Source organism: Talpa occidentalis, unplaced genomic scaffold (assembly GCF_014898055.3).
Source record: "Talpa occidentalis isolate TD23 unplaced genomic scaffold, MPIMG_talOcc4v2.1 talOcc4.13, whole genome shotgun sequence".
NCBI lineage: Eukaryota > Metazoa > Chordata > Mammalia > Eulipotyphla > Talpidae > Talpa > Talpa occidentalis.
The window spans coordinates 69,550,586-69,693,414 of record NW_023601322.1 but is presented as its reverse complement, the minus strand read 5'-3'; the positions used below and the strand labels follow the sequence as shown (position 1 = coordinate 69,693,414).

General features: G+C 41.4%; 6 protein-coding genes and 1 pseudogene across 12 annotated transcripts in view; 3 read left to right on the top strand and 4 right to left on the bottom strand.

Annotated features, from left to right (window-relative positions):
- The first annotated feature begins 5,198 nt into the window (after positions 1-5,198).
- Positions 5,199-9,896, top strand: WNT8A (Wnt family member 8A). The gene is made up of 6 exons (XM_037508232.2): positions 5,199-5,324; positions 5,417-5,450; positions 5,676-5,814; positions 6,985-7,110; positions 7,809-7,951; positions 9,075-9,896. The coding sequence occupies exons 1-6, from the start codon at positions 5,257-5,259 to the stop codon at positions 9,618-9,620; spliced, it is 1,056 nt and encodes a 351-aa protein (XP_037364129.1). The 5' UTR covers positions 5,199-5,256; the 3' UTR covers positions 9,621-9,896.
- A 19,108-nt stretch (positions 9,897-29,004) lies between these two features.
- NME5 (NME/NM23 family member 5) lies at positions 29,005-46,025 on the bottom strand. Its single transcript, XM_037509231.2, has 6 exons — positions 45,276-46,025; positions 44,746-44,917; positions 34,876-35,081; positions 33,409-33,509; positions 30,768-30,886; positions 29,005-29,193 (listed from the first exon to the last, which is right to left on the bottom strand). Exons 2-6 carry the CDS (start codon positions 44,872-44,874, stop codon positions 29,110-29,112), a joined length of 639 nt encoding a protein of 212 aa, XP_037365128.1. The 5' UTR covers positions 44,875-44,917; positions 45,276-46,025; the 3' UTR covers positions 29,005-29,109.
- A 12,175-nt stretch (positions 46,026-58,200) lies between these two features.
- Positions 58,201-80,044, bottom strand: BRD8 (bromodomain containing 8). 6 transcript variants are annotated; one of them, XR_008551436.1, is made up of 23 exons: positions 79,558-80,044; positions 78,540-78,636; positions 72,636-72,705; positions 72,061-72,110; positions 71,734-71,856; positions 71,526-71,606; positions 71,060-71,124; positions 68,898-69,034; positions 68,144-68,362; positions 67,665-67,809; positions 66,585-66,794; positions 65,890-66,170; positions 65,111-65,560; positions 64,730-64,823; positions 64,483-64,529; positions 63,494-63,708; positions 63,204-63,296; positions 62,947-63,015; positions 61,747-61,924; positions 60,699-60,803; positions 60,176-60,220; positions 58,928-59,106; positions 58,535-58,572 (listed from the first exon to the last, which is right to left on the bottom strand). XR_008551436.1 is itself a non-coding variant. In XM_037509225.2 (22 exons), the coding sequence occupies exons 1-22, from the start codon at positions 79,685-79,687 to the stop codon at positions 58,513-58,515; spliced, it is 2,964 nt and encodes a 987-aa protein (XP_037365122.1). In that variant the 5' UTR covers positions 79,688-80,043; the 3' UTR covers positions 58,201-58,512. The 6 variants fall into 6 exon arrangements, 5 of the variants coding, with proteins under 5 accessions (XP_037365122.1, XP_037365123.1, XP_037365125.1 ...); XM_037509225.2 differs by lacking the exon at positions 58,928-59,106 and having other exon boundaries at positions 58,201-58,572; positions 79,558-80,043; XM_054694351.1 differs by lacking the exons at positions 58,535-58,572; positions 58,928-59,106 and adding an exon at positions 59,113-59,179 and having other exon boundaries at positions 79,558-80,043.
- On the top strand, positions 79,981-89,474 carry KIF20A (kinesin family member 20A). 2 transcript variants are annotated; one of them, XM_037509229.2, is made up of 19 exons: positions 79,981-80,169; positions 80,601-80,786; positions 82,747-82,836; positions 82,939-83,058; positions 83,906-84,044; positions 84,163-84,350; positions 84,435-84,564; positions 84,725-84,919; positions 85,020-85,131; positions 85,240-85,308; positions 85,528-85,671; positions 85,814-85,979; positions 86,082-86,246; positions 86,372-86,511; positions 86,656-86,758; positions 87,073-87,271; positions 87,496-87,587; positions 87,816-87,953; positions 88,923-89,474. In XM_037509229.2, exons 2-19 carry the CDS (start codon positions 80,622-80,624, stop codon positions 89,238-89,240), a joined length of 2,673 nt encoding a protein of 890 aa, XP_037365126.1. In that variant the 5' UTR covers positions 79,981-80,169; positions 80,601-80,621; the 3' UTR covers positions 89,241-89,474. The 2 variants fall into 2 exon arrangements, with proteins under 2 accessions (XP_037365126.1, XP_037365127.1); XM_037509230.2 differs by lacking the exon at positions 79,981-80,169 and adding an exon at positions 80,236-80,431.
- Positions 80,883-82,050, top strand: LOC119243726 (uncharacterized; annotated as a pseudogene).
- Positions 88,140-108,118, bottom strand: CDC23 (cell division cycle 23). Its single transcript, XM_037509222.2, has 16 exons — positions 107,942-108,118; positions 107,781-107,853; positions 106,209-106,346; positions 98,907-98,949; positions 98,324-98,429; positions 98,082-98,214; positions 96,479-96,656; positions 96,294-96,391; positions 95,797-95,878; positions 93,561-93,714; positions 93,327-93,446; positions 92,936-93,011; positions 92,554-92,615; positions 91,186-91,264; positions 90,992-91,111; positions 88,140-90,832 (listed from the first exon to the last, which is right to left on the bottom strand). Exons 1-16 carry the CDS (start codon positions 108,100-108,102, stop codon positions 90,662-90,664), a joined length of 1,794 nt encoding a protein of 597 aa, XP_037365119.1. The 5' UTR covers positions 108,103-108,118; the 3' UTR covers positions 88,140-90,661.
- Positions 108,119-137,796: 29,678 nt separating this feature from the next.
- Positions 137,797-142,829, bottom strand: part of GFRA3 (GDNF family receptor alpha 3) — a 16,568-nt gene continuing 11,535 nt past the window's right edge. The window contains exons 5-8 of the mRNA XM_037508231.2: positions 139,454-139,557; positions 139,157-139,291; positions 138,713-138,801; positions 137,797-138,501 (exon numbers count right to left, since the gene is read on the bottom strand). Coding sequence (XP_037364128.1) covers positions 138,412-138,501; positions 138,713-138,801; positions 139,157-139,291; positions 139,454-139,557 — 418 coding nt within the window. The 3' untranslated portion in view covers positions 137,797-138,411. The remainder of the gene's footprint in view (positions 138,502-138,712; positions 138,802-139,156; positions 139,292-139,453; positions 139,558-142,829) is intronic.

Below are 142,829 nucleotides of genomic sequence, written 5' to 3'. Positions count from 1 at the left end.
GATGACTGGATCAAGAAGATGTGGTACATATACACCATGGAATATTACTCAGTATTCAAAAAAGATAAACACATGCAATTTGCAGCAATATGGATGGCGCTGGAAGGGATCATGCTGAGCGAAATAAGCCAGAAAGAAAAAGAAAAATACAGGATGGTCTCACTCATAGCAGGAATCTAGAAAACTTAAATAAGGGACCAGGAAAAAGTATAACTATAAGAAAGAAAATAATCAAAATCAACAAACAACTATGAAACAGAGACACTCTATGGGAGGCAGTGGGGGACAGGGAAAGGAGGGATTGGGGTCAAAATAAGGGGGTTGTAATTGTATGGGGAATATAAAAATAAAATTTAAATAAAAAAACAAAAATAAATAAAAATGAACAATGATGTAAAAAAATAAAAGACATGATTTCCGGGAAAAAAATAAAATAAAATAAAAAATAAACTTTATACCTTATTTAAGCAATTAAAAAAATAAATTATATAGAAACACAAAACAAAGGCTCAGACAAAACCAAGGTATCACAAACCCTTGACATCTGACTATAAAACTGAGGCAACAAGAGGGGAAGGTGGCGGGATAGGAGCAGTGTAGAGGATTATTGGGGCTTTGGTAATGAGCAATGCTGTGGAAATAAACATCTGTAAGAGATTTGAACCTATAGCTGCTAAAACGAATACCATGTTATAAACCAAATTTACCTCAAGTAAACATAATTGGGGAAAAATAACGTATATAAACTCATAATTATATTAAAGATAAAGATAAGAAGTACTCAAAATGCATGACTTCCTAATTCCAATCACTTCCTAACAGGAACTAATTTTCCTACTATCTATACTCTTAAGGTTATTGAATCTATTGTATGTACTGGATAGAAATATTGGGCCTCCCTGGTAGCACAAGGGGTTAAGTTGCAGCACCATAAGGCTATCTGAAGCCAGGGAGTTGACCCACATGGCGCAGCAGAGCTCTCCTGTCTCTCCTACTGCTCCCCTCAGCAGTGTATTTCACTCAATCTGCCTGTTCTGTTCCCCACTCTGTCTCTGGTGAGTCCTCTCACCACCCCCCCACACACACACCTCTGGCCTGTACCCCGGCTCTTATATGCATAAATAAATAAATCTTTAAAAAAAAAAAGAAAATGGTATGGTAGGAGTATTTACATTATGAAAATCAGCAAACCTATTAAGCGTGGCTCCTGTCACACTAAAGCCAGTGTTAAACACCTACCAGCAACACTACTATTCTGTCTTATCATAAACTTACTCTGTCTCCACTGTCATCTTATGTTCTGATCTTCAGTTCCAGATTTCCACTGCTGGAAAAAAGAAACCAAGAGTTGGATGATAACTTAAAAATGAATTAGCTGGGCCTCCCTGGTGGCGCAAGGGGTTAAGTCTCAGCACTATGAAGCTATTGGCAGCCACCATCCAACATGGCACAGCAGACCTCTCCTGTCTCTCCCACTGCTCCCTTCAGCAGGATATTTCAGTAGATCTGCCTGTTCTGCTCCCCACTCTGTTGCTGGTGAATCCTTCCCCCCCCCCCACCCACACACACCTCTGGCCTTCACCCCAGCTCTTGTATGCATAAATAAATAAATCTTTAAAAAAAATTAGTGGCTTCTCTGGTGGCACAAGGGGTTAAGATGCAACATGTGAAGCTACCCGCAGCCACTGCAGCACGAGTTCCATCCCCGGCTAGGGAGGTGACCCATGTGGTGCAGCAGAACTCTCCTGTCTTGCACACTGCTCCCCTCAGCAGTATATTTCTGTTCTGTTCCCCACTCCGTTTCTGGTGAATCCTTTCACCCCCTACACCTCTGACCTGTACCCCAGTTCTTGTATGCATAAATAAATAAATATTTATAAAAAAAAAACAAAAACAAATTAGCTAATAGATGTAAGACTAGGGAGATGAACACACAGGTTGACTGCAAATGATTTGTAGTCTCTACTGTGGAGTGTTTGTCTATGGCTCTTCTCAACTTCCAGGAGACCCTCTGTTCATAATGTAGGACTTTGGTCAGTCTAGCACAAGGATCCGGTAGATAGAGCCCCAAAAGATTCAAAAAGCCATTGGTTATCCCCCCAGGTACCCATCTTACCAGTCCATCCTAATGGCCAACTGAAGAGTTAAAAGGTATGATAGGATGGGGTCTCCCTGGTGCCACAAGGGGTTAAGATGCAGCCTGTGAAGATGTCCGCAGCCACTGCAGCACATATTTGATGCCCGGCCAGCCAGGAAGCAACCCACATGGAGCAGCAGACTTCTCTGGACTGCTGTTCCCCTCAGCAGTATACTTCAGTCGATCTGCCTGTTCTGTTCCCCACTCTATCTCCGGTGAATCCTCTCACCCCCCACACCTCTGGCCTGTACCCCAGTTCTTGTATACATAAATAAATAAACCTTAAAAAAAAAAAGTATGATAGGATGAGTCCCAAGCTCACAGGTTGGAGAAGACAAGACTTCCATACTTTCGGCCTACAATCACCTCTAGGATTTATAATTTTTTTAAGGATTTATTTATTTATGCATACAAGAACTGGGGTACAGACCAGAGGTACAGGGGGTGAGAGGATTCACCAGGGACAGAGTGGGGAACAGAACAGGCAGAATGACTGAAATACACTGCTGAGGGGAGTAGTGGGCGAGACAGGAGAGGTCTGCTGTGCCATGTGAGTAGCTCACTGGCCCGGGATCGAACTCGTGCTGCAGAGGCTGTGGAGAGCTTCATAGTGCTGTGCTTAACCCCTTGCACCACCAGAGAGGCCCTCTATAAATCTTAAAAATAGATTTATAGCATGTAAAATTGTTGGGAAAGTCATTAGAGGTCATTCAACAGTCAACATTTTCCTCACTCCTTCATTCTACTCCCTCGTTTAATGGAAAGTGATTCCATCCTCATGGTAGAAAATAGCTTGTCCAAGATCACACAACCAATTAGTGGAAAAAAACCAGGCCTTATACCTAAAGCAGAGGTCCATCCTTAACATCCTGAATTCCTTTTAGAGAAATTAAATGATCTCTAGAGAATCTAAATAAGAGCAAGCACAAAAATTCAATATTCTGCTTCTTAGAAAATAAAGAATACTCTGGTAGAGCATAAACTAAATAACAGGTGCAATGCGGAGACAGAAGAATAAGACCCATTGCTCATACACAGGAAGTGAATGTGGAGCTACTCAAAAAACTCTTTCTGGGTGGGGTGGAGTGACTGTCTCAGAGCTAGCTAGAGCTGACTCTGATCTAACCTCAGAGTGAGTGGCATGGAAATAAAATTTGATGTCTTAGTAAGTAAGGGAAAGTTAAACAGATTCTTGATTGGGAAACATTACTGAGGCAAATTCAGTAGACGGTCCCCAAGTGACTCAAGTCTGGGGTACCTCTTCTCAAGCAGAGAAGTACACAAGCAGGCAGAAGAAGAGAACTCACTGGACTGAGAGGCAGAGTTTTCATTTTTGTTTTTTTTCCCCCTGATGTTTTTCTTTTTCTTTTTAAAAGATTTATTTATTCATACAAACACTGGGGTACAGGCCAGAGGCAGGAGGGTAAGGAATCCACCAGAGACAGAGCAGGGAGCAGAACAGGCAGAAGGACCAAAATACTGCTGAGGGGAGCAGTGGGCAAGACAGGAGAGGTCCGTCATGCCATGTGGGAATCTCCCCAGCCAAGTAATAATCGAACCAGCGCTGCGGAGGCTGCGGGCAGGCTGCAGGCAGGCTGCGGGCAGCTCCACAGGAAAGAAGCCTAGGCTGCGGGCAGCTCCACAGTGCTGCACTCAAACTCGCTGCGCCACCGGGAAGGCCCCTGAGTTTTCAATTGTTAAGTACATTTTGCATTCATGACATTGGCACCCACCCTCCTAGAAAAATGAAACAAAAAATACAAAACTGGAGCCCAAACTTCCTATTAGTTTTAACATATCTAAAGTTACTCTATGAAGTTACTATGAAATTTCTAAACACTTTCATTTCTATGCTTATCTTGTCACATAACTATTATCTGCAGATAATAGTCTGCAGACCTATACAAGTTCTGGTCCATACTTTGAGTGTACTCTCCTAAAAAAGCCTGGGGACTCCTCAATCCTTGGAACTCCACTGGTAGGGTATATCTGAGCTCCCCTTCTCACCCAAATCAGGTCAACAATGCTGGAAAGTGATCAAGATACTATGCTGGCTACAGAAAGATGAGTCGGGAGGGTGACTTTCTATTTGTACCTTCCTCTGAGCCTGTCTAGTCTATCCTTCCCCAGACCTAGGAAAGAGCTTCACCAAACAAGGAACATCTCCACTTCTTCACTGGAGTACCCAGCCACACCTAATGGTGCCTTCAGTCCCTTCTAGGGGCCACAAGTTCATTCATTCATTTGTCCTTTCATTCAGCTTCTTCTTAAACATTAAGAATATGAATTGAATCTAGAAAATATATTCCTGGCTACGGAGCTGATGTCATACAATAAAGTAGTGTTTGGAAAGAAAAGCATTTGTCTTTTCAACCACAGCACCAAAGGTTGATTTCACATATACAAGCAACTAACAAATTAGAGCTCTAACACTCATATATGAAAGGGTAGGTCTACTAGGTATGAAGGAAATTTACCAGAACTTAGTTTGGTGGAATGTGACAGAAAGGATGTAGAAAAGATGATGTGTGAAGTGTTTCTGCACAATTCCATGACTTTATTATCACCAAAGGAGAAGGTAGGAAAGGTACAATCACTGCCTTGGGTAAAAACAGCAGGAAGGGGTCCCAAATAGAGTTCCTCTATAATTATTAACACCTTGGGGAGGAAGGCAAGGCAAGGAGTTGTGTTTTCACTGCAACTCTAAAGGAGAGGCCCCTAGCTGTAGGTTTAGAGACCTAATCTGCTCTGGGCTACCAGATTCTGAGAAATGAGCCCTCAAGCAGAAAGAGGCAAAAGGCTTGTAGAGGAAAGAAACCTAGGTAGGGAAAAGCTTCAGTCTCTCAGTCAGTCTGGGAGGGAAGACTGGGCGGGGTGGGGTGGGGTGGGGCGGGGCTTTCCTTCAAGACTTTGGGCTGAGTCCCTCCTCCCTTGTCCCCCATTGGGTCAGTGGCTCCAGCAGCCCAGCCAGTGAGGGACGAATGAGAAGAGCTGTTGGTTTTTTTCCCCCTTGGTCATTCAGAATTTCCCCATATAAATACTGTGAAAGACCCTGCCTCCTCTCACTTCTCTGGACTTGGCCCTGGGCTGGACTTGGTCCCCTGGTAGTGGGCAGGGCCATGGGGGACCTCTTTATGCTCAAAGTGATTGTGGTCATATGCTATGCCACCTTCAATGCCTCTGCCTGGTAAGTTCTTTTCTCTATCTCCCACTTTATACCAAGGGAGTCCCCATTATTTCATCCCCATTCACCATTGCCTTACTTTTTCTTTTTGGTAGGTCTGTGAATAATTTCCTGATAACAGGTCCCAAGGTAGGATGATCTTTGGGTCCTGTTTTTAACCTATCTTGGTTCCTAAGAGAATTCTTTGGGGAAGATGGGAAAAAATGGGAGGGGAGGCAATGCCAGAAGTCCCTCACCCAGAGACAACCAGGATTGCCCCTTAATGGACAACTAACTCATTTGAATCTTGCCTATACCCTCAGACGACCTCACTTACCCCAGGGCTGAAGCTCATAGCCCTTTTCCCTTTGCTAGGCTTATCTGACCTACACTACAAGTGTGGCCCTGGGAGCCCAGAGTGGCATCGAGGAATGTAAGTTCCAATTTGCTTGGGAACGCTGGAACTGCCCTGAAAATGCTCTCCAGCTCTCCACTCACAACAGGCTAAGAAGTGGTAAGTTTGTGCACCTGTACAAGGGGATACATGTGCACAGAGGTAGCCTTGGAGCATGTATGTATGAGTAACATATATGTGCACAGTGAGATGAAAAAGTTATTAGTGATCTACTGACCTGCCACTTCCTATGTGGCCTTCAGTGAATTATTTTACTTCTCTCAAATGTCATTTGGGTCAGTAAGATCAACTCTATTTAAGTCACAAGGAATAAGGGTTAAATGAGGTAGCTACGAAGGTATCTCTAGACAAATGTAATAAATTACTCTTATTTTTTAAATGCACACCTGGATTTGTGCTTATAAACACTTATCCTGCACTGACTTGCATGAAATGGAAAGGGCAGTGTCTGCAGCCCTTGAGGGAGTTTCACATCTGCCCAGCTGTCATAAACTCCCAAGAGTGAAGCTGAGAGATCACTTTGAGCCTTGCCTCACTTGGGGCTTGTGTGTGTGCACGCACATGTGCATAAATACTGTGAAAGATACTGCCTCCTCTCACTTCTCTGGGCTTGTAACCGTATGCAGTAATTTGCATAATAGTTGTTAGCTGAGGACAGTTGGGGGGAAGGGAATAAAGAAAATGGGAATGAAATGTCTTCCCATAGGGCAACACAGATGGAATGAGCAACATGTAAAACTGAAGTTGGCAATGTTTATAAAGAGTTTAGTAAAACATGAGTTCAGGAAGTGTTAGCCACGACCATTATGATTATAATATGGCTCCAGTTTCATGTCAAAAAAAAAAAAAGATCCTCTTTTCTTTGCTAAGCCAGGCTCATGGCCCTAAGTTCTCTTTGCTAAGCCAGGTTCTTGGCCCTAAGTTCTCACTATCTGAGGACCAGCAGCAATGGCTAACTATCACAGGTCTAGCTTTGGACTCTGGAGAGAAGGGTCCCAGTCCCAGCACCACAGGCAGTGAGGAAAGTAGCCTTGGTCTCATCTCTCTAGCTCTGGACCTCACTTTTCCCATGGCAGCAAGTGGAGGTCATTTTTCTGTCAGGATGAAGTAAAGATGCTGGGAAAATATGCACCATTCTCTTAAGTAGAATACGTCCTCTTAGACCCCAAGGAGGCTGGGGACCAGCGGAGAGAAACAGCATTGCTTTTCCAAAGTATCTGCTTTGGGCCATCAGGATTCAAGTTTTCAGTCCCTTCTTTCTCTCCAAAGCCACTAGGGAGACTTCCTTCATTCACGCTATCAGCTCTGCTGGAGTCATGTACACCATCACCAAGAACTGTAGCATGGGAGACTTTGAAAATTGTGGTTGTGATGAGTCAAAAAATGGGAAAACAGGTAAGTTGGGCTCTTACCTGTTTGGGAGATGGGAAGAGGAGAGGGCCTACAGGACAGAGTGCACATTACAGTCTTCCAGGGAAAGGTTGAGGGACACAGTTTCCTTATACCCGTAGTCTATATCCAGCAGCAATTTCATTGTTGGGGACTCCCTGGATATAGACTTTCCTAAGTTGAGACTGGGGCCACAATTCCAGGGATCTAAAAATAAGAAGGCATCTAGCAATGAGGGGACATAGAAAATTTAAAGATAATCCCCCACTTCAGGCTAATAATGACTTGTCCATAATCTGGAGCTACTCAGTTATTTGCAGAACACCTGAGACACTTACTCAGATTTTTCACTAGTGAGGGAAGAGCTGGCTCAAACAAGACTATTGTAGGAAGACAGTGCAGAATTCCATAATGTTTGAGCAGCAATGAACAATTGAGATCATTTAGACCAGCTCAGTGTACCTGCTTTAACAGTAGGTACAGAGATTAACTGCTTAGAGTTGGGAAGTGCTTGAAGCATGGGCAGTCAATTATGAGAACAAGACTACTCCCACTCTGAGCACCTCTCACTTTCACTGTCTCACCTTCAGCTATAGCTTCACACACTTCTAGGGCTCTTGGGGAGTGGTTTTGCTGTGTCAGTCAAAATAATCATGACTCTTCTCTTAGGACTTAGCAGAACTTTCTTTTCTCTTTATGTGTAGGAGGCCATGGCTGGATTTGGGGAGGCTGTAGTGATAATGTGGAATTTGGAGAAAGAATTTCCAAACTCTTTGTGGACAGCCTGGAGAAAGGAAAGGATGCCAGAGCCCTGATGAATCTTCACAACAACAGGGCAGGCAGGCTGGTGGGTATAGGATTTGGCCAGTGAGCCATCAGGGGCAGTACTGGCAATATCCTCACATCTGTGCAGCCCTTTACAACTTACCAAGAGCTGTCTCATATCCGTGTTTCATCTTCACACCACCCAGCAGGTCTGGGATGGCTGCCCCTATTCTCTGCATGACAGGGCTCATTAAGCCTGAATCAAGTGACTTGACCAAGTGGCTTGGCCAAGGCAATACAACTAGTAAGTATTAGAGTTGAGCAAATAATCAGATCTTTTAGTCTAGTCCTCTTATCACTTAACCGTATGTTCTTACCTCCTTCACAGGCAGGTTTCTAAGAACTTTTGGTTTCTAAGAAACAAATCAAGGCCTTTCTTTTACAACTTAATTTTAACCACTTCAAATGCATGTTCTAGAAAATTAAGAGGGGTTTATTAACCAGCCTGTGTTCTAAAATAAATTTGGGTTCTGGGACTGAGACTGATTTAGGCTTCCCTGGAGGGGAAGTGTTGGCTCCCCCCAACACTTCTGATAAGGTAGCAATCCCTGGAGTATTATCTACTCAAATCTGGAGATTTCCTTTTGAACCTGTACCTAGATGTCTCAGATGCTCTAGGACAAGTAGAAAAGGTTTTCAAGGTAATTACCACCATGCACAATTGCCTTGGAGACTGAGATTCGACTCAGGGAGGTTCCTTCCCTCTAGGAGAGCCCAGAGGACAAACCCAATCTCCCACAAATACTCCAATCCCCAGTTTCAAGGCAGTAACAGTGCCCATGATCATATTTTACTTCATAATTTATTTTCTCAATCATTCTTAAATCCAATTGGGCAGATAGAGAAACAAATTCTACAAATGATGGAGCTTAGGCCTACAGCCTAGGCTGCCTGACTCCAGTGACCTCAACACTTACCTGACTTTGCATAAGAATCATCCAAAGGAGCTTTAAAATCACCAACACCAAGGCCTTTAAAGCCCTGAACATTCTATTTAACAAGATCTGAGGTAGGCTCCAGAAATAAAAGTATTTTCCCCAACCTCCCCAATAATTCTGATGTTCCTCTAAAGTTAAGGAATTCTATTTCACTGAGCCTTGGGTCTTCCCTTTTGGGTTTCCCTCTTTTGTTTTGTCTCTCTGAAGGCAGTGAGAGCCACCATGAGAAGGACCTGCAAATGTCATGGCATCTCAGGGAGCTGTAGCATTCAGACATGCTGGCTGCAGCTGGCTGATTTCCGGGAGATGGGAGACTATCTAAAGGTCAAGTATGAGCAGGCACTGAAAATTGAGATGGATAAGCGGCGACTAAGAGCTGGTAACAGTGCTGAGGGTCACTGGGCACCCATGGAGGCCTTCCTGCCTAGTGCAGAGTCAGAGCTGATCTTTTTAGAGGAATCCCCAGATTACTGTACCCGGAATTCCAGCCTGGGCATCTATGGCACAGAGGGCCGAGAGTGTCTGCAGAACAGCCACAACACGTCCAGGCAGGAGCAACACAACTGTGGGCGCCTGTGCACTGATTGTGGCCTGCAAATAGAAGAGAGAAGAACTGAGGCCATCAGCAGTTGTAACTGCAAGTTCCAGTGGTGCTGTACAGTCAAGTGTGACCAGTGTAGGCACGTGGTGAACAAGTACTACTGCATGCGCTCCCCACGCAGTGCTTGGTCCCTGGATAAGGGCAGCACCTAATGGTACCTCATACAAATTCACCTGTTCACTGTGTGACTATGACAACAGGGGGGATACAATTTCTCTCTTGAAGACAGAAGATTAGAAAACACTTGGAAAATCATAGGATTGGTCTGTAGTCCTCTTGATATCTGCTATAGATGGGAAAATGGAGGCCCAAGATAATACTGCATATTCTGGAAAGAACTGAAATTGGGACCTGGGCAGGTTCCTAACTTGGGCAGACCCAATTTCATTTTCCTGAAGCTTACTTCCTAATCTTTGTGCCTATGGTTAAAAGAACTTGAGGAAGGAGGGGTGGGTATGGGGGTGGGGGAGAGAAGGTTGATTTGAGATACATATTGAGAAGGATCCTTCTCAATTGAGAAGGATCCAAAGTATTTGTTATTGTAAGTTACAGACCATGTCTAATCAAACTGTGCTGCTGAGAATCAGAGGAATTGGAAGTAAAATCAGAATTTTTTCAGACTCCTAAAGACTCAACCTTCAGACAAGCTCCAGAAAGACCAGCTACAAGTTCATGCAGTTAAGTGGGACAGAGACCACATAGATGCCTATTGGGAAGTTTTTAGACAGTTGGGTTTTTTACCCGAGCATGCACTTTTAAAAAGTTCTCCCCACCCAAAACTGTGAAAACCAGGGCCCAACATAACATGTGAACTTTTCCAGCTCAAAACTAATCTCTGGAGACATGGAAAGAAGGGCTCACAGTAAATGTACACGTAACTACAACTTACTCAGACAATGCTCCCCATGAGGGACTTCCCCCCAAAGAGCTGTAAAATGACTCTGTTTTGTTATTTTTTCCCAGATTGGGAACTCAACTTCATTAGGCAATAAATATTCTAGAAGATAGATAGATAGATAGATAGATAGATAGATAGATAGATAGATAGATAGATAGATAGATAGATAGATAGATATTGGTATATATATATGTTATTTACCTATAGCTGAGTTCTTTTATTTCTCTCTTTGGAAGTCTTAGGATGAGAAAAGGAGTGGGAAACCCTGCACTATACCCCAGTTATACACATTGCTAGGAGAGAAAAGAAGATATGCAATCTTCTTGATATCAAAGTTTAACAGATAATAAAATTGAGACCTAGAAACTGGTCAATAGGAAAGTAATTCAGACTCCCAAATTTACATGGCGTTATTTTAATGAAAACTAAGCAACTTGGGGAACAAAGAAACCCTTTGAATATGAACCATATACACAGTGTATTTGCTATCTTAGCTAAGGCTTCCTGGGGCTTCTGTACACCCAAGGACCTTGAGTCCCAGGGGAATAGGACTAGGAAAGTTGTGGATTCTATCTTCTTCATTTGCACATCTACATCACCAGTGGTAATCTTGGTGGGGTTGGGGGGGGGGGACTAATTTCCCGTAAAAAGAACCTTAGGGGCTCTGGTTTTCTAAATCTGAGCATTTCTGTGTCAAGAGTCTTCCTTTTCTGCAAGACTATACACCCTGTGGGAGAGGGGATTTCAGATATGTTAAATAAACAAGTAAAATGACTGATAACCAAGAGTGAGAAAACATTCTCAGTTTAACATTGTTAAGTTGGCAAAATAAATATTCAAGAATAGGACAAACTATTTAACATATGACCCCACAATGGAATATTAACCATTAAAATAATATTCTGGAGGAGGCCTCCCTGGTGGCACAGAGGTTAAAGACATATTGCTATTAAGCTATTGCCAGCCACTGCAGCACAAGTTTGATCCCCGACCAGGGAGCTGACCCACAAGGCACAGCAGACCTCTCCTGTCTTGCCCGCTGCTTCCCTCAGCAGTGTATTTCAGTACATCTGCCTGTTCTGCTCCCCACTCTGTCTCTGGTGAATCCTCTCACCCCACACACCTCTGGCCTGCACCCCAGTTCTTGTATGCATAAAAAATCTTTAAATAATAATAATATTCTTGAGAAATATTTAGTAACATGAAGAAATATGAGGTATATCTTTGAGTGATTAATTACAAAACATGATCAGGATAAATCCAATTTTGCTTTTTAAAATATGAAAAAGTTTACCATCATGTAATAGCAAAATAGAATGATTTGTTTTATTTCTTGTGTTTTTCTGAATTTTTATATTTGCCTACAATAAACAAATATTTTTGTCATTAAAAGAACAAGTTATTTTTTAAAATATCAACAGAGGATAGCAATCTTTTTTTTTTTTTGGAGTGAAATTTATTAAGGAAGTTGGCATCTCAAGAGAAACCATAAGCAGGTGCCTTGATAGTCCGCTCTGGTCTCTACTACTTTTAGTGCATTAAAAGGACAGATGCCAGAGACCAAAGTCATTAAGAAATCCATAAGAATGCAGGCTGTGTTTAGGAAATGAAAGATTTCCTCTACCTCCTTCTAAGGAAGATTTAAAAAAAACAACAACAAACTACAGTTAGTGACAGAGAAAGGAGTGATGGGGGCAGGGATGGTGGTTGTGGTGGTGGAAGAGGAATGAAAGAGACACTACTACCTAAGTACAAAATCATGGAGAAGAAATAGGCAACCAAATTGAGCAATAATTTCCCTAGGGCTCAGAGGGAAAGAAAAAAAATTTAAATCCTCAAAAAATACAGATGCCAAAATCCCCATCATAAAACCTTAGTAGTGAGAGTAAGAGAAATTGAAGTGAACAAACTGGGTTTTCTCCCTTCCTTCCTAAATGAACCTCCATCCAAAGAACCCATGTATCTGATGCTTTGACATTTTCCCCAGGACCTTGGTGACATTCCTAAATAAACTTTGGGAGGATTTTTAGAATCAAAACCAACCCTGCTGCCCTGTTCAAATGGTTATTCAAAGAGAACAAACTTTGGTATTTTCTGTGGGTTTTGTAGCTGAGGCTTTCAACTAATAAAACCCAGAGCAGTTGGGAATGCCATGAAATATTTGCCAACTTTCCCCGAAAGTTCACAGTCCCACTTCTTCCAGGGCCCTCCCATCCTCATTCATCACCCTCATGACAATCAATCACATTAACCAATCTTCCCACAGAAACTAAAGGAATTTGGATTTCTCTACATCCATCACCATTGTGTCAGGGATTCATTCCAAAGCATTACAGTGTCATTCAGATTCATTAGTTACAACCCTATATCCCTTCCCTTTTGGCTCATCCTCAACAAGCTGGCTATTATTAAGGTGACAGAATAGTAAAATCCCCATGTTCAATAGTTTTAGGCCCTAAAACAGGCAGGTTGGTCACAATCTGATTGGGGCTCTTGCAAAACTGCAGAAAAGGGAATCAAATTAATGAGGGAAACCTATCCATGAGTCTATTTCCATATTTCAGTAAATCCAGGCATAGCTTCACAGAGTCTGGAGGACAGACACCTGGTGTTTTCTCAGTCTAGATTAAAGAGGAAAATATGCTATGCTTGCCAGTCCCCTAAAAAGCTTTTTCTCATTTGCTTTCTTTACCTCTCCCTCCTCCTTCTCTTCCCCATCTGGCCTTTGCCTTGGGTAGAATTAGGGACTCCTAAGAAAACCCCAAAACTTGTCCTTAGAATCTCCTATGGTCCTCTGCCAGTCTCCTAAGGGCTTGCTGACGGGTGGTCATAAATGTAAGGGTGGAAAGGAAGTAAATGAGCACTTACTAAGAGTCAGTGTGTTTAATATACATTATCTTCTCCAATTCTCAAAGCACAGAGTTACAATTTTTCTGGTCTTTCTACTAAGGAAACTATGGCTTTGGGTGGTTAAATATCCAATTTAAAATAAAACACAGGGAGGGCCTCCCCGGTGGCGCAGCGGTTGAGCGCTGGGTTGCGAAGCTGCCCGCAGCCTCTGTAGCGCCGGTTCGATCCCCGGCTGCTCCCCGGCCACTGGAGGAGGGTCCCACATGGCGCGCAGACCTCTCCTGCAGCCCGCTGCTCCCCTCAGCAGTGTACTTCGGTCCTTCTGCCTGCTCTGCTCCCCGCTCTGGCTCTGGTGAATTCTCTCACCCTCCCGCGCTTCTGACTGTACCCAGTGCATGTATAAACAAAACAAACAAATAAATAAATAAGTAAAACATGCGTCTATATAAAAAAAAAAAAAAAAAAAAAAAAAAATAAAATAAAACACAGGGAGGTGGATTTTAATTTAGGCCTGCTTCCACATAAATCCATACTCTTTCTTATATAACACTTAAACTCTGGGCGCCCAAAGCCGGCATGACAGCTTTGTAGAATGACTACCATTCATATGCAGTAAAAGGTGTCCTCTTCCTCCCTCTTCTGCAAGTAGGAGAGTCACATTTCTCAGCCCCTCTCCAAATGAAGAAACCTAACTTTTGACTTGCAAAATCTTCCCCTAGAATGATAAAGCAGATAGCCTGACTCCTGCTGACTTGGGAGGGTACCAGCCTGGTTCTCTAGGGAATACTCAAAGAAAAAGCCTAACTACTATGGTCTATATTAGAGGTCAAAGTTTCAAAGGGAATGTCAAAGGAGGAGTGTTTATTTTAGAGGACAGAGGAAGGAAAACCAGAATCTAGAGAAAGACCTACAAATTTCTAGCCCAAGATCACAAGCTACTTATAGACACTGATGACAAAAGACAGTGATCCAGGGTCCAGATAAAGATGTTTGGGTTGGGGGTGGGGGGTGGGAAATGAAATGAAAACAAAGACTAGGGAGCAAAGGCTTCTAGGAGAGGTTAAAGACCTCTGTGTAGGACAAGAGCTCTAAACCACCTAATCTTGCTGCATACCCTACCATGGAGTAAAGCTGGACTTAGAGAAGAAAAACATCTCAGTTTCACTAAGTGAGATCATTAAAGAGATGACACTAGATTACAGGGTTCCGAACACTCTCCATGGCTGGTTCTCTGCCCAGGCTGCCCTTTCCTTCAGGAAAGGGATATATGATGGCACTGAGAAAATTAGGACAGTGAAATCTTAGATAGTAATTGGTCAGTGAGGGAGTAGGGAGGCTGTAGGTAAGAGAAATAGGAAGGTGGAATGTGTGTATGGGAAATCTCAGTTTGGGTACCCAGGGTATCCCAGGTACCTAAATTTAGGCAAACCTCTAGGCTTCTCAGATTCGGTGATCCTGAGAAGGTCCCTTCTTCACCAGGAGCTTCTTGCAGAGATCAGTTCATTCAGTTACTTAACAGAAGACTGATTCTTTGATTCCTGTTTGATAGATCTCCTAATCCTGAAGGAAAAGCAGCACATTATACACTCATTATAAAAGGAGGGGACATGTGAGTGCTTCCCTTCCTGGAATAAAGTGCTTATTAGGACGTTTGTTGCATGTCTGCACTGAGCCAACACTGCTCTAATTTTGAGCATACCAAATCTTCTAGGACCTTTGATGACAGATGAAGCCTTCAAACACTCCCTTTCTCCAAGCTAAATGTCCCAAATTACTCCAGTTTTTCAATCATTTTCTCTCACACTCATTCTTACAGTCTTCAAATGCAATAACTTTGGATTTCTGTTAGGAGTAGGTAAGGTGTGGGTCAGAGACCCTTCTCAAGTATTAACTACTATCACCTCTCTGCCCTCAAGTGTCTATTCTTGGCTATAATATAATTCTGATGGAACTGTGTCCAATCAGCTTCCACTTGCATTTCTCTGTGGCCCAAGTTCACTTCTAAACAGTCTTTATTTCAGCCAAAACAGTCCTGATCCCCAGGTCCCTCAACGAGGACCTCAATCATCAAGGTCCTTCTGTGCTAAGAGCTGCTGCTGATACCAAATCTCTATGTGGAAGCTCTAGGATTACAGCCCTAGTATTTGGCCTGTCATTTCTACTTGGGTAACAGAATTGATTTTCTCTTAAGACTTTTCTGCATCCTTCTGTGACCTAATAGAAATTTTGAGTGACTGAGGCTTACTTCTCTGTAATCCCTGACTCGTCCATCTGCTCTACTTTTCATTTCTAGTCATCTGCCTTTGGTTTGTCCTCTAAATCTACTCCTTCCTTTCCATTAATTTTGCCTCTGCTTTGGACTAAAACTATTGTGCCTTACACCAAATTTTTGCCTCTCAACTCTATTTATTTATCTTACCAATATAACACCTTTAATTCATCATCACCTGACCAAAAAAAAAAAAAAAAAAAGAAGAAGAAGAAGAAGAAGAAAAAAGAGAAAAACTTGTGGTGTCTTAAAGAGTAAAAGCCCCATTCTTTGACGTGATATTTCAATTCTCCTAATTTGACATTACCCTGCTATAAACACTAGTTTTTTTCTACGAACATATTCTCATAAAAATTCAAGCAATATGGGGCCTCCCTGGTGGCACAAGGGGTTAAGCACAGCACTGTGAAGCTATCTGCAGCCTCTGCAGCATAGTTTGATCCCTGGCTGGCCAGGGAGCTACCCACATGGCATGGAAGACCTCTCCTGTCTCACCTGCTGCTTCCCTCAGCCATATATTTCAGTCAATCCGCCTGTTCTGCTCCCCACTCTGTCTCTGGTGAATCCTCTCATCTCCCCCACCCACACCTCTGGCCTGCACCCCAGTTCTTGTATGCATAAATAAATAAATCTTTTAAAAAATGGGGCCTCCCTGCTGGCACAAGGGGTTAAGCGCTGTACTATGGGGCAGTCCACAGTGTCTGCAGCAAGAATTTGATCCCCGGCCGGCCAGTGAGAAACCCACATGGTGAGGCAGACCTCTCCTGGCTTGCCCACTGCTCCCCTCAGCAGTGCGTTTCGGTCCATCTGCCTGTGCTGTTCCCCACTCTGTTTCTGGTGGATCCTCTCACCCCCTGCATATCTGGTCTGTGCCCCAGCTCTTGTATGCATAAATAAACCTTGAAAAAAAAATGAACAATGCAGTAAAATATGTAATTTAAAAAAAAAACCAACTTTATCCCCTGCTTCCTTAGCTACAGCTAGACCAGTTTATGACATGCACCATTCCCATGCAACTTCTATATATCCATTAAGACCATTCTCCTCCCTGAAATAACTTTGTCCTACCCATTGTCTCTCCAGCTCCAAACACTTCCCTTCTAAAGGTCCATTCATTCCTTGAAACTGCTTTATTTTTATTTTTTTTATTTTATTTAATGCCTATGATATCAGGCATTATGTATTTTCCTAGGTCTCAGCAGTAGGGCTGACAAGTCTCCTTGGAAATAGGAATATGTTACTCCTCTTGGGGCCTCTGTAAACTTCTCACAACACTCTGTAAGTGGTGGGTGATTAGTACTCCACCCAACATTAAACTGATTTTGCCTAATGGAGGTAGAAGTATACAAGTCACACAATCTCAAAGTTATAGAGTATACCTTGGATGTCATCTCTTATAATCCTCTCACCTTGCAGAAGAAGGACAGTAATTTGCTCACAGTCATTTGGTCAAGTCAAAGGTTAAGTTGAAGATAGATCTCAGGTCTCCTAATCCCAAGTTAAAGAAACCCCTAGGTCCTTTGCTCTGGGGCACTTCATACTACTCTCAGGAACAACTAGTTGGGCAATAACTCAAGAGAGGTAACTGATGAGGAAGGCCTTTCATATGCTATGTGGAGGAGGAGGAGAAAGAAGGGAATAACACATGATGTTCTCAAACACACATTGATATTTAAGCTCAAGGCAAAGGCAAATGGTTCACCCATTCCCCCTACTATACTGTCCTTCACCTTAACTCAGTTTTACCCCAATAAAAATGTAGGGTACAGGGCCTCCCTGGTGGCCAAAGAGTTAATTCTCAGCTCTATCACCACTATAGCCTGGGTAGGAAGCTCACTCACATATGGCGCAGCAGACCTCTCCTGTCTTGCCTGCTGCTCCCCTTAGACTGTATTTTAGTAAATCTGCCTGTTCTGCTCCCCACTCTGTCTCTGGTGAATCCTTTCACCCCCACACCTCTGGCCTGCACTCCACTTCTATGCAAAAAAAAAAAAAATATTGTAGGGCACAAATTCAGAGTCACCTTGGATTTCTGATATATCTGTAAATCCAGTGTTTTTCTACTACTTTATGGTTTATGCCTGTTGTCCCAAATGTAAATGTAACTGGGCCTCTTTTCACCCTGAAAAGTATCCTGATTTGATGATAAATATATGGTTGGCCTATTTGTAACTCACTTCACCCATTCATTCATTCATCAAAACCCTACTTTATTACAGGTAGACACTGATATGAGGGATACAGATGTTCATAACACAAAGTCTCTACTATCATGGAAGTGGCATTCTAGTGGAGGTCACACAGAATGAACAAGAAAAAAAATAAACTATATTGGGTTTCCCTAGTGGTGCAAGGGGTTAAGATGCAACCTATGAAGCTGTCTGCAGCCACTGCAGAGTGAGTTCGATCCCAGGCCAGGGAGCTACCCACATGACATAGCACAGCAGACCTCTCCTGACTCACCCGCTGCTCCCCTCAGCAGTGTATTTCAGTACATCTGCCTGTTCTGCTCCCCACTCTGTCTCTGATGAATCCTCTCACCTGCCCCACCACACCTCTGGCCTGTACCCAGTCTTGTATGCACAAATAAATAAATCTTTTTAAAAAAAAAAAAAAACTAGTAATGATTAAGGTAAGTGTCATGACAGAAAAAAGTACGGTTCTTACAAGGTGATAGCACCTTCAGAAAAAGTGGTAAGAAAAGATTCGCTGTAAAGTTTATATTTAAACTGATAACAAAAGGATGAATAGATATCAGTTATGAGAGTTACACAAAAGCCTTAACAAACAATAAAGCCCAATCCAAGAAACAACTTGGAGAATTCCAGGAACTGATCAAAATTTGATGTGCTAGAATCTAGTTTGCACGTGGTATCATGGGATGAACTTAGAAAGTGACTAGGGGCCAGATCACATGACTTCAATGGTCCATAATAAAAAGTCTGATTTTTTTTCCAGAGAAATGGGAAGCCATGAAAATATTTTCAGCAGGGTAGTGAGAGGGCCCAATTTATTTTTTTAAGAAAACTCATACTGGTTGCTATATGGAAAATGAACTAGAGAGAGGCAAGCATGGACACCTGAAAACAAGGCAGCAATTATAATTAGATGGGACAAGAGTTGATTGATGGTAGCTTGGACGATGGTAGGAACAGAGTAAATGGAAAGAAGAAAGAAGATGAACACTATGTAGAGAAGCAAAACCAATAAAATTTGCTAACTGGTTAGATGTGGTAAGAGAAGGGGAAAGATCTAAGATGACTTTTCAGTTTTCCAGCTTCGGTATCTGAGAAGACATTTATAGACATTGGCAAAATGAGAGAAGACACAGGGGAAAAGGTGAAGAGTTCCATTTTAATATGTTAACTCTGGAAATTTTTAGAGATATTTAAGAAGCAATATCAAGCAAGAAATTGGGTATATAGTTGGAAATTCTGGCTAAATTAGAGAAGAAATTTGAGATGGATATACAAATTTATTTGTCATGACATTTATCTTAATCTGTAACAGGGTTTTTTTTTTTTTCTTGTTACCTCCACTAGCATGCCACTTCCATGAGAGCAGAGACTTTGTGTTAAATTTGTATTGAGAAAGTTTCTGAAATCATAGGAGTAAATGAGATTTCCTAAGAGTAGAAAGTAAAGGAGAAAGGGTGTAGGTCCAAGTCCTAAAAAACACACCTCCCTCTGATGTCTACAAGTGCTCAATGAGGAAGCTGAACAACTGAGCCTCTTTCAATTCTGAGAATACATATGTACAGACTTGCTGGGCAGGTAGGAAAATAGATTAGCTGAACATTGTGGGGTGAGGGTCTCTATAAATCTCTTCATTCAATAAACTTCTTCTATGGGTATGGGTCTATATCAAGTACCCATGAGGGACATAAAGATGAAGGTGATGGAGGACAGGAAGAGAAAAAACTGAAAAGGAGGTGCCCCAAGACCAGAACCTGACATAGTACCTCCCAATCATACCCATGCTCATAAACATTATAATGGAGGTATGTACAGGAGCAGTGGGAAAACAGGGGATAAAGCAACCAAGGTCAGCCCAGCCCAGAACTGAAGCAAAACTAATGCAAGTAGTGAAAGGAGCCAGATATTATGAAGAAGCTCTGAAGCCAGATTTTTCTGCCCTCTGTTTGTCTTGTTTCCAAACAAATTTTATGCTTCCTAAGATAAATGTAAAATCATGACAAATTAGTCGAGGTAAAAGCACAGCTTTGATTCTCTGAGCATTGACAACACAGAACAGCCCTTTCCAATGAGCCTTTATCAGGTGTGGAGTGAGGTTTAGAAGAAAAAGTGAGAGTGGTTTATTGCTGTTCAAAAAAAAAAAAAAAAGCAATAAAATACTTTGCCCAGAGCTGCATAAGGGTCATAATCGGTATGATAAGCTATCATTTAACATGAGGAGGAAATTGAAGTTTCATTTCCTTGCTTTTGTGGCACCCCTTGAATTGGGTTGATGACACCATTCAGTCAGTCAGCATGAGGCCTGCCTTACCAATTTTGTTTTGCAAAACAAAGCCAGTCACGGTCAAACTCAGTTGGTCAATTCCATAGATTAACATGAGAGGCCCCAGGAAAGTAAAACAGCTGGGATAGCTCCGGCTGGGAAACTATGGGTTAATCCTAGGCCAGCTTGGCGGGGAGCTTCATAAGATCTTTCAGGTCCCTGGCACCCTCATCCCTCTTACAGCTTCCCATACCTACCATTGTCCTGGGGTTGACACTAACAATCTCCAGAATTTGAAGGACAGGCTGGGTATGAATATTTCACCACTGTACCATCTAATCCTCCTTCTCAGACTGATTTCTTTAGTCCTGGGCTGTGTGGTATTGTGTGGTAGGAAGAGAGCTAACTGGGAAATCTATAATAGCACAAACTGGGAAGAAAATTTTTTTTAAATAAATTGACAATACAAAATTTCTCTTAAATTATGGACTCCGAGGATGAAAATATTGTTAAAGTTCTACCCAACAACCAGACATTTTTGTTGTCTCCATGGATAAGATACTTGAAACGAACTGTTGATTCTCTTAGAGGATAATCCCAGCTCATTCTGACTTCTCTCCATTTCCAGAAGTTGCTGAAAAACTGAGGTCACTTTAGATCACAGTCTGGAGCTCTTCAAAGTTCCTATTTAACCAAGATAATTCTATTTTTCTCTTTCTGAATCCTGATATTTCTGGTGAAAGAAACAATTCTGCCAATAATGCATATCAAAAAACCAAGAAAATTTGTACATGCAATAAAGTTGTCTGAATAATTAAATAGAGTTCATGTTTCAAAAGGAGATTATGTAATGTTTTAGTCCCTTGAAGGTTATCTTACATTTTTCAAAAGGTTTTATTCCTGCAATCTTCTGCAACTATCAAAACAATTTAATTTACAGGTAATCAAGGCAGGCAATTTAGTAGTGTGGGGCGGGGCTGGGTGCTGATTTTGCTATACATTATACTATAGTACCATGCAAATCACTCCGAGCTTCACACTCTTTATAATAGAAAGGGGTTGGATTAGATTACATCCAATTTTTACTTTTTTTTTTTCAAATTCTAAAATTCTATTGTGATCTTCTAAGTATCTCTGAGAGTTCTGGCCTTCATGTGCTATCCCCCTCCAATTACCATACAGAATAAATTAGAACTACTTTTGCTTATTGGAATCTTATTGCCTATAAAATAGCAATAGTCAGATATCTTTCATGTACATATAGGCTTATTAGATTTTATTACTTGAATTTTGTGCTGAAGAAAACATTTGTATATTTTTAAGGGATGTATAATTAAATTAACACAACAAGTAAGGCTGCATGTGGAGGTTTCAACTGCTTATGACAAGTGCTGTTTCTCAATGGGCTCCTGGCATCATGAGTGGCACTCTGAATGTGAGTTGGGAAACTGAAGTCAGTCATTAGCTTGATATATGACCTTGGGCAGGTTTCTTAGTTATTTGAGCTTCATTTACTTCAACTATAAATGAAGGGGCAGGGTTAGCTGGTTTAAAATTAATTAGCAAAATATTTTTTCTTAAAACAGATGAACAAGAGATGGTTAAGGACATTTAGCAAAATGGCAAACAAAAGAGGATCTGGAAGCACTCGATGAGTGAAGGAAGAGAACCTGTGATAATCAGCCATAGAAAACAACATAAAGCTCCAAGTTACATTCACTGATTTATATACAATATACCCATTAAATTAATGGGCTAGATTTGTATACCACACTTATTTGGCTCTACAAATAAAACAAGAAGTTTCTCATGTCTATAAAAAATATTCATGAAGTAATGGAAAGATTTTCAAACCAAGTTCAAAACTCTGACTCTAGTAATTCCTAGATATGACCTCTAAGATTGTTGTGAGAATTTAATAAGATCAAATAAGTTGATGTGCCTAGCACAGTGCTTGACATATGATAGTAATCCTTCCATTCATGACAGAAATACCATCCATGTACAAACAAATTAAAAATACATGAAGAAAATAATAACAACTAAGGGGCCTCCCCTGGTGGCTCAGCAGTTGAGCGCTGGGCTGCGAGGCTGCCCTCAGCCTCTGGAGCGCAGGTTCGTTCCCGGCCGCTGGCAAGGGTCCCACACACACACACAAATAATAATAATAATAATAATAATAATAATAATAACTAGGGCCTCCCTGGCAGCGTAGAGGTTAAAGTCTCAGCACTATCAAGCTATGGCCAAGCACTAGGAGAGTTTGATTGCGGATCCCCAGCCAGGGAGCTTTCCACAAGGCTCAACAGACCTCTCCTGTTTCACCCACTGCCCCCTCATCAGTGTATTTCAGTAGATCTTCCTGCTCAGCTCCCCACTCTGTCTCTGGTGAATGCTCTCACCCCTGGCCTACACCCCAGTTCTTGTATGCATAAATAAATAAAAATAAATCTTAAAAAATAACTAACATTGCTTATTCTGAGCCAGCAGGCACTGTAAAGTGCTTTTACATATATTATCACCTTTAATCCTCCCAACCCTGTGAAATAGGTACTATCATTATCTCTAGTTTACAGATGAGAAAACAAACTCATTGAGATTAAGCAACTTTTCCCATGGTCACAGAGCTAGGAAGTCATAAAGTTGTGATACAAAACTGTTTTGTTGTTTCCAAAGGCCAAATACTAAATAAAACATTTCACAATATGCCCATTTTATTATGTCAAAGGAGGACATAATTGGCAAACAAATGAGAAATTAAGTATGAGTAATTTACAGTCATGAGAGGTAAGCATGTAATAGAGCAAAACTGTAGGCAATTATCTCCTAGGCTAGGAATTGTATAAGCGTAAAAGGAGAGACTTCTAGTATTTGTGATGGGGGTAAGGTGGGGAGAAGGGAGTAGTAAAGGAAGAGAATGACTTCAGCAAATGTTAAGAATGAGTTAAGGGGGCCTCCCCGGTGGCGCAGCGGTTGAGCGCTGGGTTGCGAAGCTGCCCGCGGCCTCTGCAGCGCCGGTTCGATCCCCGGCTGCTTCCCGGCCACCAGAGGAGGGTCCCGCATGGCGCGCAGACCTCTCCTGCCGCCCGCTGCTCCCCTCAGCAGTGTACTTCGGTCCTTCTGCCTGCTCTGCTCCCCGCTCTGGCTCTGGTGAATTCTCTCACCCTCCCGCACTTCTGACTGTACCCAGTGCATGTATAAACAAACAAACAAATAAAGAAAGAAAGAAAGAAAACATGCCTCTATAAAAAAAAAAAAAAAAAGAATGAGTTAAGGATGAGGAGGATGAGCTTAAAAGGAAAAGAACTGGCCTTTCTGTAGGAACCTTGAATGTCAGACTGACAAATGTGAACTATTTCTTATATTATTAGGTGTACTATAGATATTCAATAAGTATTTTATTCTTTTAAAGATTTACTTATTTATGCATACACGCACTGGAGTATAGGCCAGAGGTGTAGGGGGTTGAGAGGATTCACCAGAGACAGAGTTGGGAACAGAACAGGCAGACTGACTGAAATACATTGCTGAGGGGAGCAGAGGGCGAGACTGGAGAGGTCTGCTGCACCATGTGGGCCACCTCCCTGGCCAGGGATGGAACTCTGTGCTGCAGTGCCTGCAGTCAGCTTCATAGGTTGCATCTTAACCCCTTTCACCACCAGGGAGGCCCCCAATAAGTATTTTATTGCCACAAAGATGGAGAGAATTTATTTCAAAGCTAACTACCCACGGGAAGCTAGAAACCTGTTTTCAGTAATGGCAGTATCCATAGTGTCAATTCAACTTGAATTCCCTGGCCAACTAGAATAGGAAAAAAGTATGTGTTTTATCTCCTTCAGTTTAATATGCTCCATAATTTCAAAATGTTTACAGTAGCTTTGTGGAGATCAGGAATACCAAATGCATTGATAAAGGAAAATCATTAAGATGAGGGCAGGAAAAAAGATGAAAAAAACCTAAAAAATAATAAAGCTTTAAAGAAGAAGAAAAGTATTCTATGAAGGTGCAAGGGTAAGAAATCCAGTAGAAAGTTCAGCTCAGATGGCTTAGCAGATCCCAGACCTCAGAGTTAACTACTGAAGAACCCAATGACAGTGGTGGTTGGGGGTGCTGAGACCTATTGGAAGCTAGACAAAGGCTTGGCTTCCTACAGACAACGGTGTGTTCAGGTTAGGACCTACCATAATAGAAACAGAAATAGGGAATATGACAATATGATTTCAAGAAATGGGGTATTACATTCACAATACCATATTATTACACTAACAACATTAACTTTGTATACTGTGTTTCTCACTGCAAAGTTCACAATGCTTCCAAATACTATGTTTTCTCAAAACATCTTTAAGAAGTATGATTTGTCATTTCTATGTTGAATCTGTATCTCTAAAAGGTGCAGACAAGTTAAACTAGACCAGAGTTTGGGGGTACCATTAGATAGTACTTTAACTGAACTCTTAAAGACTAAAGATTTAAAGCCTAAGAATTTTCATCTGGGATGTTTAGTTTGAAGCCAGTCATCAGATGGTTAGAAGTTGGGCATGACCAATTCTTCACAGTTCATTTGCTAAATGACACATTATAAAAGCAAGCACACTGAAAAGGATGTGCTTGTTTCCAAAGCTTCAAACTTATTGTAGACTGACTGTTTTATATTGGTCCTTGTCTAACCATTTTATGGTGCAAGAGGCTCTAACCACATATATATGTTAAAGACTCCTTGAAATGTTCTCACATTGGCAAAGACCAGAAACACTAGATAAAGAACAGAGAGGTTGTCATTCTGGCTCCAACATAAAGACCACCCAGAAGAATCCATATTTTACAATCTTGATTAAGATTGATTAATCTGAGATGCTTATTCTTTTTTATTTTTTTGAGATGCTTATTCTTACAAAATAGCCTAACCCTCTCCATCCAACAATTAGAAAACATGTACTAAACAAGTAACCAGATCCGAGAATTAAGAATAATAATTAAGAATGTTCAGTAGGGGGCCTCCCTGGTGGCGCAAGGGGTTAAGTGCCACACTACGAAGAAATCCACAGCCTCTGCAGCACGAGTCTGATCCCCCAGCCAGCCAGGGAGAAACCCACATGGCAAGGCAGACCTCTCCTGTCTTGCCCGCTGCTCCCCTCAGCAGTGTATTTTTTTTAAGATTTATTTATTTATACATACAAGAACTGGGGTACAGGCCAGAGATGTGGGGGGTGAGAGAATTCACCAGAGACAGAGTGGGGAACAGAATAGGCAGACTGACTGAAATACACTGCTGAGGGGTGCAGCAGGCGAGACAGGAGAGGTCTGCTGTGCCATGTGGATTGCTCCCTGGCTGGCTGGGGATTGAACTCATCCTGCAGAGGCTGTGGATTGCTTCATAGTGCAGTGCTTAACCCCTTGCGCCACCAGGGAGGCTCCCTCAGCAGTGTATTTCAGTCAGTCTGCCTGTTCTGTTCCCTACTCTGTCTCTGGTGGATCCTCTCACCCCCTGCATTTCTGGCCTGTACCCCAACTCTTGTATGCATAAATAAATAAATCTTAAAAAAAAAAGAATAATAATAATTAAGAATGTTCAGTAGGGTGCCTCCCTGGTGGCGCAAGGGATCAAGATGAAACCTATGAAGCTATCAACAGCCGCTGCAGCACAAGTTTGATCCCTGACCAGGGAGCTACCCACATGGCGCAGCAGACCTCTCCTGACTCACCCACTGCTCCCCTCAGCAGTGTATTTCAGTCGATCTGCCTGTTCTGTTCCCCACTCGGTCTCTGGTGAATCCTCTCACCTCCCACACCTCTGGCCTGTACCCTTGTTCTTGTATGTATAAATAAATAAATCTTAAAAAAAAATGTTCAGTGGGGCTGCTTCAGAATAAAAAACCAAACATTTAGAGAGATCCAAACTCTGATGACATAAAGTTAAAAGTAAGATGCAGGAATTGTAGTTTAGGTTGACACATTGATGGTATTATATTTTACGGCTTTGTCTATTTCATCTACCTCGTTGAATCTGTCATAAAGTTCTTTATAATAATCCCTTACTGTCATTTTAACATCTGTAAGGTGTGTGCTGATTTGACAATGTTGGACTGAGGAGCAAAATTGATTTGAGAAAGAAAAAGAGCAGGATTGGGGGCAGAATTTGAGGCTACTTTGATAAACTATATGCAGCCTTAAATTTTCCAAGAAGCATTCTGCCCCCACACACACACACACCTCAGCCAAGAAATACAGATGAGTCAAGGTGGGGTGGTGGGGAAAGGAATATTTTATGGTTCTAAGATGGGGCTGTTGGTCCTATTAGCTGTCCATTTGTCTGCAAGTTGCTTTCTCCTCCCATTCCATGCTCCCTGCCATCACAAAGCAGCTGCTGGCCAGGAAGCCTAAGGAAGGGGCTCCCTCTGGAGCTGATGGCAGTGGCACTTTGGAAAGTGCTGGCAGGGGGTGGGCTATAAAAAACAATTTGGTCTGGGAACAAAAGGCATTAATCACAGCAGTGTCATCAACCCTAGATTTGGATTGGGGAGAGAACTTCTTGGTCACCTTGGAAGCAGGAAAGGCACAGACATCATCATTTTATCTAGCTGTCTTCTCTTTCCAGTGGACTAAATGCCTTAAATAATTTAAAAGGAAAGCTCTGCATGACTGTTCTACAAAAATCTTTTTCTTTAGTAATGTCCTTTGTTTAAACATTTGCTCTTAATAAAAATGCTTTACAACCTGAATTTTTAAGGTAAATTAAATTTTTTCTAACAACTGAGAACTTTACATTTTTTGAAAACTAGTATTTCATCAGAAAAACACAATTAGAAAAAAAAAGGAAAAACATAGTTAGGAAACACTAACTTATGAACTATTTGGTAGCATGATCAATCATTCCATTTCCCCTAGGACTAAGGGGGCTCTACAGGTAAAAAACATTCATAATCAGGAAAATAACAGGCAACCAGGATGAGTTTTTACCCTACTGTCTGATCACCACTGGACTGTACTTATCAATATTGGGAAAATAGTTATATAAATGATAGGTTAAAATGATAACCTGGTTCTGACCATTTTCATTATACCAAGTAATTATTTATCTATGGCCTCCCTGGTGGCGCAAGGGGTTAAGACGCAACCTATGAAGCTGTCTGCAGCCTCTGCAGCACGAGTTCGATCGCTCAGCCGGCCAGGGAGCAAACCACTTCGTGCAGCAGACCTCTCCTGTCTCTCCAGCTGCTCCTCTCAGCAGTGTGCTTTATCAATCAATCTGCATGTTCTGCTCCCCACTCTGTCTCTGGTGAATCCTCTCACCCCCTACATCTCTGGCCTGTACCCCAGCTCTTGCATGCATAAATAATCTTTAAAAAAAAACAGCAGCAACATCTTACATCTGCCTTTTATTGCTTAATGTCACATTATTGTTAAAATCATACCCTAAATGGACAGCCATTGCAATACATTGAGCACCGAGGAGACAGCACCAGTGTAAATGAGAATCAAGTTGGCTCTGAGTGACTTTACCTTGCAGAGGAAAAACAAACATGGGCAAAAAAGAACCTAAGAAGTGAGAAGCGAAATGTCATCATATGCATTCTTCATAGAAAGTTGCTGGAAAAGCAATTCCACTCCTAGGTATTTACCCAAAGGACACAGAAACATCAATTCCAAAGAACACCTGCACCCCTATGTTTATAGCAGCACTATTTATAATAGCTAAGCTTTGGAAACAACCCAAATGCCCAAAAATAGATGACTGGATCAAGAAGATGTGGTACATATATACCATGGAATATTACTCAGCATTCAAAAAAGATAAACACATGCAATTTGCAGCAACATGGATGGCGCTGGAAGGGATCATGCTCAGCGAAATAAGCCAGAAAGAAAAAGAAAAATACCGGATGGTCTCACTCATAGCAGGAATCTAGAAAACTTAAATAAGGGACCAGGAAAATGAATAACTATAAGAAAGTGAAAATCAAAATCAACAAAAAACTATGAACAAGAGACACTCTGTGGGGGGTAGGGGGCAGGAGGGGAGGGATTGTGGTCAAAATAAGGAGGTTGCAATTGTATGGGGAATATAAAAATAAAATTTATTATTATAAAAAAAAAAGTTGCTGGAAAGAGCATTCTTAAGAAGCACTGAGACACTTTGGTCACCTTCTCAGAGTTTTTTAAAAAGTGCTTAGAGAGGCAGAAGACCATGTTGTTCTCTTTAAAGAGAAAAAAAGCTTTGAAGACATGGCAGAGGGAGACAAGGTCTATTTTAAAAGAGACTGAAGACCTGTTTCCTCTAAAAGGGAGACAAAGAAGAATCCCAATGCATCGAAGAGGGCTCCTTCAGTTTTTTGTGTTCTGAGTATTACCCTAAATCAAAGAAAAACACTCCAGTCTCTCAGTTGGTGATATTTGCAAAGGAATTTGGAGAGATGTGAAATAACAGTGCTACAGATGAGAAGCAGCTAAACAGAAGGGTAAATGTAAGATGAATACTATTAGTAGGCCTATGGAGGGGGGAAAAGAGTCATCAAGGCAGAAAAAGGCAAGAAAAAGAAGAAAAGGATGAGGAGAAGATGAGTAAGATGAAGATAATGATGATAAACAAAATGTTTCTAGTTTTTTGTCCTTGTCTGTAAAGCATTTATCCTTCCTGTACACAACTCATTACTTCTAAAAAACTGAAGAAAAAACAAAATTAACTGAAATGTACAGTTGTATAAGACTTCTTTTAAAACTGTACTGTGTCTTGTTTTTGTATAGTTAACACACTACTAAATGTGTCCTTAGCTAGCCCTGCCCTGGCAGTATTTCAGTCACTATGAAACTTGCATGGTTCACTATGGGTGTTATAAACTGGCATGGTAATTTAAAGCAGGTTCTTGTTGATGTACAGCACAAATTAGTTATAGATGTGTATGATAGTTTTTCCATACTCAGTTATCTCTGTCAGAGTTTATAAAAATTGTTTACTGAACACTACTTTGTAATTGGGAAAAAAAGCATACAGTAAACCTGTATTTTACATGAGAAATTATCTGTTATACAAAACACCTTCTTATAAAACTGATTTTAAGAAATAATTTATTTCACATATAGTTACTTAAACCCTAAGGAAATATGATTTTTTAAAAGTATATGTATGCTTTTTATAAGCTATATCATGATCTGTTCTTTGAAGACTTTAATAAGATTCTTCTGTAACTGGATGGTGACAAAGTTTAGGTTTGTTGGGATTATTTTTCAGCAACCAATCAGCTAGCCAAATCTAAGGAAAAAAGGGGGAGGAGGAAAATCCTTAAGTTAATAAATATTTAAATATTTTATTCAATATGCAGTACATTGATTAAAAGCTTAAAGAGTTTTCAAAATCATTTTAAGAACAAAAAATGAATATTAAAAATTGAAACACTAAGTTTTACATTATGCAAGATTGTAAACCATAAATCCACATCAAAAAAATTGAAGTTAAACTATCTCCATTCACAGATGACACAATCCTATATATAGGAAGTTCCAAAGGATCCACAGAAAGATATTAAAACTAATACATGAATTCAACAAAGTTGTAAGTTATAAGATCAACACACAAAAAAAAGCTGTCAAAATTCTTTTTGGCAGCAAGCAACAATCCAAAAAGGAAATTAAGAGGTCATTTTCATTTACAATACCATTGAAAAAAGTAAATATTTAAGAATAAGTTAATCAATTTGTATTGATCAACTTAAATTTAAAATATTGCAGACAGAAATTTAGAAACCTAAATAAATGATAAGACAGCTCATGTTCATGGGTAGAAACACTTAATACTGTGAAGACATTAAGAATTTAGTAATACCTAAAGCAATCTACAGATTTAACCCAATTCCAACAGTCAAAGATGAAAACAAACAAACAAAAATACCTAACAGTCATTTTTGCAGAAAAGGAAAAGTCAGTTGTCAAATTCAAAGGGAATTTCTGGGGCTCTTAAACAGTGAAAACAATCATGAAAAAGTATTTTCCAACTTTGTTCTTCTTGATTTCAAATATCTTCTACAAAGCTACAATAATCAAAACAGTGTAGAACTAGCATATAGATAGACATGTAGACCAATAAAATAGAATTTAGAGTGGAAAAGTAACATATGGTACCCAGTCCGTTCAATGGAAAAGATGTAGTTTTTTCAATAAATGGTACTGGGTGGCCTCCCTTCTGGCGTAAGGGGTTAAGTCTCAGCACTGTCAAGTTATCCATAGTCACTGCAACATGAATTCAATCCCCGGCCAAGGAAGTAACCCACATGGCCCAGTAGACCTCTCCTATCTCGCCTGAGGCTCCCCTCAGCAGTGTATTTCAGTGAATCTGCCTGTTCTGCTCCCCACTCTGTCTCTGGTGAATCCTCTCACCCCCTGTACCTCTGGCCTATACCCCAGTTCTTGTATGCATACATAAATAAAAATAAATCTTTAGGGTCCCTCTGGTGGTGTAAGGGGTTAAGATGCAACCTTTGAAGCTATCCGCAGCCACTGTAGCACAAGCTGTATCCCTGGCCAGGGAGCTACCCACATGGTGCAGCAGACCTCTCCTGACTCGCCTGCTGTTCCCCTCAGTAGTGTATTTCAGTCAATCTGCCTGTTCTGTTCCCTACTCTGTCTCTGGTGAATCCTCTCACCTGCCCATCCCACATCTCTGCCTATACCCCAGTTCTTATATGCATAAATAAATAAATCTTTATTTAAAAAAAGCTATTCAGAAGGAGGTATCTAAAAACCACCTCTAGATACTTAACTCTTTCAGAGAATACAATGTTTCAACATTAAAATATAGACAATATTTAATGTGAATAAAAAGATTCTTACATAAGGATCTGCTGGCTTTTGCTTACAAAGCTCTGTGAGTCCTTTTAGCAGAGTTGGTGTTACATACAAATTTAAATAGTCCTTAGCAGCCTGTCCAACTGGAATGGGCTCAACAATCACTGCAAATAGAAATGTATTCCCATTAAAGCTAAATAAATGATGAAATATAGACAAATAACTTTTAATGGCATTAGAAATACTTCTAAAGCTTTTAAAAAGGAAACATAACTAGATATATGGTACACTAGTTTATTAAAAAACACAGAGAAATGACTACATAACACATAAGACTAGCAAGAAATATCAAAATTCTAACAGTGATCATGTATAAGAGTCTGATTTTGTTTTTAACCATATCTTTTTCTACATTACCACCATGCTTTGTACAGTAGATATAATAGTAGTATGAAAAAGAAAAATATGAACACAGGACATGTAATCTTCATAAGTTAAATTTATTTTAACAATTAATTCCTGCCAAAAAATAGCAGGCATTTTGCAGAGCTTAAACAGTGAATAATACATAGTTCTTGCTCTTCTACTGAATATACACCTGAGGTATAATGATATTTGTCTATATAATATGTAAATATTCCTGCTTATTTCTCAAGTTTTAAAATATATTACTGAGAAATTTTATTATTTTCAACCTTGTTTGAACACTATGTAGGTGAATCAAATTTGTAATAACAAAGAATATAACTACACAAGAAAGAATGCATTTTAATGTCTTAGTAGGTCTTTTGAGGTTAATCTCCATGGATATGTTATTTTTGATAAAAATGAGAAAGGGAAGCTATTGGTCTTGTGTTTGGATTTTTAAAAAAGATTTATTTATTTATGCGTACAAGAGCTGGGGTGTAGGCCAGGGTTGGGGGTGGGGAGTGTTAGAGGATTCACCAGAGACAGAGTGGGAAGCAGAACAGGCAAATCTACTGAAATACACTGCCAAGGGGAGCAGCTGGTGAGACAGGAGAGATCTGCTGCTCCATGTGGGTCACCTACCTGGTCAGCCCCAGCCAGGGATCAAACTTGTGCTGCAGTAGCTGCAGATTGCTTCATAGTGCTGATGCTTAACCCCTTGAGCCTCTGGGGAGGGTCCCAAATGTTTAGATTTAAATCCTCAGTGGCCCAGTGGAAAGGAAGGCAGAAAGATAAATTTCTGTATGAGTTGTGTATGGGTTCAGTCTCAATGAGACAAAGATTAACAATGGGAGATCTTTGTCATGATGCAGGAAAACCTGGGAAAAACCTAGTGGGTCTTCAGTAAAGTTTTCTTTCCGGTAAAGTCTCTATTATAACAATTTATTTAACCACTATCTCTTGGATCTCAGCTAAAATGATCTTATCATTATCTCTTGGATCTCAGCTAAAATGTCACTTTCTGAGTCAGGCCTTAAAAGTCTCTAAGCACACCTTTTAATTGCCTTGTATGAGCACGTCCCACACAATGACACAGCAGGCCTCTCCTGGCTGGCCCTCTGCTCCCCTCAGCAGTGTACTTTGGTCAATTTGCCTGTTCCCCACTCTGTCTCTGGTGAATCCTCTCACTCCCCTGCACCTCTGGCCTTTGCCCCCACTCTTGTATGCATAAATAAATAAATCTTTTTTAAAAAAGTATATAATTTTTAAACTCATATCTACAGCATCAGTTAATGGGTAAAATCAGAGGCAATCTAAAATAAGAGTTTAAGAATATAAGACTCTGAGTAAGAAGAACACCCAAATATATCTTCTACTCAAGTTAGAGAATTTTTATCCAATTTCAGTTAAAATCCAAAGAGAAAATTCTAATTCACAAGTGGGGAAAATCTACAAAGCTATTAAGACATCTCATATTTGAGATATGTGTAAAAATAATATGGAGGCAGAAGAAGGAGCAGGGGTTATAGATGAAATAAGGCTCGCCATAATTGTTGAAGTTGGGTAATCAGTTTACTAGGGATTTATTATACTATTCTGTCTACTTTTGAGTATGTTTGACATTTTCCACAGTAAAGAGTTCCAAAGGAAAAGTAAGGTCTTTGACCATGTGACAGAGATTACATCAGTAAGAAGAAAACAAGTAGGAAAATTCTTTTGTGCACAAATATCTATAAAAAAAACTTTTAAGGGTCCTCCCTGGTGGCACAAAGGATAAGACGCAGCCTACGAAGCTATCTGCAGCCACTGCAGCACAAGTTCGATCCTGGGCCAGGGAGATACCCATATGCCACAACAGACCTCTCCTGACTCTCCCGCTGCTCCCCTCAGCAGTATATTTCAGTAGATCTGACTGTTCTGTTCCCCACTCTGTCTCTGGTGAATCCTCTCACCCTCCCGCACATCTGGCCTATACGCTGGTTCTTGTATAAATAAATAAATCTTAAAAAAAACAAAATTTATAAAAAAAAAAAAGAAAGGGAAAAAAATTAAACTGTTTCAAAAGATTCCCTGATTCCCTGGAGGGCACAATTTAATTTTGATCGAAATGTTGAGTTCTCTATTCTTAGCTTCAAGTTTTTAAGTAGCTAAATTTGAAAATATTACCAAATATATTTAAGAAAAATTACGTTATCCTCCTTCTCAATACATCTTCAAAATAAAAGAAAAAGCAAACAATAAAGAGATGAAACTGACATATTACTTATTGGTAACTTACCTTCAGGAAACATGAACCGAATTTCTCTTTCTGCTGCTGCAAAATCATTACTCCCATGAAGTGCATTCCTTAGGTCATCTGTGCCATAGATTGCCCTTAGACTAGAAGCAAGTTGTAGATGATGACCATTCAATCTGAGATCCTTTTCCTTAGTTTTTATAAATGTTTTCGCCTTAGAAATTTTACAGAAGCACTGTCATTTCTCACATATGTGATTTTAATCTATAGTTGACCTTTAAACAATGTACTAACCCCCAAATATTTGAAAAACTGCATATGACTTCTGAGAACCCAAAAACTTTGCTAACAGCCTGCTGTTCACCAGAAGTCTTAGGTAACATAAGGAGTTGATTAACAAATTTTGTGTCCTATATGTACATTCTTACAATAAAATAAGTTAGAGAAAAGAAAATGTTAAGACCATCATTAGAGAAAATACATTTATAGTAGTACTGTATTTCTCTATACCATAAGTTTGTGTCATCTGTTTAAATGAAATTTGCATGTAAGTGGATGGGCACAGTTCAAACCCATGTTGTTCATAGGTCAAGTATATTTTATTTTATTTAGGTCAAATATATTTTAAGTTTAAATTTATTAAGAAGAGGGTCAATCATTTTTAAATTTGTAAAAAGTATGCATTAGGAAAACAGAAGTCCTCTGGGTTAAAAGGAGACTTGTGGGCCTCCCCGGTGGTGCAGTGGTTGAGCGCTGGGTTGCAAAGCTGCCTGCAGCCTCTGCAGCGCCGGTTCGATCCCCAGCTGCTCCCCGGCCACCGGAGGAGGGTCCCACATGGCGCGCAGACCTCTCCTGCCACCCCACATGGCGCGCAGACCTCTCCTGCCGCCCGCTGCTCCCCCCAGCAGTGTACTTCGGTCCTTCTGCCTGCTCTGCTCCCCGCTCTTGGTCTGGTGAATTCTCTCACCCTCCCGCGCTTCTGACTGTACCCAGTGCTTGTATAAACAAAACAAACAAACAAATAAATAAATAAATAACATGCCTCTATAAAAAAAAAAAATTTAAAAAAAAAAAATAAAAAAATAAAAGGAGACTTGTGAGAAGTAAAAAACAATACACATTCAAAAGTACAGGGACTCAAATCACAGGGACTCCTTTTGTTTCTAGACATCTAGTAGTGAAAATGCTGAAAATTTGTATTTCTGGTCCTGTGTTATCAATATTCTTTTAAAATACCACACCATTTTTCCTATGAAAAAACTACTTCAGTGACATTTTAAATCAAGGATGATTGAAGGCTAATTAACCATAAATCAGACATTCCTGAGGCTTTTGTAATATTTGGTATTAAATAGACATTTACTAGTTAAAAATATAAAAGACCTCTCCCCCACCCCCCTCAAAAAAAAAGTGTTAGGGAAACTTTCAAATGAAATTCCCATTACAATGAAATCATACTTGTTTTTTTGTTTCACAGATGAATTCCATTTTACCCTTTAAGAAAATTACCTGTCTGGGTGTGTCTCCTTAGCTACTAAGCTATTACTTGGTCCCAAAAGTTCTTTCCAATAGGAGATGGCTTTATGTCTAGCTAATATCATGGCAACAAGTGGTCCAGAACTCATGTAAGCTGTTAAATTGGGGAAAAACATTTTCCCATATTGTTCCACATAAAAGTTACTACAGTGCTCAGGGCTAAGTTGCAGTTTTCTTCTCTAGAAGAGAAATAAACAACAAAAGCATTTAAAATGACAGTTCAATATTATCTCATGAAGTTTTAATAACTTAAATTGCATGAATCTGACTACAAATTTAAGGTTTGTATTTTTGTTTTAAAAAGGCAAGATAAGAAAGTTGAATATATACTGTAAATAAGATTTAAAAGAATTGGGGCCTCCCTGGTGGCGCGGCGGTTGAGCGCTGGGTTGCAAAGCTGCCCGCAGCCTCTGCAGCCCTGTTTGATCCCCGGCTGCTCCCTGGCCACCGGAGGAGGGTCCCACATGGCGCGCAGACCGCTCCTGCCGCCCACTGCTCCCCTCAGCAGTGCGCTTCGGTCCTTCTGCCTGCTCTGCTCCCCGCTCTGGCTCTGGTGAATTCTCTCACCCTCCTGCGCTTCTGACTGTACCCAGTGCACGTATAAACAAACAAACAAACAAACAAACAAAAATATATGCCTCTTAAAACAAACAAACAAATAAATAAATAAATAAAAGAATTATGTAACCTACTTAAGAAAAACTATTCCAGTCTGTCAGTCTCCCTTTGCCTATAGTGTTTTTTTGTTTTTGTTTTTTTTTTAAGATTTACTTATTTATGCATACAAGAACTGGGGTACAGGCCAGAAGTGGCAAGGGTGGGGGGTGATGATAAGATTCACCAGAGACAGAGTGGGGAGCAGAACTGGCGGATCTACTGAAATACACTGCTGAGGGGAGCAGCTGGTGAGACAGGAGAGGTCTCCTGGGCCATGTGGGTCACCTCCCTGGCCAGGGCTCTAACTTGTGCTGCAGACAGCTGTTCATAGTTTCATAGTGCTGAGATTTAACCCCTTGTGCCACCAGGGAGGCCCCTGTTTTTTTGTTGTTTTTTTTTTAAAGATTTTATTTATTTATTTTTGCATAGAACTGGGGTATAGGCCAGAGGTGTGGGGCAGGGGGGAGGGGGGAGTGAGAGGACCCACCAGCGAAAGGTGGGGAACAGAAAAGACACCATTGAAATACCATGCTAATGGGATCAGTGGGCGAGAAAGGAGAGGTCTGCCATACCATAAGTGGGTTAGCTCCCAGGTTAGGATGGAACTTAGGATGTCAAGGTAAGGGCCTCCCTGGTGGTGCAGCAGTTGAGCACTGGGCTTCGAAGCTGCCCACAGCCTCTGCAGAACTGGTTCAATCCCCAGCCACAGAGAGGGTCCCACATGGCACACAGACCTCTCCTGCCGCCCCCACTGCTCCCTTCAGCAGTGTACTTCATCAGTCTGCCTGTTCTGCTACGCGCTCTGGCTCTGGTGAATTCTCTCACCCTCCCGCACTTCTGACTGTACCCAGTGCTGGTATAAATAAGTAAAATCTTAAAAAAAAAAAAAAAAAAAGGATGTCAAGGTAACAACCCGAGACTTAACCCTTAGGCCACCAGGGAGGTCCCTGCCTGTGGTTTGTTAATGACAAATTTATCATAACTCCTTAAAGTAAGGGCATTCCAATCATCAATATTTTATAAATGTATACTTTGGATACATAAACATAAAAAAAGTGGACTGTAGAAAATTCCAAAACCATCTTTCCCCATCTATTTGTAATATTTCCCTATTTATTGAAATTTTCCTACATTACTTTTGGATACTGGTCTCATTATATTGTAGTACTTGGGGGCCTACCTGGTGGCGCAGGAGTTAAAGACAGTACTATAAAGCTATCCAGCCACTGCAGGGTGAGTCCCACACCTGCAGCCAGAAGAAACCCATATGGTGCAGCAGACTGCTCCTGCCTCACCCTCTGCTGCCCTCAACAGTGTATTTCAGTAGATCTGCCTGTTTGCTCCTCACTCTGTGGTGAAAAAGCCTCTCACCCCCTACACTTCTGGCTTACACCTCAGTTCTTGTATGTACAAATAAAATTTTTAAAAAATTTAAAAATATTGTAGTAGTTGGAAAAATCCATCTTTCTAAAATGAGCTAGATTTTCCTGAGAGACAATAAGATTTTACTAAATGACCTGCTCTTAAAGCCCCTTTCAAAACTATCATCTGTCTTCAGATAGCAGAACCCTGGTAAAAGTACTTGATTTATACAGAGGGACCCATACTGACCAGTGCAAGAAAATTGGGAAGATAATGTTTACCTTCATGAGTTAGCACTGCTATAAAAAAACTCTACTGGATGACTAAGGACTAGTTACTATATAAAAAAAAGATGATCACATCATTCAATTCACAGTCGGGAAATATAAGAAATTAGAGAAGATATTATTGAGTGTGTATTTCTTGGTTATGTTTTAAAAATTAAGACATGCCAGTAATTGTGATTCTTGTGCATAGTGATGTGTGTTTTTGTTGTGTTTAAAAATAAAAATCTTGGCCTTCCTGGTGGTGCAAGGGGTTAAGGACAGCACTATGAAGCAATCCACAGCCTCTGTAGCATGAGTTCGATCCCCAGCCCAGCAGGGAGCTACCCACATGGCACAGAGACCTCTCCTGTCTCGCTGCTCCCCTCAATCTGCCTGTTCTGTTCCCCACTCTGTCTCTGGTGAATCCTCTCACCCCCGCACCTCTGGCTTGTACCCCAGTTCTTGTATGCATAAATAAAATCTTTAAAAAAAATAAAAATTTCATTTAAAATTAATATAAATCCTTATCTGGCACATTCTCCTTAAGCAAGGGGCCCTATCTTCAGCAGATGTGATAGCTAAGGCAGCATAATTATGAAAATGAACAGCTCATCTTAAACTAAAATTGATACTTAATCAATGATTCCATTAGTTACTTTAAAATTAAATCAGGTAAAATTTTTTGGAATTATGATGGATAGTTTAACAAAGAGAAGCCATGTTATTAAATTAACACCAAAGAAAAGATTAGCTTGTAACTAGAGAAAGACTGCCACCTACTGAAAAGATACTTCTTTTTACAGAAGGTTTTCCCTAGATGGGACAAGAGAGGCACAAGTTCAATGAACTCTAAACTACATCACAGTCTTTTTAAAAGGACACAATACAAAGGACAAATATTTTATGATTCCACTTACATGAGATACCTAGAATAGTCAAAACCGTAGAGGCAGAAAGAATGGTGGTTATCAAGGAATGTGAAGAGAAGAAAACAAGTTACTGTTTAATGGATAGTTTCACTTTAAGATGATGAAACATTTGTAGAGATGGGTGGTGGTGATGGCTGTGCAACAATGTATATGTATGTATGTATTTATGTGTTTTTAAAAGATTTATTTATTTATGCATACAAGAACCGGATTACAGGTCAGAGGTGCGGAGGGTGAGAGGATTCACCAGAGACAGAGTGGGGAGCAGAACAGGCAGCTCCACTGATATACACTGCTGAGGGGAGCAGTGAGCGAGACAGGAGAGGTCTCCTGGGCCATGTGGGTCAGCTCCCTGGCCAGGGATCAAACTCCTGTTGCAGTGGCTGCAGACAGCTTCACAGTGCTGCAATTTAATCTCTTGCTGACCAGAGAAGCCCCCATACATGTATTTATTTATTTATTTTTAAAGATTTATTTATGCATGCAAGAACTGGGGTGCAGGCCAGATGCCAGGGGGGTGGTGAGAGGATTCACCATAGACAGAATGGGGAACAGAACAGGCAGACTGACTGAAATACACTGCTGACAGGAGCAGTGGGCAAGATAGGAGATGTCTGCTGTACCATGTGGGTAGCTCCCTGGCCAGGGATCAGACTCGTGCTGCAATGGCTGTGGATAGCTTCATAGGTTGCGTCTTAACCCCTTGTGCCACCAGGGAGGCCTCGCATATGTATTTAATGCCACTCAATTGTACATTTAAAAAGTTAAAATGGTAAATTTCATGTTGCATATATTTCATCATAATTAAAACAAAAAACAATTGCAACTAGGGAAAATTTTAAATATTAGTAAGCTGATTTTTTTTAAAGATTTATTTTTATTTTTATTTTATTTATTTATACAAGCACTGGGCACGGTCAGAAGTGCGGGAGGGCGAGAGAATTCACCAGAGCCAGAGTGGGGAACAGAACAGGTAGAAGGACCGAAGTACACTGCTGAGGGGAGCAGCGGGCAGCAGGAGAGGTCTGCACGCCATGTGGGACCCTCCTCCAGTGACCGCCACGTGGAACTCTCCTCCAGTGGCCGGGGAGCAGCCGGGGATCGAACCGGCGCTGCAGAGGCTGCAGGCAGCTTCGCAACCAAGCGCTCAAACGCTGCGCCACCGGGGAGGCCCAGTAAGCTGATTTTTAATTTATAATTAACATTAGCTATTTGTCACCTTTTTTTTTAAAGATTTATTTATGTATACAAGAATTGGGGTACAGGCTAGAGGTGTGGAGGGTGAGAGGATCCACTGGAGACAGAGTGGGGAGCAGAACAAGCAGATTGACTGAAATACACTGCTGAGGGGAGCAATGGATGAGTTAGGAGAGGTCTGCTGCGCCATGTGGGTTAGCTCCCTGGCTGGGGATTGAACTCGCGCTGCAGTGGCAGAGGATAGCTTCACAGTGCTGTGCTTAACCCCTTGTGCCACCAGGGAGGCCCCAATTCTTTTTTTTTTTTTAAGATTTATTTATGCATACAAGAACTGGCGTACAGGTCAAAGGTGTGGGCGGGGGGGTTGGGGTGAGAGGATTCACCAGACACAGCATAGGGAACAGAACAGGTAGACTGACTGAAATACACTGCTGAGGAGTACAACAGGCGAGACACGAGAGGTTTGCTATGCCATGTGCATAACTCCCTTGCCAATGATCGAACTTGTGCTGCAGAGGCTCACGGATAGCTTCACAGTGCTGTGCTTAACCCCTTGAGCCTTGTGCCACCAGGGAGGCCCAGTCACCAATTCTTTTTAATATACATGTATGATAAAACAAATGGGATATATATCTTATTTTTATAATTAAAAAAAAATTTTTTTAGAAAAATTTATATATGCATAGAAGAGCTAGGGTGTAGGCCAGAGGTGTGGGAGGTAAGAGGATTCACCAGAGACAGAGTGCGGAGCAGAACAGGTGGATCTACTGAAATACACTGCTGAAGGGAGCAGTGGCTTGACAGCAGAGGTTTGCTGGGCCATATGTGGGTTAACTCCAGGCAAGAATCAAGCTCAGGCCAACTCAGTTCACAGCAGTGGTGACTGTATGATAATGCTGACATTTAACCTCTATGCCACCAGGGAGGCCCTGTATACTTTTTAAAATTAATGGGTAATATGGGCCTCTTGGTGGCGCAAGGAGTAAAGACACTATGAAGCAATCCATAGACACTACAGAGTTCGATCCCCAGCCAGGGAGGTGACCCACATGACACTGCAGACCTCTGCTCTCTCATCCACTGCTCCCCTCAGCAGTGTATTTCAGTTAATCTGCCCCCACGCTGTCTCTGGTGAATCCCCTCACTTCCAACTCCTCTGGCCTCTACCCCAGTTCTTGTATGCATAAATAAATATTTTTTAAAAATTAATGGATAATATACTTACAGTGTTCAAAAATTCAAAGTAAAGAAACAAGGTAAATACTGGGAAATGTTATTCCCGTCACTGTCTAAATTGACCATGTTCTTCCTTGCCCTCAGCAGGCAACCATCTTTTAATGTTTATTTTTCTTCTACTGTTTCATTTTGCATATATGGGCAAACATGAATATATATTACTTTTTCTATCACAAAAAGTTGCCACATATTATTTTGCATCTTGTTTTTTTTTTTATAAGAAGATACAGAAAAATTCCCTCATTCTTTTTACAGTTAGTTGCATAGTATTCAAACTGGTGGGTTTGTCGATATTTTTATTTAACATCTTGTATACTGGGTTATTTCCTACTTTTTTGTAGTAAATAAACAATGCTGTCAAAAATAACCTGTATACTTGTCACTTATAGAAGCAATTCCCAGGAGTTGGATGCTGTGTCAAAGGGTAAGGCATCTATAATATTGACAGATTATTGCCAGATACTCCTCCATAAGGATTGAGTCATTTACATTTTTGTCAGAATGTATTTCAATGTTGTTAATTTGCTTTTTTTCCTATTTAGAGATTGAGTATCTTTTCAGTATGTTTAAGTAGCATGTTTTTCTTTTCTATGACTGTCCACATATCCTGCTCATCTTCTACCAAATTTTTATCTTTTTCTAGGAGTCTTTTATAAATTACACAGATTAGGTCTCTGTGATGTTACCATAATTTCAGGTTTTCAGGTCTAATTCCCCAGCTAGGAATTGATCCTAGGCTGCAGTGGCAGCACTGAGTCCTAGCCAACAGGCCACCATCCATTGATTTCTAACAAAGCTGCAGCAGGAACTTTGCTGACTCTCAGGCAAGCAAGTGAAAAGAGGCAAATTTGTTTAGAGAAATAGATATAAGGGGGCCTCCACGGTGGTGCAGCGGTTGAGCGCTGGGTTGCAAAGCTGCCCGCGGCCTCTGCGGCGCCGGTTCGATCCCCGGCTGCTCCCCGGCCACCGGAGGAGGGTCCCACATGGCGCGCAGACCTCTCCTGCCGCCCGCTGCTCCCCTCAGCAGTGTACTTTGGTCCTTCTGCCTGCTCTGCTCCCCGCTCTGGCTCTGGTGAATTCTCTCACCCTCCCGCGCTTTTGACTGTACCCAGTGCATGTATAAACAAAAAAAAAACCAAGCAAACAAACAAATAAATAAATAAAAACATGCCTCTATTAAAAAAAAAAAAAAGAAATAGATATAAGGAAAAATTTATTAAGAAGAAAAGGAACAGAAACAAAATAGGATTCCCAGGCCTATGGAACCTGGCCAGGGAGTGGCAAGGAAGCCCATGGAGTTGTGCTTCAGGGAATATATACCTTCTTTCCCTAATTATTCTAAACACCCATCAATCTCTCTGTGATTGGCTAGGACTCGGTAGTCTCACTCACTCTGTCTTAATGTCTCTGTGCCCAGAATTACTTCTTATTTCATCGCCCTTATATTAGAGTCCTTTTTTTATTGCCCTTGTCCAGGAATGTCCTGCTGTCTCTGGGGGAGAGGGGGTGTTGATTAACCCCCTTTAGAATTTGTTGCCGTTATCTCTGTAAACTTCCTTATTCCTCTGGGTTTTTTTTTCCTATTTTATTCTGACCCTAAAAGCTATCTACTTGCTCCATGACCAAATGATATGAGTTGCAAATCATTTTTCCAAATTTGTCATTTGTTTTGATTATGTGTATGTTTATTTGGCCATGCAGAAGTATTTTGTTTATACTCTTATTAATCTTATCTTCTATGGTTCCCAGACCTTAAGACAGAGTACAAAACGATGCTCAGCTCCAAGCATAAACAAGAAATTTATCCATCTTTTTAGAATTTATATGGTTTAATTTTTATTATCTTTTTTAAAAGATTTATTTATTTATTTATACAAGATCTGGGGTACAGGCCAGATGCGCGGGAGAGTGAGAGGATTCACCAGAGACAGAGTGGGGAACAGAACAGGCAGACTGAGGAAATACACTGCTGAGGGGAGCAGCGGGGGAGACAGGAGAGGTCTGCTCGCCATGTGGGTTGCTCCGAGGCCGGCGGGGATCGAACAGGCACTACAGAGGCTATGGACAGCTTCACAGCATGGCGCTCAACCGCCAGCGCCACCAGGGGAGGCCCAATATGGTTTAATTTTTCAATATTTAAAGCTTATACCCATTTGGAGTTTATTCTGGAGTATATGGTATAATACTTAATAAACTTTAAGAAAAATGGATTCCTGGTTCACCTAACATATATATATATATATATATATATATATTTAAAGATTTATTTATTTATTTATACAAGCACTGGGTACAGTCAGAAGCGTGGGAGGGCGAGAGAATTCACCAGAGCCAGAGCGGGGAGCAGAGCAGGCAGAACGACCGAAGTACACTGCTGAGGGGAGCAGCGGGCGGCAGGGGAGGTCTGCGCGCCATGTGGGACCCTCCTCCGGTGGCCTGGGAGCAGTTGGGGATTGAACCGGCGCTGCAGAGGCTGTGGGCAGCTTCGCAACCCAGCGCTCAACCTCTGCACCACCGGCACCGGGGAGGCCCTCACCTAACATATATTTAAAAGCCATCTTTACTGATATAGGGAAAATATTTCCTTATATTTTCCTATACTATTTCCTTATATTTTTTGGTACCATTCTGCCTCTGAATTTTCGCCTGTCCTAAATGCAAATGAAATCCCATACTTTACTGAAGATTGAACTTTTATCTTTTAAAACACTAACTAAAGGGCCTCCCCTGTGGCGCAGCGGTTGAGCGCTGGGTTGTGATGCTGCCGGCAGCCTCTGCAGCACAGGTTCGAAACCCAGCTGCTCCCCGGCCACCAGAGGAGGGTCCCACATGGCGCGCAGACCTCTCCTGCCGCCCGCTGCTCCCCTCAGCAGTGTACTTCGGTCCTTCTGCCTGCTCTGCTCCCCGCTCTGGCTCTGGTGAATTCTCTCACCCTCCCGCGCTTCTAACTGTACCCAGTGCTTGTATAAATAAATAAATAAACAAATAAACAAATAAATCTTTAAAAAAAAAAAGTTTATTTAAAAAAAAAAAAAACACTAACTAAAAAGCCAATGTGATACTGTTCAAATGAAAGAATTAAAAACCAATAATTTAGGGCCTCCCCTGGTGGCGCAGCGGTTGAGCGCTGGGTTGCCAGGCTGCCCACAGCCTCTGCAGCGCCAGTTCAATCCCCGGCCACAGGCGAGGGCTCCATCAAAAAAAAAAAAAAAAAAAAAACCTAACAATTTAAATGAGGATGGTACCAAAAAGAAAAAGGATATTCAATTTATTTGATAATCTTTAACAACACTTTTTCCACATTCATTTTCAAATCTCTAGAATGTCAGTGTTTACCAACAGCAGACAAAGTGTAATGTTTAACCTTAGATGTTTATAACAACTGAAAAAAATACCAATGATGCTCCAAAAGTCCATCAGTAGCTAACCAAGCAAATACATTGTGATTCATCCTCACAGGGAATATCAAAAAGAAGTTAGAAAAAATGAGGTAGATTCAGATGTAATAAATGATCTAGAATGCTATCTGAGGGACTTTTCTTAAAGAAGGTCAAGAGAGGAGGAATGCTATCAATATTTGGGGTGGGGGGAATGTTTGTAATGTATAAAAAAAACAAACTCCTGGAAGAATAGAAAGTGCTAAGTGGTTGCCTCTCTGGAGACTGGGACTTTAGGGTTGGAGTGATAAGGTGGAGGAAAAATAGTTTTACTTCTCATTTTCCAGTCTTTCGAAGTGTGTTATAACTTTTACTTTTTAAATTTATTTTTAAAGATTTATTTATTTATGCATATAAGAGCTGGGGTTCAGGCCAGAGATAAGGAGGGTGAGAGGACCCACCAGAAATAGAGTGGGTAGCAGAATAGGCAGATCTACTGAAGTAAACTGCTGAGGGGAACAGTGGGTGAGACAGGAGAGGTCTGCTGCACCATGTGGGTCACCTCCTTGGCTGGGAATCGAACTTGTGCTGCAGTGGCTGTGGATAGCTTCATAATGCTGTGTCTATACCCCCTGAGCCACCAGGGAGGCCCCTGAAGTGTGTTAAAACTTTTAAAACCATCACATAGAGCTTTTGTACACAGAAAAATAAACCTAAATTAATGCAAACTACTAAGGATCTAAATATGGTAATGTCTTTATATAAACATAAATAAGGAAGCAGAGAGAAAAAAGCATGAGCAGCATGCCCAGAAGTTACCTGAACTATGGTGAATCCAGATCTGAGAATAATATCTCGTATCTCTTCCTCTTTGTCAACAATATCTGGTTTGATAATGGCCAGAGTTTTTTCTACATAGATCTGAGGTGGGGGCATTGACAGCTCCATTTGGACTTTTCCGGTACAATTTAAGTTTCTTGACAGGTATCAGCTGCAATGACATACAAGCTCCTTACCCAAATTTAATGTAATTGTGATTAGGAACATCATTAGGTGCTTTTTAAAATTAACTTATAGTTACAAACTGAAATATTTTTTCCTATGCGTAGCCTCCCAGTAATATGAATTCGACTCTCCATCTTGAGTTTCCAAATCACTTTCAGAGAGGCCCAGGAGCAACCCAAAGACCTGGATCTGCACTCTCCGAGCCTGGATGGGAAACTCTCCGTGCCTTTCCTATGGTAGGTAAGCAGCACTGCCTTGCCCATCCCCGCTCTACAGGGACGATAACTTCTTTGCAGATTTTGGAAAGCAGGACCCCTTCTCGAGCGGAGCATTTCCGAACTCACCTGGGCACTAGCCCCTTCAGTGCGACCACAGCTTGTTGCTAGGAGACATGAAGCCCAGCTTAGGGACGGTGGCTACAGAGGGCCAATCCAAGCAGAGCGTTTCACAGCCTCTGGTCTTTTATCTTTTTAAACAGGAAAGGGAACCAGGCACCATCGGTTTTCTTCCTCTTGGGAATCTAAAAGCACTAGACAATTTCTGATATTTTCCTCATGATTTATCTTATTTCATCCTCCTACTCATTTGAAGGGAGCTTCAGTTTTCTCCATTTTATAAACGGTAAGATGAATCGTATAGACTCTCCTCATTCCATACCATTCCCTTTCAGAATGCAAGGAAATCCATGCCAAATACTTTCCTCATTTGACCAGATACTATCCTATCTAGTCCCAACTTCTGTAATAATTAAAAAGCAATCTTGAACTTGTGGAAAAAACATTTATTTATAAAGTTGTAATAGAAGGTTTAATCTAGTTATTTCTAAATTAAGCCTATGGGGGAAAAGGAGGGAAACATTTATGGCATAACCTCAAATCTCAGCTTTCCCTATTTTCTTTATATTATGTCCATAGGCACCTGTGACTTCCTGGTTGTGAGTCAGGCATTATTCTTACTAGGAGAGACAAGAAAGCAGTGGTAAACAAATATTGGGGCTCTTCTATGGGTTAGAATCTCAATGAGCAGTCCAAATTCCAGAAAAGGTCATAGCAGCAGGTCCAGATTAACAAAGCAGGTTTTCTTTGTCTGGCTGGTTCTCATTCCAGAGTATTTAAGTCTCTTCTTTTGTCTAACCAAATACTCAGCACCTAAGGGTCAAGGCAGATAGCAACCTATGAATCTTAAAAGCTAGAGAGTTTTGAATGCAATTTTATTCAAAGAGATTTGACTATACTTTTTTTTCTTTAAAGAAATTTCTTCTTCTAACTACGATGTCTTATCCCCTAAAGATAAGAGAGTGTGATCATATATGAATATCAATATATTATAGCAAACAAACAAAAAATAAAAAATGGATAGTGGGCCTCCCCAGTGGCACACTGGGTTGAGGGCAGTGCTGTGGGGCTGTCTGAAGCCTCTACATTCAGGCTTGATTCCCGGCCAGCCAGGGAGCTACCCACATGACGCAGCAGACCTCTCCTTTCTCACCTGCTGCTCCCCTCAGCAGTGCTTTTGGTCTGTCTGCCTGTTCTGCTCCCAGCTCTCTCTCTGGTGAATTCTCTCACCCTCCCGGGCCTCTGGCCTATAACCCAGTTCTTGTATAAATAAATAAATCTTTTAAAAAATGGATAGTGACTCGTCTCTGCCTTGCAGGTTTAATCCTCTGTTTTGAGGTTCTGGAAGCAGAATCTGCCAGTCTTTATTTGTCCCCACCTCCCTTGAGAGCTTTTCATGCAATCTACTTTCTTAGACGAGTTTACTTAACTATCTAGTAAAGCTGGCTCTACTGAAGGTCGAACTTTCAGGACCTTCAATCACCTCTATACATAAACTCTGGGAACACACAGTTGCTTCAAAGTCACCCATACTTTTGGAGACTTCTTAAAATCAATTTCCAGAAGATACATTCCTTTTTCTTGCAGCTCTCTACATACAGTACCTGAATCTGCTCCAATACTTCTCGCTGCATCTCCACAGCCATATGGTACACATGATGATCAGAGTCATTGTACATCACAGCATTTTGGAACATCAGCATCAAGTCCCGCTGAAACTGAGCCATAGTTCGAATCCGTCCCTTAGACAAATTCCTTTTCAGGCTAGTTAAGTCCATGGGTCTACAAGGGGTGAGGAAAAGCCAAAAGAAATCAAATCTTCTTGGAGAACATGAAGTGACCTATCATGCTCTCCTGGAGTACTAGCTCTTAATGAAAACAGTAGTAAAGAGAGTAATCTCCATCATATAATAAAGTAGTAATAGCAGCTACTGTTTGCTATATTTAACTGCTTACAATAGACCAAGGGCTGTAGCAGGTATTTTCTATATTAACTTGTTTAATCCTCTCAAGAAACCTATAAGATAGGTACCCAAATGACATAGGTACCCAAGCCTGACAACAAGCTTGAATCTAAAAAGGTTAAGTATATTCCCAAACTTACAAGCTTGGATTCCATTTCAGAGGTAACCTGACTCCAGAGCCCAAAGGCCCAACTCCTGTTTTCTACCACTGTAGGAGGAATGTTAGTCCTAAGTGCCAAAATTGTAAAAAAAGAACTTCAAAGATCACTTCACAATACTAGATATTTAGTCTACTTCTTCAATTGCACAAACCAAAAGCTAAGAATTTTTTTCTCCTTTCATGGATATGGAAAGAGTGAAAATCAATGAGTATTATGATATTATGATAAATAATTATTTAATAAGACATAAATAGTGTGTATATAAGAAACAGCAGTATAGAAAAAAGACTGAAATGTGAGGAAAGAATCTGGGGTTTAGCTCTAGCTCTGCTACTCACTGTAGATCACAGGAAAGTCATGACCACTTCTAAGCCTTAGTTTTCTCACCTATAGAATGAAGATATGTCTTCAAAGGTCCTTTCCTGATATTTTATATCCTATTAACACACTGGTTTATGACAGCATTTTAGATGAACTGTGCCATGATAATCCAAAATACTGTAATCAACCAATATTTGTAACAGCCCTTTGGATTATCACCTTTGCCTTATCATACCCAGAATTGCCTAAATGAATAAAGTATTCCTTTTAAAGTTTTGCTCCAAAAGAACAATATCAAAACTACCAAAGGCAATGTAAAATCAAGAAGAATGGATCATATATTATTTGAAAATCAAGACTGTTAAAAAAAGCCTGGGGCCTCCCCGGTGGCGCAGCGGTTGAGCGCTGGGTTGCGAAGCTGCCCGCGGCCTCTGCAGCACCGGTTCGATCCCCAGCTGCTCCCCGGCCACCAGAGGAGGGTCCCACATGGCGCGCAGACCTCTCCTGCCACCTGCTGCTCCCCTCAGCAGTGTACTTCGGTCCTTCTGCCTGCTCTGCTCCCCACTCTGGCTCTGGTGAATTCTCTCACCCTCCCGCGCTTCTGACTGTACCCAGTACTTGTATAAATAAATAAATAAATCTTAAAAAAAAATTATATCCTGAGTTTATAAGTAATAGAAGTAAAGAAATAAATAGGTAGGAAATAAAGTATTGAAAGAAAGATATAAAAGCAACCCACTCTACTTGACCCCTTTTTAACTTACCTTTTCACCACATCCTTATATCCTGGGGCCTGCCTTTCTGACACAGGCTTCAGAAATGGACTGCTAAACCTGTTAATGGACAAAGAGGTTATTTATTCAACCCAGAGAGGTTGAATAAACCCTGGAAGTCACTCTAAATGATAAGAGTGGCTGTGAACACAAAGCATGGCTTAGAGACCTGCCTGTGACTGGCAATCATCTTCCAGACTGGCAAAAGAGTCTTCTTAAATAGCAAGTGATCCTGAACAGGGTCAGTTGGACCTATATCAGACCTACGGAATAAACCAAGACAGAAAAGAAACAGTAACTTCACAAATGACATTTTGTCTCCCCCAGGTAGGTAATGAAGTTTTCTCAGCATATAGTGCTCCTAGTTAACATCTAAAGGGCAGGCCTTCCTGGTGACCTAGGGGTTAAGTCTGAGTTTGATCCCTGCCAAAGAGCTAACCCACATATGGCACAGCAGACCTCTCCTGTCTCACCAGCTGCTCCCCTTAGCAGTGTATTTCAGCAGATCTGCCTGTTCTGTTCCCCACTCTGTCTCTAATGAATCCTTTCACTCCTGTATCTCTGGCCTACACCCCAGTTCTTCTACACAAAATAAATAAATAAATGAATGAATAAATAAATAAATAAATAAACCATCTAAAGTGCTGTACCAACATAGAAACAAAAACATATTTAATACTTCCATAAGAAGCCCTTAACTCTAGAAGAATTCTCTTACTGATAACTATTATCCCATGAATTAATGACATCCTTACAAAGTATAATACAAAGCTATATAGTACCACAGGCTTTTTGACTCTTCCTGATTTGATCTTCAGCATCTGTAACTCTAAACCTGTAACTCTATAGAGCACCTATAGCTCTATCAAAGTAATTTTTGTTCACTGATGTTTCCCAAGAGTCTGGGACATTTTAGGCACCCAATTAAGTACCAGATAAATGAATTTAATCCTATTTTTATGAAACAATATACCTTATTAATAAGTTTCTCTCCCATATTTCTAGAAGAAAATAATGGGTCTCACATTCCAAGGGATTTTCTTATGTTTCATCTGAGTGCTACGCAAATTAAATATTTTCATTTACATTTCCCTCTGTACTGTATGGTAATCTTTAAAATACTTGGAAACATTAATTTCTTCTCATGGCCTTTCCTTTTGTGGGCTAGATTTTCTAATTTAACTTTTCTTCAGAAACAAATCTGTTCATTGTTTTATTTTGTTTTATAATTTCCCCAGTTGGAAAGTTTTCTATTTACTCCAAATTAAACATCATGTTATACACTTCCCACTTATAAACAGCATTATTCCCGATAAGTGGGTTTCTTCACAACTAAGCTTTCACACACTTATTTTGTTTAACATACCATACTGTGTGCATCCATTTGAGCATGACTCAAATCTCATTTTATCTTTCTCCAATTTGAGTGGCTCCACATAACTATTCATTTTCATGATGCAATATCTCACCTGAATCTAAATAAAATGCCACAAAAAATCAAGTGATCCTTAAGTTCAGAGCCCTATCAGTACAAGGAATTTAAAGTCCAACACCAATTTCTTCCTTTGTTTCTGGTGAATCAACCAGAATGAACAGACCTGCTGAGTGGTGCTCCAAAGGTTCTATTTCTCTTTACCTATGAGAGTCTATACAAACTGAGGTGAAGCCAGAAAAGAAGGACCTTGAAACTATTTATCATTCAAAGTAGTCTTTAAGTAGTAGTACAAGATGGTAATACAAGAACTCTGCTTTCTATCTCTCTTTAAACTATATGACCAACCAGACTCACTTAGTTCTATTGCTTTCTAATAAAAGATTTCATCTTTAACTTAAATTCTGAGTATGAAATTCATCATTCAAGATACTGAAATGTCATAGATAAGTTGTCCCAGTTTAGAGATGTCCAGTTTTTTTTTTTTTTTTTTTCCAGTCACCATATGCCATCTTCTCATACTTAGAGCATTGTAAAAAAAGCAAAGGAGGGCCTCCCTGGTGGCGCAGTGGAGCGCTGGGTTGCGAAGCTCCCCTCGGCCTCTGCAGCGCCGGTTCGATCCCCAGCTGCTCCCCAGCCACTGGAGGAGGGTCCCACATGGCGCGCAGACCTCTCCTGCGGCCCGCTGCTCCCCTCAGCAGTGTACTTCAGTCCTTCTGCCTGCTCTGCTCCCAGCTCTGGCTCTGGTGAATTCTCTCACCCTCCCGCGCTTCTGACTGTACCCAGTGCTTGTATAAACAAACAAATAAACAAATAAATAAATAAAATAGGTGCCTCTTTAACCCTTTGCACTCTGAACCATTCTGGACATTGGCTACCAGGTACTTGACGCTACTTTGCGGCGGAAATGTGCATTTACAGACCCTCGTATTATTTAGTATAATTTTGGAACCAAGTAACGTATTATAATGATATTGGACTTATATGAATTGGGTGACATCGAGGAATGTATATTTGCAAAAAAAACAATATTTTATTATTTATAATTTTGTACAATATGATAAGTTTTGTAACATTCCCCAATATGCATTGCAGGCTGATTAGTGCATGTTTGACATGTCTGTATAGAGGTCTATCTGGAGCTCATCTTCACTACTACTTGTGTCATGAGACTCATTAGTGGTTGGACGCTTTGCCATTGTTCTAATAAAAAATATGAATAAATGCATGGGTTGAAAATTTCTAATTGTTATTACTAACTCACAAGATGGTATTTACCAAAATAGCTTTCACCAAACAATTTATTCACTAAGAAAAGAATCACTTTTCCAATTTTCTCCTCGTTAGATCTATGTGCACTGCTCGAAGCTTCAAACCAAAATGAGCTCAGCTTTGAAAATCTTTTCCTCCAGATGTAGACTTGTTTATTTGTAACTATATATCTCACTATACAGTGCGCGCTATGTTCGAAAACCGACCTTTCTTCTACAAACTCCCCTTATCGCTCTTTTCAAGTGGCGTCGCGAAGTGCTCGGACAGTCGTGAGCACGCATCTCACGTTCTCATCCGACACAAAACCCGCTGACATTTCTTGTATATATCTTAGTAATTTTACGATATTTTGATTTAATTTCTTGTGCCATTTCAAGATAAAACTTCAGGGAAACATGCATGTCTCAAAAAGTTGCGTTGAAATAACTCAATTCCCCGTAATCACTAATAAATTGCAATGTCCCCTGAGAGGGGACATCCGAGTGATATGCTAGAATTCCGATGTCCCCTGAGAGGGGACAGCGGAGTGCAAAGGGTTAAAAAAAAGAAAAAAAAAAAAGCAAAGGAGGGGCCTCCCTGGTTGCGCAAGGGGTTAAGTAGCAGCACTATGAAGTTATCGACAGCCACTGCAACACGAGTTCAATCCCTTGCCAGGGAGCTAACCCATATGGCGCAGCAGGCCTCTCCTGTCTTGCCCGCTGCTCCCCTCAGTGTTTCTGTCAATCTGCCTGTTCTGTTCCTCACTCTGTTTCTGATGAATCCTCTCACTCCCTGCACCTCTGGCCTGTACCCAGTTCTTGTATGCATAAATAAATAAATCTTAAAAAAAAACAAGCAATTTTTCAACAACCTAGGTTTTACCCTGTATTGTATTTGTTTAACAACCACTTAAAATCTGCTGCTAAAAAAATATGTATATGCAGGCATGTGGGGGGGAGTAAATTTTAAAAAATTAAAATTAAAAAATACATATGCAAGTTTCAGTTGTATACTTTAAACAAAAGAAGGTCAGATAATTACTGGTTTGCCTTTCCATGGATATTGTGGGGCATCTGGAGTGTAGTGAAGAAAAACTGCAGTTCTTCCTGTCCTCTTTCAATACACAGATACAAGATCAAGCCCAGGAAGAGAATGATTTATTACCATAACAAAAACAACCTTTTTTTTCATTAAAAAGAAATTCACTAGGGCCTCCCTGGTGGTGCAGCGGTTGAGTGCTGGGTTGCGAAGCTGCCCGCGGCCTCTGCACCGCCGGTTTGATCCCCGGCTGCTCCTCAGCCACCGGAGGAGGGGCCCACATGGCGCGCAGACCTCTCCTGCCTTCCGCTGCTGCCCTCAGCAGTGTACTTCGGTCCTTCTGCCTGCTCTGCTCCCTGCTCTGGCCCTGGTGAATTCTCTCACCCTCCCGCGCTTCTGACTGTACCCAGTGCTTGTATAAATAAATAAATATTAAAAAAATTAATAATTCATATTGATGGCAACATGTTAAAATTGGCCTAAACAGAAATAAAAGTGAATCTTAGTAACATTGGATAAAAACCTATACTTACAGCTTTGAGGAGGTAGCACGGTTGAAAAGAATATCCACCAGAGGATTCTCTTGAATGCTGAAGCCATCATCACACTCACCTGAAGAGGGCTGGTCTTCCATCTCTGACACATACCCTTCACCCTGGTCATCCTCTTCAGATTCTTGCTGAACCTCCCCCTGGGAATGCCAGGAAACAAAGGCAATTTTAGAAAGAGATGTACTATCTGCACTGGTAATTTTACTTGCATGGCATAAATGAAGGATGATCTAAAGCTGAAAAGAGGCCAATAACATAAGGCTAGAAATTAAAGAAGACCTAACCAGACCCATGAAAGAGAAAATACTTCATGCACTCACAAAGTTGGCCAAGCTTGTGCCCAAGTCAGTGCTGTTCATGTGTCAGGGTAACATCTATCCATTCCCCATAGCAGAAGCAGTTTTCAGGAAACTTGTGACTGATCAAAATGTTTCAGATAATTGGAGCCAGTGCAACTATAATATCCATGCATGAAACAGGAAACCCTCCCAACAACCGAAAACAGAGGGCAGAGATGTACGCAGAAGACAGCATAACGCATGAACCATATTGCCCTGCAGATCACCAAAGGAGACCTCGCCACGCATGGCTACATACTCTGTATGGATGAAAGCAATCTGAGAGGTTTGAACAGAAAAGGCAATCAAGGGCCTCCCTGGTCGCCTAGGGGTTAAGTCTCAGCGATATCACCACTACAGCGCCTTAGTACAATACCCAATCAGGGAGCTAATTCACATATGGTGGAGCACTCCTCTCCTGTCTCCCCTGCTGCTCCCCTCAGCAGTGTATTTCAGTCAATCCACCTGTTCTGCTCCCCACTCTATTTCTGGTGAATCCTCTCTTCATCCCACCTCTGGCCTACACCCCAGTTCTACTAAACAAATAGTTTATTTAAAAAAAAGTAATCAAGTTAAAAAATTGCAAAACTAAGATCAAGCTACTTGGAATCTATGACCCTCAGTAGCAGCTTGTTATTGAAGATCCTTATTACAGAGATAACCCCAACTTCAAGAGTCTACCAGCACTGTGTGCACTGCTATAGAGGCTTCCAGGACAAAGTTTACTGATAGGTCCACCACAGGTGACCCCCAGTGCAGACCCCATGGCTTTCCCTCCATCCACTTCCACACATTGAGGTGCAGTGAAGCTCACAGCTATTCCTTCAGTTGATCTACTGTTTCTTGTCTTAAAACATGATTGTAGGGCCTCCCTGGTGGTGTGAGGGGTTAAGACAGCATGATAAAGCGATCCGCAGCCACTACAGCATGAGTTCAATCCCTGGCCAGAGAGCTGCCCACATGGCGCAGCAGACCTCCTCTCCTGACTTGCCTGCTGCTCCCCTCAGCAGTGTATTTCAGTCAATCCGCCTGTTTTGTTCCCCAATCTGTTTCTGGTGAATCCTCATATACCTCCGGCCTATACCCCAGTTCTTATCTTAAAAAAAACAACCACCCTGCTTGTAGACAGAAACCAGTTGTGTTTTAGCAGCAGTTTTTGACTCAGACCAAAAAAAAAAAAAAGAAAGAAAGAAGTAAAAACTATGTATCACTTGTGACCCAGAGCTAACTAGTCTAGCTGGTCAGACATATTAATGATAATGGATAAATTCTATTGCATACTATGAGTCAAGCATTATAATAAGTGCTTTACATGAATTGTCTCACTTAATTTATTTAAATAAAAATATTTTTATTAGGGAAACATTGGTTTACACTATATATGTTTTAGGGATATAGGTTCACACCTCTTCAAAATGTGTTATCACTAATTGTCTCATTTAAACCTCACAGCAGCACTATTATTCCATTTGCAGGAGGAAAAACTAAAAATCTAAAATGCTTACTAACATGCCTAAGGTCACACAGTTACTTGGTACTAAAACCAGGATTTGGACTCAGGTGTTGAAAACTCAGGAGTTAATTTATATGTTCTAACCACACTACTCTGCCTCCCTGTGCAGAGGACCAACCAGACAACTAACTCAATCACTTACCTTTTCACTCTCTGTGGGTAAACCCTGAACTGTACAAATATCTGAGGGAGCTTGAGTCACCTCTTGCCTTCCACTTTCTCCCAAAGATGTCATCTCAGCTACAAAGGGATCTACTTGGGCTGAAAACTCCTCAGTCTCTCTGTAGGGCTTCCCTTCTCCTTCAATAGCTCCAATTTCCCTTTCCTCTTGTTCTGTGGTACCAGATGGCAGGCAGCAGTCTTTATTTGATTCTTTATTGCTAATGCACAATGGCTCCATTAAATAAGCTACCTGCAATCACAGTTCATTGTTAGAGCCATAGGAGCACCAATTGAAATCACATTACATATCAATAATGCCACATGAATACATTGTCATTATATGAATGAGATGGCAAATAGATTCATTCATTCTATTATTCAGTCATTTAAAAATCAAGTATCTTATATGTGGGCACTAAACTTGTTGCTAAGGAAATAACAGTAAATTAGATACGGGTCATGGCTCTTCAAAGAGTTTAACTTCTAATCATTCATCTTGAGTGTCAATTCTGATCAACCAGGAGAGTGGTTATCTAGAAAACTGTTGAAATTTTTGTCTACCAGACAATGCAGAGATTCTAGATCAGTAGTAGATCCTTGCTGATGTTAGCCTAGGTTTCTCCTTAACGTGTTCAGCTACAGGATAAACTCTGTTCAATTCTAATTTTTTCTGGTCCTCTGCTCTTTCATAGACACTGTAAAACACTGCCTTGAAATCTTAATATTGTAAGCTTCAAGGAGAGTTTGGGCAAGTGTAATCTCCCGTGGATACTCATAGTAGTACTGCATACAGAAATCCTACTTCCTATGCATCAGTCTTCTAAGGATTCATGTCTAGAACATTCTGTCAAAAAGTACACATTTACCATATATTCTATATAACTACACCAAGTGCTACACCATACTGGTTTTCATTACCCTTTTCCTTTTATAACTTTCAATAAATCTTTGTCTTCTATCTTACTTGGTCCTTTGTTTCCTTGTTAATACAATGAACTAAGAAATAAATATTTTAGTAAACATTAAGAGTGCTAAAATTATGGATGGGTAAGCATTCTCTTAGAAAATTGAGGCTCTTCCAACTTTGTAAATGACTCTCCGTTACCTCAGACAGAAACTGGAGGAGGTTTTGACGACTGACTTGCTCAACTGCTTCCTGAGATTCCTCACTGCCTCCGTCCCCCATAAGCAGCTCACTAGGTTCTCTCCCTGGGCTGCTTTCCTCTAGTTCCTCAGCCCCTGGCTCCTCAGTTTCCCTCCAGCTGCCCACATCAAGGTCCAGACTGGAGTCCCAAGAGCTGAAGAGGGACCTGCAGTCGTTGCTCAACTCAGAGTCATTGGGATAGTCTTGTTCAGAATCCAACCAAACCCACTCATGCCCCATCTGTAAATACACAGAAAAAAATGCATTTAGTTCAAATCAATATTCTAAGGAATTCCCATCTTTCAAGTTTGGTAGAAAGATAAGGGGCCAGATATTTCTTTCAACACAACAGAAAGACTAAAAGTTAGGTAAAGAAAATATTGGGAGACAAAACGAAATTTTTCTTTTGGGAATAAAGAAAAAGTCCCATGTCAAACACTGTGAAGAGGTATTACCAAATAATTTTTCACTTGTAGTTTCTCATACTCCGAAAGAGAGAACTGGAGCATAGCTAGATGCATAAAACTCTATCCCAAATCATATTTAAACTCAACTGCAAGGCAATAAATTTGAGGGACAAAGAATATTTTCCTCAGTTTATAGTAATTTTTAGCTTATCAAACATTAGATCCTCAAAACATGCTTTCAAGACTACCTATGGCATTCTTGTGGTCATATCTTACTTCCCAGAATGAAAACCATTAATATCACTTTAAACATCTTTTCTTTACACTATACACACCTTTATACATCTTTCTTTACACCTTTCATTACACTCTTCTAACCTTCTCTTCTCTCCCTTTCATGATTTTCAATAATTCTTGTCTATTTTTTTTACTTAATCCTCTTATCAGTAAAAAATGCATATACTTTGAGATTGCAAACTTGAATCATTATTTCTGTGGCTTTCAAATCTCTCCACCTATACTTTCCCTCTCACCTTTACTTCTTATACACATTCTAGTCTCATTTCTCCATGTATCCTAATGTCAATTCCTTTCAGGTGGTCTACCATATTCCACAATTCAGTATTCCTGAAACTAACTTTTTTTCCTATTTCCATAACCAATTGCTCTTCTTAGTCTCTTTATTTCCATCAACACTATTTTCTTAATCCTGCTTCAAAAATAAGGCAACCAAGTTCATGTCCCAATTTTCTCTTCATTTTTGTCATTACCCACCCTTTACTTCTGAACAAATGCCATAGCCTCCTGATCCACTTCTCTATCTTTAATCCAATCTGCTCACAACAAATAGCTTCCCTATTTCAGGATTTAGAATAGCTCATACTTCAAAGTTAACTCCTCAAATTTTTCCGTAAACTAAGACCTATTTGTCCCCTGGACCTGTGCTTCATTATTCCTTAGAATGATCCCTATTCCAATTAACCGTCTATTATATCTGCCGCAGAGGCCTGCTTTTTCCAAGTTGAGTTGCTAAGCTCATCCATCACCTTCTCTAACCCAAAATCTATGTCCTTTAATGATCTCAACAATGCCAACTTTTAAGGCTTCATTACTTCTACCACATGCATGTTTGTGGATTGCTTTGGGAACACACTAATTTCACTTCCTAACTCCTAGCTTGAACTCCTTTCCATCACCTCACAAAGATTGTTATCTTCTACTTTCTTAGAATCCCAACAAGCTTTAAGGATTAAGCCATCAGCAACTTCTATTTTTAAAGTTATTGTTCTAAAAAAAGTAAACACTAAACAATATTCTGTAACTCTCCATCTACCTCTTTATAATAAAAGGCTCATAACTAGTTTACTGAGTTGAATTTTAGTTAACAGAAGTTGGAATAAACATGGGTGATAAATTTGGCAAGCCTTGAATGTCATAGAGCAGAGGTATAAATTCTAAAATACACAAGAACCCACCATGTAGAAATAGGTAGGAAAGAAATAGTATTATGTCTTAGACATAGCATCTGTAAAGATTGTATTGAGACAGATGTCCCTGAGATTAAAAAAAAAAAAAAAGTCAGAACTACCTGTTTATGCTCTAATCTTCTTTAAGCAATGCCATGAACAAAATTCAGAAAACCTTAAGTTTCCCCACATTCAAGAAAAGCTTAGTAAGGCAGACCTTAATGCACACTGCAGCACTTTAAAACAGTAATTATAAATTCAATCTTGGCCACTTACCTTATGAGTTGTAAGTTGAAAACTTCCTATTTTAAGACCACTTTGACAGTCTCATTCCCACAAATAATTAGTACGCAGAAAAAATCACGTTTTACGCACATACGTATACAAAGAATACACCAAAGGTTAGGGTTTTCTTTCAGTTTATTGTGTATACACACACTTCACAGGTTGTTTTTTCTTCTCTAAAAAGTCTGTACACTTCACAAGACAGTACAAACTAGCTACAATCTGCTAGCTACACATTTAGGACAACACAGCCCATGATTTTTGCCCTAAAACAGGCAATTATGCTACTCCAACTCTCTGAGAGAGATTTTTCCAGCTCATGTCACGTGGCCCAGGCGCCTCCTCTTCTATAACTTCCACTTCTGGAATTGGGCCTTCAAGCCCAAGCGCTATCATTTACTTCTATTTCAGGTTCGGCTCACAGAGGGTACTCTGAGGTTTCACTTTTTCATCTTCATATCAGCTTCAATGGCACAGCGGCGCCCCCTCGTACCCCCATCCTAGATGATGGGCAGACAAAGAAAGTGAGCATAAGTACCAGTTGGTTAGGAGTTAAGAGAAAATATGTTAACAAGATGTTAGGGATTTGGGGTAAGAATCAGAAAAATCCATGAAATGAGGGGTATAGTTCTGTCTTCCCATAGAGTGGGCAAAAGAGCACCTGGAGTAGCCTGAGAGAGGAAATTTAGGACAGGGTATTTTGTTCCTGCCCACCACAGAGGTCACTGGGGTCCCACAGAATGACTATTAGTCATACCACCCAGGACCCAAATCATGTGCAAAGAACAGAAAGAATTAAAGAAAGGTGGGAGAGTCAGAAAGGTCAGTGGATAGCGAGATTCTTGGCTAACATACCTGTCCAGCTGTTGATCCCTATAAGAAAGGCCTTTCCTGCAGACTGACCCTGGCACTAGTTCCCTAGCACCTCCTGACAGTTGTTTTCCATGAGATCAGGATAATCAGAAGGCTTCTTTCCATCTGCTGTTCTCTCCCTGCAGCCCAGAGCTCCTTCCTCTTGTGCAATACTTTGCTGTCTTCAATAGATAAAAGATCCTATTAATCAGCCTTGCAACAACAGCCAGCCAATTGCTTGGGGATCCAGAGTCACTGTTGCAGGCCAGTAAGAAAGAATGAAGATTACATTGTTCTGTCTGTGGCCTGTAACTAATATGAACTACCGAACACTTTTGCTGGGCCAGGCCACTTTTACATTTCTAACATGCAAGGACTCTGAAACTTTCGAGTTCATGAACACAAGTTACCTTTGAGGCAACAGTAAGAAAAATACCACCTTGCATTTGTATAATAGTTTAAATATATATATTTTTTTAAAGCCAGTTCCATACCTACTATCTCATTTTATCCTCACAACATCCCTGTGAGGTAGGCTGGACAGGTACCTCATTGTATTAGCTCCATCACACACATGAGGGAAACAAGGTCAGAAGAGATAATCTGGTGAGTTTAAGAACACTTGGTTTTCTAGCTATTTTCCATCATGCCTCAGAGCCCCATAATGAAAAGAGTCAGAGGGTTGTTTAATTCATGGAAGAAGAGAGTAAGTCTTTAGGCTAGTTTTACTAAGCATATATCTCTAAGCTTACCACCAGCCATTACTGTATGCAATGGTCATTGATACTGAGATCTTTATCTTAATTACTGTTTGTGTATTAGGCAGCATTCTTACAATTTAATATTAGGGGGAAAGAGAAAAACTATGTGCTTAGTATCTGCCAGTATGAGGAACACTTTAAAAACCACTTAGCATCTGATATTTGAGTAGTCTTATATTCCTAAGAAAAGAATTGGCAAAAGGTCAAGAAAGGAACAGGTTACTCCTAGATCCTTAATCAAAATATCATATTTCAGCCCAGTGATCTCATGAACAGTTCCTACCCAGCCCCCACACACACACCCACACCCACGCACACGCAAGCAAAAAGACAGTAATGCAGGAGAACAGAGCTTCTTATTCAAAGACGCATAAACAGAAGTTCAAGACATTGCGAGAGTATGCATGTTGAATTTCCCTCTGCCACCCACCCCCCAGCAGGAGCTGAGAATCTGTGGCAACACCACCCCTTGCAGCCATTCAATACTTACAAAGAGAGAGAGAAGGAAGGCAGGAGAGCCCATGGGGACACTGTCCTGTTAGAGGACAAACAAACACTGATCAGGTTCCACAGAAACTCTCAGCCGCAAGCACCCCAAACCTCAGGACAGAGACACAAGCACCATACACGCAGACAAAATTTTAAAACTCAAGAACAAGAGGAAAGAGATCCAAAAGCAACCTGGCCATTATGCCTCTGGAACAGGAACTGATGGTCCCCAAACTGCTGAAAGCTAAGTCATTTCCCCCACCTTGTGAGCACTCTCCCAGAGGAATTAATGATTCACTCACTCAACTCACAATTTCTCCCATGTGACTGGGCCTTCCAGTTATACTAGGTTTGCTTAATGTTTGGATGGAGCAAACCACCACCATTCTATGATCTACATGTCTGCACAGCACTGCAATGTAGAAGCCAGGCAATACCAAGTAGTAACAACATAAGGGTCCTTGGATGCTTCAGATTTCTAGTACTGGAACACTGGCACATGGGCTCTTTTTTGGTCTCCTCACCTTCTCAGAAGAATCCTGTTTGCGGGTAGAATCTCTTCCTCGCAGACTCTTAGCACTTATGCCAGACTCAGATGTTTGCATAATCAACTGTGTGGCCAGAAATTGCTGTAGGGAGAAAAAACAGGGTTGGGCCTAGAGACCTCATCCAGAAGGAAGAATTAAGACACTTTAGGGTTTGTAAATAGGACTTTGCATAGTACCCTTTTGTAAACAACATTCAAACTACTTCTTGACTGATTCAGTTTTAATTCTAGTTGTATATTCTAAGAATCTGAAAATGCCAAATGGTCTTTTTTCTTGCTATCAAATAGCATATATTACCAAATCAAAACCCCTATGCTCTAAGAATGAGAAAGAATAAAAACTAGATAAAACAGGCAGACCTTAACCCTAAGACTGCCAACCTGTGTCTATGCAGATATGTTTCTCTTAACAATCCCACTCCTTTCAAAAGACAGCTTCTTGCCCTTTAAAACCTGCCCATTTTTCCCTAAGCAAATGTCCCTTTTTTTTTCTCTTTCCTTAACAAATCTGCCCTTTTGACTTACAACAAAGCTTCAATTTTAACTCACCTAAAAAAAAAACCACAAACCTAGATGAAACAAAGATCATTAAGTTAAGCAATTTGGTAGCTTTTGTAGATAGGCAACATTCCTTCAAGTTCAATATCCCAAAGGGTGCCTGGTAATGCAACTATATATAGAAGTAGGTTCTCTGTGATAAAAAGGAAGAAAAACTATTTGTTGACTGTCTATTTTGTACAAACAACACAATTTAAAAATACACATACTGTTTTATAAAAATTTTATTTAAAACCTTCAGGAGTCTGAAATTATATGCCCCCAAAAAGTAGAGTATTTTCTCACAACTCTTTTACCAAATAGGAGAAAGCCAACACGAGTCCAATAAGAATGAAATTTTATGTTTCTGTGTCCATGATGGCTAGTCTAAGTAAAAGCCACAGTACCCCTTTCTAACATCAATTTGCATCTTTCCCTTCAGTATTTTTACTCCATCCTTGCTAAAATACTAAGACTCCTTAAAGTACCTGAATTTGCTCCAAGACATCTCGCTGCATCTCTACTGCCATGTGATAGACATCGTGGTCTGAACTATTATACATTACAGCATTCTGGAACATCAACATAATGTCACGTTGAAATTCAGCTGTGCTGCGGATCAATCCATTTTCAATGTTTTTCTTAATAGTTGACAAATCCATAGGACTGAAAAAAAGGGTATGAGTAAATGGCAGTTTCTTGCCCTTGAAGACCTGCCCATCTGTGCCTAAGCACAAAGAGGACCCAACTGGATTTCCTAAACGTATTATTACCATATAGACCTTAACATATATGGTTATATGCCTTCAATCCCAGCTGCCAGGACTCAAACACCATTCCCCTTACCCCAAGGATTCATTAACCCTAAAAACAAAATCAGTAGGGGGCCTCCCCGGTGGCGCAGCGGTTGAGCGCCGGGTTGCGAAGCTGCCCGCGGCCTCTGCAGTGCCGGTTCGATCCCCAGCTGCTCCCCGGCCACCGGAGGAGGGTCCCACATAGCGCGCAGACCTCCCCTGCCGCCCGCTGCTCCCCTTAGCAGTGTACTTCGGTCCTTCTGCCTGCTCTGCTCCCCGCTCTGGCTCTGGTGAATTCTCTCACCCTCCCGCGCTTCTGACTGTACCCAGTGCATGCATAAACAAAACAAACAAAACAAACAAATAAATAAAAAACATGCCTCTATAAAAAAAAAAAAAACAAAATCAGTAGGTATGACAAGCATTTGAGAAAGGTGATAAAGGTGGCAAATTCCCTTAGGCTATCGTGGATGATCCAGACAATGAACAGCTTAGCACGTTGTCATCCTTAAGTTACAACAAACTTTAAATTGAAAGTTTAAATTTAAATTACTTTGCTTTATTCTCTAAAGCAAATATTCGTTTATCAACTAATCAACTTATTTTTTTAAGATTTTTTTTATTCATGCATACAAGAACTGGAGTGCAGGCCAGCGGGGTCAGGGGGAGGGAGGAGGTGAGAGGATTCACCAGAGACATAATGGCAAGCAGTGGGCAAGACAGGAGAGATCTGCCTCACCATGTGGGTTAGCTCCCTGGCCAGGGATTCGACTTACACTGCAGAGACTGCCAATAGCTTCATAGCGCTGACTTTAACCGAGTCACCAAGGAGGCCCTCAACTAGTCAACTAATAATCCAGGCTAAATCAGCATGCTAAACGGATCATGGCTTACCGCTGGACAATGCTGTGATAGCCAGGCGCTATGTCATCTGTAACAGGCTGCAGGAAGACATTGGCATACCTGTGCAAAAAAGCAAGGGGTAATTACTGACGTTCCTCCAGAAGTACAGGTCAGAGTATAGGTTGGTGCTCTAAGTGAAAATTCTCAAAATTAATGTCCACCACTCCCACATAAGCCTACTCAAGCTTTCTCTAATCATTAACAATGAGAAGGAACAGAAAATATTCAGATTGATATAGTGAACTTACCTGTGATTAGCTGCAGCTCTCCACACAAGCATGATGGCTTTCTTCCAGATTTTCTGTGCTTGAATAGCTTCCTGATCCTCGCTACAGACAGAGCTGAAATTAATTAAAAAAAAAAAACAACAACAAAAAAAAACAGGAGTCCCATTAGGCATAAGTAAAAGAAAAAAAAAAGGGGGGGGGGGTTTCCTAGTTAGTTCTTGTCAACTATTTGTTCCAGGCTAAAAGAAGGGAAGATGAAAGAAAGACCCTCTCCTACTTCTCAACTCCAAGAAACAATCTCAGATACTCACAACTGTGAAGAAGCAGGGCTGCTTGGGATAGAATCTGCCAGTGCATGGGACTGCAGCGTAGCATTGTGTATGCTAAAGCCATCGTCGCTCTCGCTAACGGGGGGCTCATTGTCTATCTCTGATAAATAGCCTTCTCCTTGATCCTCCTCCTTGGGCTCCTCCAGGCTGGCCGCCTCGCTGACTCCATCCTCCTCTTCATCGTCACCTGGGGTATCCTTAGACACAGTGTATTCCAGTCAGCAAATTGCAAACAGAGCTACCCAGCAAAGCATCATTAAACATGATCTACATTGTGGGTAAGATCAGCTCTAGAAAATGGCCTCACACTGTTACCTGTCTTGAGCCCTCTATCACTTATACTACCATCTATATACACACACTGACTGATCAAGTAATTTAGAACCTGGACAAAGAATAAGATCCAGGATCTTTTTAAAAGAAAGAAAAAAAAAAGCTACTTACTTAAGACTAAGCTAAGAGGCGTTCCTTCTTTCCCCTTGTTGTTGAGAGGAACTCTGACCCTGGGTACAAAGTTATCAAAAATAGTTTTTATTTTGCGTCTCATCTGATGGAGCAAGCTCTCATCACATTACTTTAAGGTTGTTTGTTGCTACTGCCTTCTATAATTTTGAAAGGAAAACTGATTTTCTCTGATAATGTAATAAATAATGGATTTCTTACATGTTCTTCCTGGTTCTGGTATCCCTATTCAAGCCAAATCAGTCTGTATGTAGCAAAGTTTCTCAGCATGTTACAATGCAAAGAAAGGTCTGTGTGATGTTCACAAACTCAAATGGGAAGCAGCACATTTTGCCATAGTATTACCATAGTGCCTGACTGTCCACTATAGTTTTCCCCCCATATAAAACTCCTTAACCAGTCTGGTCTTAAAGAATAAAGATGCAGTTTACTGAAATTCATTATTAAAAAGGTAGTACTAAAAGGAATCTAGTCACATGGCGAGAGGAATAAAGAAAAGTCTGAAATACCTTTATCTGGCTTCCAAAAATAGTCCCTGATTCTTCTTTCAATGAGTCTGCAGAGGAGAGAAAGACTACCTGAAGATTTTTCACCTTAGCCTTCCCCTTCCTATGGACAATAATCCCCTACAGCTCTCCTTTTCATGCTGACCTATTCTACCTCCTCAACTTACCCACAACCCACAATCCCTCAGAAGTCAAAGCAAATGATTTCAAGTTAGTTACAGAGTACAGATTTCCTGGCCTTATTACTTACCTGAGATTTCAAATTTGTGCTGAGTTTCTGCTTCTAAAGGATCTTCAATAGGATTTGACCCATGTGATGGAGACAACATACTTTCAGGGGATGCCTAAAGACCAAAAAGAACAAATTCCCTAAGTGCTGGTAAATCACTACAGAATACAATTTTATTTTTCCATGAAAATGAGACTAAAAAAGATCACCCATGTAATATAATTCTAACAGGCATCTTAGCAAGAATAGGATAAGGGTATATAGTATCTAGCACATCTCTGGACTCTGAACATACCAAACATGTCGGAACTCAGGAACACAACAGGAAAAGCCAAAGGCCTAAACTGTTATTTCTTACCTAAGATGTAACACTCCATCCTCCCAGTCCCTCATTTTAAATACCTCTGTCTTCACAGTTGTAAGTGGAGTCTCTTCGCCTTTTCCACTGGAAACATCTGCTTCAGCAATCTCCCCAGTTGCAGTACTTCTGGGTTCTTCATCTAAGTCCTGACTCCTGAGTTCTGGTGGTTCCATACTTGTGGTTGGTACAACTCCAGCTATTTCAGTCCCTGGAACACCCTGCTCTGTTTCTGCAGGTTCCATTTTGATCTCAATACTTGGCTCCCTGATGTCCACCAGTTCATGGATCCCTTTGTTTTCTGATTCCTCAAAGTCCAACCTCTCTTGCTTCACTGTCATCTCTGGTGCTGGGAGAGGAACTGGTTTGTCCCGTTCCTGCTGGATAGGATGTTCCCAGGGACCAGGCAGTGACTGGGGATCATCATTCTCTTCACAGAATGACAGTGCTGCTTCCACTGCTGCCACATCCAGCACTTCAGGATGATCATCCACCTGTCCCATAATACATACACTGTTGAAGCACAGAAAAAAGCCCAAGTCCCTCAATTCTGTTAGCACGAAGTGAGGTGGCCTGAATCTGTAGCTTCTCTCTCCATGTAGTAGAAGCAACCAATGGACAGTGTCCTGTGCAAACCAGCTTAACATAGGGATGGCTGGGGAGATGACTAGTAAGTCAGCATCAAAGGGTTTTGGGATTATGGAGATGGGCAGAAGCAGGTGAGTTGTTTGTTTATGCTTACTATGAGAAGCAAGGAGAGGTTGAGGAGAGAAGCCTATGTTGGACCCATGAGAGATTCTCTGGGGCTTTGTTGAATAGTTACCTTGTCCTCAATGATGGCAATGATGTCTCCAACAGTCTCAAAGTCCAGCTCTTCACCTGTGTAAGACACAGCAATATCCATCTTTTCAGCCAAGTCTAAATCTTCCTTCTCATCTATGCTAGGAGCCTTTGATCCTCCAGGGGCCTCTGCTACCCCTGATCGGAAACACTCTTCTTTGATAGAGTTGATGATCATGGAAATTTCGCTGCTATCCATGGAAACAGTCACAGTATGGGGATCCCCAACAGTCTCCATAGGAACACAGCTATCAGGCTGACTCACTGAGTAAGAGAAAGAGAAAAGCATCTTAGAAGTTTATTTGGTACCAAGAGATCACCTGGAGATCACTCCAAGGCTGTAGACAGATATCAAGTACTTATACACTTAAGTTCAGAAAAAATTATCTTACATCTGCATATGATTTTTCTCCCCAGTTTTATCTAGAAAGGTGAGAACACAATGTAAAGACCAATCATTCATATATACACACAAACTTAACCTTTCTTCCCCTAACACATAAAAATACCCACCCACCTCTTCTCATATCTTTGGTTTTCTAAGCATGGCACATATCCATGGAGAACAGAACAGAAACATCTGAATTGGAGCTGATGTTCTGAGCCACGTTTCTCTAACTGAAGTTCAAAATGAAATTATGGACCTAGGGCTGCTCAGGGCGTGGGTCAGGGACGCACCTGGAGCTACACTCTCAGGAGTGGAGACAGCCGGAGCAGAGGATGGTGCTTGCAGCGTAGGCATCATGACAATGGTAGCCTGGGACACAGGCTCTACAGGGGGTGGCACAAGTTTAACTGGAGGTTCACTGGCAACAGTAGTGAAGGAAGCAAGAGGTGTGCTGAACTGTGTAGGACCAGCTTCTAAAAGCCGGGAAAGAGTGGGAGCACCTAACAAAGAGGTACACAAAATGAGGTAAGAAGGAAGCACATGAACAAGAAGCAATAGGCACTTTAAGACTCAACCAAGAAAAATTTAAGTCTCAAAGGATGAAAGCAACTCCTCTGTTGACTAAGTTTAGTATTTATATCCTTTAAGGTATTTTGCCATGTTAGGAATGACCCAAACCACTAGAACACACAACACATGAAAAACAGGAGGGGTTTTTCCTCAGAAGAAAACTGACAAAAAAGACCCTACAAAAAATTGGTGTGATCAAATCTGTAACTTCTGGTAAAGTAAGCTGTAAGCCACCCAAATTCTACACCATTCAAATATGAATATCTAATGTTTGTTTGGCAGTTTAGAAAGCATTTTTTTTTCTTTTACATTTTCTACCTCCTGTAATTCTCAATACATCCTTGTGAAGTAAACACGTGGCAATTAATAAGCAAACTGAGGTTCCACAGATAACCATCTCAAGATAATAAAATCAGTGTGCAGCATGGGACTCAAGCACAGTTTTCAGAACTAAGAGTTCTAAATCTTGGCCCCCTAGTCTATAATCTCAGGTATCTCTAACACCTGATGCTTTTTTTTAAGCTCCAGACATACAGTTTCTTTTGTACTGTTCTTCAGATACTATTATTCCTCAATATGAGTAACTATGCTGTGGTCATGCAGATATATTAGGATTTTGAAGATGGACTGGATTTACAATCTGAAACATCGAATGGTTTCATAGGTTAAGTAGCTCCACTATTGGACTTTAATTCTAAAACTGACAGCAGCTTAGTAATAAAAGCTAGAAATCAGCAACAGTCAATGACAAGTTCAATTTCTTCAAAGTAAAAGTAGATAATGAAAAAGTGGTAACATACCTGAGGCAGCAGGGGAGGCTGCAACTGTGCTGGGTGTTTGCTGCATCTCCCCACCATGTATCATGGGAAGGACCCCGCCTACCTCCAGGAGGACACCTGTACTGTTCAGGTGGCCAGAAGTCACAGCCATTTCATTCTCATTGACCTACCAGGGAAGAATAGAGATGAAGGCTACACTCAAGTTTTCCTTTGCTACCACTTCCCATAAAAGTTCCAGCAGTTGACCAGACTTCATGGAACTAAAAGTTAATATCCAGAGATAATTTCAGACCCAAGGGAAAAGCTAATTTTCAAAACATAAGAGTTCTCTGGAGAAGACCCAAGGATACTATCCACTTACTCTTTGGTTTAAGTTAACATTTAACTAGATCTTTTTTTCTTTTGAACTTTTTTTTTCCATGTCATATTTTAGGTCCCAGGTACTCCCTTCCAAGTACTAAATCACCACAGCTCTCAAACACCCACAGAAGTCTCCATACCAGTCTGGGGCTAGTAGGCAGGAGGCTGCCCTTCTTCAAGAGCTCTGACAGCAGAGGGGAGGGGGGTGGAGTTGCTTTCTGTCCAAGCATCTTTTTCTGGGGTGAATCATCTGTTACTGGGGTCATGGGGGCTTCTAAGGGTGCAGAGCCTGGAGGAAGGGTGTCAGGAATCCCAGGAAACGAGGTGACTGGGGTACTCGGCAAAGTCCCAGGGGTTACCTAAGAGACAACAGAGAACCTTTATCTGACTTCTCAAACTCTGGAAGGTTCCCTACTAATCTGGATGGGTTAGTGTGTCTAATTATTATTTAATTAGTCCTGAGAGGAACTGCCCAGAAACCCTCTAGCACTCCTGCTCTCAGTCATACTTTTCTTCCCCAAAATTTTTAATCTTCCACCCACTAAAACACACATTGATGCAACATTCCACCCAAGGTGCCTTTCACAAATGCGTTACTCACTACTAATACTATATTTATAAAGAAACTGGCTCATTTCAGCAAGAATTTTATACTAGTACACTTGGCAAACATTTCCTTAAAACATAGTCTTTTACCTATCTCTCAAAAAGTCAAAGGTCTCAGTGTTTTTAGGTTCACCCTTATCTTAAGAGCACAGAAGGAGGTAAATTAATTCTTTCACATTCAGACCAAAAGAGGAAATTGCCCCTAGGCTGAAAATGGTTTCCTCATCACTCAGCTCTCTGCTGGCTTACTGCCCCTTGGTCAATTCCTGCAAACCGACATACACTCACCCCAGAGGTGGCCTCTTCCATACTGGTTGCAGACAACTCCCCAAGTGGATAATCACCTCCTGGGGAGGCAGAATCTATAGGAGAGCGGACCATCACGGTTGGTAACCTCCGAGGGGGTGTTTTTACTGCTTGACGAGCTAGACCATAAAAGAAAATGATTTCTAAGTCTCCAAGATTAAACAAATCAAACTAGACATACTCTGCTATCATAAAATAAGGGGCAGAGGCCTCCCTGGTGGTGCAAGAGGTTAAGATGCAGCACTATGAACCTATCCACCGCCACTGAAGCACGCATTCGATCTCTGGCCAGGGAGCTACACATGTGTTTGATCTCTGGCCAGAGGAGCTACCTCTCCTGTCTCACCTGTTGCTCCCCACAGCAGTGTATTTCAGTACATCTGCCTGTTCTGTTCCCCACTCTGTCTCTGGTGAATCCTCTCACCCCCCACATCTCTGGCCTGTATCCCAGCTCTTGTATGCATAAATAAATTTTTTTTTAAAAAAATAAGGGACAAAAAAGGATGCTACAAAGATAAACAGCTGGGACTATATAAAATTAAAGAGCTTCTGCACAGCAAAAGAGACAATAACGAAAACAAAGAGAAACCCCATCAACTGGGAGAACATTTTTGCACACAACACTAATGATAAAGGACTGATCACAACAATCTACAAAGAGCTGACGAGACTCAACAAAAACAAAGAAAATAATCCAGTCAAAAAAAGGGCAGAAGAGCTAAAAAGAAACTTCTCTGAAGAGGAAATGCAAATGGCCAACAGGCATATGAAAAAATGTTCAACATCACTTGTAATCAGGGAAATGCAAATCAAAACTACAATGAGATACCATCTTACACCAGTGAGAATGGCACATATTAAAAAAACTAGCAACAACAAATGTTGGCGAGGATGTGGAGAAAAAGGAACTCTCCTGCACTGTTGGTGGGAGTGCAAACTGGTCCAACCACTATGGAGAGCTGTGTGGAGATTCCTCAACCTACTAAAGATGGAGCTTCCATATGATCCAGCAATTCCACTCCTAGGTATTTACCCAAAGGACACAGAAACATCAATTTCAAAGAGCACCTGCATGCCTATGTTTATAGCAGCACTATTTACAATAGCTAAGCTTTGGAAACAACCCAAATGCCCCAAAATAGATGACTGGATCAAGAAGATGTGGTATATATACACCATGGAATATTACTCAGCATTCAAAAAAGATAAACACATGCAATTTGCAGCAACATGGATGGCGCTGGAAGGGATCATGCTCAGTGAAATAAGCCAGAAAGAAAAAGAAAAATACCGGATGGTCTCACTCATAGCAGGAATCTAGAAAACTTAAATAAGGGACCAGGAAAAAGAGTAACTATAAGAAAAACTATAAGAAAGAAAATATCAAAATCAACAAACAACTATGAACCAGAGACACTCTATGGGGGGTGGGGGGCGGGGAAAGGAGGGTTGGGGTCAAAATAAAGGGGTTGAAATTGTATGGGGAATATAAAAATTTAAAAAAAAAAAAAAGGATGCTACATCACTAAAGCAACATTGAGTTCCATCCCTTATTTAATAGCTTAGCTATTTTCAATCTTTTTTTTTTTTTTTTTAATATTTATTTATTTATTGAAGCACCGGGTACAGTCAGAAGCGCGGGAGGGTGAGAGAATTCACCAGAGCCAGAACGGGGAGCAGAGCAGGCAGAAGGACCGAAGTACACTGCTGGGGGGAGCAGCGGGCGGCAGGAGAGGTCTGCGCGCCATGTGGGACCCTCCTCCGGTGGCCGGGGAGCAGCCGGGGATCGAACCGGTGCTGCAGAGGCTGCGGGCAGCTTCGCAACCCAGCGCTCAACCGCTGCGCCACCGGGGAGGCCCGCTATTTTCAATCTTTTCAAAAATCTTTTGACTTCTAAAACCTTAATTATGTTTGGTGTCTAATTATAAGCCTTTTTGTCATAAAAGGACTAGTGAGATCTGAGCCTCACTTATTTCCCAAGTTTCTTCAAGGACATGAAGGAATGTTTTTATTATAGTAAGAGATGTCAGAGGAAAGAGTGCAAGGAAATTGTAATTAGTGGATTCTGTTACAAAAAGGTCTTCAACTGTCATTAGCATGCAGTAATGTAGTTAGTGTCTAAACAGGAACCAGGTTCAGCTTACCCTGATATGCAGCATCTGTAGCCTTCCTCTTTACTTCAGCCTCTTCTTCCTCCAATTTCTTTTTCCTAGGAAGAAAATGAGAGGTTAGATCTTAGCCAACTCTAGCTCTACACAGTTCTCAGTGCCTGCACAAGGAAATTTTTTTGCCAAGTTAGCACTTTCTGAAGGATTTAAATAGGAATCATTATCAGCAAAATAGGGAATTTGCACCTAACTACCACTTGTTCACCTAGGTAAACCAGAACCACTTTTAAGTTAGAACTAAGTCCTCACATTGAAATGTTTCATCTCATTACCTTCTAGGACTCAACCCAACCCCACCCACCTCAGGCCATTCTGTAGTTATCCCCTTCCAGAATCTCTCAAGTTTAATGGGATGACAGATGGAGAAAATAAGCCAGATTACTTGAGGAGGAAATGGAGTAAAAGAGAAAGGAGCATAGGAGAACAATATAATATAACCCACATTGCAATGTCATTGCAAAGCTCATCCAGTCTGCTGTCCATGTGTCCAGCTTGAATCAGTTCCGCATCTCTTTTCAACCGTCTGTAGGACAAAAGGGAGATATGGTGGACCGTGTTTGTTAATCTGTTATTTTAAAAATGATGACCAGTTATCAGAACTCAGACCCTTTTGACTCTCCCAACAATTCGGTATTTTCTCTGATAAGTACCTATATTTTTCCTGGGTTTCCTTTATCACTTTTTTTAGTTCCTCAACTCGTTCAGCAGTCAGTTTCCGAACAATGACATCTTCAACAGTTTCAACCACTTCTCCCTTTTCACCCCGTTTCCGTCTGTGGAAAAAATTTTAACACCACATATTTGAAAAAGGGAGTATTTGTTCCCCACTCCCACTTGTTTTCTTTGAGCCTTATCTACCACCTAATTATAGGTAACATCTGCTATGCTTTTATCACCCGGTAATATAAACAGCAGATTTCCTCAGTAAATAGTCTACACTAAGGAGACATGGCTTAAGTACCTGTCTTCGTACTCACTTTGGGGTCTCAGTGGTCTCCAGAAGCTCTGAGTACTGGGAAGCACAATGCTATGGGGAAAAGCAGGAATATGATGAGCAAGTCTGAAAAGGAAAGATCTTTCAAAATTTCAACACGTTAAAGTTTAGAGATAGGAGCCACATGTAATATGAGTAGTTTCTAGGAAGGCAAATTAATTATTCTGCAGTCAAATCAGTTCAAAATAATCAACACAAGGACACAAAAAAGGGACACTCTCTCTTGGCCTAGAGTTTGCGTACTGGGGAAAAGACAACCTAATGGGCAGTATTTATAGCTAGTATCTACTGAGATATTAGCCATACACCAGATAGTATATTAAATGCTTTACAGCATTTAGCAAATGCAAACTGAGTCTTTAGAACTGAAGCAACTTTTACCTTTATTTTACAAATGACAAAACTGAAGACCATGGCCCAAAATTTTTAAGTGGAGTCATACTAAATCTAGATCTAACTCCAAAGCCTGTCATGCTACACCAACACGAACAGTTTGTAAAACGAACATACAGGGATGAATTCGCAAACAATAGGAAAATGCATTTTGTTGGGACTTACTTTTTGAGAGAACCAGTCTGGAGGGCGTCCAGGTTCTGCAAAGGGCTTAATTGCTCTGCTAACGGATACCCTACCAAATGAGAAAAAACATATTAACAAACCAAATAGAAAAAAGAGAGAGAAGGTATCCTGAGAGTTGAAGAATACAAACTCGGATTAAAAAACAGCAACTGGAATGTATTCTGAAATACGTAAGGATGAAAAATGACACAATTACTTAAAAGTCATTTAAAGAGAGGGCCTCCCTGGTAGCGCAAGGAGTTAAGCACTTCACTATGAAGCAATCCGCCGCCTCCGCGGCACAAGTTCGATCCCCGGCTGGCCAGGGAGATTCCCACATGGCGAGGCAGACCTCTCCTGTCTCGCCCTCTGCTCCCCTCAGCAGTGTACTTCCATCAGTCTGCCTGTTCTGTTTCCCACTCTGTCTCTGGTAAATCTTCTCACCCCCCGCACCTCTGGCCTATACCCAGCTTGTATGCATAAATAAATAAATCTTTTTTAAAAAGATCATTTAAAGGGAGATTCATTGCTAAATCATTTTTTCTGGGTAATTTACTTCCGAGGAGAAATAAAGTTTTGGGTTTTTTTAAAAAAGCAATTTTGGGGCCTCCCTGGTGGCGCAGAGGTTAAAGACAGCTCTATCAAGCTATTGCCAGGCACCGCAGGCATGAGTTTGATCCCCCACTGGCCAGGAGCAACCCACATGGCGCAGAATTCTCCTGTCTCACCCACTGCTCCCCTCAGCAGTGCATCTCAGTAGATCCACCTGTTTTGCTCCCCACTGTCTCTGGCCTCTCACCCCCAACACCTCTGGCCTACCTCCCAGTTCCTGTATGTATAAATGAGTAAAAATAAATATTTAAAAAAAAATTAACAATGGAAAGTACTGCAAAAAACCATATGGGAATTATTTGTAATTTCACACCAGTAGAAAACTGTCACAAAATCTACATAATCAGTCAGAAGGAAAAAGATATACATCAGATGGTTTCACTTATAGGAGGAATCCAGAACCAAATAAGGGGTCAGAAAAAAATAATAATAAAGAAAAAACCAAAACTAGCAGGCAACTACAAATCAGAGACATTCTGTAGGGGAAGGAGAAGGATCAAAACAGAGGAGGGAATAGCACAAGGACTGTGGTGATGGTTCATGGGTAAACTAATGGTGAGAATTTTATGGGGACTATACCTGAAGAGAGAAAGCAAACACTGTACAGAATAAACAAAGATGAAGCCTCCCTGCTGGTGCAAGGGTTAAAGTCTCAGCACTATCAAGCTATCACTAGCCAGCCACTGAGGCAACAGGAGTTCAATCCGGATCCCCTGGCCAGGGAGCTAACTCACATGGCCCAGCAGACCTCTCCTGTCTCACTTGCTGCTCCCTTCAGCAGTGCATTTCAGTAGATCCACCTCTTCTGCTTCCCATTCTGTCTCTGGTGAATCTTCTCACCCTCATAGCTCTGGCCTACACCCCAGTTCTTGTATGCATAAATAAATTTTTTAAAAAAATGAAGATATAAAATATATATAAATATTTTTTAAAAATCAAGGAGCTACAGTACAAATTAATAAACTACATTTTAAAATTCAGTGTAAAAATATCACAAGTAAAACCAAATAGTAGACTAAAAAAAAACCCACATTTCATAGCACAAATGGTTCCTCTCCCTAAAATATGAGTCACTCAACTTGAAGAAAAATAGGAAAGGCCAGTTTACACATGAAGATGTTGAACCTCACAAGATAAATGCAAATAAAAAATACAAAGAGATACATTTCCACCTATTATTATATTGTCAAAGGCAAAAACATCTAATTCCACATTTTATGAGTTAAGGCATAGAAAAGTAAGTACTCCAATACACTACTAATGTGAGTATAACTTGAAACAATCTCTAATGCAGTTTGAAATATTTACCACTTTTGCCCCCAAGTTTTGTTTTTTAAAGTAGAGGGTGTAGTTGTGGAGGGGGATAAGAACTGAGCTATCAGGGAGGGAGAAAAATACTGATCAATTTTATAAATTCATATTCCTTGACCCCCATATTTCCACTTTGTTTATTTTAGAGATATAATTTATCTATTTTTAAAGATTCATTTATTTATGCATACAAGAACTGAGGTATAGGTCAGAGGTGTGGGGGTGGTGAGAGGATTCACCAGAGACAGAGTGGGGAACAGGCAGAATGACTGAAATACACTGCTGACAGGAGCAGTGGATGAGACAGGAGAGGTCTGCTGCGCCATGTGGATTGCGCCCTGGCTGATCGGGGACCAAACTCATGCTGCAGAGGCTGCAGATTACTTCACAGTGCTGTGTTTAACCCCTTGCACCACCAGGGAGGCCCTAGAGATATAATTTATAAATACCATGGAAGGTAGCATCTGTATTAGCAAAATGTCTGCCAATACCAATTAAATAAATTATGGTATAACCATAAAACAAAACCAGGTGGCTATTAAAAAAAAAAGGTATGAGATAGATCTTGACAGATCTTCATACATACAATGATCTGATATAGTACTAAGTAAAAGAAAAGTAAGGAGAAACAGCAGCAAGGCAAAGAAGAATATGTGCAGTATATACATGAAAAAAAACCTGTATATGTCTATATACACAACAAAATTAATCTGGAGAGACATATAAGAAAATGATAACAGGGCCTCCCTGGTGGCGCAGGCAGTTAAGTGCAGCACTGTGAAGCTGTCCACAGCCTCTGCAGTGCTGGTTCAGTCCCCACTGACCACGGAGATACCCACATGGCGGGGCAGACCTCTCCTGTTCCACCCGCTGCTCCCCTCAGCAGTGTATTTCCTCAGTCTGCCTGTTCTGTTCCCCACTCTGTCTTGGGTGAATCCTCACTCTCCCGCACATCTGGCCTGTACCCCGGTTCTTGTATAAAAATAAAACTAAATCTTTAAAAAAAAAAAAAAAAGAAAATGACAACAATGGGGGATTAAATACAGTGATGGAAGACACTATACTATTTGAATTTTGACCCTTATGACTTGGTACCTCCTCAAAAGAGAAATACAAATTATATTTCAAAGGTTTACTTGAGTGATCTTACACTGTTTTTATAATAAAAATTTGAGACAAAGTACAGACTGGAAACTACTCAAAACACTTTATCTGTGTTGCTTAAATCTGAATTGTATTTAGTTCAGAAAGAAATATCTAATTAGTGTATTTCACTTTGTTTTAGGGGTTGCTATCCGCAGCCACTGGAGCACGAGTTCAATCTCCTGCCAGGGAGTTACCCACATGGCACAGTAGACCTTTCCTGCCTGGCCCACTGCTCCCCTCAGCAGTGTATTTCAGTCGCTCTGCCTGTTCTGTTCCCTCTGGCCTGCACCCCAGTTCTTGTATGCATAATAAATCTTTAAAAAGATAAAAAAAAAAGAATGAGGAATAACTGTCTTTTAAAAATGAAAAAGGGGGCCTCCCTGGTGGCGCAAAGGGTTAAGCACCGCGCACTATGAAGCAATCCACAGCCTCTGCAACACGAGTTCGATCCCCAGCTGGCCAGGGAGCAACGCACATGGCACAGCAGACCTCTCCTGTCTCGCCTGCTGCTCCCCTCAGCAGTGTATTTCTATCAGTCTGCCTGTTCTGTTCCCCACTCTGTCTCTGGTGAGTCTTTTCACCCCCCACATCTCTAGCCTGTACCCCAACTCTTGTATACATAAATAAATCAATCTTTTTTTTTTTTTAAAGATTGATTTATTTATTTATACAAGCACTAGGTACAGTCAGAAGTGCGGGAGGGTGAGAGAATTCACCAGAGCCAGAGAGGGGAATAGAACAGGCAGATGGACGAAGTACACTGTTGAGGGGAGCAGTGGGCTCGGCAGGAGAGGTCTGTCTTGCCATGTGGGACCCTTGCCGGTGGCTGGGGATTGAACAGGCACTGCAAAAGCTGTGGGCAGCTTCACAGCCCAGCGCTCAACCGCTGCGCCACCAGGGAAGGCCCTAAATCAATCTTTTTTAAAGAAAAAAAAAACAGGGGGCCTCCCCGGTGGCGCAGCAGTTGAGCGCTAGGTTGTGAAGCTGCCTACAGCCTTGGCAGTGCTGGTTCAATCCCCGGCTGCTCCCGGCCACCGGAGGAGGGTCCCACATGGCGCGCAGACCTCTCCTGCCACCCGCTGCTCCCCTCAGCAGTGTACTTTGGTCCTTCTGCTCCCTGCTCTGGCTCTGGTGAATTCTCTCACCCTCCCGCGCTTCTGACTGTACCCAGTGCTTGTATGAATAAATAAATCTTTAAAAAAAAAAAGAAAAATAAAAAAAATGAAAAAGGGTATGTCTGGGTGGCAAACAAGATTGGGAACCACAGTTCTACTTTCTGGTACTTAAAAAGAAATAGTGAGTGCCAAGATAATTCAAGAGGGAAAGAATGGTCCTGGAGTAGTTGAACAGTCACATACAAGAGACTCCTTCCTGTCTTGCAACAAACATGAAAATTAACTCAAAATGGACCATTTAAAAAAAAGTGTAAGCACTAAGACTACTGAACTCTTAGGAGAAAACAGAGGTGGTTTCTTTCTTTTTAAAAAAGATTTATTTATTTATTTATTTATGCATACAAGAACTGGGGTACAGGCCAGATGTGTGGGGGCAGGGTGAGAGGATTCACCAGAGACAGAGTAGGGAGCAGAACAGGAAGAATGACTGAAATACACTGCTGAGGAGAGCAGCGGGTGAGTCAGGAGAGGTCTGCTGCGCCATGTGGGTCACCTCCCTGGCTGGCAATCGAACACATGCTGCAGTGGCTGCAGAAAGTGCTGCGTCTTTACCTCTTGCGCCACCAGAGAGGCCCCAGTAAGTGGTTTCTTAACTATGACATGAAAAGCCCAAGCAACAAAAAAATAAACTGGACATATCAAATTTTAAAACCTTTGTGCTGCAAATGATGCCAACCTAGAAAGTGAAAACGCAACACACAAAATAGGAGAAATATTTGCAAATAATCTGACAAGAGATGTGTCCAGAATACATAATGAGTTGGTAACTAATAATAAACAGAAGATAGCCCAATTGAAAAATGGGCAAATGACCTGAACAGACATTTCTCCATAGAAAACCTATAAACTGCCCATAGACACATGAAAAGATGCTGGGTATCATTAGTCATCAGATATGTAAATCAAAACCATAGTGATGCACAACTTCATACCACTGGCATGGCTATGTGCAGAAAGACAGAAAATAGCGTAGATCACACAGAGGAATTGGGACCCTCATTCACTGCTGGTGAAAATGTAAACAGTGGGGTTCTTTTGAAAATAGTGTGGCAGTTTCTCAAAGAGTTATGCATATATTTAACATATGCAATTCCACTCTTCTGTGTTCACACAAAACTTTGCACATGAATGTTCAACTGAAGGATAAACAAAATGTGGCATACCTATACAGCCACCTATGCAGCCTTTAGTAACAAAAAGGAATAAAGTATTGCTATAGACTACAACAGGAAGAACCTTAAAGCATTATGCTGTTGGTCACAGAAGACAACAAATTATATGACTCCATTGATATGAAATGTCCAGAAGAGGCAAATCTATACAAAGTAAGTGAGTTTGCCTGTGTGTGTGTATGTGTGCGTGTATGTGGTGTTAAGGGGAGAGAAGAGAGTTGAGGGACTGCTAGGGTGTCATAGGTTTCTTTTCCCAGCAATGAAAATGCCGTAAAATTAATTGTGGCTAAGATTGTATAACTCTGTGACTATACTAAATTCTGTGAACATTTTGGGTTAAACTTATGACATGTGAATTATATTTCAATAAGGTTTTAAGAAAGACATGTTCCTTGAATGTTAGCATGATTAGCCCTAGGAATTCATCAGTGTGAAGAAATCCCCACTAGCTTCTAATCCCAAGAAAGCAGACATCCCAGACACCTTACCAATTTTGATCTCCACTCCTCATGACAGAAGATGCTAAACACAGCTTCTCTCGGATAGACCATGGCTCTGTGGGGCCAGTACTTAGTAGTTTGTGTTCTGAAAAGAGAAAGTTCGCAATCGCTGAGGAACTCGTTTTGAGCCCCAAAACAAGGATTAAAAAACCTAAAACAAAACATAAAACCTGGTAATGACAAAGTGAACCATTATAACCAAATCTTGATTCTTCATCTCTCCAGTAATATCACCCTGGTAGGGTATCTGCTCACTGCATGAGAAATGAGTATCTGGCAAAACATTTTACCCCTTCAAACACCATGACTACTACGTATTATTTAAAAAATGGGGGGGAGGGGATATCAGGTTACGATAAGGCAGTTCTACCGAAAAGCACAGTTCTAAGAACATTTTATCCCAATTTGAACGCAAGGGCTCATTTCCCAAGATTCCAAGGGGCCATCACCTCCTACTGCTCCGCCTCCTCAACATAAACTTGTTTACATCTCGCTGATACCCTGCGCTCCCCACCCTTTAAGCTGGAAATACCTTTTCCCCTCACGAAACAGAGGGAAATACCTAAGCTGCACGAAACTCAATTTCCCCAGCTGCAAAAATTGCTCGCTGTTAAAATATCCTCCTCCGTTGTGAGACAAGAGTTCGGGCCTCGCAAACATTGGTCAGAAAATAAATGGCTCTTTGAGATGCCAGACACTCCGTATGGCTCACATCTCTTCGTCTGCACGACTGCGTTTCTGTAGCTCGTTATCTCACCCCACAGAGCACCTGAAGAAACAGGTTCTCTGAGCTGTTTCTAATCTCCGCGGCCTCCCTGAGACTCAGAACCCTACACTTCTGGGGCCCCCAACCGTTGTACTTCACGAAGCCGCCAAACACAGCTCTCCAAAGCTCATGGGCTCTCGTGCAATTCCTTACTCTTAGTCCTTCAAGGTGCGACAGAAATTTGGTGCCTGGCCTCAGCTCTAGAACGGCCTACCAAGGAAAAGCGGAGCAAATACTCACTGCCCGTTCCTGTCGCCATCTTCGCCCCGAAATCGCGAACTCCTGAGGAAACACTGTCTGATAAGGCCGAAACCCGAGGAACTCTGGGAAACAGAGTGCCGGCGTTTGTTCGCGGTGCCTCCTGGGACATGTAGTTTTATTCCCTCACGGGAGGACTAAGCCCCCCCTAAACCAGGTCTTGGGTGCGCTCCTCGGAAGAAAAGTTGGTAAAGAAAGAAGAAAGGCGGCCGCTGAAGCTTCAGGACTCCCTTTAGACGTCCTCGAAAAGAAATACCTACGGTTCTCGAAAAAGTGTTAAGCTGGGAGGCTATTCCAGATGCTCCAACACGGAACGCCGACAGTTGGTAACCCGGATCCACTTCAGAATGAAAAGGTCAAGCCTAAGGAGACCGTTTCCCAGGCTGGCCCGCCCCCTTTCCTTGCGCTGATTGGTCACCGCGGGCTTCGTGATCTGATTGGCTGAATGAACGCAGCGCGTAATTTAAAACATTGTATCGGTAACAAAGCTGCCCCTCAAGGGTGGAGTTGTGTTCTCTCCCCTCGACTGTTCAGATTCTTCGGCCGATTGTGAGTGAGCCGGTACCGGAGGAAGAACAAGTATTGCGTCTTTGGGTGAGTGCGGCTGACCGGTAGCGCGGGGCACCAGCTCTTCCCCTCGCGAAATAGGCTTTCAAAAAGCGTAGCTCGCAGTGTCCTTCCCCCCTTCGTACCGCTCTCCTTGTGGTGGGGCTGGCGGCGAGCTGGGAGCAGGAACCTAGAGCGCCTGACACCACCTTCGCCGCACCCTTGGGCGAGGCACTCAAGTCCGAGCGTGGCCGCCTTCTGGAACCGAGTATCTGTTCTTTCTTGTTCGCGGCCGCAAATACCGCCTCAGGCAGGTTCAAACGATTAATTCCCTCCCCTCTGCTGGTAGTTGAGAAGAAAGGGGAGTAGAAATCCAGGCAGATCGAGGTGTTCTCGGGCAAGGAAACTGTTTTCTTCCTGAAATTTGCAGTTCCTTCTGTTCCCTAAGGTTCTCCCTGTCCATTCTTGTCTCGTTTTAGACTGAAACAATCCCTGCTGTCATGTCGCAAGGGATCCTTTCTCCGCCAGCCGGTTTCTTGTCCGATGAGGAGGTCGTAGCCTCCCCCATGTTTGAGTCCACCGCTGCAGATTTGGGGTCTGTGGTACGCAAGGACCTACTATCAGATTGCTCTGTCATCTCCACCTCCCTGGAAGACAAGCAGCAGGTAAAGGAGCGAGACCATCTTTCTGTTCAGCCTAGCAGTTGTAAATACTGGTTAATATGAGCTCAAAGACCAGTATCTTTTCCCCTCACGATAGACATGCAAGCCATAGTTGATATTACAACCCGAATTTCCATTGAACTTAATGGCAGTACGACCTTGTGCAAATTAGTTAACATCTGGGCCTCATGGTTAGGCCACCACCCAAGTACCAATAACCCTTCATTCAGCCTTTGCTTGCCCACTCCTTCCTCTCTGGTAACCTCAATGCTGCAGTCTTATTCCAAAGGTTTGTATTAGTTTTGTCTGTTCCTTTTCTGTTTCATTATGTTGCACATGTGAATAATATTATTTGTAAAAACCAGCATTCTTAAGGGTCTGAGACATCAAATTTGAGGCCCCTCTCTGTCTTCTTTGCACTGGGAACAACTCTCCTGCTACATCCCCTCATCCCCAAAAAATGTATGCCTGTGCCAAGTTCCTCTCCACCCCCTCCTTTGTCTGGAGCACCTCACTGCTGAAACAGACACACTGACAGATGAGAGCCCCGGCTACTTAGCATTTATTCCTAACTGCAGCTTCCAAACCAGCTCTGTTTCAGGCCAAGTTCATAGGGGCTGGGGCTGCCATGGTAGGGGTGGCTGGCCCTGGGGCTAGAATTTGGAATGTTTGGCAGCCTCATCATTGATTATGCCAGGAACCCTTCTCTGAAGCAACAGCTCTTCTACACCATCTTGGGCTTTGCCCTCTCACAGGCCATGGGACTCCTTTGCCTAGTGGTTGCCTTTCTCATTCTTCGCCATCTCCACTTAACCACAGTTCTCTCTCTCATGTCTTGTCTGCCCTGTACCTTTTCATGTACTTCCCCAGGCAGCCTGGGGAAAGTGGTTGACTCAGGCAGCCTGGGGAAAGTGGTTGACTCAGGGTTTGATAGGGAAGACAAATAAATACTGTATTAATAAGATGTTATTAAAAAAAAATTGAGAGCATGACAGTGAAAAATGCAGAACTACTTGTCCATGAGAACTAGTATTTACATTCCCTTATTAAAATACTCTCAAGTGCATACTCTCAGTTAATCCTGAGGGAAGGATTATCGTTATTTCTGCTTAACCATGAGAATCAGCTGTTAAATAATGCGCACAAGATTGTACTGCCATTAACTAGGTAGAATGTACATTCAGGTTGTAATATCAACCATCGCTTCCATTTATGGAGCCTTTCTTTCTGTAGGCTGGAGCTGCTCAGCTACAGTACTATTAACATTTGGGGGTCAAATAGTTCTTTGTTACAGAGGGCCGCCCTCTGCATCTTAACATGTTTATCAGGATCCCTGTTCTCTACTGAGAGTGAGTAGCACTTCCCAAGAAACCTCTACTGGACTTAGCTAAATGTCCCTTGGGAGACTTAGAATTCTGTTTTACAAAGTTTCTTAACAGCAGGAGCCTTGACAATGTCTTTCACTGTGAACTACTGGAGCCCCTTTGAAATTCCTGGGTCATAAAAAATTAGAGTAGACATTCTAAATATCTGTTGAATGAATGAGGTGGATGCTATTATTAACCCCACTGTAGAGAGGAAGAAAGTAAGGCAGCAAAAATTAAAGAACTTATTCATGGTCTCATAGTTATTAAATGATGGAATTGGGAGTGGAATTTAGCTGTGTCTGCCTCCCTGATGCTGAACTACTACATAATATCACATGCTGATTTTTATACCAGTCAACCAGCTCTTAGATATGTTGTGGCAAGCCAGGTTCGCATAATACTGAAAGACAGGGAAGATTGGTAAAGTAGTAGAAAAGTTGGAATATTCATGGAACCAAAGACTAGCTAGACAAAGACATTTTAAGCAGAATGGGTATAATGTTAGCACGATTCCCAGAAATTGTGCTTTGTTTGCCCATCTGCTTAGAGATAACTGCTAAGACTAATCTGTGGTTCTGGTTGGAATTCTGCAACAGGTTCCATCTGAGGATAGTACGGAGAAAGTGAAAGTATACCTGAGAGTCAGACCTTTGTTACCTTCAGAATTGGAACGGCAGGAGGATCAGGTAAGCATCTGAGGGGAGAGAATTCAAGGTGGAAAGATGCAGTGCAGAAAATGTTCCCAGAAATGTTCACTTCTGTAAAAATTGTGTCGTTCCCATTCTCAGGGTTGTGTCCATATTGAGAATGTGGAGACTCTTATTCTACGGGCACCTAAAGACTCCTTTGCGCAGAGGAGCAATGAGCGGGGAATTGGACAAGCCACCCACAGATTCACCTTTTCCCAGGTATTGAGGTGCTGAGCTATGGAAAAGGGGCAAAATATAGAGGCAACTTACTCCCTCTTTAGAAGGAAGCGTTTTTTGGTTTTTTTTTTAATTTATGCATAGAAGAACTGGGGGTGTGGGCCAGAGGTTTAGGGGAGGGGAGTGAAAGGATTCACCAGAGACAGAGTGGGAGCCAAACAGCTCAATTTACTGAAATACTCTGCTGGGGGGAGCAGCGGGCGAGACAGGAGAGGTCTGCTGCACTATGTGGGTCAGCTCCCTAGCCGGGGATCAAACTCATGCTGCAGTGGCTGCCGACAGCTTCCGAGTGCTGAGACTTAACCCCTTGTGCCACCAGGGAGGGCCCTAGAAGGAAGCTTTTTTACTCTGAGTCCCTTAAGATGCTTGTCTACAATTTTGAGGACCCTTTTCATGTGCTAAACAGTGTCAAGTATTTCATGTACATTAATTCCTAACAGTTGTAGTACCATTATTGTTATTGTCCCGACAAAGATACTGTGGTTCAGTAAAAATAATGTTGCTGAAGCAATGTAAGTTATCAGTAGTAGAGTTAGGATTTGTTTGAACCATCCATCTCTAAAACCCACTTTTGAGACCATTAAGTTGTCCCATAGTGTATGCAGCATAAGACTTAGTAGATAACATTCCTATTTACTGATTTAGATAAAAGAGCGGGCAGAGTGGTTGAGTCCTTGGTATTTTGGGAGCAACTGGTACGACAGTGGGAAGTAGTGGCTTAAGTCATCTCCAGAGCCAACCATCCAGGAAGGGATGCATCTGCTGGCTCTGCACAGATATGGAGTGAAAGAGAAAAGATGGGACTCTCAGAAACTTGATCTGTGTCTAGCTATTTGGACCAGAAGTGGGACAGGCATCCTTCTTCAACCTGACTGTAAAAGAGATGGTGAAGGAGGTACTCAAAGGGCAGAACTGGCTCATCTATACATATGGAGTCACCAATTCAGGGAAAACCCACACAATTCAAGGTAAGTAGTAAATCTCACAAAATTGTTGATTGTCCTGTAATGTGTGATCTATTATCTTTTGATGCTGCCAGTTAGGGGAGAAAGAGCTTTGCCTCAATTGTCTTTCACATGTCTCCAGGTACCATCAAGGATGGAGGCATCCTGCCAAGGTCTTTGGCTCTGATTTTCAATAGCCTCCAAGGCCAGCTTCATCCAACACCTGATCTGAAGCCCTTGCTCTTCAATGAGGTAATCTGGCTAGACAATAAACAAATCCGGCAGGAAGAAATGAAGAAATTAGCCCTGCTAAATGGAGGCCTCCAAGAGGTAAAGTTGCTTTCCTTGGGGGTGAGGGTAGAGGGGCAAATCTCCACAAAGTTTTGTGCTTATCATCTCCCTTGGTCCCTCCAGGAGGAGCTGTCCACCTCCTTGAAGAAGAGCGTTTACATTGAAAGTCGGCCGGGTACTAGCACCAGTTTTGACAGTGGTATTGCGGGGATCTCCTCCACCAGTCATTTTACCAACAGTATTCAGTTGGATGGTATGTATCATGACTGGGCTTTGTCCTAGGTAAATTCCTGCCCCTTCCTCTAAAAGCTGTCAGGATTACAACCTGACCTCCACTTTTTGAGGCCTCCATGGACCAAGGGGGAGATGGAGTACCCTAAGGTTGATACCCTGTACCTTGGCTTTTTCCCCAGAAACAAGTCACCGATGGGCACAGCCAGATACTGCTCCCATAAGTGTCCCTACAGATATTCGCTTCTCCATCTGGGTTTCTTACTTTGAGATCTACAATGAACTACTTTATGACCTGTTAGAACCGCCTAGCCAGCAACGCAAGAGGCAGACTCTTCGACTATGTGAGGACCAGAATGGCAATCCCTATGTGAAAGGTATGGAGCAGCACAAGGAGGCTGCCTTGAACCCTGGAGGGAACTTGGAAAGAGATAAGGTGTTCCTATCTTATGTATGCCCCTCTCTCCTTGGCCTCAGATCTCAACTGGATTCATGTTCAGGATGCTGAGGAGGCCTGGAAACTCCTGAAAGTGGGCCGTAAAAACCAGAGCTTTGCCAGCACCCACCTGAACCAGAACTCTAGCCGCAGGTGAATGGGTTGCAACAGTAAACCTTTCTTGCTGTGTTCCTGAAAAATAATAGTCTCCCACCTGGTCATGTAAGCTGTGCACTGACATTTCTTTTTCTTAACTATCAGTCATAGCATCTTCTCAATCCGGATCCTACATCTTCAGGGGGAAGGGGATATAGTCCCCAAGATCAGCGAGTAAGTTTTTCCATTTAGAGATCTGGGCTTCTTGGCCATAAAGGATAGTGGGAGGGAGAAGGAGGTCCTCAGAAGAATTATCTGTTATGTTAGATTCTTGTTGCCCTTCCTTGGATAGAGATTCTTGGTGGGTTCTCTCCTGCCCAGAACTATATATGAAGAACTGGAAGGCTCCTAACATACAATCCTCATGTCAGATTCTGCCTGGCATCTTTCTAGGTTGTCACTCTGTGATCTGGCTGGTTCAGAGCGCTGCAAAGATCAAAAGAGTGGTGAGCGGCTGAAGGAAGCAGGAAACATTAACACTTCTCTGCACACTCTGGGCCGCTGTATTGCTGCCCTGCGCCAAAACCAGCAGAACCGGTAAACTTTTTACTACAAGCTGTGGTCCAGTGGTCTGCAATTTGCAGACCTCTGCAATTTGCTGAAGCATCTTGGTCACCACTAGGATACACCCAAGGATGGAGTTCTGTTCACAGATCTTTTCTCTCTGGTTCCTTGCCAGGTCAAAGCAGAACCTGATTCCCTTCCGCGACAGCAAGTTGACTCGAGTTTTCCAAGGCTTCTTCACAGGTCGAGGTCGCTCCTGCATGATTGTCAATGTGCATCCCTGTGCATCTGCCTATGATGAGACCCTTCATGTGGCCAAGTTCTCAGCTCTTGCCAGCCAGGTAAGAAGTTGTAGGTAGATGATTTGCTCACTTTGAGCTGGTACTTTCATTTAAAGAAGTTATTAGGTACTAGTTATGAATTCAAATTTTTTCCCCCACTAGCTTGTGCATGCTCCACCAGTTCAACTGGGATTCCCATTATTGCACTCATTCATCAAAGAACACAGCTTGAGGGCATCTCCCAGCTTAGAGACAAGTGCTAAGTTAAACCCGGGGCTTGATGAAGACATTGAAAATGAAGTTGACATCTCTATGTATGGCAAGGAGGTAAGAATGCAAGAGCTTTAGTGCATCAGCTTGATGGCTCACATTTTTCATTCTGCATTCCAGAAGGATCTGTGCCTATTTGGGGCATGGGCATCTGATGCCTCTGATTCATGTGTCCCAACTAGGAGCTCCTACAGGTGGTGGATGCCATGAAAGCACTGCTTTTGAAAGAACGGCAGGAAAAGTTACAGTTGGAGATGCAGCTCCGTGATGAAATTTGCAATGAGATGGTGGAACAGATGCGACAACGAGAACAGTGGTGCAGGTACCAGCCAAGTGACCTCTCTTGGTCTGTCATCTGGATCAACAGATGGGAAGTAGGGACTAGGGTGGAGTTGGACCTCAAGAACTACCTATCCTCCACAGTCACTCCTTATAATCTTTTTTTCTCTTTTCTACTTTCTGACAGCGAACATTTGGACACCCAAAAGGAACTATTAGAAGAAAAGTATGAAGAGAAATTAAAGATCCTCAAGGAGTCACTGACAAGTTTTTACCAAGAAGAGCTGCAGGTGAGTTGCCCTGAACCAACCCCACCTACCTGCTCAGACCCCCATCTGAGGTAAATAGATTTTACCTGAAGTAAATAGATTTTATAAACTAGTAGCGCCAGGAATATATAACTCACTTTTCTCTGATCTCCTTAGTGTACATGTGTCATCTATGTTTAGTGAATTAAGGGTTTGGTTAGCTAGGAAATGGTAAAAGTGCTAACAAACAGGCTTTTAAGGCATGAGTATAAGGGAAGGCTTTGTTCATTTGTTCAATTATTACTGCAGTATGTGTTGGACTGTGGACAGAATTGTGCTTTCTACTTCCCTCTTAGGAGCGGGATGAAAAGATTGAAGAGCTAGAAGCTGTCTTGCAGGAAGCCAAACAGCAGCCAATGGCCCATCAACAATCAGAGTCCGAATTGACCCTACGACGGTCACAGAGATTGATGGCTTCTTCCTCCAGCCAGCAGCTTCAGGAAGTTAAAGCTAAACTGGATCAGTGCAGAGCAGAGCTAAACTCTACCAAGGAAGGTATGGAAGGAGAGAAGGCAGGGACCATAACAACGGTTCAGGGAACAGCTGCTCTTCAAACACTAGCTCCAACATAATTTCTTTAACTGAGAGCTACATCCTCAACTTTTCACTCTAGGATACATGTGGCCTCACTTTTAATATTTGCTCAAGCTACTGTTACCTAAAGAGGCAAGTCCAAGGCTAGAACACCTACATATTAAAGTTCTCTTTTTTTCCCTCAGAGCTGCAGAAGTATCAGAAAATGTTAGAACCACCACCCTCAGCCAAGCCCTTCACCATTGATGTGGACAAGAAGTTAGAGGAGGGCCAGAAGGTAAGTCCCTTTCTGTTACCAAAGCTCTTACCTCAGGCAGTTCCCAACACTCAATCCCTGGTTCATATGAGTACAAGATGTTATTTTGTTCACATTCCTGGAAAGCGGCTACTTCAATCAGCTATCTAGCCTTGTAATTTTTTCTTCTCTTAAAATGGTCATCTGACTCCTCCAAATCATTATCCTGGTTTCTTGGCCATAGTCTGGTTCCTACCCCTCCTTTTTCAGAATATAAGGCTGCTGAGGACAGAGCTTCAGAAACTTGGTGAGTCTCTTCAGTCAGCAGAAAGAGCCTGTTGCCACAGCACTGGAGCAGGAAAACTTCGCCAAGCCCTGACCACCTGTGATGACATCTTAATCAAGCAGGTTAGGGCAGCCTTTTATCCCCTTCTCTCTCATCTGTCCACTCCAGAGTATATGTGAGGAGAATGAGAAGCAGATTTTTAGGATGATCACACAGTGAGGGGAGTTTTTCTTCCTATAAAATTAACCATTCATTAAGCACAAGGTATTGTGCTAGTCTATAGGCATTTTTTCCCCCCCTTTTGGAAAGCATGGCTGTCTTAGAAGGAGCAATGTTTTTATTTGTTTGTTTGTTTGTTTATTTATTTATTTATACATACAAGCACTGGGTACAGTCAGAGGCACGGGAGGGTGAGAGAATTCACCAGAGCCAGAGCAGGGAGCAGAGCAGGCAGAAGGACCGAAGTACACTGCTGAGGGGAGCAGCGGGCGGCAGGAGAGGTCTGCGCACCATGTGGGACCCTCCTCTGGTGGCCAGGGAGCAGCTGGGGATCGAACCTTGCAACCCAGCGCTCAACTGCTGCGCCACTGGGGAGGCCCTATAGGCATTTTTTATTACAACAATCCTAGAGAGGTAGATTATATCACATTTCATCTAAAATGCTTGTACTATAGGAAACCGATATTGTATGTATCACTAAAACAAAACACAACTAAGCTATAACATTTGTCATCACTAACATGCTTCCTGATTAGAGATGATAAAAAAAATTTTAATGTACATCTTAGACTAGACACAGCATTTGATACCTAGGAACTAAGGCTCTTGAAAGTTAAGTAAACTTATTCAAGCTCATACCATTCACCTTCAGTGTTAGAAAATATCCTCCTAATGAATGCCTTTTCTTTAGATTCTTAAAGAAAATAGCCCCTATTCATTTAAGTTCTGATTTAAAAAAAAAAAACAAAAAAAACCTTTGTAGACACAGTTGTTAGTAGCCAGTAGTTAAGGACATATGTATTACCTTCTCCTCTTGTTTCTTTAATGCACCAGACACAGATTATTTTCTATAAATTTACCTATCTTATTAGGATCAGACCCTGGCTGAGCTGCAGAATAACATGATGCTAGTAAAACTGGACTTTCGGAAGAAGGCAGCCTGCATCGCGGAGCAGTATACCATGCTAAAACTCCAAGGCCAGGCTTCTTCTACCAAAAAGCGCCTTGGAGCCAATCAGGAAAATCAGCAACCAAGCCAGCAGCCCCCGGGGAAGAAACCATTTCTTCGAAACTTACTTCCTCGAACACCCACCTGCCAACGCTCAACCGACTGCAGTCCTTATGCCCGGATCCTGCGCTCACGATGCTCCCCTTTACTAAAATCTGGGCCTTTTGGCAAAAAGTACTAAGACTGTGGGCTAGGAGAGTACTCGTTGTTCTTGAGGTGGGAAAGCTGCTCAGCTTAAACAGGTCTCTTTCAAGCTTTACCATATACCTCAAACTCTGTCCAGAATGCAATACTCAAGACATTGTTTTTCCCCTCTTGTAATATATAATCACCTATGTAATCTCATGCTTTTTTATGTATATGCACACAAAAAATTATATTAAAGATATTATTCACATTTTTTATTTGAATTCCAAATTCAGCAATATCATTAAAGTAAAAATTATAAAAGGATAAGAAATCTTATACAGGAATGGCAGTAGAGACCAGTAACTAGTGTACAGCTAATTTAAGAAAGCTTGGTAAGAAATTAATTCTAGGGATGTTATATATTCTAAATCTTCCTTAATATAAAAGGCTGAGCCCTGAACTCAGAATAATCCATAGCATCTACTGTATAAATTAATTACAGCAGCTATTACATAGTCGTAACATATTACCTCCTACTAAATACACATGCATAGGCCTCAGCCTTCCAAGAGCACAGCAGAAATGATTCCTTTAACCTTGTTTAATGAGATGAAGACTGACAAAAACATTGTTGGAGATGGAAGGGGAAAAAAGAAATTATATCAAAAATATTTACAACAGGCCAGCTTGAAGTGAGTTTATTGTTCACAGAGTTATTCCAAATGTCCATGAAATTACCTGTAATCCTATCTCCTTGCTTCGCTTTTGTAGGGATAAAGTTAACTATAAATGTCTCTTACCCTCAGAAAGGACCATCTGCAGTCCCAGGCTCAGTTAGATTCTTCTTGCCCCTCTTTTATTTAACTCTAATAATTCCAATTTCAAAGCTAGAAGCCTCCTCAAAACCATGTTTTGGAAAAATGTCTCCCTCCAGGAATAACAAACGTTGAGCTTCACTCCATTTAAACTCAATCTCTGACATCATAATAATCATGCTCAGCAAGTCCAAGAACAAAATCACGTCATGCCTATCCAGTGCCCTGACCTTAGGGTATGCAGTGATCCTACTGCCACCAGAGGATAGGGTGGCAGACTTAACTCCTTTCCTTGCCTCTCTAATGCTCTGGTACTCCCAGCAGCATTAAAACTTTGTTCTTATAGCATTGCCTGTGCTAAAGTGCTGTTAAAGGGATGTTTTAGGGGGAGAAAAACGTCTGGGAAGAAGGCCAAGATCTACAGACACTCTAAGCAAAACAGAGAAGTGCTTCTAACTGGCAAAGAAAAAACAATGTTCCTGCCAGGATTCTTCTGTTAGTCTGCCTCTTAAAGTGAGTCTTATAAACTGTTCCTGAGGAGCTGCTTCCATTTGTACTAACAAAAAAAGCTAAGGTCCTTGGAAGACCAGATGTGGCCATTCTTTACCTGGAGTTAAGGCTTACTATGAGTCTGGCAATGTGCTGGCTTGAAAGCCAACTATGGTGTGACTGAAGACAAGTTGAGTGGAGAAACTCTGCGTGTGGGCGTGTTATTAGCAGACAGTGATGCAGGGAGGAAAAAGGGGGCAGGCATCTCGGTAGAAGGAGTCTCGCCTTGGTTCCGTAGTTGTAAGATTTGCCGGAGCAAAGCCTTACCCTCTTCCCGGGTCTGAAACAAAGTTAGGCAACTGTTTCAAAACATGACCAAGGCTGCTCTCAAAAACAGGGTATAGTGTGCTGGTATATAAGTTCCATACCCTGAGAACATGAGAAAGCTCATATATTTGACCCTAAAATTCCAACTCTTTATTAACGAACTGATACTTACATCGTTGAACGCACAACACTTCTGAGCACAAGTTGAAGCTTCATCCCACAGCTTGCACTTAAAATAGTACTGCGCCAGGTAGCGGAATGCAGTGCTCTCCTCCAAGTGTTCCACTATTTCCTAGATAGAGAAAACAAGAATGACTGAGGTGATAAGAAGGTCAGCATCTCAGCTCTAATATTTAAGACACATACCCCACAGGAATAGATATCTTGGATATATTTGATGTAACACTGGGCAGCCTGTTCTGACTCAGTCAACTGTTCATGAAGCCTACAAAAGAAAATGATCTTTAAATACAAATCAGTTCACAAAGCAAGCTACTGATAAAAAGTAGAAGCACATGATTAAGGCAAAAAATGAAACTATATGGACAAGTAGAAATTCTGACATATGGCACAGAAGGACACAAAATAGTATTAATGGGGCCTCCCCTGGTGGCAGTGGTGGAGCGCTGGGCTGCGAAGCTGCCCGCAGCCTCTGCAGTGCCAGTTCGATCCCTGGCCACCGGCGAGTGTCCTACATGGTGCGACAGACTTCTCCTGCCACGCCCGCTGCTCCCCTCAGCAGTGTATTTCGTCACTCTGCCTGTTCTGTTTCCCACTCTGGCTCTGGTGAATTCTCTCACCCTCCCGTGCTTCTGACTGTACCCAGTGCTTGTATAAATAAATAAATCTTTAAAAAAAAATAGTATTGGGCCTCCCCGCTGGCGCAGCGGTTGAGTGCTGGGTTGCGAAGCTGCCGGCGACCTCTGCGGCGCCGGTTCGATCCCCAGCTGCTCCCTGGCCACCAGAGGAGGGTCCCACATGGTGCGCAGACCTCTCCTGCCACCCGCTGCTCCCCTCAGCAGTGTACTTTGGTCCTCCTGCCTGCTCTGCTCCCGCTCTGGCTCTGGTGAATTCTCTTACCCTCCCGTACTTCTGACTGCACCCAGTGCTTGTATAAACAAAACAAACAAACAAACAAACAAATAAATAAAACATGCCTCTATTAAAAAAAAAAAAATTAAAAAAAAATAGTATTAATGCCCAGATGGATGGTTACTTCATCAAAGTTTAGAATCACTACCACTGGTGATGGAGAAATAGTAAATTAAGCTCAATAACATACTTTGACAGAAATATTCTGGTAGCACCGAGTGAGATAATAAAAATATACCAAACATTTTGGATCCATAAAATATGGAAAAGAAACTCAGGAATGAAATGACATTCAAGTACCCTTTTGCCTACATTTTCTGAGTTATTCCTAATTTTCCTGGGCCTTATCAGGAGGTCAGTACTCAAAGTAGTTTTCCTACACAGTTCTGACATTAAAACTTTATTTCATTTCTTTCCTCAATTCATTCTTGATCCCTTGCCTAACTGAAAAGTAGTCCCCTTTTCAAAGAAAAATGGTATTCTCTTAAGTCAAGATGGCTACATTTCCACCAATATTCATTCATACACCCTAGAAAACGCCCACATTCACGTGGGATGATGACTACAGGTCTAGAGCATGCAGGGCCCGCCATATCAGAGAGGCCAACAAAATATCAATAGTGTTTCACTCCTTTGACTCACTTTGCCAGTTTCACCAGAGCCATTTTCTCCACATCTCCCACGGCGTAAGCTCTCCAATAACACTGTCAGAAAAATAAACTGGTCACTTTGACTATCAACCCATGTGCCATAACCAATCACATAAAGGCTCACAACCTGCAATCCTCCCAGAAGTTCAAATTTGCAGAATGCAAGGCAATTTTACTTGTTTTGATAGGTTCAGACTACATACTGACATTCCCACTGATGATAGAAGCCCAGCATTGCTTTTTTAGCCCATGCACCTACAAATATTCAGAATTTCCTATGAAGACAAATAAGAATGAAGGAAAATTTAGGGCACAAATTGCCCAACTGTTAACTCAAACAGCAGATATCCACTCAAATCCCCAATTTGAGGTACCTTTTTGGCTTCTACTAATTGATTGAGTTTCTCATAACATTCCCCTAGAGCAACAAGCATTCGAGAATCATTGGGCCTGAGGGAGAAAAGGAATAGGTAGACTTTAAAAATAAAGTCCTCAAGAGAGGAACCATCACTACCACCATTTCAAATCTACCCAAGAGCTGGCCTTGAACTCACTACTTCACATAATTACAGTATTTTGTTTTCACAATTATACTACTAATGCATTAGAACACACTACACGAAAATGACTAAAAAGCATGTGAGAAGTTTTAACTCAGAGTCAAAACTATTTATGATTTTAGCTACCAAAAGCTATGATTTAGCTACCAAAAGAGAGAGTATAGCTCATCCCACAGCAAACACATTGTCAAATGTCCTGACTTACCGAAGCTGGTGGGCCCGCCTATAATAATAAAGGCAATAAAATGGCATCTTAAGGATTTCATACGTTTGCCCAAGGCCATACCAGGCTCTGTAGTCGCGCTTATTGACCTCAATGGCATGTCTAAGAAATGGAAGAGAGACTGGTAAGAGGACAGAATCAAGGTCAGTGATATGCAGGTTCAACAGAAGATCCTAACACTGACTGCTCCACCTCACCCCCAAACTAGAAGCTCACCTATAAGCCTGAATAGCAGCAGATGTGTTCTTCATTTCCATGTACTCATGTCCCATCAGAGTCCAGGCCCCAAGATATCGAGGATTCAATTTCAGGGCTCTCTGGAAATATAAAGCTGCTTTCTCATGCTGAGAACGCAAACTATAATAATTGCCTAAATGAAAAACAAACCGAAAATATGAATGACTCGAAAGGAAAAATGAAAGTCCGCAGCATTGCACAGAGTGGGCATGAAACCATAATCCATTTCCCCCAAGTCATTGCAGAAAAGTCAAACTGTACATAAAAGAATATCTTCATTCCCTTGGGAAATATACTTCATCTAAGACAGAGTCTGGTTTAAAGGGAAAAAATGTTTTTTCTTTATCTTATTTCGTTTGGATACAGAATTCATACACACATTTCGTAATAAAGATAGGACATTTCTAGAGTACATTTTAGATTGGTGATTTTCCAACTATTTACTTAGAGCCTAGATTTCTAAGGAAGTACCTAAAGGGATTAAAAAAAGTAGAGGTCTAAGCATCTCTCTCCAACAATGATCAAAGCAGTTCTATTAATGTTGATCTTGAAAAAGCCTAAAAAAATGCAAACTTTTAGCAAAGCAAAAGAGGTTCTTCAAGATTTGACCCTATTTTGTCCATTCTCCCACACCATGCTTCACAACACTGAACTCGAAGCACAATGTTATTTCACACTTCCATTCCCTTCCGAAGTGAATACTCTCCTTTATTAAACGCTCTCATTACTGCCCATCCTTCAAGTATCACCTTTTGAGGTGATACTTCCCTAATCTCAGACTGGATTAGCTATCTTTCCTATGTGCTCTCTTAGCAGCCTATATCTACCACAATCACAACACTCAACCCACTGTATTACAGTTGTTTTCTCATTCTTCTTCCTCAATAGGAAATTAGAGTAGATGCTGAAATACAAAGCACACTGCCTAGCACTCAGAAGATGCTCAAACACCCCCCCAACCCCCCCCACCCCCGTTGCCTAGGGGTTAAGTCTCAGCGCAATCACCACTATGGCCTGAGTTAGATCCCTGGACAGGGAGCAAACCCACATATGGCACAGTAAACCTCTCCCATCTTGCCCACTGCCCCCCTTATCAGTATGTTTCAGTAAACGTATATGTTCTACTCCCTACTCTGTCTCTGGTCAATCCTCTCTCTACCACCCCCCACCTCTAACCTACACCCCAATTCTTCTATGGAAAAAAAAAAGATGCTCAAAAGATCTTTTCTGAAAAAAATGGAGTTCCACCCTCACCTTAATGGGCTTTATACTTTATCCATAATGCTCTGGTATTGAAAAGGTAATTTATTCCTACTTTTACCTATGTTCCCACAGGATTTTTTATTTTATTTTATTTTTTAATGCTTATTTCCCATACTAGGCTACAACTTCCTGAAGGGTTGGAGATATTTATTAAGTGACTGATGAACTGAAATTCTATCAGCTTTAAAAAAAAAAAAAATAGAATTCTATCAGTTTATAAACAATATCCTGACATAGAAAGATATAAATGATCTCAATGCAGTTTCACCAATGTCCCAAGAAGATCCTTTCACCTTCAGGGAATCTACTAGGCTTTCAATCACAACCAACTAAATTAATTTTATCTAAAAGTAGCCATTCATCAGTCAACTAATTATCAAGTCACACATGTATGGCCAAGGACATAAGGTGCTGGTTCTCAACCAGGGATGATTCTGATGCTTAGAGGTTATGTGGCAGTATCTACAAACATTTTTATCATCTACAAACATAGCTGGGGTGAGGTGGGGGTTGTTACTGGCATACAGTGGGTAAAATCCAGGGATACTGCTGACATCCTATAATACAAAGGACCCCCATAAAAAATTATCTAGCCCAAAATGTCAACAGTGCCAATAATGAGAATCCTGATACAGAGAAACAGATATTCTCACCTCTTTTCACAGAACTGGAAATTCTTACAAAGTTTTTAGTGATATTAAAGTTTAAAACTTACACACCTTTGATCCAAGTAATGGATGGATCCATAGCTTTTCTGCAAGCAAACTCACATGTACACACACATTTTATCACACAGAAAAACATTCTGAAGTCAAGTTCCAAAAAATTTTGGAGGCAGGATTACAATGAGCATTCACATTCTATAGTTAATTTTGCTAACTTTGATACTTACATTGTTGTTATAGTTACATTACTTCCAATAAAGATAAAAAAAAAAAGTAGTGACTCTTACCAATTACACAGCATGTTTCTACACGATATTTATCAATTTCACAGAGATTGTGAGCCAGATAACTCAACTCAGATTTCATGCTCTGAAAGGAAAGAGAAAGACAATCTAAGCATAAAAAATTGGAACATTTGAAGTTATTTTTCTTGTAGTTAATGCAAATGGGTGACAATGCAACCCAGGAAATTATTATTAGTTTTTAATTTTATTTATTTTTGCACAGAACTGGGGTGTAGGCCAGAGGTGCAGGGGGTGATAGGATTAACCAGAGACAGAGTGGGGGAGCAGAACAGGCAGATCTACTAATAACACTGCTGAGGGGAGCAGCAGGCGAGCCAGGAGAGGTCTGCTGTACTATGTGGGTTAGCTTCCTGGCAAGGGGATTTGAACTCAGGCTGTCACAGTAATAGCACTAAGATTTAACCCCTAAGCTACCGAATAACCCAGGAAATTAAAGCACAAGAAAGCTTAATCAAGTCCAAGCAAAGGAAGTAGCTCACTCTGACATAAAGAAGGTTGGAGAATGTGTCCATATTTTCAATCCTGTATGGGTCTTGTTTCCTTAGCTCATTAAAAATAGAGAGGGCTTTGTCAATATCTGTAGAAAAAAAAGATAAAGAGTTCAAAAAACAACACAATACACCTCTTAGAATCTAAAGGGATTTCATTGTCCTTATTCACTCACCTCTGATATTGTGATAGGCAACTGCAATTTGGGAAACAATATAGGAGCTCTTAGAAAAGCCGACATCAATAAGATTCTGATACTTTTGCAGGGCCTCCTCTATCAACTGCAACTCTGTATATATATGAGCCAGAAAAAACTCTTTCATCCAGGTGTCTGGCAAAGACAGGAACTTTAGCTGGCAGCGGGAGAGAGAGACACACACTTAATAATACTTTGAGCTCTTTCCCAAATGAACATCATGGAACTATCTTAATCTAAAGGAGTTTATCACCAAAATTTGATTCAAGCACTCTCTCATGAACACAGGGTAATTCAATGAAGTGAATAGGACTGTAAGCATAATAGGGAGGTATGGCCTAGCTGGGGAAGGCATCAATGAACAGATAGGATTTGAGATGAGTCTTAGAGGATGGGTTGGATTTGAATAGAAAAATGGACAAGGCAGAGAAAAAAATACAAGGGCAATGATAAGTGGAGGAAAAACAGTATGACGACTGTGAAGAGATTAACTTGGTTTGAGGGGAGGCTATGTGCTAAGAAGTAATGGAAAATTAAGACTCAACTGGTAGGGTGGGTCCTATGGTACAACAAGAAATTGGATGCAACAGGAAACTACAGTAATGTGGGCAAGATAATGACATGATGATATGGATGTCATAAGAAGTTTGGTTTGGAAATGGGAGTATAACCATGAGAAAGCAAGATAGAAAGTATTTATTATGTATAATTAATCCAAATTTGAGACGATAACTAGGAGGAAGGAATGCATACGAGGAGGTAACCATGGCAATGTCTGGTGACTGATTAGATAAAGGATGATAAAAGAAAGAGAAAAGACAAGTATGACTGAGGTGTATTGAGAAAAAGTAATGGTGAGTCTATCAGGTTAAGAGAAAAAAAGATTTTAAGATAAGAAATTTGGTTTTGTATATTTTGAGTTCAGAGATAAAAGAAACTTCCACTAAAAGTCTAGTAGGCAATTACAGTGAGGTGAATACAAGTAAACCAAGATAAGATGTCAGACACAGATTTAAGAAATCAACTGATCTTTGGCTCATTAGAGTTAATAAAAAGAGATGTTCTGTCACCTCCATTAATTACTCAAGAACAGCAAAATAGAATCTATAAAAACATACTCTAATACTGACCGACAAAATATGAATGAACCAATAAATATAGCAATTTCAAATACATTATTTCATTAATTAATAAATCTCCAAGTTTTTATAGAGTTCTATGACAGCTCAAATGACATTTTAAAAATATTTTCAATATAATCTTTGATGCCAGAGAGACCTTGTAATTCCATCTTTGGAATTAAAAGAAACAGCATTTAGTCCATAAACAAGTTACAATCCAACATGAATGTGAAAAATAGTAATGTGAAAAGCTATTTTAATACAATAAGATACAAATCCAACAGCTACTGAACAGGAGGGAGAAACTGCTCTTTCAAATGATGACCTCCCCAAAGTGAAATCAATTTGAAAAGGAGCAAAGAGCTCCCATAACTAAAAGTTTTAGCAAAACTCTCTTGCCCTACCCCATTAACATGGAATTACAAGACTTGGAGCAGAGGGTTTTTCACATCTCAATTTACCATTTCTTTATCTGTGATCAAGTTACAGAGCTCCAGCCAGGCTCCCCAATGCAAAGGCAAAACATGAGTAGCTTCTACAAACACATCAATGGCCTCTTTCACCAAGTCCAGTTTGCGAAGTACCACACCATACCTAGGAAAGAAGGAAACAATCACAGGACAAGTTAATGCTTTATAGCATCTTTCTTCTACTCAGGATACTACTTTAGAAAAAGTTCCAAATGACTGAAACAACTACTTACAGATAAAGGCCAAATCCATCAAGTTCCCGAGCCTGGTGTTTCTTACTGAGCTCCACTCTCAATTCTCTAAGAGCCTCATTTTTAACTTGTCCTTTCTCCAGAGGACCTAGGAAAGAAACACTCTGAATTAAAGGAAGGTTTCTTTTCAGAGACCTAGATATTTCCTGTGGCATCAACCACAGTTATACCTGAACTTCCAGCAGACATTCACAAGTAGTCAGTGATATCTTACATAACCTGTTTACTTTACCCCAGAAACCACAACTGATAACTGATCGGCAGTCTTATTTTGTTAGACCCATACAGGTTTTTGTTTAGTTTGAATTAGTTATCAATGTTAAAAATCTGAATTTTCACTTTGAAGTTGCAGGGCAAGGGAAGAAAGCCCTAAGAACACCAGTCCCACATTCCCACAAGGCAGCCCTCAGCTGAAGCTGGATAACAACTGTCCAACTGTGCACTCCCATTTGCAAAAGTCCTTCTCAGTCCATTTCATATATTTATATTACCTGCTTGGTGCCTGAAGGCATTTAAATTTGCAGCCCCTGCTTCAGTCCAAAAGGTAAGGAAAAAGAAGTCATACCTAGACTATCAACTGTTTCATCATCCTTTTTCTTTTCTCCAGACTGTAAGACAAAATCAGCACATAGGTCTTTACTCAATTTATACTGAAACATATTCTTTTTTAAAAAAAGATTTATTTGTTTATGCATACAAGAACTGGGGTACAGGCCAGAGGTGCTGGGGAAGGGGGGTGAGAGGATTCACCAGAAACAGGTAGGTAATAGAACAGTCAGACTCACTGAAATACATTGCTGAGGGAAGCAGTGGGCGAGAGAGGAGAGATCCGCTGCACCATATGGGTAGTTCCCTGGCTGGCCAAAGATCAAATATGCTGCAGAGGCTGTGGATAGCTTCTCAGTACTGTGCTTAACCCCTTGCGCCACCAGGGAGGCCCCGGAAACATATTTTTTTTTTTTTTTTTTTTAAAGATTTATTTATTTATGCATACAAGAGCCAGGGTACAGGCCGGAGGGGTGGAGGAGGGGGGTGAGAGGATTCACCAGAGACAGAGTGGGGAACAGAACAGGCAGACTGACCAAAGTACACGGCTGAGGGGAGCAGCAGGTGAGTCAGGAGAGGTCTGCTGTGCCATGTGGGTTGCTCCCTGGCCGGCCGGGGGATCGAACTCATGCTCGTGCTACAGAGGCTGTGGACAGCTTCAGAGGTTGCGTCTTAACCCTTTGCGCCACCAGGGAGGCCCACTGAAACATATTCTTTTTTTTTTTTTTTTAAAGATTTATTTATTTATTTATACAAGCACTGGGTACAGTCAGAAGCACAGGAGGGTAAGAAAATTCACCAGAGCCACAGCGGGGAGCAGAGCAGGCAGAAGGACCAAAGTACATTGCTGAGGGGAGCAGCGGGTGGCAGGAGAGGTCTGCGCGCCATGTGGGACCCTCCTCCGGTAGCCGGGGAGCAGTCAGGGATCGAACCGGCCTGCAGAGGCTGTGGGCAGCTTCGCAACCCAGAGCTCAACCACTGCGCCACCGGGGAGGCCCTGAAACATATTCTTAAACTAACAGTCTGGTTCTACCTAAAGGCCCCAAGTCCAACCAAAATGGCATCTACTATTGGCCACTAATTTTAAAAAATTATTTAAAGGATGCCACTGGCCAAATTCAGGAAAATTTAAGGACCAAAATAATTAGCACAATAATAAACAAAAAAACAAGAATCCTTGAGTTCATACTGATACTAAATAAGTGGAGAAGGGGAAGGAAAGCTCTCGCTTAGAGTAGAACACCAAATAGTGAGTAGTAAACGTAGAAAGAAACATCATCACCATTTTTCAACAACAAAGTAAGGAGTAATTCAAGTGGGAATTAACATTGGATATTAAATCTAGGGAAGAAATTTTTATAAGCAAGATACCTACTTGGCATTAAATTATTGGTCACTACATATTGCTCATTAGTGCAATAGAAATAACAGCAACTCTATTATGAAGACAATGGAAAATATCTTGACTGGCTCATCAAAATTAACATTAGTAAGGAAGAGCCTATGGATATTGAATAATACTTGGATGCAATGCCCAGGACACTCCATTTATACACTATTCTGGCCAGGTATGTATAACCTGAATAAAATAACACAGAAACATAACACATAACTAAAATGAAAAATGTTCAATCTTAAAAAAACAAAGGGGCTTAGATTAGAGAGGGGCGGAGAGAGGAAGAACTAGAGTCAAAATAAGGGGGTGCAACTGTATGGGGAATATAACCAAAATGAAAATGCATACATTGTACAAAGATGAAAAATGATGTAAGAATTATATAAAATATTTTAAAAAAATAGATCATTTATTAATAAATGGGTTGGAATCTAAAAAAAAAAGTGGGGGTAAAAACTTATACTATACAACATAAACAGTATAATGTAAACTGTGGGCTTTCTTTGATAATGATGCGTGAATGTTGGTTAAATGATTCAGTAAATGTATTACACTGGTGTGGGTTATTGATGGTGGCAGAGGCATGTGTATGTGAGGAGGGAATATATAGGAGCACCTGCACTTTCCATTCAGTTTTGCTGTAAAGTTAAATAGCTCTTAAAAATAAAGTCGTTTTTTTTTAAAGATTTATTTATTTATTTATATAAAGAACCGGGGTACAGGCCAGATTCGCGGGTGGGAGAGAGGATTCACCAGAGACAGAACGGGGAACAGAACAGGCAGACTGACGAAATGCACTGCTGAGGGGAGGAGTGGGTGAGACAGGAGAGGTCTGCCACGCCATGTGGGACCCTCACTGGTGGGCCAGGATGGAACCGGTGCTGCAGAGGCTGCAGACAGCTCCACAGAGCTGCGATCAACCGTCTGCGCCACCAGGGGAGACCCAAAAAAATAAGGTGTTTTTTAAAAAGAAAAAGAGAAGGGAGAATTGCAAACTTGGAAAAAATGAAAATGTCTTAAAAGAAAAGAAAGTCTATGGAAATATTCCAGCTCAGAGATTAAAGAGACATGCCAACTAAATGCACTGATAATCCTAGAGTATACTGGAGGGAAACGCCATAGGTGAAACAATGTCAACTGATAAAATTTTAATTAAAGAATAAAGTATGGTATCAATGTTATACACACTTAAGTTCACAACTATACTGTGATTATTAAGAAAATACCTTTACTCTAAGGAGATAAACAAAACATTTAGCAGTAACTTATCTGCAATTTATTCACAAATAATTCCGAGAAAAAAATGTGTATGTGTGTCACTGTGTGTGTGTGTGCGTGTGTGTGAGAGAGAGAGCAATTTAAAGCAAATAAAATATTCATACAGATCAATCTGGACAAAAGGTACAATGGGTGTTCTTTGTACTATTTTTATTCTTGCAACTTTTCTGTCAGTTTGAAATTATTGTCAAATGAGAAGTAAATACTCAGACTTCATTTTTTATCCTCAACTTTAGAAATGTTGCTTTTTCTCCCATAACTTGTCCAAATTAGTGCTTCTGCACAGGTAAAATTTATGTAAGACAATTTTTTAAAACCCCAATTTCAAAACATCTTGCTTAAGCTCATGATTTTGTTAACTAAGTGACAACTCTTTTTTTTTAAAGCAATATTTATTTATTTATTTATTTATTTATACAAGCACTGGGTACAGTTAGAAGCGCAGGAGGGTGAGAGAATTCACCAGAGCCAGAGCGAGGAACAGAACAGGCAGACTGACGAAGTACACTGCTGAGGGGAGCAGTGGGCGCAGTAGGAGAGGTCTGCGCACCATGTGGAACCCTCACCAGTGGCCTGGGATCGAACAGGCGCTGCAGAGGCCACGGGCAGCCTCGCAGCCCAGCACTCAACCACTGTGCCACCAGGGGAGGCCCTAAGTGACAACTCTTAATAACACAATCAGCCATGAAGAGTAATCATCCCATAGAGAAAAACTATTAGAAGGGCTTCAGTTAATCCCATTTCAAACACAACATATAAGATGCAAATGGAAATTCCCACAATCAAATATAATGGTGGGCTTCCTAGTGGCACAGGGTTTAAAGTCTCAGCACTATCAAGCTGTTGCCATTGCCGGCATGAGTTCAATCCCCCACCATGGAGCTAACACACATGGCGCCGCAGACCTCTCCTGTCTCACCAGCTGCTCCCCTTAGCAGTGTAATTTAGTACATCTGCCTGTTCTGCTCCTCACTCTGTCTCTGGTGATCGTCTCACCACCCATAACTCTGGCCCATACCCCAGTTCTTGTATGCATAAATAAATAAATCTTTAAAAAAAAAAACAAATATAATGGCTATCAGTATATTTTCTAGGACACAGACAACTTGAAAGATATCTATTTAGGCTATTTTAGTCTTAAAACCAAGGGAGGCAACTGGGATGCAGGAGGATAGAAGGACACAGTGGTCCAGAACAGAATGTTAAGAGTCAAACTGGGAATTCAGGTTGGGGGAAGAAGGACTCTGGTACAGGTGCTAGAGTCCAAGCAGAATATGAAGGTATCCTACAGAGGTGGCCCAGCAAGTAGGATAAGGATGATATCCACATGGGGGAGAAATGAGAGTAGAAATGGGAACTGAAGATATACAGGAGGGTTAATCAATTAATACATTATTGATAATCTCAGGAAGTTTCTCACTGATATAATAAGTAGTTCCAAACATGGAAGAGTAAAAACTAGAATGATCCCTGTGATATGAATTGGAGTTGGAAATATTAGCATAAATTTATAGCTTTTAATATATAGGTACAGAGTATAGATTAAAATGTATACACACAAATAATATATATGTATATACATACACAACTATATATACACACACATTTGTATATACATACATATATTGCTAGCTCTGTCCATTAAGTGGACCTGAAGCACAACATCCCAATAACATACCTTGTACCCAGTACCTAAAGAATAAGTGAAAGCTTAAGCCTTTGGAGAATAGCAGATGAATTCAACAAATGCTGTAAGACACTATGTTGTAAATACAAAGATGAATTAAATGTAGTTCAAAATCACAAGAAGCACTATACTTCACAAATACTTCTATGCTAACACCTGGAAATGAGCATATAGTTTAAAAAAAAAGTAGTAAAGTTACATTCGTAAGTACACAGTAAAATAATAAATTACAATTAAATTAGTAAATACAGTATTATTTTACTCGTATTGTCATTTACATTCTTAACTTTTAACAGCTTGAAACAAAAATAACAAATGTACTATAAATAAAATTATAAGAGTTTATAAATTTAAAAATTAACTAAGACTTTCTAACATGCTTCTTTTTTTAAAAAAATATTTATTTTTTTATTTATACAATAGCTGGGGTACAGCCAGAGGAGCGTGAGGGTGAGAGGATTCACCAGAGACAGAGTGGGGAGCAGAACAGGCAGACAGACTGAGAGCACTACTGAGGGGAGAAGCGGGTGTGACAAGAGAGGTCTGCCGTGCCATATGGGAATCACCCTGGCTGGCCAGGAATTGAACCTGCGCTGCAGAGGCTGCAGACAGCTTCACAGCGCTGCACTCAACACATTGCGCCATCGGGGAGGCCCAAAACATGCTTATTTCCAATTTTCCCCTATTTTATTGAGTGACTATATAAATGACGTAAGTGACTGTATAAATTCAAGGTATACAGCATAATGGTTTGACTTACATGTATTATAAAATGATCAACAAATGAGTTTAGTTAGAACTTTAACCTAATTCTTGAACAATAATATTAACTAATAAGCATAAAGATCTTTAAATGACCAGGCCTCCCTGGTGGCGCAAGGGGTAAAGTCTCAGCACCATCAAGCTTTCGCCAGCCACTGCAACACGATTTTGATTTCCATCCCCAGCCAGGGAGCTAATCTACATGGTGAAGCAGACTTCTCCTGTCTTGCCTGCTGCTCCCCTCAGCAGTGTATTTCAATGATCTGCTTGTTCTGTTCCCCACTCTGTCTCTGGTGAATCCTCTCACCCCCAGTACCTCTGGCCTGTACCCCAGTTCTTGCATGCATAAATAAATTTTTAAAAAATAATCTAAGGTTATGAAAAAAATAGAATAAAAGAAATACACAAGAATACAGATTACAATATAGTCTGCTCCCTTGATAGCTTCTCCCACTAATCTCTTTCCTCTCTGAGGTAATCATTGATGCCATATATGTTTCCACAACTTTTATAATTTATTTACATATACACAAGTAAGCACCTATGTATATATAAATTTGCATTGCTGTTTCTATATAAGTAGGATCATATTTATCACTTATCGAGATGGTGGAGCTGTTTCCATCTCAAGATATATAGATATGCCTTTTTTTTTTAACTTTCATACTGTGTTAGACAAGACAGTAAAATATGGTTCAAATCCAAAATATAAATTCTTCCATCCTTGACCCCACTTATCTAGTACCCATCCTTACCACTCACAGCTACACAGTGATCTACTACTTTTAGTATCCTCCCAAAGTCTCCTGATGCACTTAACAAGATACTTGACCCTTTCAAGTGAACTGAGTATTCACCTTCACAGAAAATGACAGACACTGATGGATTTATTGATGAATGGATATTTAAGTGAATATATTTTTGGCTATTACAAAAAAATACTTCAATGAAGAGCCCTATATATAATTCTTGTGCATATATATTCAAGTATGTCTTCTATTTGACACATTTCTTAAAGGGGAATTATTTGGTTACAGTATTTCAAATTGACATAGCCTGTCAAAATTGACTTTCAAAAGAGCTGTATGAATATGTATTCCAAAGATGTGCCCAACACCTTTGTCAATAATAAATCTATCTATAGCTTTAATATTTTCTTCCATACCATCATTTTTTGTTTAATTGCAATATCTTCTCTATTACTTTAAAGTATTTATAAATACCAAGTAATCTATTTTAAGTTAACTAAAAGATTAAACTTTTTCTGATGCAGCAATTTTGCTTCTGGGGATACCTTCATTTGGAAGCAAATGAAAATATATTATGTCAAAATATATTATATCTGACCTCTAGATTCATAGCCAGGAAATGGAAACAACATAAGTGTCCATCAATGGAAGAATAAACACTGTAGTATACAGTCAAGTGTCACTCAAAAACTCTCAAGGTGAACATTATAGAAGGTAGTTACACAAACCTAGATGGTATAGCCTATATACACCTAAGTTATATGGTATAGCCTATTGGGAACACTATCATATAAGCAGTTGGTCACTGATATAAACATCACTAAGCAATACTCTATATATACAATGGAATATTATTCAGCCAGAGAAAAGGGGGGAAACCCTGATATTTGCAACAACATGGATGGACCCTGAATGCACTCCACTGAGTAAAACAAGTCAGAGAAAGAAAATACTGTATAATATCACTCATATGTGGCACTGAAAAAACAAAATTAAACTCAGAAAAAGATACCAGATTTGTGGTTACCAAAGATGGGTGAGGGGTGGGGTCAGAGGAGGTTAATTGGATGAAAGTGGTCAAAAGGTACAAACTTCCAGTTAGAAGATTAATAAACATTGGGTTGTACATATTAATGACTACAGTTGACAATGTTGTTAAGCAAGTAGATCCTAAAAGCTCTCATCACAAGGAAAAAACTTTTTTTTCTTTCTCTTATTTTGTATTTATATGAGATGCTGGTCGCTAAATAAACTTAATGTGGGCATCATTTTACAATATATGGGAATCATTTTACAATATATGTAAGTCAAATCATTATGCTAAACTTACACAATGCTATATGTCAATTTACAGCTCAAGAAAACAAGAGAAAAAAATTAACCCTTTCCCCTTGGTTCAAAATATCACAGCTTCACTAAAGGCAGAATGACATCTTAAAATAGCCTTACCAGATATCTAGAATACATGTACAGGAAATAGGCTTTCTTGCTGTTGCAGCCATGTAGGAAATGTGCTGCCCGATCATATTCTTTAACATCAAAGTAGGCCTTGGCCAGGGTATAAGCATCCATATCTTGGGCATCCTCCTAGAGAAAAGTTTCTGTTAAAGCTTGGGAAAGGACAAAAATGTTCAAATCCAGAAGCATAATCATTAATTTCAAAATTTAAGAAAATAATTATTTCTCTTCTTCTAAACACACATACATGTATAGCCATATAAATTATTATACATATTTATTTTATTAGAAAGTCAGGAAATTTTTTCAAAATAAAAAATAGGGGGAAAAATTAAAATTTAAAAAACTAAACCAACACATTCAGAAATTTGTATTGTTTCTGCAAATATAGTAGGAAGTGGCATGGTTTTGGTTTTAAGAACCTGGGTTCAAACTATGACTTATTCATTTCCTTGTTTCATATTAGGAGGAAAGTTACTTAGCTTCTCTGACTATTCACTTCTTCATCTGTAACAAGGAGTAATAATACAGATTTGAAGAGAAATGTAAAAAGGTCATGAAAATGTTTGGCATTAATATCTAACACTCCCTCCTCCTGGCTTTCAAATTACTGCATAAATGCAATATATTGTGTAATTACTTACACTTTTTGTACTTCAGGCAATTTGTGACATAATTGTATTGCTGAAAGCACAGAATAGTTATAATTCTCTATGTTGAAAAAATGAATGATGTACATTTAAGTGAAAAGATACAATCCTCCCCTAAATTCTTTGGATACATTGATTTAAACTATAATAATTTCATATTCCCTAAATATCACCAACACAAAACATATTCAGTGTTTCTCCACAAAATCAACAGGTATTAAACACAGCCATTCAACTTAGGATCCTGGTCGCCTTCTTTACAGCCACACACCATTTTCCGTATTTCTTTCCCTACTCCCCTCACTTGCATTTTATCTTTTAGAGTATGAAATATTCATTGTTTTTAGGTGTCTGTGCGGTGGGGGGAATCAAAAAAAGGCAACCTCAGGAAAAACAAAGTGGATTATGATGAAAATCATTCAGACTACACAGACAATGTAAACATAGTTAGCACAGACTACACACAGAAAATATATTCATTTCGCATTTAATAATTTCAATAACCCCATAAAGAAAAAACTATTATCTGTATTTCACAGATGAGGAAGCTGGCTCAGGAGGGTAAGTAAATTGCCAAAACTCACTAGTGTGTCTTAGATTTGACCCCAGAACTGTCTGAATCCTAAGCTAGTATCTCACTGTTATAAAAACCTTTTGTTTTTCTCACCGTTATGAATATTGTCCTAAAAGGGTGAAGCCTTAAACAAGGTTTAGTAATTTTCTCCAGTTTAAGAGCCCCAGCAAATCTTTCAAAAGTCAAAATCCACCCAAATAAAATGGCTTAAAACACCCAGCTCTTTAGACGCGTGCAGCCTCTCTACAAACGTTCCTGCCAGACAGAACACTCCCCTCAAGTGACAGGGCACTCCGCACCTCTCCGGTGGCTGGGGAGCACAGGCAGGGAAGTCCTTACCTCTGTAATAGGCGGTGGCGGCTGCAGCTCGGAGAGAGGCAACGCAGGCAGGGAAAAGGCCAACTCTGCGGACCTGGAATAAGACGCAAACCGAATCAAAAAACACAAGCCCCCCAAGGCCAAGGAGCCAAGACCGGTCCTTTCAGACGCCAACATCTCACCATTTGCTACTGTGCAGTAGGCCCCGCTCCCGGGTAAGGCCCGCGATAAGCAGTAGCTGCTTTTTAATTTCCCGCAAGTTTGAGAAACCACTGCTGGCTGCTAGGACCTGCCCCACAGCAGCCGTCACGGCCACAGGAGCTACAGAGCTGCTCGCAGCCATTTTCCTGTCTCCGCCACTCCAGCCAATCAGCAGCGATAATACTAGCCGTCCCGCGGCACCTAAAAATCCTGCCTATGATTGGTTAACTCTTGCTCCAGAAAAACCAATCAGAGATCTTATTTCCAGCAAGCGCCTCTAAATGTCGGGAAAGAAACAGATAATTATATCCCCGATTGGCCGAGAGCAGCTGGGGCGGCAAAGTTAGAACCCGAGAGGGGTTGGGGGGAAAGCCTGACTCTCTCCGGCTGCAAAAAGAAGTGTGTGAGGGGGAAAGGTGAACCCGGAGGTTGTGGGTGGGAGTTGGGGTATAAAAGGGCTCAGACCGGAGAGTGCTGTGGACTTTAGGGTGATATGGCTGGATGAAAACTAGAATGTAATTGGTTAGCAGATTCTGTGCTACTGCCTGATAAAGCTGGATTTTTCCTTAATTTTTGGAAGATGTATAGCCCCAGGTCTTTTTATCCTCTCATCTCAGGGAGGGGAAAAGGTAGCTAACATGTGCTGAAGGCTTACCCTATGACAAGTTCTGCACTTTTGCAAGTATAATTTGATTTACCCCTTAAAACAGCTCTATGATAGTTCACATCACCCCAATTTTACAGATAAGAAAACAAGCTCGGAGAAATTATATCCAAGGAGGAAGACCAGATTATAATCCAGCTCTTACTCCAAAACTCAGCTGTCTTAAACATTACATATTTGTAACCCAAAAGCCTTTTTTTACAGAGTAATGTGTGATTTTACCGACTCCCTTGGGAATTCTCTGACTCATTTTGTCTTTGAGTGTTATATAGTAGTGATTTTAGGTAAAGCATGCTTAGATTAGTATATATTAAAGATTGCATTATAAAGTCAATTTTATCACAGCATAATATAAATAATATATAGCATATGAGGACAAACTTCTACTTTCCATGTTTCCAAGTGATATGCACTTTATTTTGAATTTATCATTGAAGAATAAAAGCATGATATGTATCTGCTCTCTACACTGATTATAAATTGGGTAAATTCTGACAAAAAATGAAATGTAATTTACGGTACTCTAGATAGTCAAATAATATTTTTATGACCTGTTGTTTAGAATTTTTGCATTTTATCCTTTAATATATCAAACTGTACTTGTATATAATTTTATCATTTTCATGTTTTGTCTTTAAATAACTAGAAAATAGAGATAATTTAAAAATGCTTTTGGCAAGTACTTCTCTACAAACAACACATTCTAGTTGTAGCCATTTATCCCAATGAATGGAGAGCTAAATTGATATCATTGTCATACAGATTTTCTTACAATTAAAAAAAAGATCGTTCTTACAGTATCATTAATTTGCATTATTTTAAAAAATGTAATGTTACACAATATTCCTCCAACATTCCCTCCCTGTACACATCCTGCTGTTATATGAACTTTCTAATTTTCTATTTTATAACACATATATATTACAAAAATAATGTGTGATTGATGCAGAAGACTTGAAGAATACAGCAATCATAAAGAAAAATAAATATAGCACTACACACCTATGAGATTGGCCAAAATCCAGAACACTGACAACACCAAATGCAGAACAACAGGAACTCTCATTCACTGCTGTGGGAATGCAAAATGGTAGCAAACACTTTGGAAAACAGCTTGGCAATTTCTATAAAATTAAACATCCTTTTACCAAACAATGAAGCAATTGCATCCCTTGGTATTTACCTAAAGTAACTGAAAACTTATATCTACACAAAAATATACATACACATGTTTATACCAGCTTTATTCATAATTGCCTAAACTTGGAAGCAACCAAGATATCCTTCAATAGATAAAAGGATAAATAAATTGTTACATCAAGATAATGGAATATTATTCAGCACTAAAAATAAATGAGACATCAAACCATAAAAAAGCATGGTGGGGGCCTCCCTGGTGGCTCAAGGGGTTAAGCATTGCACTATGAAGCAATCCACAGCCTCTGCAGCACAAGTTCGATCCCCGGCCGGCCAGGGAGCAACCCACATGGCGCAGCAGACCTCTCCTGTCATGCCCACTGCTCCCCTCAGCAGTGTATTTCCGTCAGTCTGCCTGTTCTGCTCCACACTCTGTCTCTGGTGGGTCCTCTCCCCACCCCGCATCTCTGGCCTGTGCCCCAGCTCTTGTATGCATAAATAAATAAATCTTAAAAAAAAAAAAAGCATGGTGGAAACTTCATTGTATTTTACTAAGGGAAAGAACACTCTGAAAAGATGTCATGCTGTATGATGCCAACCATATGATATTCCAAAAATGGAAACTTTGGAGAATCAAAAAGATCAATGATTGCCAAGGCCTAGAGGAAAGGGAGGATGAGTGAGTAGAGCATAAATCCTTTTTAGGACAATGAAACAATGTTATATGATACTCCAGTGGGATATATGACATTATTTATCCAAACCAATAGACTTTACAACACCAAGAATGAATCCTAATGTAAATTACAGACTTTGAGTGCTAACGATGTGTCAGTATAGGTTCATCAGTTGTAACAAAAGTACCACTCTGGTGCCATATATTGATAATGGGGAGACTGTGCAAATGTGGGGGAGGGAGTAAGTGGGAAAACTTTCTCACTTTTGCTGTAAACCTAAAACTGAACTGAAAATAAAGTCTCTTAAATAAACAAGTAGAACATTAGCATATAATTCCCACCTTACAGGAAATCACTGGTTTCTGTATTTTTTTCATTCACTGTGTACATAACTTTATACTATTTTATTGCCCACATCTGTCACTTGGTAATTCACTATGAATATTTTCCTGTATTAATAAATTACAGGAAATAATAATCCTTTTATATTGAGATCCTTAAAGATCACATGGCAACTCATACAGATGTACCATAAATACACATAACCAGTCTCCTATGTGGACTTGTATCATAGCCATAATTTTTAAAGCTATATAATATTCAATTGAATACAAATAGTATCTTTTAGGTTTTAATTGTCTTGTCACATTGCTATAATTTGTTTTCTTATTACTTTAAATTATGAAATATTGAGCATATTTCTGTGTAGAATTTTTCTTTAATATTTAATATTATTTTCTCAGAATAGGTTGCTTGAAATAAAGGTGGTTTTTTTTTCATTCTGAAGTATCAATTTTATTCAAAGATTTGGAGGGGAAATATGTTTTATAAACATAAAATCTTGGATTAGAATCCATGATGGGAAGAAAATGTATTCTGTCAGAGAAAGAGGAAGAAAAGGAGAGAGGGAGGGAAAGATTTTAACATTTATTTAAACTAATTACTGGATACATTATGTATCATTTCTTCTGATCCTCACACCAGCCCTGTGGGGCAAATTACTGACCTCAGTATCATCACCTCATTTTAGAGGTGTTCAGTGATTTGAATAAAGCAACACTGCTGGTATATAAAGGAACCATACTTCTTGTCTATTCTCATTATGTCATAAAATTCTTCTATCAGAAAAGAAGTGATTTTTAAATAATCGTAAAAATAAAAACATTTCCTATATGCCAAGGTCTGTTCTATTGTTTTACATAGATTAGCTCATTTAACCCCAACATAAACATTATCTCATTAAATCTCATAAGCCAATATGACAGGTACAGTTGTTCTTATAAGGATACTGATTCATCAGAATTCAGTGTCTTGCTCTAGTTTCACAGTGCCAACAGAGAAAAAAAGAAGGAATTCCGTAAAAGGAGCAGAATAGAAGAAATAATTCACAAAAGAAGGAATGGAAAGGAGAAAAAGCAAAGGGAAAGGAGAAAAGGAGGATGGAACTAGACCTGACTGCTGGTGTAACTATCAGTGGGGCCTCTAAAGAACTGGCAATTTTTCATTTCTTAATCTGAGTGGGTGATTATGAATGTTTCTTTTTTTATTTTATTTTACACATTTTTTACTTCATTTTTGCACAATGTATGCTTTTTTCATCTTGGTTATAGTCCCCATACAATTCCCACCCCCCTTATTTTGACCATAATCCCTCCTACCCTCCCTCCTGTAGTGTGTCTATGGCTTATAGTTGCTTGTTGATTTTGATTTTTACTTTATTATAATTAGTCTTTTTCCTAGCCCCTTATTTAGGTTTTCTAAATTGCTGCTATGAGTGAGACCATCCAGTATTTTTCTTTTTCTTTCTGGCTTATTTCGCTGAGCATGATCCCTTCTAGCTCCATCCATGTTGCTGCAAATTGCATGAGTATCTTTTTTTGATTGCTGAGTAGTATTCCATTGTGTATATACACCACATCTTCTTGATCCAGTCATCTATATTTGGGCATTTGGGTTGTTTTCATAGCTTAGGTATTGTAAATAGTGCTGCTATAAACATAGGGGTGCAGGTGCCCTTTTGAATTAATGATTCTGTGTCCTTTGGGTAAATACCTAGGGGTGGAATTGCTGGGTCATATGGAAGCTCCATCTTTAGCAGGTTGAAGAATCTCCACACAGCTTTCCATAGTGGTTGGACCAGTTTGCACTCCCACCAGCAGTGCAGGAGAGTTTCTTTTTCTCTACATCCTCGCCAACACTTGTTGTTGATAGTTTTTTTAATATGTGCCAATGAATGTTTCTTTTAAGATTATTCTTCACACTTTACTTATATGTTGTATACTAGATATAACACTTCTATATACCAAATATGATATAAATGTATGTTTCACAATTTGAAAAAATAATACAAAGGAAAACATTTCAAACTGCTAAATACAACTCTAGACTATAACCCCAACCTTGTCACACTGGACAGAATTGGTAACAACTTTGTCTAGTCATGTGCTGTCCCTCCTAACATTTTCCAGCTGCCCTTAAGGTGTGAAGTCCACTGAAGGTCTACCCACCAGAGTCCTTTCCTGGGAAAAATTCCATTGCCTTCCCTGCTGTGATACCAGATATGGCCAGTAGATGGAGCCATTTCCTCCCTCCCCAGTCTTCAAATTGCATAAGCAGAAAAACTGTTGCTCAAAGGCTGTGTGATCTAGGGGTGAGAAGACTGAAAGGCCATTACCAGACAACAGAGGACAAAGAAGGGCAACAACTGACTACAACTAGGAAGAATTTATTACATCTAAACCCAGTGAGAACAATCAGTTCCCAGTAAGGTCTTAGTATTAATGATCTTTGGAAGCAGTTCATTCTGTTGGTACTAGAGAGGGCTACCCTGTGCATTTTAAGATGCTTAGCTCTCTTAGCTCCCCTACCCACTAGCATGCCCTTTCCCCAAGCTGCAGTAATGAAAGATGTCTCAGATATTGACAAATGTCCCTTGGGGTAAAGAGGGGTGCAGAGACACCCTTAGTTGAGAACCACTGGTTCATAGTCACTAATAATTTTAGAGACTTGGCTTATATAGAATGGATTGTTGGTGACCTTTACAGGATGAACTCTGAGGACCAGTTGCCCTGAAAGTCATTTAACAGTTTCCAGTGCTTTGGAGTTGGGGAAAGGAAACTAGAAGCCTTTACTTAATGTGTAGGAAAACCTAAGAGGGCCACAAAGGAAAGGAGAAAACAAATGCTGAGTTGAAACCCTCATAGCTAAGATTGAATTATGAGGGGGTTATTTTGTTACTTATATTTTTAAATTTTTTTTAAATTTATACAATAGCTGGCGTACAGGCCAGATGCATGGGAGGGTGAGAGGATTCACCAGAGACAGAGCGTTGAGCAGAACAGGCAGACGGACCAAAAGCACTGCTGATGGAGAGGTCTGCCACGCCATGTGGAAACCTCCCTGGCCGGCTGGGAATTGAACCCATACTGCAGAGGCTGCAGACAGCTCCACAGCACTGTGCTCAACCTGCTGTTCTCATAGGGTGGCCCATGAGGGGTTTACTTTGAACAAAGAAACTCAAAGAGATTAAACAACTTGTGTAAGTTCAAACAGCCAGGAAGTGACAGAATTGGAACTCAAACTCAGGACCATCTCCAAAGTCTTTTGTCACAACTTTGGAACTCGTGGAATCTTATCTTTCATTTCTTTATTCATTCACTCATCCATTCATCTGTTCATTTAATAGCAACTTACTTAGCTCCCACTATTTGCTAAATTCTGGGAATAGAGTGATGAACAAGACAGTCGATCCCTTCACTCATGGACCTTGTTATTTGAAGGAAGTTTGTTAAGTGAAGGAAATTCTCAGGAGCTCCCCCTTTGCTAGTCTGTAGGCAAAGATGGCCACAAATGCTTCTATTCCCAGATTATGTGCCCATTTGCAATATTATTTTATAGTAAGAGGTGAGTCTACTTCCTTGCCTTTGAATTTGTGCTATGACTTTCTTTTAACCAATAAAATGCAGTGGAAGTGACATTGCTATGTGATTTCTGAGCCTCAGCCTCAAGGGGCCTTGAACTTCTACTCCCACTCTTTTGCTACCCTGAAGCCACCAGGTAAGGAAACCCAAGGTTAGCCTCCTACTGTCCCAGACATTCAGCTGCCCCAGTTGTTCCTACCATTCTGCCTGAAACTCCTGACATATAACAGAAGCTGTCTGGGACCAGTCTGCACCTACTCCACCTAACAACTGATCTCACCCTTGGCAAGACCTCACTCAGCCAAAACTGCAGAATCATGAGCAAATATGTGGTGGTTTGTTACCCAGTGATGCAAGGTCCTAACCTGATCTGGGGTTAGAGTGAATGAGGAGAGGCTAACCCTAAAGACCTTAAGTTTAAGATGAGATCTGAAAAATAAGAGGGAATCAAATTGGTAGAGTGTGGGGGAAGAGTACTCAGGCAGCAAAAACAACAGTTGGAGAAACTTTCATTAAAAAGGAATCATGTATGTCTCAGGATCTAAGCAGGGAATGGCAGTACAAGACGAACTGAAGAGAGCACCAAGCACAGCATTGGAATGACTGGGAAGTGGAGTGCTTTACTTCCTCCCTATCACTCCCTCTATCCCTACCAACTTTTTTATATTCTGGATATACCCATGGGCTTTGTCAACCTTGTAAACTTCATCCACCATGTATGTGAAAAAACCAGAAAGTTGAAAATACAGATAGGCATTAACATGTCTTCCAGACATTTGGGTAGGTTGAATCACAGTCCTCTGGGGATGAACAATATGAAGATGACAAGATAGTCTAAGCACAAGGAAAAGATGTATTTTTAATAGCTGTGATGACCATCTAAGCTATTATGGTCCCATCTTCCCTGATCTAAGCTCATACTTAAATGGAAATTTACTTGAAAAGCCCTTTCTTTGCATAATGGAAAGGCCAGCTTGTCCAATTCCATCTCCCTGAGGTAATATCCTCAGGATATAATGGGAGGCCTCGTTATCAGTTCTGCTCGTTGGGGGCTTGCAGTCTAGGTACTCCCTCTTATTAGTGTCCTTCATCCCTATTACTCAGTAAGGTCCCCCTAAGGATACCTCACCTCCAAGGTCACTGCTGAGAACTGATGGAAAGAGAATTGATCAGACTGACATCACTGTGCTACTCAGCCTTTTCATCTCAGGAGGCTGATACAAAGGGAGCACCCTCTGCAAATGTAATAAGCTGAGCCTGATCATGACAGGCTTCCCATAAGGTGACCAAGACAACCACAGGAGTCACAGATATTCATTGGTTCCAGCTGGCTGGGGAAGGAGGGCAGGCTGGGTGTGGCTCTGTCCTTGTCCAACCTGGCAACTCTTGCTTTCTGTCCTTCAGGTAGAAGGTCCCAGTGCTAGGTCCTAACAAGAGGAGGGTGTTTATATTTATTTATTTATTCATTCATTCATTCATTCATTTTAAAGATTTATTTATTTATGCATACAAAAGCTGGGGTGTAGGCCAGAGGTGCAGGGGGTGAGCGGATTTACCAGAGACAGAGTGGGGAGCAGAACAGGCAGATTGACAGAAATACATTGCTGAGGGGAGCAGTGGGTATGACGGGAAATGTCTGCTGCACCACGTGGGACAGCTCCCCGGCTGGGGATCGAATTAGTGTTTCAGTGGCTGCTGATAACTTCATAGCGCTGAGATTTAACCACTTCTGCCACCTGGGAATCCCTACATTTTAAAAGCATATGTGAGTTGGGCCTCCCAGGTGGCCAAGGGGTTAAGACTATCACTGCTATGGCATGAGTTCTATCCCTGGCCAGATAGCTGACCCACATGGCGCAGCAGACTTCTCCTGCTTCCCTCAGCAGTGTATTTCAGTGGATCTGCCTGTTCTGCTCCCCACTCTGTCTCTGGTGAATCCTCTTATCCCCATCCCCCTCCTTGCATGTCTGGCCTGCACCCCAGTTCTTGTATGTATAACTAAATAAATCTTTAAAAAAAAAAACGGGGGAGACTGTTTTTATTAATTTGCTGCCTGATTTACCTCTGATAACCTTTTCTCTACATTTTAGTCTGCAAATTTTTTTTCTGACTTAATTTGCAGGTCCAATTTCTTTGTTTTCCTTGGGCAGTCCAATGGGAGAGAACAGCAAAACACAAGGCTTCCAGTCTACTGGGTAAGACCTAATGGTGCAGAGACAGATCAGCAATGGTCCTCATTGGACAGGTGGACCTACTGTCCTCACTGCTGGTGCTGGGGTTCATATTCTTAACTCCAGGGCTGTTCTCTCAACTTTGGATTCTGCTGCTGCATCTGCTAAGCAAACTGCTGACCTACCTGGATGAGAGTGGCCAGGTCATTCTGGGAGAGGATGATGCTGGGAGACTACCGGGGGTTGTGGCTGCCCTAGGTCATCTTGGACATGAGCTGTTGAACTTGAGGATTGTTTATAAGTTTATAAGAACTTGGATTCTTCAGAGGGGTGGCAAAGTCAGAGGTACCAATACCTCCCATTGGACTGGTTGCCTGTCTCAGTTTCAGTTCTGTTATCTTGAGTTTAGACTTGTACATCTCCTTGTAGCGATCCAGCAATAAGGCAATCTTGTAGTAGGCCACAGGCCTATGTGCTTGTTCAGACTGGAATGTGCCAGTTCCATTCTGCCCTAAACCTTGCTGTAAGAACAGGTCTATACAGGCTTGTTCACAGGCACACATACCCTTGCATCCTTCCCCAGTTTGCTGTAGGCAGAGGCTCTGTTACAGAAGTAGATGGCACTGGCTTAGTTGCCCTCAATAGCTTTTCTGTAGATGTGAGTGACAGCTTCAAAAATTTGTATTTTCACCTATCATTTCTTTTGGTCCTAAGGCATTTTGCCTTGGCTGAGTCCTCCAAAGGCAAGGTTTATTCAGGGCTCCTCAGGTCCTTTAGCATTTTCTGGGCCATTGGAAGCTACTCCAAATATTTCTGGAAGTCTCCTACCATCACCCCTAGAAGTCTCCTACCATCACCCCAAAAGTAGTCAACTAAACTGGATGGCAACTTCCAGATTCTTCTGGGTGTCAACAGAAATCCCCCATACAGCAGCTGGTTGGACAGGAAGCAGATAATGGCATATGCCACATGTTCCTTGTTAGCCATGTAGAGAAGGGAGGACACCATGCCTGGGGGGTTTCATGCCTGGGACCTCTCTGGCGGTGGAACCTAAGCTTCTTTTTTTTTAATTTGAACCCTTTTGCTTTATCAACCTGTCTCACAAGAACTTCCCATGGTTTTCTTATTCTTCTTGTTGTTGAGGTACAAGATACATATGATTAAATGTGAAATATATCACCCAGATGAAGATATAGAACATCTCTGACAGGTGCTTACTCCTAACCCAGTTTTGTTACTAATAATACCATTTTTTTTAATACTGAGGTCCTTGTATTAGATTAAACATTATATGTACATGATACCATTTCATCCTTGAAACAAAGTACTATGATAGTGTCCATTTTACAGATGCAGAAACTGAGGCTTTGAGAATTTAAGTGCCTTGCCAATCAGAGTGGCAGGTGCACCAGACGCCAAGGCCAAGTGCCTAACCACAGGCATAGCAAGGGCATCCCTTCAAAATAATGCACTGCCTCTCCCATTTTTGTTTTACTTTGCTTATGCTCTCTGGGCACCCCTCTAAAACTCAGATGGAACAACCTCCACCCTCAGGATAACCCCACCTGGCAGGTCAGTGCCTTATTCCTGACCCTTGAGGATAACATCAAAGAATCTTCTGGTAATCCACTATTTCTGGAGGCCACAGGAGAAGGCATATGGGTCCTCCCTGAGAAATCAGCACCATCTTCACAGGTACCCAGGGCCCATGAGTGTAGAAAGCACAGCTCAGATATAAGGATGTTCTTTATATGGAATTGGAGTAGCAAAGTCGTGAGCTTTGAAGTGAGAAAATCTTTGGCTCAAACCCTACTTCAGCCACTTTTCTATGCAAATGGCCATAAACAATTTATCTCTTAGAATGAGTTTCCTCAAATGGAGGGGGAAGGTATTAAACGATGCTTGCTGCCTGGGTTATTTTGAGGATGAGAGAAAGTGTGCCATGCACATAGTCAGTAAACAAAGACTGTCGCATTTCCAAAAGGCACAGGTTCAGGTATCTTTTCACATTTGCCAGATTACCAACTTGGTCCAGGTCAGCTACAATAAATTTAGCAGTAGAGACAGAGAAAAACAAGAGGTAGGGGAGAAGAAATGCTCTGGGAAAATGAAAGATCTAGGCAGAAAAAGACTGAGCTACAAGCTGGAGTCCTGACCCAGCACCACACATTCAGGATTGAGCCTTTGCTGGGCAGCAGACAGCTCACAGCTTGTACTTTCCTACTCCAAGGCCCACCTGATTGTTGGAAGCTAGTAAAATGCCTTTCTCCCTTGCTCTACACTTTAAGCTAAGGATGGACCTAGCTAACTCAAGTCAAGTATTAAATTAATTAAACATGAAGGCCATTACTCCGAGGTGGCTCTAATGCTACATCATTAGGTGGCCTGTGCAAGCAAATCAAAATCTTAGTCTATAAATGTCTCAAGGTTATGAAATCAAAATAAACAATCACAAATGGCCAACTACAAACTACAGGCAATTAATTTCCTTGCTACCACATTTTCTCTATATAAGTCTATCCTCTGGTTCCTGTGGACAGTGCTCCTAACAATTATTGGTTTGGAGCTACCCAATTTGATTTCATAATGGTCAAATACACTCTTAAAATTTTTTAAGATGTCACAGTTTATCTTTTAACACCAGTAAACATCTCCATAGTGGATATGGTACCTGGCTCAGTCCAGATTCCTTCAGCCATGGATGACAGGCACTACACACACACACACACACACACACGTGTGTGTGTGTGTGTGTGAAATACATCTTTTTCTCTTGCTTCTCTAACAACCTGGGAAGGGAGACAAGAAGACTAAACAAATTCCCATCCTGCCCTAAGTGGAGGAAAAATCATGAGAGCCCATTTATTGAGAAGCACAGGGGATAAAAGGAGGTCCGCTTCACACTTGCCCCTAACTACTAAGTATAGTTGTCCCTAAACCTCACAACAACCCTGGAAGAGAAGTGTCATTTGCTCCTTTTCAGTATGAGAAAACGGACTCTGAGAAGTTAACAGTAGGAACACAAGGCCAATGGGTGGCTAAACCAGGATCTGAACCCAAGTTTATCTCTAAAACCTTGCTGTTGTAACTTCAATATTTCTATTAAAATTAACCTATTTTTAGTAAATGCTAAGATTCCATGCTCCAAGATGAAAAAGCTTGTTTTCCAAACAAAACTATTGTTTACAGCAGCAAAATCATAAGCCTATCTGGAGATATTGGAAAACTGCTCAAAAAGAAGCTCAGATCATGTTTGGTGGGTGGAAATGTAGTGCTCAAGTCACATTCTGCTTTAAAAATACAAATACAAATAAATTAAAAAAAATAAGGATCACAGAAATTTAGCAACTGCAATCACACAGTTATTCCTTTGCCTCATTAACACTCTGCTCATCTCCAACATCCCTGTGGACTGTCCTCACAGAGCCGGTCATTTGTTGCCTCAGATTGGAGTTTGCTGGGTAAGTGTCCTGTCTCCCTGAGCTCCCCATTGGTGCCCACAGAGTGCCTGGCTGCTGGCCTCAATGCTTACATAGTGCTTGCTAATTGAAATTAATCCCAAATGGTTGCCAGACCCTCCCCTCAGTCCCTTTCTCTGAGGGTCCCTTGGGCCCAAAGAGTGTGATGACCTCAGATTGGACCAAAGGCAATAACCAGGAACTGCCGGCATCCAGCCTGGGGTAGCAGCCAGAAAGTCCCAGAGAAAGACTGATTTAATCCCATAATGGAATGTAACTCAGATAAGGCTTTTAGCCACCCTTTCTGGGCTGTGGAAATAAAGACTGTCCCAGAGTTATGAAGGGATGCTTTCCACTGTCCTAGGGCGGCTAAAGGGCCCCAGAAGGCCTGGCCCCACTAGAAGGCCCACGGGAAAAAAGATTCAATTTTCAGGACTGGGAAAGGAGAGGTTGGGGAATCCATATGTCCAATCAGTGATGACATCACATTCTAACACTTAAGATTATAGTAATAACAATTATAGCTATTATTTATTAGGCACTATACTAAGCATTTATATGTTTTCTCACTAAGCCCTCACAAAATGCCTGTACCATTATCATCCTTATATCAGAAGAGGAAATCAGACTCAGCAAGTAAATTACCTGCCCATAGTCACACAATTACTCAAGTGGGAGAACTGGGATTTATACCTTTATTGAAAAGCTAAATTCACCCAAGTGAATTTAAAGATCTAATTGGATTTATTTAAAAATTCATGAATGGGATAGCATCCCATCTAGCAAGTAAAAAAAAAGCTTAGAAGAGATGTACAAAATTTCGGAAGGCTTTTATAGACAGTATGAGGATGAAATAAGGAAAGAGGGAATTGTTTCAAGCAGGTCACCTTCCTTTGGGGAGACAGACAAGGTTTATCAGGCAGATTCCTCATTAGTGCTGCACAGGAAATTCCCAGTTAATGCTTGCCCGATTAAAAGTTACATTGCTGGGAGATGATGAAACTGCAATGAGGTTAAGTATTAAGGCTTGGTTTGCTGATAATGGGGCCTAGCAAAAGTGACCCCATTTGGGGTCTGCCCTCTCTTTTAATATACCTAAATCTACCTGATTCCCATGCTCTATGGCTTCATTACCCTGCTGATTGCCAGGATACAATCACTCTCACTCACTCACTCCTTCACCTGTGGAATCTTTGTTTGCCAGCATCTCCAGAGCTTCCACTCTTCCTGGAAGAATTCCAGGAAGCTTTATGTAACCACAAGTGCAGTCACCCTATCACCCAAAAAGGGAGGAAATAAAGGATAATACAAAGTAAGCTGACCAATCTGTAGCATTGTCTAAATACCCCCCACCTCCCAATCCCCGGGGGTAGCTGCACCAAAGTGGAGTCTGGCCTTCTGCCAACTGCTTTCTTTGTGACTCCCTCCTCTCTCCGTCCCAGCATCCTCACCCTCACTTCTAATTTTCTTTCTAGGTCAACTTGACTTTCCAGGCCTCTACTCTAACTGGTCTTGTTCACTCAAGTATATGTCTAAGTAACCCCTGTTAGCAATAGGCTGGGGATTCCTCCCTTGCCAGAAAGGAGCATGTATAATGCAATATTAATACTAATAACAGCTAATACTTACTGAGCACTTACTATATGCCAGTCACTTTTCTTTCATTTTGATCTTCAAAATGCAGGCTGAACAAGCAGTAGCTTTTATGTCAGTTACAGCAAGACTAAGTCAGACAAGGCAGAGATCTAATATTCCATGAGCTTTCTCTATGGGTTTGGCACAGTCCCCTCTCAGGAGTCCCAGGAATGTGGTAACAAAGAGCACGGACTCTGGTTCAGGCCAACTCAGGTCTAGGTCAGCTCCATTACTGACTAGGTGTGCGTTTATAGACAAGACAATCCTCTGAGTCTGTTTCTTCATCTATAAAATGTAAATATAGCAGTTCTTATCTCCTAAGGTTGTTGAGAGGTCTAAGGAAATGATGTGTGTAAAGTGCTTAGCAAACTCCCTGACCCATAATAATCAATAAATATATAGCAATTACGATTATTTATTAAAAATTACACTAGGGTAAAATAGCTAAATAATTCCAAACTTTTTTTAAGTTCCTCAGACCTAAGTGCTTTTTTTTAAAATTACGGGTTGTATAGTTGGTTGGACTTAAAACTACCAAGCTTCCTGGGACTACTAAGTCAAGGGCATTCCTACCATTCTGTCTGCTTCTTGGAAGCATACTTAGTAGATGTTGTAATAAAAGAAATGGTTTTAGGGGCCTCCCTGGTGGCACAGCAGTTTGAGTGCCATGCTGTGAAGCTGTCCGCAACCTCTGCAGTGTGGGTTCGATCCCAGCCGGCTGGTGAGAATCCCACATGGCACAGCAGACCTCTCCTGTCATGCCCACTGCTCCCCTCAGCAGTGTATTTCTGTCATCTGCCTGTTCTGATCCCTGCTCTGCCTCTGGTGAATCCTCTCACCCTCCTGCACCTCTGGCCTGTACCCTAGCTCTTATATAAAAATAAATAAATCTTTAAAAAAAAAGAAATAGTTTGAGGTGAGTACAGATAGATTTAACTATCTGGGTTTGGGCATGGATTTCTACTGGGAGAGTCAAAGGAACAGCATTTTTGGATTTGTTTGCTTTTGTGAAAACTAATACACAGCATCCTTATTTCAATAAGGTCAGGAGGGGCCACCCTGGTGGCGCTAAGTAAGATGCAGTCATGAAGCTATCTGCAGCCACTGCAACATGACTTCAATCCCCAGCCAGGGAGCTACCCACATGGCACAGCAGACCTCTCCTGTCTCACCCGCTGCTCCCCTTATAAGTGTATTTCAGTCATTCCACCTGTTCTGCTCCCCACTCTGTCTCTGGTGAATCCACTCACCCCCCAAACCTCAGGCCTGTACTCCTGTTCTTGTATGTATAAATGAATTTTAAAAGTATTTTAAAAAAATAAATAAGGTCAGGAGACTAGAAGAGAGTCCCCACATATGTGCAATCAGCAAACTATATAACCTAACATGCTTTGCCCACCCCCCACCAAGAAGTAATATTACTTTTCTATACCAAAAGAAGAAAGGAAGCTTTCTTCTTGCCTCAGTAATAGCCCTGTAAAGGCCAAATAGGGGGGTACGGGCATTATACCCAGGGATTACCTGTGTCTCAATAAGATTGCACTTCCAAATTACCTTTTTGTAGTTGTTTCTGGGGGATAAAAAACATTTTGTAGATGAAATAAAGAATTGCTTTTTGTTTGATATCAAACTTCATATATTAATTTACTTGGACTGCCATAACAGAGTCCCATAAACTGGGTGGTTTAAACAATAGAAATATATTGTCTCACAGTGCTGGAGGCTGGAAGTCTAAAATCAAAGTGTCAGCAGGGTTGGTTCCTTTGGAGTATTATAGACACATCTCTGTGAAAGGGAGCGGAGCATAGAAAGGGTGCCATTTTCCCCACCCCCACTTACATGCAGGAACCCTCTATGTTTTCCAGTTTGTCTTCCTGAATGGGAGGCAGCTGGGAAGGAGTAAGGTGGATATATAGAAGGGGGACACAATATGAAGAGGGACTTGGAAAAGAGACATACAGAGACATTTGGAATAGATACTTAGAAGAGACACATGATGAGAGACAGGTGAGGAGGCTGCTCCTGCTGCTTAACAGAGACAAGGGCAGTTGGATTTTGTGGTATATTTTGAGTTTTGAGTCTCTCCTTCTGTCCCAGTTCTCTGAGACCTGCCAAAGCCCTTTCTTGTGGTTCATTGCCAGAAAGTACGGTAGATTTGTGACAAATTTTTGGACCTCAGCAGCCCTGCTTCTAGCCAAGTCTATTTGGTTGGGCATTTGCCCACACGGGGATGGGAAATTTGGGGAGTTTTATTGGTAAAGTATTATTTGAAATGTTTTCTTCTCTCTCCTCTCTACATACCAATTCTATTAAAAATCTTTCACAATAAGAGTCTGCTTTCTTGCTTTTGTGCATGGCAGGATCCTCTTTTAAAATGTACACCCCTTTGGGCCTCCCTGGTGGCGCAAGGGGTTAAACACCACACTATGAAGCAATCCACAGCCTCTGCAGCACAAGTTTGATCCCCAGCTGGCCAGGCAGAAACCCACATGGCAAGTCAGACCTCTCCTGTCTAGCCCGCTGCTCCCCTCAGCAGTGTATTTCAGTACATTTGCATGTTCTGCTCCCCACTCTGTCTCTAGTGAATCCTCTCACCCCCTGCCACCCCACCCCCCACCCCACATCTCTGGCCTGCACCCCTTGTATGCATAAATAAATTAATTTTAAAAAAAAAGAAATATGCTCACGTCATGCAATTTTTGGAGAACTTCTAGGTGCCGTTGCAAATAAAACAGTTTGGAACTTTCAGAATTTGGACAAAATATCCAAGGAAACATGAAAAAAAAATTCTCAACTACTTTGTGGTTGACATTCAGCTTAATGCAATGTGCAATTTGTGCTGAGGTAAGGGTATGTTTTGATAACCCTTCTATACCTGTTATGTTTCTTTGTTTTTTCAAGATTTATTTATTTATGCAAGAACTGGGGTACAGGCCGGAGGCATGGGAGGGTGAGAGGATTCACCAGATTGGGGAACAGAACAGACAGACGGACTGAAAGCACTGCTGAGGGGAGCAGCAGGCGCGACAGGAGAGGCCTGCCGCACCATGTGGGTATCTCCCTGGCCAGCTGGGAATCAAACCTGCGCTGCAGAGGCTACGGACAGCTTCACAGCGATGTGCTCAACCCACTGTGCCACAGGGGAGGCCCTATGCCTGTTATGTTTTTAAGAAGGAAACTTGAGTTTTTTAAAAAGCACTTTTACCTCAAAAAGGGACAAACCATTGCCCTAATCCTAGGGTAGTCTCTTTGTTGGAAGGAAAAGAGATGTGCTATTGCTTGTCCAAGAAAATGTGGGAACTAGAGGTTGGCTGCAACCTCTAGACTGCAAGGACTGGACATTAGCAAAGCAAGGTCTCGTGTTACTAAAAAATTAAAAGGTGCAGGTCTGTTTCCATCGTTTTCACATGGACTGAAGATTAATGGTCTCTTCTTTGCACCTCCCCATGTAATTTTCCTCAGCTCATCCATCAAATGTACACACCTCAAAATGGTGATACTAGTTCTGGAGTCTACGTAACTCTCCACAATTGACTGGTTCAGTTCCCAGTAGAGGAATTTGGTTTTTCCAGTTTAGGTTAAGTATTCAATCACTAGTGTCTGATCAACAGTGGCCAAGGGGACAGTGTCACATGGTTGTCCAAGTACTGCTTTTTTGGCAGGTACTATGAGTGGGGATATTTTCTGGAGAAGAGGACAGTGGATGACAAATCAAAGTATGTATGCTAGAGAGTTCTGAAGACTATAACGACCTACTTGACCAGATGCTCTATTTTGTTCCAAAGTATTAGGTGGCAGATAAATTTGTGAACAATTTTAATAATGGCTGCCATTTCTCAAACTCTCATCCTAGTATCTAATTTAATAATCACAACAATCTTTCCAAGTAGGCATTATCATTTCTGTCCCACAGAGAAGACATTCGAGGTTTGGGAAAGTTAAGTAAAAAAAGGTCAAATTAGCAGGGAGCTAGGACTGGAAACTCAGTTTGTTTGACTCCAAATCTTGTGTTCTTAACTTCTAGAGTTAGGAGACTTAAAATATCATTGTAAAAAGCAGTTTTCAGCAGCTGATATAGGTTGAAATCATACCTCTAAAATATTTGTAAGGTCTACAAACTTCTTCAAATTGTAATTTCATCAGTAAGTTGAAATTACTGTGAAAAAACTGTCTGGTAGTTAGCAGTCTCAAATGAAGAGCCTTGTCCAAGAGCACAGGTGGAGCCCCCAATCCCTGGCTATAGGCTGTGGTGACTGAAGACCTGATCTACTCTCTGCAGTTGTTTTGTCATCAAAGATAGTGTCTGGTCTCCTGGTTCTTCCAAGTCATTGAGGATTGTGTGAATCAAGAAGCTATTCTCCCCAACTTCTACCTGCTCCCTTAAGCACCCTCCCCCAGAAAATTTTGGCCTCTGTAGCCCTTATCAGGTAATAGGAAATAGAACTCTTCAAGTTCAGAAACGAAAATGCAACAAGAATTTCTGGTTCAGGGAGAAAACTACCTCCTATATACTTGGCTTCTTTTCCATTAAGATCGAAAGCTGCAAATCAATCAGGAGAAAATTGCCCTTGGGACTGCTGAGCAGACATCTTCACTCAAATTCAGACTCTGGATGCGTGTATCAAAAGCACCTCACACTCTCATTCATTGCCAATGAAGTCTCTGGGGTGGTCCAATTGATTTAGGAGCATTCACTCAGATCTAACATTCATTGCATACATCTTCTGTGTATTGTAGCTGCCAGGCCAGTTGCTGATTACTACTTCTAACTCACTGGTTCAATGGGCAAGTTGAATCTACAGTGTGATAAGGGGAATGCTAACAAATGAAAGACACACTCCAGGATTACCAGCTATGCAGACAGAAGTTACTAAAGTTCTGTTCAGTACCTACCATGTCATAAAGGAGTGGAGGAAGGAACTATCGTTGAACATGTCCCACCGATCAAGTGTTTGATATGCATTAGTTCACTTAATCTTCCCAAGTACTCTATTAGATGCTAACATTACCTTCATTTATAAGGTAGACTCTCTTAAATATAATAGTAAGTTGTGAATAGGTTTTATGGGTGGACCACTACCTTTATAAACTAATTTTTCTCACAGAAGGGACCTGAGAAGAGCTCTCTCAGGCAGGGTGGTTAAGTGGTTATTACCCTCTTACTATTTTGACCCACTGTCTTCTTCTGTAAAGCCTTTAAATGTTCTCTTTTTTTAAGATTTATTTTTATTTATTTATGCATACAAGATCTGGGATGTAGGCCAGAGGTGTGGGGGGGGGGTGGTGAAAGGATTCACCAGAGTCAGAGTGGGGAGCAGAACAGGCAGATTGACTGAAATACACTGCCAAGAGGAGCAGCGAGCGAGACAGGTGAGGTCTGCTGCACCATGTGGGGAGCTCCTTGGCCAGGGACCTAACCCATGGGACAGTGGCTGGATATAGCTTGATAGTGCTGAGACTTTAACCCCTGCACCACCAGGGAGGCCCTAAGAGGTTTTTTTGTTGTTGTTGCTTTATGGTCAGACAGATATGGATTCAAATCATGGCTTATATGGTAGGAAAATGAATTCACTCTAAGTACTTCAAATAGAGAGAATTTCATACTGTGGTTACTCAGGTAATAGAAGAACTGAGAAGCCCAACAGGGGAAAGTGTGGTAACCCAGAGATCACCAAGAACAGGAAACCACTACTATCCCTGGTCTGGAGGCCAAAGGAAGGAGGTGGAGCTTGGAAGCTGCCAAGGTTTGGGGTATCTTGATTCCAACTGTCCTCAGTCCTCCAAACTTATGTGTGGGGTCAAGGCCAAACCCAGATAAAATCCAGTAACAACCTAGGAAATGCAGCCTGCTGGGAAGTGGGATAGGGGTACAGGAGTGGTGGTGACCCAGATATCAGAAGGAGATTCGTGTATTTAAGGGCATACATACAAGTGATTGGCCCAGCTTTTGTAAGGTTCAGACTGCTCTTTTATAAATGATTTCTATCTCACAGGATTGTTGCAATAAGGAGCAAATCTAAACAAAGTGTTGGAACATCCCTGGCACATAGCAAAGCAGCAGCAGTAAACACTTTTACCCTAGTTAGGAAAACCAAGATTCAAATTGATTAGGTGATTTAAGGAAGGAGCTTGGGGGCTGGGAGACTACTGTGATCCTGGGCAGGTTACTTCATCCCTTTGAGCTTCAATTTCCTTGATCCTTACCAACTCACTGGCTTGCTTAGGGGAGTCAATCTCTGTAAATGTTTACTGAGCACCTGCTGTGTCCTGGGTTCTGAGGGTACCGGTAAACAGTATATACACACAGTCCCTGTTCTCCTAGAGTTTACCATTTTATGGGAGTAAGACATTGGCCAGAAAGTTGAGCAGATCACATAGAACAACACTGTGATAAAGGTCAATAAGGGAAGAAGTAACCAGTGGAGTGGGTTACACTGTAGCCTGACCCAGTCTAGGGAGGTCAGAGTGGCTTCCCTGTGACTAAAGTCACTGGACATGAAGGATGAGGGGGACCGGACCTGGTGAGGAGCCCGGGTACAGAACGCTGAGTAGCACCCAGGACCTCTCCAAAATGTTTAAAACCTAACCCAACCATTGTGCCCCCAGCCAGACCAGGATCGGACCAAAAAACTTGTCTGCTAGCACGCTCTGCATCCTAATCTTTGCAAGAGCTCTGGTGCGTGTCCGGGCACCAAACCCATACACACAGGGCCCCTTGTATCGCCGGGGCAGCCCCACCCAAGCGCAGTTCCGGCGCTTCGCTGCCCTGCGCCCTTGGCGGCCGCTGATCGTCTGCTAATGTGTATCGAATTTTTGTTGAATTCGGTCCTCAACCCGCGCAGAGTGTGGGGACGCTGCCAGAACCTCTTAATTCCCTTTGCATCGATCCCGCCGTTAATGACATAACCTTCTCCTCTAATTAACTGACAACTGCATTAGGCGGTGCGCCTCCTTCGCAGCCGCCAGTGGCTACCCCTGGCTCCACCCGCGCCCAGGAGCCTGCCCCCTGCTCCGGCACCCTCACTAAACCTATGGTTGAGGGGTAGGGAATAGTGTGTCAGGATTTTGGTGCCCCTGCTATCCTTATCGGTTAATAAATGTTGGCTGTTGTTTATGTTGCTTATTGTGTGCCAAAACTGGGGAAAGCACTTAACATACTTTAGCTCAAGAATTCATTCCAATGACCCAAAAGGGAGCTAGAGGAAACAAGGGCTTGCAGGTGGAGGCACTTAGGCAGCAGTAACCCAAGATTTGCAGTAAGCTTGAGAGGGTGAGGCCTCCCCTGGTGGCTCAGCAGTTAAACTGCCCGCAGCCTCTTCAGCGCCGGTTCAATGCCCCTCGGGCGGCGAGGGTCCCACATGGCACGTAGACCTCTCCTGCCATGCCCGCTGCTCCCCTCAGCAGTGTATTTTGTCAGTCTGCCTGTTCTGTTCCCTGCTCTGGCTCTGGTGAATTCTCTCACCCTCCCGCACTTATGACTGTACCCAGTGCTTGTATAAATAAAATAAATAAATCTTAAAAAACAAACAAACAAACAAAAAAAAAAACCTTGAGAGGGTGATGGAAGTCTATAGGGTAAGGAAAAAATGTCAGGCTTTTCTGCCCTCCCACCATCAGGATAGATGATGGATCCTTGTGGTCCTGAATGCATGCCTGATGGCGGGCACCTGGAGTAGGGTGTGGGCATAAGTAGATGGGATTCACCTGGGCTAAGACTGAGCTTTTTAAGGGTGGCATCACAGGGACGCCAGCAGAAGCCGAGTGAGAAGCAGAGCCATAGGAAGAGCAGAGAGAATGTGAGAGAAGGTCGGAGAGCCCAGAGTGAAGACTTGCCCCTGCCTGCCATGTACCTGGTAATCTGAATAAAAAAGCTGCAAAAGCCACTGAGGACTCTGACTCCCCCTTTACCCCATCTGCTGGATCAGAAAACCTGCCCAGGGTCCATTCCTGCCCTTACAAAGTCCCAACCTCCTACCCAAGCCTGTGCCTTTAACCTTAGGTGCCCTACGCACATAATTTTTAGACTATATTAATGTGAAATATAGGAAATGCGACTTGTTTAGCAAACTAGTTGGCAGTAGTTTGCTAATGCCCAATAAATTTTAGTGGGGCGGAGCAACTTATTGGAATATTAATTTGAGTTCATTCTCCTTTGCCGCCTCTCTTCCGAATGCCTTCTTCAAACAAGTGGTCAGGTTTGTAATTCCTTGGGCAGCAGAAACAGAAGAAGCAGTTGCCTGTGGTCTCTTGACAAACACAAACACAGGGGTCCCAAACTTTGTTCTTTGTTTAATAATTTACTAAGGCTGCCTCTTGCCTCTCCCTACAAAGCACATGCACGTTATATGCTGGAACCAGGGCAGAACTGAACCTCAGTTTCATTTGCAAAATAGAAATATTACCTTGAGTTCTATTTAAGATACATTTTATAACACTTGCAAGCAAGAAATACTATTCTCAGCATTACAGATTACCAAAACCACCTGCCTGCCACTCAGTTTTACTCTGATTGTCTCTTCATCCCAGTCTCCAGGCCTCCATGCCCTTATTTTCATTTTGTTATATTGTGTAATTTTATAAACACTCCAAATCTCTACTAGAATGAAGCAGAAAAAATATTTAAAAATTTAAAAATAAGACTGATGAAATAGCAATTCCAGTGTCTGGCCAATATTCATAAATTGAATTGGCATTTAAAGACAAAGAAACTGAGGTTTGGAGAGATTCACGGGGAATTTGTTGCCACAATACAACACAAGGAAACTTCATATTGTAAACTCTCAGTCCATGCTTCAGCCACACCTCTTTCATTCCACCAGCTGAGTTGCCGTCTCATCCAAGTCCCTGAGATCTCACACTCTTAGGCAATCAGAGCAGGAAGGACTATGGCTAAAGAAAAATTAACAGCCAACTATACCCAGGACCCCAAGGAAACGCTTGCCAGAGTAGATAAATGGGGAGAGCCAAGAAATGCCCAGAGGGGAGAAAGGCAGTCCCTCACCCCATCATACAAGCAGGCCTATAAAGCCCTAAAAGAGCAAGAAGCCACAAAGCATGGAAGGGATATCCTCCAACCTGCTGCCAGGACTGATAAACTACACCCAGCAGCATAGTAGAAGGGAGAATGACTTAGAAACACTTGCCTAGACCAATAAACCAACATTCCAGAAATGCCTCTGGAGTACACCCCAGAAAGGGAGAGAGTGAGCAGCCACCTGTACCCCCATTTGAGCCAGGAGTCTCTCACCTTTCCTTGAAGTTGTTCTTCCCTGGACTGTCTGTCAGGACTTTTATTCTGTCTCTAGTAAATTTTGTTTTGCTTTGCTAGATGTGGCTTTGAATTCTTTCATGGCCATAGTCAGGACAGGAATCCCCCAAACCAGAAACATCAGTAACCTCCAAATCCAGAAACCATACTATCTACTTACCTCAGGAGAAATGTGTATTTGCAAGTCCTTAACACCCAACACTGAAGTAACTATCTGATAAATCTATCCCCCAGCCAGTCATTTCTTCTTCCTCTCTGTCGAACCTATCACACATCACTTTTTAGCAATAGGGCCCATCAATTTTCTAAATCAAGAGACTGCAGCTTGGCAAGATTAAGCAATTTGCTTAAAGTCACCCAATTGATAAATGTTTTTGCTAAATGTTTTGATAAATGCTTTTGCTAAAATTCAAACCAGGATCAAGCTGGACCTTCATGCTCTTTCACCGCCTCAGGCTTTCACTGAGCAACTAGAGTTGCATTCCCTAAAGCAGTCTGTACGTGTAATTCCTGAGGAATTAAATGTATTTGATGTGGCCTAGGAGGGAGTCATTTCTGGGCTCCTTAACCATAGATCTCCCTCTCTTGCTCTATGGAGGAGTGGAGGGCTGGAAGGAGCCAGCTGGAATCAGATGGTCTCTTTCAGAAAATAAAAGGAGGCTTTGTGATGGAAGCTGTTAATAAAAGGCACAGGAAGAATCTGCCTGGGGCAAAGTTGGGACTGAGGAAAGTCTCCCAAATGCTGGGCCCACTACACTGAGAAGGAGGCACAAGAGAGGGAGGAATGAGAATGTGTCCCTTCTCACATGCCCCCATCTGATATGCTCATCTTTCCGGGGCTTCCCTCCAATCTTAAACACTGCTATCGCCCATCTCTGTCTATTGAGCTTCTCTTTGGCCTGAAAGGTCTTGCTCAAACATTGCCTCCACCATAAAGACCCCCATGATGAATTAACTAGCCTCTCAGGAATTCATAGGCCCTGGATCACATGCACTTTCACAGTGAGCTCAGCACCTGTGTGACCTTGGGCAAGGCTTCTAGACAAGTTTCTCCATTTGTAAAATGGGGGTCCAAAGTGCATGCTCTCAGGGAACTGAAGAAATTTAAATTGAATTAAGATGAAGAAAAAATACTACCTATGAAGAGCAGAAAAGGCTGCCCCATAATGTGCCACTTTGACATAGATTGTTTTGAACTGAAGACAATCAAGACTTTGAGATTCAGGAAAAACTTTTCCCTCTCCCTGAACTACCTAAAAGAATCTAGAGAGGGGGCGTCATAGAACTATTACAAGAGATAATTTTTTTATCTGAATTATTTATCTGTACTGCAGGGCAGACATCTACCAAACACTTGCTCTTCTTATGTCCTATGAATTGCCCTCCTCTCCTTTGAAGCCCCAGGACCTATTCCACCCTTAGTTCAGAATGGCATCTAAGCTTCAACTGCCAGACTGACTGACTCAGTCTGTCACCGATCTTTGTACATACAGGCAACTCCATAGGTACAAAATTAAATTTTTTTTTCTTCAGTTAATCTGTCCTTTGTCACAGGGGTATCTCAGACAACAACCTATTGATAGAAGGGCAGAAGGAAAATTATTTTCCACTTGTTCTCTCTCTCTGTCTCTCTGTCTCCCCTCTCTCTCTCTTTTTTTTTCTCTCTCTCTCTATATATACATACACACATATATACATATAAATACACATATACATATACATATACATATATATGTATAGTTACTGGAGACCTCTATATATGTATATATGTATATATATATCTCCACAGTCTAAATCTTTTCTCTTAGAAGACTGAGAAAGAAGAGTCTATGGGAGAGATTGTTTCATGTCAATATAGAGACACAGATGGAGAAAGATGATTTTAAGTTTTTTCTGTATTTTTTGTCCAACGACTAGGCAATAACTTTTTTAAAAAAGATTTATTTTATTTATTTTATACAAGATTTGGGGTACAGACCAGATGCACGGGAGGTTGAGAGGACCCACCAGAGACAGAGCAGGGAACAGAACAGGCAGACTGACGAAATACACTGCTGAGGGGAGCAGAGGGCACGACAGGAGAGGTCTGCTGTGCCATGTGGGACCCTCACCAGCCGGCCAGGATCGAACTGGCGCTGCAGAGACTGCGGACAGCTTCGCAGCGCGGGGCTCAACCGCCTGCGCCACCAGGGGAGGCCCAATGAAATAACTTTAAAATTTTCAAATATTGTGGATGCCAGATTGATACCACATGGAGATGAGACCATGAGGCAGTTCAGCTTTAAAAAGGATACACATGTAAAGCTCTTAGTGTTTGACATACACCAAGCACTCAAATAATGAGTCTCTCAGTGTTATTTGTCAATCTGTCTCTACCATAAAATTTGTCTTCATTTCTGTGTAAACCTACTGCCTACCCTACCCAACTCACAGTAGGTACTCAGCTGAAAACAGCCTCTGGGGAAACCCCAAAGCTAACTTAAGTCCAGGAAGGCCTGAGGAACAAATTCTCTGACACTTGGCTGACCACAACAACTGGCAGCGGAGTCAGTACCAGGAAGGGGCTATTTACTGGTATCCCTCTGTGGTGACTGGGCTCTCCCCCGCTTTTCACTGTTCCCAGTCCAGACACAGGCTCACTTCATCTTTTCTCTTACACACAATGACCTCTGCTCTCAGATGTCACTGAGGGGTCCAAAGGCTGTGGAGTGCCCTGTGGTCAGGGATGCCAAGCATACCATGCCTGAATCCTGCACACCACATCCTCATAACTCCTGCCTGCTGCACAGGGACTGGCTTTGAAAAGTTGGGTGTGCCCTCAGATGAAACCCCTCTCCTGAAGTGTGGGTTAAGGAGATGAGTGACAGAAAGACCTGGGAGCACACTTAGTCACAGTAGACGATCTGTCCTCTGCCCAACCCCCCTTGTCTTTTACAGTCTCTGCAATTGCTCACTCTGATCTTTAGGTACTCTCCCCCCATTTCTGCCTATTAAACCATACCCATTCTTCAAGGTCCAACCCCAAACCTTTTAACCCAGGAAACCATCTCTATTGCTTAAAACAGCTTGCTCTGACTCCTAACTCTTCATGCTGGCCTCTGCTGTAATTTAGGACATGAGGTGACCCCAACACATGTGATGTGGGTCAAAGATTGCACCTGGGGCTCAGGGAGAGTCAGGAAACTCTAGGGTCTAAGAGGAAGTCACAAAAGCAGCAATATTTGGATTTCAAGTGATTTGCGAAGATCCACCCTAATTACCTGACAAGAGTCTGTACCTTCAGGCGTCCTTTTGAACCACAATGTCTTCTCTGAGAACTGGCCTCCACTAACAGCCCTGGAAACCTATAATTATTTTAGTAGAGTGTAAATCTATGCTTTCTTTACCAAGCTGATAGCTTTGGGAGGGACCCTAGACACTGAAAACCAACCTAGAACTTGTGCAAGAACAACCAAATTTCTCAAGAATTTAGAATAGGGATGGGAGATCATTCAGCAGTAGTCACTAGACCTAAAAGGTCATGCAGAGGATTAGGTCTGCAGGGAGAATGAAGTAGATGGTCTAGGACTCTACTCCCCCAAGTCTGGCTGAACTTTCTGGGATTGACATTTCCCCTTTACTAAGTAATTCTAAGATAGCTCTCACTTGCAGTAGTTAGACCTTGGCCAAAAGATGCTGATTTTCTTTGACACCATGATTTTTCCAAGGTCTCTCAGGGCCTGAGTTACAGAGGCCTGAGTTACTGGAGACTTCTAGCTTCCAACCTGGAGTTCATATCTTGAATAGCTGAGTTTCTCAGGGGTAGCCCCACCCCTGATTTAATCCAACTATTGGAGGGAGAACCAGTACCACCACTCACTCAAGAGAGTGGAATACATGGTACCCACAGATCCCCTCCCTGCAGTACTATCAGTAAAAGCTGCCAGTTACTAAGTATTCATCTTGTACTAGGCACAATGCTAAGTGTTATAATTGCTTCCAGTCTTCAAAACAATCCTGATTAGTTAGATATTTTTACAATCATCTAACTTAAACATACAGGGAGAACAAAACAAACATAAAACCTCATGCTTAGAGGTTTTTATAGAAATAGGAGGCCAGAAAAGAACCAAGCCAAACCATTGAAACTCATATGAACAATATCATTGATATTGCCACTTGCTTTTTGGTTTAAATTAAATTGTTAGTATAGTATTTATTAAATACCAAAAATAAACAGGGCTTCCCCTGGTGGCGCAGCAGTTGAGCGCTGGGCTGCAAAGCTGCCCGCAGCCTTTGCAGCGCCGGTTCTATCCCCCGACCACTACCATGGGGCGAGGGTTCCACGTGGTGCGCAGACCTCTCCTGCCACCCGGTGCTCCCCCCAGTAGTGTATTTTGTCAGTCTGCCTACTCTGCTCGCTGCTCTGGCTCTGGTGAATTCTCTCACCCTCCCGCGCTTCTGACTGTACCCAGTGCTTGTATAAATAAATAAATCTTTAAAAAAAAAAAACAAAGGGCCTCCCCGATGGCGCAGCGATTGAGCGCTGGGTTGTGAAGCTGCCCGCGGCCTCTGCAGCGCTGGTTCGATCCCCGGCTGCTTCCCGGCCACCGGAGGAGGGTCCCACATGGCGCGCAGACCTCTCCTGCCGCCCGCTGCTCCCCTCAGCAGTGTACTTCGGTCCTTCTGCCTGCTCTGCTCCCCGCTCTGGCTCTGGTGAATTCTGTCACCCTCCCGCGCTTCTGACTGTACCTAGTGCATGTGTAAACAAAACGTACAAACAAACAAATAAATAAATCATAAATAAATTAAAAAATACATGCCTCTTTTAAAAAAAAGATAAACAAAAATTGCATTCCTTTTTGTTAGGTATTCCTACTGGCATCCATAGAATGCATGACTGGCATCCTGAGGAAAAGAGGGCTCAGAGGAGAAAGAATATCCCCAAGATCAAAGAGCTGAGTGTTACAATCAACCAGGAAAACCAAAAAGTCTCAACTTTCTAATTTTGAGGTTCAGATGCCCAAGTCCAGGAATACCCCTTCACCAACATGGTAACTTATGAATGGGCAGGAACTGATCTTGAAAAACACTCACAGCCTGGCACAGAACAAGAGCTTGTTAAGTGGTTGAATGAATGAATGAATGAATGAATGAAAGATTTTCAAGATAATTGTTTAAAAGTCAGCTGATTCCACCCCAGCCATGTAGAGGCCTGTATTTCAACATTCTCCACTAACCACTGCAGCCAGCAGCCCTTCCCACCTCATGCCCAGAAGCTAGTCTAATGGCATTAACCATCCCAGCCAGCCAAGATAGCATTAAAAGCGTCAGTCCAGTCACTGTGCCCCCACCCTGGGTCTTGGCTCTGGGCCCTGGGCTGGGAGAGTGGTCTGGTTGTTTACCAGGAATTTGGACCTTCTTCAGAGAAAAGCACAGATGACCTATTAGTCTAATTCAAGCACTTAGCATGGAATGACTGTACCATTCACACCCCCAGCCCCAGGCTAATGGAGTCAAAGCAAATGGAGAGGCTTTGACTGCTCTGAGATCTTCCTGGCAAGGGAGGAAGGGAAAAGTCCACCCCAGTGCCCCACTGGAGTTTGCAGGGAAGCAGGTTGGCTGGATATTTCCAGGGCAGGGTAGGTTATGAGGATACAAGAACGCACAGGGGGAAGCTTCCCTATTCTACCCATCTGGCAGCTGCTTGGCACATCCTACCCCCTAGTCACTCCTCACTGCCTTAAAACTTGGCTGGGAGGAAAGTGGGGAGACAACCAAATAACCACCATTTTAGAACCGGTTAAACAAACTATGTATGCAGAAACATACACACAAGTACATGTAATTCAGCTTGAAAAAAAGGATGATGTAGCTCAAGTTCTAGTCATGGATGCTGAAAGATGTCTTTGCTATGCAGTTTCTGACCCTATTGATGTAAATTTCCACTCACCCATAGATTTTCATGCACACAGATATGCAGAGAATTGTTTGGAAGTTTGAGGGTCGGATTTTAAGGATTTTTACTTTTTTGTAATTGGCTGTATCATTCAAATTCTCTATAAAAAAACATATACTATAATAGCTAACTTTTTTGAGTTCTAACTTTTGTCACTGTGTCCTACACAATGCTCTTATGTCAGACACAATGGATTATCTCATTCCTTATGAGGTGGGTTCTATGCTTTTCCATGTGATAGATGTGAATAATGAGGTCCAGGAGGTTAAACTAAAGGTCACGTATCTAGCGATTGACCTCATAAAGTTGTTGAGGGTTAAATGAATTCATGCATGAACTTCCACACAGTAGAGTCTCAGTAAATGAGGGCTATTATTATAATCAACATACAGCACTTACCATACTGCATTATTCTTAGTGACAGTCTTGTCTGTTTCCCTGTTTGGGTGTATGAAAGACTTGAAAACAGTATCTGAGATTTATCATCCCAAATCTCCTGCACCAAGCACAGCACCTTGCAGATTTGGCACTCATCAGATGCCTATGGAGTGAGTGAATGAATGAACAGACAAATGTCCACAGCTCTATAAGTATATTCTTCCAACCAATTTATAATGGTAGGCTGTCACCTTATCCCAACAGGACTACAAATGAAATCAAGAACCAGTTTCCCCTTAAGATCAAAAACACAACAAGGTGTTCAGTAAATGCTGTGGCTGACTAAGGATCTTCCCATTCTCAGTTACTGTAGCAGATCCTATACAGTATATGGCTGGAGGTAGAACAGATACCAGGCCCACAGCTTCACATAAGCTATATTTTCTTCCTTCTCCATGTCAAGTACACAGAGAGGCTAAGAGACTTGCCTGAGGTCCCACAGCAGTTGGTGGAAGGACTGTGGTCTCTTGATCACCTGGCCTGTGCTCTTCTGTCTGTAACATCTCTAGTTCTATAGAAATTCACAATGTGAGAAAATGGGAAAAGAGCAAAGTTTTAAGTCCAAATGTTTAATGATCCAAGAGACTGGGAGGACTGTCAGACAGTAGCAAGAAGAAAGCTAGGCCCAAATTCTCAGGTTCCTGATGCTCAAATGTTCTGCAGGACCCCAGGGTAGGGGAGGCAGCTGATTCCCATCACCCATTCAGAGGAGGAGATAAGGGGGCAGGAGTCTTGTTACTGTCTTTCTCACAATGGGGAATGTCTTTCTAGGCTATCTCAGAACACCCAGCACTGCCTATCTGGAGAATGCAGTAGGGAATAACTGTTGATCTTGGTGGGCAGGAGGAAAGGATCAGGATAGAGATGGGTAAAGCTGGTCACCACCCAAAGATATGGCTAAGCCATGGCCACCAAATCCTGATGAGGAGCAGCCTGGGTCAGAAGAGGAAGGAGACACAGAGGAAATGAAAACTCAGCCATTGGCTTCTACTGTGGCCTCATCTGGATTCCACATGCGGGGTGGTGCCAGGGTTACCATGTTGTGCACTGCACCTCATTCTTGACGCTGCCCTTTTCTCATCCCTTGTAGACTGCAGGTCAGGTTGGGTATGATAGAAGGGAAAAGGGCCCCCAGGGAAGTCCAGCTACCAGAGGCTCAGGAGCAGAATCAAGGTAAGTATGCAGGAGAAAAGAGAGATCACCCAGGGCTGTAGCCTCAGAGCAGGGTTTTTATTCTGTGGAAGAAAATGGAAGGAAGTTAGTTCTGTCCCCCTCACCACTTCAGCCTCAGTCAAGGTCCCCCTCCCCTAGGCTATCCATTAGAGATCTATTGCCCCTTCATGACAAGGAGGTCACAAACTCTCCCTCATCTCCTTGTCTGTCTTGTTTGGGTTTCTCCCAGCCGATCCAATAAAGATATGCAAAGTATAACAGAGGAGCCCCTACCTGGCGTTCCATCACAGAAAATGTAGAGTCTGCCCAGTCCTGGGAGAAAAGTTGGCTGTGAAAACGCATCTTAGCTGCAATGGCCTCCACTGAGGAGAGGAGAGAAGCAGACAAATGCAGAGTGTAGGTCCCCAAGGATGGAAAGGGAAAGCATCAGGGTTCCTGGGATATAAGCTAGGTGGTAGCAGGTGGAAAGAGGGTATTGCTTCATTCTGTTTGCTTATTCCTTGAGCTAAAGAGTGTTCCTAGGGCCTGGTAAGGTTGAAAGAGCAGCCTGAGGGACATTCAGGAAGAGAGAAAAGGAAGAAAGGCCCAGGGTCGGGGATGCCTCTGCTGAGGACGGTGTTGCTCTATCTACAGGAGATGTATGGTGGACTACAGAGCTGACCCTTCTCCTCTCCTTGACCTGGCCACCGGGGATGAGAACAAGCGAAGCACACTCACTGAGGCAGGGGTTGTTCGAGAAGGACCCTTCCAGCTGCTCACACTCCTCCTGCAAGTTGCCATTGCCCCTGCAGGTGCAGCTTAAAGCCACACTGGTATTGACACTGCTGACAAAGTTAGGTGTCATGTGAGTCCCTGTGAGGTGAAGAGGAATGTTAGGACATAGGCCAACCCCAACTTCAGCTCCCACCTACTCCCACCTGCCTCAGGACCACTCAACTGGGTTGAGTCTCCAGAGCATTCTCACCCACAGGGATGGCCAACTTGTGGGATCCCTACACACAACCCCAGCCTCACCAATCAGCCCCATGTATGCTCGCAGACATCTGGATGGCTCTGTTGCACAGGTCCCTAGGATGTCCATGGGGTGGCAATGAGTCTGAAAATCTGCCAGGCGTGACCTAAAAGAGAAATTTCCAGTGTCCCCATTGAAAATCTGGACAGCAGCCTTCACCTTGCTGCAGCCTTCACCCTTTAGTTAACTCTTTAGCTATCCCTTTAGTTAACTTGTCCTGCTTCGTGCCAAATTCTCCCCTGCCCAGGGCTTCCTCCTCAGTGAAGCCTGGTCTTGTCATAATTAAATGTACCACCACCCCAGCCACCATAGCACATCACTTTGAAATTGATTTTCACAATCCTAAATCATGAGATCTCAGGCAACTTCTTTAACCTCAGTTTCCTCGACTGCAAAAAGAGATAAAAACACCATTTTATTTTTGTGAGGAGAAAATTAGAGAAAGCATGTAAAGCAATTAGTATAATGCCTATTGTATATTAAGTGTTTAATGAGTGTTACAAATCCTCATTAACACTTATCCTACAATAGGTAGGATTATGAGCATGTTTTCCTGTTTATAATTCTGCTGTCTAGTTCTCCTTACATTTTACCTTGTGTTAGATTGGTGGTTTACTTCTGTCATGCCCATTCAGTGGGGAACTGAGGAAGGGACAATATCTATTCATCTAGCCAAGCACCTGTTATGTACCAGTAACAGTAAGAGTTACAAACAAGAGGCAGCGTAGCATAATGGTTAGCAGGATACATTCTAGGCCAAAATCTCTACTCCAAACATTTCAAACCTCATTAACAAACCTGATTTATTACCTGGGTGAACTTGAGAAAGTTATAAAAATATTAGCATTTATCTTGAAGAGTTTCTTAGGCTCTTACAGGAGTTAATACATGTTAACCATTTAACTAGCCCATAACAAATATTCCAGTAAGTGTTGGTATGAAAATTATTGATTATTAAGATAATCTACAGAAGGAGAAAATGCAACTCTGAGGTTTCTAAGGTTGTAGAGAATTAAGTGATAGAACCAGGTGGCAAAACAAGGTTGGTGTAATTTCTCATCAACAAATGTTACTGGAATGGATGGTAACTTCAAGTTAGTGAGTATTTCCTCCTGAAAAGGCAGAGGAAAGCCAGGATAAGCGTTTCCTATTTTTTGGAAAATAAGTATCAAACATCTTGCAATTCTTTATGTCTTTTGATTTAGTAATGGCACTTATCACAACATATCCTAAGGCACAATTAAATTAGAATAAAAAAAGTGATACAGGTTGCACCATTATTTATAGCAATAGAGGAATGATTAAAGTATAGGGCATTCATAAAATGGAGTATAATGTAGGCATTTAAAAATCAAGCTGTCCAAAAGAGACAGTAATCAAAACAAAGAGGCACCCCACCAATTGGGAGAAAATTTTTGCACACAACACTAATGATAAAGGACTGATCACAAAAATCTACAGAGCTGATGAGACTCAACAAAAAAAAAATCGGCAGAAGAGCTAAAAAGAAACTTCTCCAAAGAGGAAATGCAAATGGCCAACAGGCATATGAAAAAAGGTTCAACATCACTTGTAATCAGGGAAATGCAAATCAAAACTACAATGAGATACCATCTTACACCAGTGAGAATGGCACATGTTAAAAAAAACTAGCAACAACAAATGTTGGTGAGGATGTGGAGAAAAAGGAACTCTCCTGCACTGCTGGTGGGAGTGCAAACTGGTCCAACCACTATGGAGAGCTGTGTGGAGATTCCTCAATCTGCTAAAGATGGAGCTTCCATATGACCCAGCAATTCCTCTCCTAGGTATTTACCCAAAGGACACAGAAACATTAATTCAAAAGGGCACCTGAACCCCTATATTTATTGCAGCACTATTTACAATAGGTAAGCTATGGAAACAACCCAAATGCCCAAAAATAGATGACTGGATCAAGAAAATGTGGTATATATGCACAATAGAATATTACTCAGCAATCAAAAAAATAAACTCATGCAATTTGCAGCAACATGGATGGAGCTGGAAGGGATCATGCTCAGCGAAATAAGCCAGAAAGAAAAAGAAAAAGAAAAGTACTGGATGGCCTCACTTGTAGCAGGAATTTAGAAAACCTAAATAAGAGACCGGGAAAAAGACTAATAATAATAAAGTAAAAATCAAAATCAACAAGCAACTACAAACCAGAGACACACTACAGGGGGCGGGGAGGAGCAGGGAAAAGGAAGGACTAGAGTCAAAATAAGGGGTGGGGGGTGCAATTATATGGGGAATATAACCAAAATGAAAATGCATACATTGTGCAAAGATGAAAAAAGATGTAAGAATTATATAAAATAAAATATTTAAATTAAAGAAAAAAAAAACCAAGCAACAATAAACCAGAGACACACTATGGGGGTGTGGGGGTGAGGAGAAGGGAGTAGGATCAAAACAAGGGGAGTGGGAATTGTATGGGGACTATAACCAAGATGAAAATGCATACATTGTTCTAAAATGAAAAATGAGGGCCTCCCTGGTGGCGCAGTGGTTGAGCGCTGGGTTGCAAAGCTGCCCGCAGCCTCTGCAGCACCGGTTCAATCCCCGGCTGCTCCCCGGCCACCAGAGGAGGGTCCCACATGGTGCGCAGACCTCTCCTGCCGCCCACTGCTCCCCTCAGCAGTGTACCTGGGTCCTTCTGCCTGCTCTGCTCCCCGCTCTGGCTCTGGTGAATTCTCTCACCCTCCTGCGCTTCTGACTATACCCAGTGCTTGTATGTATCAATCAATAAAAATCTTTAAAAAAAAAAAAAAAAGCGGAAAAAAAAAAAAAAAGAAAAATGATGTAAAAAATATATAAAATAAAAATAAACACACACACAAAAAAAATCAATCTGTCAAAGGACAGTAAATGACAAAATAAGCACCACCTTTCATTGAGTACTTACTCTGCACCAGGAAGCTAAGCACTCTCCACAAATTACGTAATTTACTCTCACTGGAATCTAACGAGATCTACATTATTATTCCCGTTTGCACAGAGGAAAGTGGAACCTTAGATTAAGTGATAGAATTTTAGATTAAGTGAAGGGCTCCAGGTCATATAAACCAGGCTTTAAGTTTGCGTCTTTTTTAAAAAAAAAATTTATTTATGTATGCATACAAGAGCTGGGTGCAGGCAAGAGGTACAGGAGGTGAGAGAATTCACCAGAGACAGAGTGGGAAACAGAACAGGCAGATGGACTGAAATACACTGCTGAGGGGACCAGCAGTCAAAACAGGAGAGGTCTGCTGAGCTATGTGGGTCACCTCCTTGGACAGCCAGGGATAGAACTCGTCCTGCAGTGGCTGTGGATAGCTTCAAAGTGCTGACACTTAACCCCCTGCGCCACCAGGAAGG

What these genes read in the sequence shown, in the direction of transcription:
- WNT8A (XM_037508232.2), top strand. Translation starts at nt 5,257, where the DNA reads ATGGGGGACCTCTTTATGCTCAAAGTGATTGTGGTCATATGCTATGCC. An exon ending in ACCTTCAATGCCTCTGCCTG is followed by an intron (nt 5,325 to 5,416) that starts GTAAGTTCTTTT and finishes TCTTTTTGGTAG; the next exon opens with GTCTGTGAATAATTTCCTGA. An exon ending in TCACAACAGGCTAAGAAGTG is followed by an intron (nt 5,815 to 6,984) that starts GTAAGTTTGTGC and finishes TTCTCTCCAAAG; the next exon opens with CCACTAGGGAGACTTCCTTC.
- CDC23 (XM_037509222.2), bottom strand. Translation starts at nt 108,102, where the DNA reads ATGGCTGCGAGCAGCTCTGTAGCTCCTGTGGCCGTGACGGCTGCTGTG. An exon ending in ACATGTATTCTAGATATCTG is followed by an intron (nt 98,950 to 106,208) that starts GTAAGGCTATTT and finishes TTTGTCTTACAG; the next exon opens with TCTGGAGAAAAGAAAAAGGA. An exon ending in AAGATATCTATTCCTGTGGG is followed by an intron (nt 91,112 to 91,185) that starts GTATGTGTCTTA and finishes TTCTCTATCTAG; the next exon opens with GAAATAGTGGAACACTTGGA.
- KIF20A (XM_037509229.2), top strand. Translation starts at nt 80,622, where the DNA reads ATGTCGCAAGGGATCCTTTCTCCGCCAGCCGGTTTCTTGTCCGATGAG. An exon ending in ACAGATTCACCTTTTCCCAG is followed by an intron (nt 83,059 to 83,905) that starts GTATTGAGGTGC and finishes ATCTGTGTCTAG; the next exon opens with CTATTTGGACCAGAAGTGGG. An exon ending in TTTACCAAGAAGAGCTGCAG is followed by an intron (nt 86,759 to 87,072) that starts GTGAGTTGCCCT and finishes CTTCCCTCTTAG; the next exon opens with GAGCGGGATGAAAAGATTGA.
- NME5 (XM_037509231.2), bottom strand. Translation starts at nt 44,874, where the DNA reads ATGGAGCTGTCAATGCCCCCACCTCAGATCTATGTAGAAAAAACTCTG. An exon ending in TCGGTTCATGTTTCCTGAAG is followed by an intron (nt 30,887 to 33,408) that starts GTAAGTTACCAA and finishes TTCTATTTGCAG; the next exon opens with TGATTGTTGAGCCCATTCCA. An exon ending in AAAAGCCAGCAGATCCTTAT is followed by an intron (nt 29,194 to 30,767) that starts GTAAGAATCTTT and finishes TTTTTTCCTTAG; the next exon opens with ATTTGGCTAGCTGATTGGTT.
- BRD8 (XM_037509225.2), bottom strand. Translation starts at nt 79,687, where the DNA reads ATGTCCCAGGAGGCACCGCGAACAAACGCCGGCACTCTGTTTCCCAGA. An exon ending in AGCCTCCCCTGCTGCCTCAG is followed by an intron (nt 66,795 to 67,664) that starts GTATGTTACCAC and finishes CCTCTTTGTTAG; the next exon opens with GTGCTCCCACTCTTTCCCGG. An exon ending in TTACAACTGTGAAGACAGAG is followed by an intron (nt 64,824 to 65,110) that starts GTATTTAAAATG and finishes TTTGGTCTTTAG; the next exon opens with GCATCCCCTGAAAGTATGTT.